The sequence below is a fragment of the Phoenix dactylifera genome, chromosome 16 (assembly GCF_051530095.1).
Source record: "Phoenix dactylifera cultivar Ajwa chromosome 16, Ajwa_hap1_PhDact_Kaust_v1.1, whole genome shotgun sequence".
In the NCBI taxonomy this organism is placed as follows: domain Eukaryota; kingdom Viridiplantae; phylum Streptophyta; class Magnoliopsida; order Arecales; family Arecaceae; genus Phoenix; species Phoenix dactylifera.
In genome coordinates, this window is record NC_143205.1 from 18933996 (window position 1) to 19077749 (window position 143754).

At 39.8% G+C, this 143754-nt stretch overlaps 10 protein-coding genes and 3 pseudogenes across 23 annotated transcripts in view; 4 read left to right on the forward strand and 9 right to left on the reverse strand.

Annotated features, from left to right (window-relative positions):
- The first annotated feature begins 5432 nt into the window (after positions 1-5432).
- On the forward strand, positions 5433-6791 carry LOC103717561 (uncharacterized; annotated as a pseudogene). Its single transcript, XR_015973896.2, has 2 exons — positions 5433-5905; positions 6336-6791. The product of XR_015973896.2 is annotated as an uncharacterized LOC103717561 (transcript).
- Positions 6792-8386: 1595 nt separating this feature from the next.
- On the reverse strand, positions 8387-13715 carry DJ1D (Class I glutamine amidotransferase-like superfamily protein). The gene is made up of 5 exons (XM_008805985.6): positions 13251-13715; positions 12977-13093; positions 12380-12820; positions 10635-10997; positions 8387-8876 (listed from the first exon to the last, which is right to left on the reverse strand). Exons 1-5 carry the CDS (start codon positions 13305-13307, stop codon positions 8688-8690), a joined length of 1167 nt encoding a protein of 388 aa, XP_008804207.4. The 5' UTR covers positions 13308-13715; the 3' UTR covers positions 8387-8687.
- On the forward strand, positions 13436-21756 carry LOC120104302 (uncharacterized; annotated as a pseudogene). The gene is made up of 3 exons (XR_016398608.1): positions 13436-13486; positions 15282-16116; positions 21146-21756. The product of XR_016398608.1 is annotated as an uncharacterized LOC120104302 (transcript).
- A 4990-nt stretch (positions 21757-26746) lies between these two features.
- Positions 26747-30426, reverse strand: LOC103718742 (disease resistance protein RGA2-like). The gene is made up of 2 exons (XM_008807694.6): positions 27150-30426; positions 26747-27029 (listed from the first exon to the last, which is right to left on the reverse strand). The coding sequence occupies exon 1, from the start codon at positions 30341-30343 to the stop codon at positions 27185-27187; it is 3159 nt and encodes a 1052-aa protein (XP_008805916.5). The 5' UTR covers positions 30344-30426; the 3' UTR covers positions 26747-27029; positions 27150-27184.
- A 4431-nt stretch (positions 30427-34857) lies between these two features.
- Positions 34858-36950, forward strand: LOC103717532 (large ribosomal RNA subunit accumulation protein YCED homolog 1, chloroplastic-like). Its single transcript, XM_008805971.6, has 2 exons — positions 34858-35576; positions 36408-36950. The coding sequence occupies exons 1-2, from the start codon at positions 35017-35019 to the stop codon at positions 36823-36825; spliced, it is 978 nt and encodes a 325-aa protein (XP_008804193.2). The 5' UTR covers positions 34858-35016; the 3' UTR covers positions 36826-36950.
- Positions 36951-40220: 3270 nt separating this feature from the next.
- Positions 40221-49581, reverse strand: LOC103717522 (zinc finger CCCH domain-containing protein 32-like). The gene is made up of 3 exons (XM_008805952.6): positions 49091-49581; positions 42844-42954; positions 40221-42628 (listed from the first exon to the last, which is right to left on the reverse strand). The coding sequence occupies exons 1-3, from the start codon at positions 49202-49204 to the stop codon at positions 40571-40573; spliced, it is 2283 nt and encodes a 760-aa protein (XP_008804174.4). The 5' UTR covers positions 49205-49581; the 3' UTR covers positions 40221-40570.
- A 1621-nt stretch (positions 49582-51202) lies between these two features.
- LOC103717500 (auxin response factor 12-like) lies at positions 51203-65828 on the reverse strand. Of its 7 annotated transcripts, none has more exons than XR_016398753.1 (15): positions 65227-65828; positions 65040-65155; positions 64842-64940; positions 64710-64766; positions 64480-64635; positions 64297-64381; positions 61676-61766; positions 61430-61594; positions 61226-61348; positions 60912-60987; positions 59721-59868; positions 57894-58870; positions 57624-57814; positions 55152-55291; positions 51203-51722 (listed from the first exon to the last, which is right to left on the reverse strand). XR_016398753.1 is itself a non-coding variant. In XM_089927890.1 (13 exons), exons 1-13 carry the CDS (start codon positions 65267-65269, stop codon positions 57620-57622), a joined length of 2331 nt encoding a protein of 776 aa, XP_089784016.1. In that variant the 5' UTR covers positions 65270-65828. The 7 variants fall into 7 exon arrangements, 1 of the variants encoding a protein (XP_089784016.1); XR_016398751.1 differs by having other exon boundaries at positions 51203-51727; XR_016398752.1 differs by lacking the exon at positions 51203-51722 and adding an exon at positions 52562-52851.
- Positions 65829-74419: 8591 nt separating this feature from the next.
- Positions 74420-79578, reverse strand: LOC103718725 (uncharacterized). Of its 2 annotated transcripts, XM_088712757.2 has the most exons (7): positions 79152-79323; positions 78719-78848; positions 78078-78620; positions 76859-77357; positions 76615-76696; positions 74676-74907; positions 74420-74595 (listed from the first exon to the last, which is right to left on the reverse strand). In XM_088712757.2, exons 1-6 carry the CDS (start codon positions 79185-79187, stop codon positions 74704-74706), a joined length of 1494 nt encoding a protein of 497 aa, XP_088568883.2. In that variant the 5' UTR covers positions 79188-79323; the 3' UTR covers positions 74420-74595; positions 74676-74703. The 2 variants fall into 2 exon arrangements, with proteins under 2 accessions (XP_088568883.2, XP_038971008.3); XM_039115080.3 differs by having other exon boundaries at positions 74420-74907; positions 79152-79578.
- A 3801-nt stretch (positions 79579-83379) lies between these two features.
- LOC103717491 (tobamovirus multiplication protein 3-like) lies at positions 83380-94211 on the reverse strand. The gene is made up of 11 exons (XM_008805917.6): positions 93549-94211; positions 93043-93133; positions 92907-92959; positions 92741-92833; positions 92575-92646; positions 87222-87294; positions 87062-87107; positions 85898-85961; positions 85740-85793; positions 85569-85646; positions 83380-84001 (listed from the first exon to the last, which is right to left on the reverse strand). Exons 1-11 carry the CDS (start codon positions 93696-93698, stop codon positions 83909-83911), a joined length of 867 nt encoding a protein of 288 aa, XP_008804139.2. The 5' UTR covers positions 93699-94211; the 3' UTR covers positions 83380-83908.
- Positions 94212-98431: 4220 nt separating this feature from the next.
- LOC103717485 (flotillin-like protein 3) lies at positions 98432-100863 on the forward strand. 2 transcript variants are annotated; one of them, XM_088712758.2, is made up of 3 exons: positions 98432-99456; positions 100020-100547; positions 100735-100863. In XM_088712758.2, exons 1-2 carry the CDS (start codon positions 98521-98523, stop codon positions 100518-100520), a joined length of 1437 nt encoding a protein of 478 aa, XP_088568884.1. In that variant the 5' UTR covers positions 98432-98520; the 3' UTR covers positions 100521-100547; positions 100735-100863. The 2 variants fall into 2 exon arrangements, with proteins under 2 accessions (XP_088568884.1, XP_008804126.1); XM_008805904.6 differs by lacking the exon at positions 100735-100863 and having other exon boundaries at positions 98433-99456; positions 100020-100593.
- Positions 100864-101627: 764 nt separating this feature from the next.
- LOC103717473 (phytosulfokine receptor 1-like) lies at positions 101628-108436 on the reverse strand. Of its 2 annotated transcripts, XR_003387701.4 has the most exons (3): positions 104992-108430; positions 104756-104821; positions 101628-101861 (listed from the first exon to the last, which is right to left on the reverse strand). XR_003387701.4 is itself a non-coding variant. In XM_026808859.4 (2 exons), the coding sequence occupies exon 1, from the start codon at positions 108131-108133 to the stop codon at positions 104993-104995; it is 3141 nt and encodes a 1046-aa protein (XP_026664660.1). In that variant the 5' UTR covers positions 108134-108436; the 3' UTR covers positions 104661-104821; position 104992. The 2 variants fall into 2 exon arrangements, 1 of the variants encoding a protein (XP_026664660.1); XM_026808859.4 differs by lacking the exon at positions 101628-101861 and having other exon boundaries at positions 104661-104821; positions 104992-108436.
- Positions 108437-133978: 25542 nt separating this feature from the next.
- On the reverse strand, positions 133979-136498 carry LOC149751153 (phytosulfokine receptor 1 pseudogene; annotated as a pseudogene). The gene has a single exon (XR_016398757.1). The product of XR_016398757.1 is annotated as a phytosulfokine receptor 1 pseudogene (transcript).
- A 1903-nt stretch (positions 136499-138401) lies between these two features.
- The window catches only part of LOC103717461 (putative 4-hydroxy-4-methyl-2-oxoglutarate aldolase 2), a 5685-nt gene continuing 332 nt past the window's right edge, over positions 138402-143754 (reverse strand). Inside the window, exon 2 of one of the 2 annotated variants that reach the window (XM_008805864.6) lies at positions 138402-139091. In XM_008805864.6, coding sequence (XP_008804086.1) covers positions 138549-139055 — 507 coding nt within the window. In that variant the 5' untranslated portion in view covers positions 139056-139091 and the 3' untranslated portion in view covers positions 138402-138548. The remainder of the gene's footprint in view (positions 139092-143754) is intronic. The other variant, XM_008805873.6, reaches the window with a different exon arrangement.

Sequence of the window (143754 nt, forward strand, 5' to 3'; positions counted from 1 at the left end):
CTCAAGTTGGGAATTCATCATTGAGAAGCTATTTGCTAGTATGGTAGCAGGTGGTGATGATGGGTTTCCACTCAGGCATCTAATTAATTCTCAAAATTTCAAGTTTCAAAGTGATATTGTCTCAAAAAGGCCAGTAATTAGTAATAATCCTGATAATTATATATATATGATGAAACAGGCCAATGCTTGCACACCCAAAATCATACTTTTCCTGTATCCACTATTGAAAACTCCTGTCTTCTTACAGACTCCTTTTCCACTGGTAGAAAGAGAGTGAAAAATAAGTGTACATTAACTAAATACATAGCAAAAGATTTCCTTGGTGAAAAATATGAATAGAAACAAAACTAATCATCACTTGCCCAGCAGTAGGTGGCTTTTTTTAATGGGTTTCTAGTCAAGTAAGTAATTAATTCTTAAAATTTTAAGTTTGAAATATGTTATCGACCATCCATATATCTAACTTAAAATTTGAAGTGTGGAAGGATGCTGCTTGCACATGAAACTATCAAAAACATGCCTTCTGGATACCCATTTTGAAAGATGACTACATTCTTGTGACTCCTTTTCAACTAGTAGAGATAGCGAACAGTAAGTATATACTACATTCTTAAATTTATCACCTGTGTACCAAGTTGTTTACATGGAGGCATTTATATAATGATGGACCAATTTTTTCATATAAAAAAAATTTGGACATCTTCTAAGGATAAACATTTGGAGAAAAAAATAAGTGCAAACCAACTGAGCCAACAATTATTAATAAAAAAAGTTACAAAAATGTACTATAAATTGATTTGAGCGAATTAAAAAATATACAAGATGGCAACACCAAGCAATCGGCATTTATGCAAGGTTCCATCAACTTTTATCTTTTTTAAAAACTTTTCCCTTCAATTTAAGGCAATTTGGTGGTGTGGGAGGCTGCCAAAGGGCTTATGGGCAAGTTGACAGGTTGTTGGTTCGTCCGGCCTTCACGCCTTGCGCCCGGCGACACTGACGTGCGGAGCACCATCTTCACATGAGTTATGCTACGGTTGTTGAGATGCTGATGCCTTTTATGCACTGATGGCTCTCGACGAGGAGCCTTTCCATTTATCCAACCTTCTTTCATCAATGAGGTGTAATGAGCTTCATATGGTCCGGATTCGATGCCTGCTATGATCACGAATGTCGGTCGACTAATGATCGAGCAGCATATCGCACACGCAACTAACATCGGAGCACACCTTTAGGAAGGTAGCATGGACGGTTATAGCTCGGCGCAAAAATGGTAGATAAGGAAAGACATAAGGGCCTAGGACAGCTAATAAAGAATGATGTAATAGCTTGCCTGAAGATTATGTAGTTGAATTGTAACAGGCTCTTGCCCATCTCTCTATATAAACCAGACCAGAGAACCTCAGGTACGAAAACTTTCACCTCGCTCTTAGATCATAATTCATACTTTTAGATCTTCTTTGTTTTACCAAAAACTTTACCTGACTTAGGTATTGAAGAATCTTTCTTCGTCGGATACGTTCCGACAATTTTTGATTGTCTTTTTTATTTGTAGGTTGAATTCCACACCATGTGGACCAACTCAGCCCGAGCCGACCTATCTTGACACCTTCGTCGGATCGGATTTTAGACGGCAACAGAACCTTTATATGATAAATATGTTGCCCACTTATAGGTTAAAAGATAAACACAATGGTGGTATAGACATGGCACGCAAAAGCAACAACATGTGGGCCAGGGGTTGGTGTAAGTTGTAACCATGTACGCAAATATCACTCAAGATTGCCTGCTTGACTTGAACGAAAACGTTGCCTTGCAAAACGTGCTTGGATTTGGCTGAGCTGCAGTTGGCCAGAGTCCTTTAAGGACAACAAGTAAATTCAATTTGATTCTACCTCTATGTATGTTTGCTATGATTTTACTGAGACTCCTGCGTGTGTCCCATAAATATTTGCAAGAATTGCTATTGAGGTGCTTCATGATCGTCAATTTCATTGCAACCCCTCCTTTCCCTTTAAAAAGAGGAGCATAGCATGGAATATCAGCAAGTTGTTTAGGTTGGGCGGGGGAACTGGTTTTTATAAGGAGGCCCATAAGAATGGCCCATCATATGGAAGCTATATTGTGATTTTTTTTTGATTTTTTGTATATTTTATTTTTCGATTTCCATAGATATATTTATGCTATATTTGTATAATAAATCTAATTTACTAAAAAAAATTCCTTACAAACTGCCAAAATATAGGGATGTATGGTATCCGGGTTAGCTTATAATCTGTTCTCCCCATTACGAATGGTAGATGGGCTGGGCATAGTAATTTACTTATTTTTAAAATATTATAAATAAGTAATATTTTATATAAAATATTATATATCCGTTCTTCCCATATATTTATAGTTATAGTTATAGAAATTTTAAAATTCAATAAAAATATTATTTATGGATAAAAAAGTTAGATGTAGATAGCAGAGCAAAGAGTAATTCAGCATTGGCTTTTTGATATATTCTCTCACATAGTGACATCTAAAGGAGAGTATAGGAGTTATGGTGCTATCCCTCAAAAATTTCAGCCTGTCCCTCCTGGGGATTTTTCTGGAATAATGCTGCCGGTGCCTGCCCAACCTGGTGGCACACGTGTGCCTCCACTAATCCTATGGAACCTGATTCCGTTCCAAGTCCTTTTCCATTTATAACTTGAAATCCATCACCTTTCTATCTCCATCTTTAGAAAGCATGAGGATGTGGCGGTGGACAATTGTATGGTGAGGATTAAAAGTTCCTGGCATGATGAATGAGCTGCATGTTCTTATCGGGTCGGATTCTTGCAGGATCCGAATCAGAATGGAACAAATGTACTTGGATTCTTACTCCTACTTGAATCATGTTGCACAACTTACCTTGCTCGCATAGCTTACAAGAATTTGAATTTTCTTTTCCTTTTTATCCCTCCATGTGAGATAATTCGGCTATTCCAGAATAAGATGCTAGAGAATAATTTGTCTACTTGCTAAAATCCCATCATGTTCCAATTGGCTCATAATGTTCATGAAATGTTTATATGAGAAAACCTACATCATCATCTATTCCATTATATAACTAAAATTATGTATTTCACAAATCTTGACGGATATTTATGTGACTACCATAACATTTCATTGGTTAAAAATCTTGTATGCCATGCTCTAGTAACCACTACGTTTAAGAGTTATAAGTAAATAATCCAATGACTACGCTATAATGGCTAAGAAATGCTAGAGAGTGCCATGCTAGTCACATGAAATGTTGTCTATCAAGCGGTAGGAGACGATTGATATATATGACAAAAATTGATTCAATACATAGTGTTGGTAAGCCATCATGTTTTTTATTTCATTGCTTGATGTTTTTTGTTTTATTGATTGATTAATGTCTTGCTGTATTTTTCATAATTTCTATCTATATATATCAAACATGGTGGGCAGCCTCGATGACGGTATGATAGAAAAGAGTTGGTAATCATAGCCTCTCTAAGACTAGCCAAAGAGATTTCTAGGTAAGATCCTTCTATTTTAGTCCTTTTCTAGAGTAGGAAAGGAAGAGATGAGCCAATTGAAGCTTATCCTAATCCCACTACACAATGCGGCCACGTTAGGTACAAGGCGAAAGATAAGCCTTAGAATATTGCCTATGAGTTCCTTGTGGCTATGATCCGTCCACATGGGCTTAGGATGACATTAGAGCTAGTTAAAAATGTATTAATCAAATAACAATACATAAAGGCATTAAAATACAAGTTCTCACTGTCTATATGCAAAAAGATGGAAAAATGGATGGAAATTTCAAGCTGAAGTGAATAATAAGCCAAAATCTTCTTACAACAAAACCTGCTTAAATCATTACTTCCTGATATAACTTTTTAACAAAAATAAGCCAGTTTTTGACAGATTTATCACATAACAAATTGCCGAGTGTTTTAATGAGCATTATTTGTCACTATAATGAAAAATAATGAAAATATAGTGATTCAACATCATGACATTTGTTGCTGGAAATTGGACCCGGGGGCTGCCACGAACCGAGAGGGGAGGAGCTCCGCTGCCGGGACGGTGGATGGCGGTGCGTCGACTGGTGGCGTCCTCCTGGAGAGTCCTGCAAGAAAGCCGGTGGCCGAGCTTTCCGGCGCCGGCCCTCCGAAGCTTAAGTCAGAGGGGGCTAATATGTGGGGGGAGTAAAGGAGGAGAATGTTTGTTCTCTCTTTCTTTGTGTATATCTGTGTCTTTTTCCTCTCTTTCCCCCCAGGTTCCCTTTTATAGAAAGATATCACGTTACCTGAGAGGTGATAAGGGGATTTGTCTTCTTTCGTGATAATTGGGCACGATCATGCTCATTAATGGCGTTGTGGAGAATAAGGCCGGATCAGGCCGGAGTCAGGGAGCTGTCACGGTCGATCGGACCCGTTGGGGTGGTTGAACCGCCGGCCGTGGTGGGCCTGGGGTTCGTAGATGGCAAGTGCATTGATTGCTGAGTGAACCGGTGGTCAGGGAGAGCCATACGCTTTGATGGTTTAGTGATCCGGAGATCATCTTGAGCCGTGTTCATTTAATGACTGAGTGCATCGGAGACCTTAGGGGGTCTCATGCATTAATGATAGGGCGTGCCGAATGCCTGCGGAGATCTTGTGCCTTGATGACTTAGGAATGGTGGCAGATTGTAGTGGAGTCATGTATTTAGTTGTCAGATCCTTTAGAGGGTTAGGCGGAGATTGGGTATTTGGCTAAGGCACGGGCCGGCACGGGTGCCGAGCCGAGCTGGTTGCCTAGCGGAGTGTCCTGTGGCGGGGTTGCTTCTGGTCGGCACTTTCTAGTCAAACGTCCCTCTGGTCGGCGCTTTCTAGTCGAGCGCCTCTGGTCGGCGCTCTTTGGTCGAGCGTCGTTCTGGTCGGCGCTCTTTGGTCGAGCGCTTCTCTGGTCGACGCTCTTTAGTCGAGCGCCTCTGAGGAGGAATGACTTGGGTTTTCTCCCCAACAACATTTTTCCAAATTCCATTAAAATTTTAATTTTAAATATACAATTATATTAGGAAGCATCAAACAAATAGTGAAATCAATTGGCAGCTATTAATCCTGTCATACAATGATTGTTATATCAGGATTATAGTTAAGGCATTAGAAATTGTTATAGCAATAAACATAATATTGTAACAACTGCCATTGTAGAGAAAAATGCTATAGGTGTAATACATCACCGAAACTTTTCTCTGCAATGCCGATAAGCCAAATGGCACAATGGAATTAGTGCCGGTTCCGGTTCCAAGAAATTAGTCTATTTTAACCTTGAATAAAAAGAAATTGGAGTCCTTATCCACTGCCCGCATTCCCCTGGCACCAAAATGGGGAACCGGATAAAGCGCGTGATGTGGATAACGCCTTCTTCAAGCAAACGCACCAATGCTTATCCTCACCATTCCTCTCTTCTTATAGCCTTCCCTTTGTGCATGCCTCCAAAACAATCTCCTCTCCTCTCCATGCATGTTATATATGGGAATCATATGAAGCTATAGCGTTGTTGTTCGTTTGCTTTTCACCTTAGTTGGAACCTCTTTCGATCCAAAAGGTTGGGATGGTTTCTGAGGCTTAGGCGTATGGTTGGTTGGAGGCTGGGCTGTAGACATAAATCAAGAGAATTTGGAGGACGTCTCGATGAGAATGGATACTTCTTTGATCCCACAAAACAACCATGGGACCATGGTTGAGGAGGAGGAACTTGGGTCCACGTCTTCTTCCTCGGATAACTTTTTGGGGCCATCGGACTCTTTGGATGATGCAACCTCTTCTACTTCTTCCTCATCACTGTCGAATAAGGACGACCAATTTGAAGATGGACCTCTGCATGAGATGTCTTCCCTCATAGCCCAACTTCCCTTCAAGTAAGTTCCGTCCTTCTCCCCCTCCGATACCATAAATACGCATCAATCCATTAACTTATATAAATGATCATATTCTGTTGATTGAGGATCAAAATCTGCATGAGTGCCATAAGCTAATAGTTTTTGCTTTATTGTATCCTATGACATGATACAGACTTTTTTCATATGATTCTTTTGTGGGCTATAGCACAAATTGCATCAAATAGATGATCTTAATTATAGAAATTGAGACCTAGTCTATTACAAATCAACTATTAAAGCTTCATGACATAAAACATGTTAATTCCATGGAGGATGCACTGCATAATCAATTCTTTACACTAGCATGTCATTTAATGTATTCAAGGTTTCCTTATTTATTTTCCTTGAAAAAAATGTTATTTGATTTACCTAATCAGTCTTACAGATTTTTTTTTTTTTTCAATTACAGGAGAGGGCTGTCAAAGTTTTATAATGGGAAATCTCAGTCATTCACATCTTTATCCAATGTGAGGAGCTTGGAGGATCTTGCCAAGCCAGAGAGGCTGTACAGGAAAAAAGCCAAGCTATCCAAGAGCTATGGAGGGGGCTTGGACGGTCGGAAATCACTGTCCCCCTATGGGCGTTCCAAAACCATCACAAAGAAGGTTTCAAGGGGTCCCTTGTTTTCACCGAGTGCAGGGAGTAGGCCCCCCATTCCCCCACAGAAATCTAGCAACTTTTTCTAGCCATACCCTTCTGTTTGCCTGAAGGTGTTTCAAGTGATGGATGCAGATTAGAAACTAATCATGTTTTTGGTTAAAGTGTCTAGGAGATCTAGCGGTCTAATTTTGTTATTATAGAACTTGTTCATATATGTTTATAAATGTTGCGAGAGCAGTGTTTTCTTATTAGCTAATACACACAATTGTGCAGTTTTTATTAGGTTTGCAGCAGCAAAAAAGGGCAGAAGTTTAAGGTGTCCTTTGATATCAATTTTATTTTTATTATTTTCAAAAATAAAAATTAAAATTAAAACTATAAATATATAATTATATTTTAAAGTATAAATATGATAGTGATTGAGTCGGTGGTAGTGGTGGCAGACACAATGGAGGCCGTAGTAATGGTAGTAGTATTGAGTGATTCAATAGCAACTATAGTGGTGGTGAGTATCAACAATAATGATAGCAGCGGTGTGATAGAGATTATGGCAGCAATGGGGTGTGGTAAAAATTATAGTGGCAATGGCTGTGCAGCCGAAATAGTGGGAGTTGTGATAATAGTAGTAATGGTGTTAGTGGTGGAAGAGATATCCACAAAGGTGGTGAAGAAGTGGTAATAAAAATGATGGTAGTGACAACCATGGTAATGGTAGAGATGGTAAAGGCGATATTAGTGGTGGAGATCATTGCAGTAGTGGTAACCGTGATATCTATGGTGATGATAAAAGATTTGAGTTTTTTTGTCTCAAAAACAGCAAAGTAAGAATTTTTTTACTTTATTTTAAAATAAAAATAAAAATAAAAATAATAATATCAAATATATCTTTTGTGTCAACTTTTGTAAAAATTTTTAATAATAAAAATAAGAAATAAATGCAAGACTCAATATATTCTTGATTTTAATAGCTAGTTATTACTTTGTTATAGTTTGTTATTATTTTGTTAAATTCTGGCTGAGGGTTGCACATTATCTCCTATTGGGGCGAGGCCTGTTCAAAGTTCAAGTGCAATTTCAACCTGTTATATAAGATGAAGGTCTGTTTCAACTTTAAGTGGAATTTCACTGAGTGTGTTATATGGGATGGTTTTATATCATCTCTCCATTCATAAAGCAAATTCTAAACAGCCTGACATACAAAAGAAGATAATATGTATGCCTGGATTCTTGATCCAATTCAAGGTTGAGCCGGAGAGATTTACTTGTCCGTCATATGCTTCAATTACGTATGCCATCCTGCAACACAGATGGCGTGTGATTTATATATGGACATCTCCAATCGAACAACAGGATCCGAACTCATAAACTGGGAGTTGGTTGGTGGCCGGTCCTAGATCAACTTAACCTCCCAGCCTACATCCCACGGAATTTTAAAAACAAATGCAGCCTCGGTACTTCTAGTTTAAAATTAGATCTTCAACTGACCCATTACTAATGGAATCCTTGTTTCAGTACCAAGAAGTAGAAGGTTAATAGTCTGAATTAAATAAGGACGCCAACAATCACTTCTCAGTTGATAGGTTGGTTTTTCAAGTCTGCTGATGTAAGGGATGGATGATTGATGAAACAACAGCTTCTTATAATAAAAACAATAATAAAGAAAAAAAATCCAATGCTTAAGAATAAACAATTTTTACCTTACTAGAGACAATTATAACTAAAAAAAGGTAACAAATTGTTTAACCGAAGAATGATTCTTGATTCCGCAGTCATCTGCTTGAATATGTCCAACTGTTTAATAGGTGCTACTAATTTTACAAGAGACTGATATAGTGAATTAAATGATATGAGAAGCACAAATAAGAACAACAGTCAAAACAGGCATAACATTGGCATAGATGGGCATTGACTTGACAGAGGCAACCGATACTAATCACAGAATACTACATTCTGAACTCCCTGGAAACGAAAACAAGATCACTCACTACATGCAACTGATAATAATCACACAGTACAACTACATTCTGAAGTCTCTGGAAACGAAAGCAAGATCACTCACTGCATGCAGAGTTATGTAGATACATGGACAGTACTTTTAGAAGTCGCTCAAACAGGATATGAGTGTCCTTTGTACAGACAGATATTGTAACAGACTCGCGCATTAGAATGTGACCTTGATACCAAGCAAAGCCATAAGCTGAGATATGAACTCCGGGTGCCCAGGCCAAGCTGCACCGGTCACTAGATTGCCATCGGTAAAGCAACGATCTATGGGCTCGGGCTCCAACCATGTTGCTCCTGCCAGCACCACATTAAGCTTCACAGCAGGGTATGCTGTGCATTTTTTTCCCTGCAACATGGCAGGCACACCGACAATTACAATCTCTTGTCAACAAACAGAAGAAAGAGCATACATTTTCTCATTTGTCGAAAGCATGGGTATGATGTTTGGGATGGATTAACATGACACAACAGAAGGGGGGAAAAAACCTTTGCATAGATCTACATGTAGATAGTATATTTATCTCATGAAAGGGGAGTGCAACAGTCCGCTTCTCAAGACAGTGAACACATCTCATTGGAGAGGATTGTTTGCAGAGATGGAGACATCAGAAAAGTGACAAATGAAATTATGTAATGGATATCATATTTATTATACTAGAAATGCACAGCTAAACGAGTTCCAGTTCAAAGCATAATGGATCAACAACATCTAGAATATATAATAGATCAAGTGACACACCACAACATGCAGTGATTGTCAGAGTCCAACCGAGCTAGAAATCGTTTCCCAGTTATCTTGGGCTTACTTACAAATGACTTGTACAAGAATGACCAAGATAGGATCTCAAATATCATGATTGGACTTATCCATGACTAAGGACATATCATGATGATTACCTAAATGGTAAACTAACAACCATTCATGAATTGCCAATTATGTAAGTTAAGATATGAGTTGAAGAAGTTGATGCTTGTTAGTGCAAACCTTAATTCTAATATGGATGATATAAGATTATCTGGAAATTTAATTCTAAGATCTTTGACTTAAAAGGTCATTTATGCAGAACTTGAAAAAGTAGTAAAAACATCCACCCCATATTCTCTTATTTCAGCTAAAGAAAAATAAGTTCTGAAGACAACATTTATTAAGAACACAGAATTCACCATCATTTGCAAAAAATACTAGGTAGATGAATGATCACAATTGGGGATCTCCGACAACTCGCTCAGCAATGAGGTGTACCAATGAATCTGGAAGAAAGAATCTTTAGACAAGGCAGCTGAGAAAATATTACCTGCCGATCACCGACTTAAGAAGACCATTTAATAAGAAGAAAGGTAAAAGTGAAGGCTCCCCTTCTAGGAAATACATATTGACATGTTCAGCAAGTCCATGCAACTCTATAATCTTATCCATAAAGTGAAAAGAAACCAATATAGCACAAATTTACTTCTAATTGATTTGCTTTTGTTCCTCGATTCTCAAGTTTAATTAGGAGCCTATTTAAGTGTCAATATGGTACCTAAACTAGACAAGTTCTGAAGAGGGTTGTAGTAGGGGATTTGGTTGTTTAGTCTTTAAATGGACATGATGTTGAACTGTTACAAGACCATGTGAAGACAATTTCTTATATAGAGATGCATATGAATTATAATGAAGTATAAAACGACGAAACAAATCAAGGCGGCTGGTGGTGGGCATCTGAAGTCAGGCTGATCGGGTGTGCTCATTCAAGCGATGGTACAGAAGAAGATGAAATGAAGTGAGAGGCTGGGCGGCAGGGAAAAGAATCAAGTCGATTAGGCTCGACAATCTGCAGAAACAAAATGAAATCAGGATCTGGCCAAAAAAGATGCAATGCTATAGATACCATCACCAATCACCATCGAGAAAGAAGAATTTTTCTAGAGCACTTTGGGTTGGCAAGGCCTTAAGCGTACTTCTACCTAGGCTCTTGGGTAGCTTATTACTATCTTCTCTTTTTCATTCTCACAACTAGAGTACTTTGCTCTTGGCCATGATTTTAATCATCAAGATAACTGAAAATATCTAGAGAAGCACTACACAATAAAAGTATCATTTATGGAATTACTTGACATTCACCTTAAGAACTCCAGCAGCTGATAAGATCTGCTGTCCATGGCAAATAGATGCAACTGGCTTTCCATTAGCCATAAACTCCTTCACCAAAGCGATGACTTTATCATTTAATGCAAGGTACTCTGGGGCACGCCCTCCAGGTATCACTAATGCATCATAGCTCGAAGCATCCAAACTTTCAAAAGATGCTGTAAGGGTGAAGTCATGGCCTGGCTTTTCACTGTAAGTCTGGTCACCCTCAAAGTCATGGATGGCCGTTGGACACTTTTCACCTGCACCTTTGTTGGGGCAGACTGCATCAACCACGCAACCAAGAGATTGGAGTGATTGAAACGGAACCATTACCTCATAATCCTCCATGTAATCCTGCCACATTTCATATAAGAACAGTCTCTCAACAAAAGTTGCTTAAAAACATGAAAAACTCAAATGAACAAAGGGATGACAAGGCAAAGTGTTTATAGAAGTTTTTTGGTCTTTTAAAAATTCATACAAATCAGGATTCATCTTATTTACTGGTTCCATCATGTTCTACAAGTATGGAACTACATGAAGTTTTCCATCTCCACAAGAATGCTGATACACTGTGTCAAATGATAAATAAATTATATCTTGCATCAGAAGAATAGGTTGAAAATATTCAAGCCTTTGTATCTAAAAGACGTATGATAAAGAAAAAAGTTTCAAGCAATGAAAAGATGATCACCATAGAACCAGTAAACTATCAACATATTCTTTTGTTTGATTGTGGATATGATGACAAACATAGTCTGGAGAGAATGCTGAATGTTCACATTAATTAAAATGCTTCAGAATTCTGATGCTATTTTCCTGTAATTCAATATAATTTAAAAAGGTTGTGGATGTCAATGAAAAGTTATACACTAGTGGTGTTCGGAGTCATCAAAATGCTATTTTGGGTTGAAAGGTTCTAGAAAGGCCTAGGCTTGTACTAAAGTTGCAGAACTTAAGTTAACCCATTATGTTTGTAAAATGATGTCCTAATAGATTGACCTATCTACATTGACAAAAAGAATGTCTTCTTGGTAATTATCTACGCTGACAAAAAGAGCATCTTCTTGGTAATTATTTCAGCAAGGACCCCCAACCTCGAGAGGCTGCATGGCTCTATAAAGCTAGATATTTGTATAAATGATAGAAATATTTGAACAGATGGCATTCAACTGACTTGGCAGCACAATGTAAATATGTAACTCTGAAACTGCAGGACGGCGAGAGGATCAAGATAAACGCCAGGTCAACAATATTCAGAGGAAATCAAGTATTTATAATGCTGATTACAGACTCAAACGCCATGTCAACATTTTTGACCCAGATCCCATCATCTCTGGATTTAATTAACAGTATTCCATGTCACGATCTTTAATTTGCAACAACAGTGCATATAAATAATTGTCCCACTACAACTTCAGATAACAAGGAAAAAAAGAATGTGGTGGAACAAAATATGCACTGTCAGTGTCAGGTAGATCAGTCATGCTAGTATAGTTAATCAGCACTAAATAAGCAGATCTAATTATGTCATTTCTATTTAGTTATAAGCTGCTTCTTGGAATAAAAAACTGATTACCATTAAAACCACATTGACAGATCATTTAAAGGTTCGATAAATGTTCATAACATAGCCTGATGAACAGCCATCTAAAAACAGAATTCTACGGAACAAAAGAAATATTTTTTTGATTAGACATGATGCAAGTTTCCAAGAAATTATGTTGTGCGCGTACCCCACAGAGGAACAAAATCTTTTTATCGGAGCCCGTTATGGTGCCTCCCAGTGCTTTGACAAAAAGGTTGATAAATTCAGGATGACCTTCATATGTTGCTCCTGTTATAAGCTTACCATCAGCGACGCATTTCGCCATCGTCTCCGGTTCCACCCAGTCACCACCGGCAGCAACGAGAACTGGCTTTACAGGGGGATAAGCTGTGCACTTCCGACCCTTCACCAATCCCACAGCTGCCAAGATCAGCTGTCCGTGGCAAATCGAAGCAATTGCTTTTCCAGAATCGGAAAACTTCGATACGACATCCAAAACCGATCCATTCATCGCAAGATACTCCGGCGCCCGGCCTCCAGGTATTACCAACCCATCGTATTTGCTCACATCAATCTCATCAAATGCTGCATTAAGCGTGAAGTTATGACCTCTTGATTCCGAATATGTCTGCAAACCAGGAATAATTAATGCAACTCAAGAAAGGAAGTCAAATCTTCCCCCTAAATACTAGAAATGTAAATATCCTTCTGTAGCTGCTTCTTATTAGGGTCTTTCCCCTTACTTCCAAGCATAATAAGAAGACAAAAACATGTCCCCAATTACCTGATGGCCAGTACCCTGATGAACAGCGGTGCGGCAAATCTCGCCGGCTTTCTTTCCGGGGCAAACGGCATCCACGGCGATTCCATACGCTTGCAGCGCTTGGAACGGCACCATGACCTGCGAATCCTCACATAAATCAATTCCTGGAATAAATATCCATAGATCGATCCGCCGAGAAGGGAATCCGATCAAAGAAACCACGGGAATAACACTGGAGTAACCGATGAATAACTCTTGTACAAACGGAATGAAAGCAACCAGCGATCGGGAATACCTCGTAGTCTTCTACATAGTCTCCGCAGAATAAAAGAACCCTCTTCTGAGCTGCCATCAGTCTGCCCCTTCTTCCCCAACCCCAAGAACAAGAGGTGCGAGTCGGAGGAGAGTCCAGTTCATTTATACCGGGGGAGGAGAGAGCAGCGGTAAGCGGCAGGAGGGCCGCATCTCTTCCGAGAAAAGATGGCGATGCGAATGATGTATTTTCTGTGGGTCCCAGTGGAGACTGGGCAGGTTTCGGGTTTCTAGTGGCTCAGCATTGTTTTGGGTAGGAGGACGTGAGAAGCTGATCCTTTCGATCCGTTGCTTCGAGAGTATTGCGTGGTGACGCCTAGTCGGACGTCTGGAGAGTGCGCGTAAGAGTACCACGTGGCATGCGGCTGATGTATTGGATAAGCGAGTCGGGATATCCTTGCGGTGCGTGTTTTGCACCGCAGAGGACTGTACAGCTCCGGATTAAAATAAGCATCGCGTTCTTGAAAAGGATGGACTAAAATAATTCGAAATGTTATTTGATGGATGTGGTGCTCCGTTGATTCTTTAGTAAGATCAGACGGCTATAATCATCTCATTAGAAGCTGGTAGCTCGCCACGTCTCTTCCACTACGATGTAAAAATTAATTGAAATACTGGACATCTCATACGGTCTACCTGCCGTATCCAGCTAGGCGAATCTCGTAAATCCCAAGTACAAGCTTGATTTGCCGGCCGTTGCCCTTCAACGTATATTATAGAACAAAATATGGAGAGAACTTTCTTTTTACCACGTTTCTACCCCGTATCGGGACGAAGCTTCTCCTTTTCCTTGTAACTTAAAAAAAACAAAAAAATAAAAAAATAAAAAAAAATGCGGTTGAAGAGCTGAGGCCATTCGTGTATCCTTATCAAATCATTCTCCATCCATTCATCAGATTTTTCTCCTCTTTTTATCCATAATTTTTTTTATTTAGATGGAAATACTATGATTATTTTGATCATTGCAACAATTTTGCATTCGTCTTCGAATACAGAACCAAAAGTTACGTGATACGGAGTTTGAGCTAAATACATACTTAACGATTTATTGATACATACTATAAACTTTTTTAATACATTTCTAGCGGCTATCCGATATGTATCTTCATATAAATCGATATATATTTTTCAAAACTTGTTAGTCATCAATATACACTATATGGCTAGGTGATACACACTTCATATATTAGTCATCTAGCAACCTAATATATACCTATAGATAAATTAACACAGCTTCTAAAAAATAATGTTCACAAATATATAGTATATAGCCAAATAATATACATTCGTCAGCTTTTTGATGCATACTGTATGTTTTTTGATATATATCTAGCAACGATTGAATACACAGCTCCAAACAAATCGATAAATAGTGCTTCAGATAACAAACAGAGAAAACATCAACTAACAAAATGTCACGAAATCTTGCTGGAGCTAAGAAATAGTCTTAGTACAAAACCTCCCATGAATTGATTGCTTGAGCTGCTACCTAATCGACTGCTTGATTCGCTTGCAGAACACATAGGAGGCTTGGAAAATTGTAACAACAAACTCCCATCGCCAAATATCCTGCAAGAGTGGGTTAACCTGCACGTTGGAATAAGATGAATTGATCCAGAGGATAACAGTGGATGAATCTCCAACCCACGCCTAACAAGCTTTATAAGTGTATATGGCTGTGTGAATACTGAATACCACTGCGAGAAGCTCTGCGTAAGATACTAAAATTTTTGGAACTAATTTGCCGGCTGCTGATATCGAACCACCATAGTGTTCGCGAATAACATCTCTTTCTGCATCCTTATTATCCAACAAACAATAATGATAGGATTAGAAGAAGAAAATGAAGAGGCAGTACCTAGTACCCAAAATATGGTGAAAAAGCAACTTGAGAAGGCCCAAAATGAGTCGATAGATAGCTGCAGAGCTATCTTACCAACGCTTGAAACACACGACAACACTACAAGCTTCTTATTTGGTACTTCATCCGGATGGTTCACTGGTTGTAACCTAGGGTTCGGGTTTTGGTTCCCCCTCCCTCCGCGAGCTGTGGACAACCACTACAAGCGGAAGCGCGACGAAACTCCGGCGATCCGAGGTCGAGATCCACGCCTAGATCGAGCGCCTCAAGATCCTCGCCGGTGGCCCGGAGCTCTACCGGGACCTCGTCGCCCTCAACACCGTCCCCTTCATTGTGGGCCTCCACGACCACGACAACACCGACGTCTCCGTCGACGTCGTCGGCCTCCTCATGGACCTCACTGGCGAGAGGACGTCTTCGAGGACAACGACGAGCCCGCACGCTTCCTCGTCGACGCCCTCGTGGGGAATACTGCCCTCGAGCTCCTAGTACAGAACCTCGGCCGTCTCGCTGAGGCGGACCCGACGTGGTCGCCACCATCTACAACACCTTCGCCACCATCGAAAACTTGATTGAGGTCAGGAGCTCGTTTGCGAGCGGATCAAGATCCTGTGGTGTCTCCTGGGGAGGATCAAGGTCGAGAATTTGATGCCAACAAGCAGTATGCGTGGGAGATTCTCGCGATCTTGCTGCAGAGCAGCATGGCGAAGCAGAAGAGGCTAGGGCAGATGAACGGCGTTGATGCGGTGCTGCAGGCTGTGGCAATGTACAAGTCGAGGGACCTGAAGAGCTCCAACGAGGAGATGCTCGAGAACCTGTTTCATTGTCTGTGCTGCTTGCTTATGCCGATGGAGAACAAGGAGTTGAAGTCGGAGGGAGTGGATCTGATGATCATCATAACGAAGCAGAAGAAGTCTGCATATGGGTCGGGGAGCGGTCTGTGGATGTGTTGGGGTTGAAGACAGCATTCGCTCCTTTCATGGATGGGGCAAGTCCTTTCCCGCTACCTTCTTCTGTAATGCTTTTCTATTTCTAGATTTCTTCAGGATGATTATATGCATTTTTTATTTATTGGCCCTTTCTAGAGTGAGCTCAACTGTCCATCCTTTTGCATCCGAGATGCCATGCCATGACCATAAATCCTCAGCAAGTGAATTTCATCTGGCAAATTTGGTGCTTTCAGTGGTCTTGCCTCTAATTTTACCAGTTCCATCCAAAAAATTAAAAAAAAAGAATCAGAAGTTAGTAAAAAGTAGAAAACGTGGAGAAACTATAAAGGGAAAAGGTCAGTAAGTTAAATAGGCATCGTCCAAATTCTATTTGGAACGGTTTTGATGTGTTGTTCCAGAAATTTTTTCATGCTAAAATTCTTTGAAACGTATAATCTTTTCAAATGAAAAGCTAAGGTGAAACCTGATTTATGATTTAAAAATGTAACGTATCGGTTTACTGTTTGATGGCAGCCTAATGTATGCCTGTCCATGAGATTGAGCATCATGATTATCAAGCTTACATCAAACATTTGCTTTTGCTATAATGTATTTTTGGGAAATCTAATGCCACAGATTTTAATCTTTGCAAGATACAAATTTGAGTTTAGTCTTGCTAAATGCTCCTTTCTATCCACTAGAAAGAAGAAATAGCAAGTGTTTGCATAGATTGTGCGTATGTATGACAATTGTTTCCCCTATAGTAGTCTTGGCTGAAAATTTAAGACATAATTTAGATTTTAGATTGTTTGTGGCTGAAACCGAAACGTTTCAATTTCAGTTTTGGTGTTTAGGTTGAATCTCAAAACCACATTTTTCATTTTATTTGCCTTTTGATAGTTGAGTCATCATTGAATTACTGCTTATGAAACCAGGGAAAACATAGTTGCAAATAACCCTTTGGAGAAAAGTGGTGATGAAGTGAAACTAGACAAGTAACTGTTCAGAATAGGATGTCTTATAGACTTGTCGCTTTCAGCTCCAAAGAAATTAGAAAAATTTAACTTAATTATCACAAGGTGGATTTTCAATTTTCTTGTTTAGTTTTCGTCAAATGGAAAAGTCTCATAGCTGGATAACTAGTACTTCATGGCTTTTGGATTTATCTTTACGTGACGGTCCATACATCTGATCCCACTGTCTTTTCCTCTTAAAATTGATAATTAGTTGTGTATAGATGTTAAAGTGGTTTGAGATAACCCATTGTAAAGTGCTTATGTTATATCGATGACCCGTGTATGGTGTTTTTAAAAGGGACATGTTATGATACAAAATTTTCAGATCCAAAACCAAGATGCCTTTGAATATTCCACATTATTATGTTGTCATTTGTAAAGATCCATAGTGACTCTGGCTACGTAAGCATCATTACAGGTATATTTTTTAAGTAAATTAGCTATACAAAAGAGGTTGACCAATAACACTTGGGCTGGTTTTCTGTTGCTCTTCAGGTGGTGAGTTGTAAGATTAATTATTCTTTCTTATTGTGATTCCAATCCTCCTCAAGGTCCTCCAAAGGGGTTATTTATTTTTCTTGTCTCACCATTTCAATTACATATCTTCACCTTCCAGCTTCTTGACGGTCGTGCAAGTGCGTACATGTGATATTTAATGCCACTTCATAGTTGCATGTGAAAATTTGACAAACACATGATTGATATATTGAATTACTTTAGTATCAGTTTGATGTAATCATGGCACAATGCTTGGGCGTTAAGGATTCAGGGCTTTGCTGGGAAATTTGTATATAGAACTAATTCAACAGTAGGACTAATATTCCAGTGCAAAAGCGAGGACATTATTGTATTAGTATCTCTCTTGTTTATGAAATTTAGTGTCTTTGAAAGTAAGGTATTGTTGAAGGATTATGACGTTATCAAAATGTATACTTAAAATGTGTCTAGTTTCGGAACAGATCTATTTAAACTGTCATGGGAAAGCTGTAAAGATCTGAAATTGGGCCCGTCCTTGGGCCCAATGAACTGAAGTCGGCAATGGATGCCGACTTCAGTTTGTTCATCGTGGTCATCCCCACGATGAACACGCCGGCCGAACGGCCAGCGGATTCCCCTCCCCATCCCCGCAAATCTCTCTCCCTCTCTCTCTCTCTCTCCCTCTCTCTCTTCTCTGAGAGCTCCATCCCAGCCCCATCCCTTCCCCACCCCTCTAAAAATTTGAGTTTTCCCCTCATCTTCTTCCCTCTTCTTGAGAGGATTGCCGGAGCCGCCGCCGCCGCTGGAGCCGCCAACGCCGCCTGGGATCCATCCGTTGACGACCGGAGGTGAGAAAGATATTTTTTTTTATCACTTTTTATGGATTTAAGGGGAGAAATGAGGGATGCCAACCGGTTTTCATTCCCCTGTTTCGGAGGATTTTTTTTATGGGATTCGACCGGCCGACGGTGGCCGGCCGGGGTCAATCCGGCCGAAATGAGTTCGGCCGGAGGTGGGCGAACAGGGGGGGCGAGCTTTCCAGCCCCGGCCTCCCTCTTTCCTCTTTTTCTTCTTCTCCTCTTCTTCTTCTTCTCTTCCGCCGCTCGTGACGGTGGGGTAGCCGACGGCGGCTAGCCGAGCGCCGCCGCCGAGGGCCACGGTCGACCGCCGAGGGCCGACCGGAACCACCAGCCACCCCCCTTCTTCCTTTTCTCTTCTTCTTCTTCTTCTTCTCTTCCTTCTTTCTTCTTCTCTTCTTCTTCTTCTTCTTCTTCTTTCTTCTTCCTGGGTTTGTTCTTGCTTTGATTTCCGTGCCTTAATTGTGAACCAGACTTTGAACCGGGTCTAAACTATGAACCGGTTCCACCTATTCCATGAATGGGGTTTGATCCAAGTTTGAGTGAATGGATTTTGATTAGGGTCTGAATCTGAGTCAAGAATTTGGGTTGGGGATCTGTGTTGGGCTGAGTTGAACCTAATTGGATCTGTGGGCTGGGTTGGTTTGGGCCCGAGATCGGATCTGGACCTGTAATCTGGTTTGGTTCAATTGGGCCTAATCTGTGTTGAGCCACAATTGGTTTTGGGTTTAAAGGATTCTGATTTTTGGGATTTAGTTTACTTGTTCTTAGGGTCTATGTTTGATTTTGGGGACCCATTCTTGGATCTATGAACTTAGGAGTTTAAGAGGTTGGAATTAGTTTAAATTATGTTTCTTAATTAATTAAATAATTAATATTTATGTTTAATCAGGGGTTCGTGATATCTGTGGCAGGGATTTTTAAGCGAGCCCAGGTAGGTGACCTATTGCTTTAAAGTAGAATTTTAACATGTATCTTGCATATGTCGATGTTATGATTTATTATTGGCATTATGTGTTAGATTTAGAATTAAATATTTAATTTCATAAATTGTTATGTGCTTTACTGTTGGGAGTATGATTATGACTTTGATATAGAAAGTTGATTTATTGATTTTTAAAATCCGCGTGACTATAGTCTAGGCCCCGCCAATGGGATGATACGTTGGCCCTGTCGACTTGTACTGAGGAAGTAGTTCCGACACCGCGACCACCGGTGATCGAATAGTGGCGGCACAGGGGTGCGTTTTGCTCTTCGGAGCGGCTCGGTGGAGCGTGAGTTTGGCACCAGGGGGTGCGGCACAGTGGTGCGTTGGCTCAGTGGAGCGGCTCTTCGAAGAGTTGTATTGGCACTTCGGTGTAACCATGCCACTGGGTGATGTGGCCGTAGTCATGCGGTTGAGTTATTTTGAGTCTTGGATTGAGTTTACGGGTTATCGTGTGGATTTTTGGATTTATGAGTGTTAGTTGCTTTTCATATGTATCATGACATGTTATATGATGACTTTACTGCATGATGTTGCCTACTGAGCTGTTAGCTCACTCCTACTATTTACATTTTTTTTTACAGGTGATGATATATGACTATGAGGATTACGGGATGGAGTGATCATGATGTATTTAGCTAGTGGATATTGACTTCTCCTTTGATATTTGCATATGTAGACATTTGAATTGAAAGTTGGAATTTATCTTTATTTAGCTATTGATGTTGGATCTGATCTGTCTGCCTTGCGTGCCTGCGGGGTCCGCCCTGCAGGTGCGTGGCGTCTGCTCGCGCCCCCGGCCCCGGGTTCGGGGCGTGACAAAAGCGATTGCATTAACGAGAATAAAAATGAAGATGGAGAAGAAAATAATGACTCTAAGATATCGTGTCTTGTATTGCAGCTACAATGCCTAAAGGAACATATAATTAACCGCAGACCAGAGTAGGATATGTGGAAAGGCTTCAGATTGTAAACAAGCATCAAAATAAAGATCAGCTAGGACATGGTTTTGAAAAGTTAGCTTCTAAGATTGATGTTTCTCATGATGAGAATAATTGTTTAAATTCAGGATGTTGAACCCAAATGCATTGGTAGACTTGGAGGTTATTTTTTTGCTGAGGGGTAATGCATACAAATTGTCAGTTTTCATCATGATTTTGACTTGCATGTAGAGTGGTGCAAATATACTCTGAGATGTATTAATTGAATTAATTTGTTCAGCATTGGATGGACAGATTATAGCATTGTTTGCATTTACAGGTCTGTGGTTTTGTCTTGTTGAAAAAATGATATGACTTCTATCTCTTTCTTACAAATGCCTTATATATAGCGCATGATATGCCGTACCGGCTCGAACAGGACCGTGTGAGGTGTATCGTACCGTACCAGTTCAGTATCGGTACCGGTACGGGTGGCGTACCGAGTGTCGGTACGCCAAAAAAATTTCGTCCATACCGTACCGATACTGTGCTAGCGTGGTACTGGTACGGGGTCCGATACCGAGACGACGAACCTTGGACTATGACGATACTTAAAATTTACGTTCCATGCGAGTATTTTATGTTGAGGGTTGTTTTCATATTGCCTTTTTTTGACTGTGCCCCTTGTTCTTATGTCTGTGTTCAACTTAATCAGGGATGCATTCATAGTGCTTTTTAAATTTATCAAGCCTTTGTTCTTTCTACATGTTATATTTTGTATCCATTGTTTGCGTACATTGTTCGGTCATGCATCTTTTTTATATAATTTTTAGATTCTTCTGAGCAAGTAAAATAAGAAAAAGAGCTACCAAAATGAGTTGGAAGAGCATCTGATTTCACTGGTTGCACCATTATTTGGCAAGAAGGCAAGTGGATCCTGGAACTTCAAAATTACTGTTCTCTTGTGTCTTGCTTGCCATGTGTTTGTTAAATTGTAAGTTAATTTGTTTATGACTGTGTAATTAACCATTGGAAGCAAGTGTGTGCTACACCATATTATTGATAATGATCTAGGTGAAGTTGGATGGAGTAATTGTATGCAAGTAGTTGGCCCTGATTAATAAGAATATATGATGTGGACTTCTCTGTTATTGTACCGGCAGATCCTTGATGAGATTGAAGCAAATGACTATAATAACTTCACAAAGAGGGCTTATGTCAGCAAAGAAAAGAAGATAATGGCTCTGCCTATTGCCTATGGAAGATCCCTCATCAGTCCTTCTCCAAAGCGGACTTTATAACAGAAGTGCGGAGATTAACATATGTGGCATCCTCAAATTAGAAAATGCAGCAGCTTACTCCACCTTTTTATTTGCTGCTACATAGCCATGTATAATAATGGAAACGAGTATATTCCACTAAAACAGAAGTTGATTTTTTTGTTCTCTCTTCTTCTCTTGGTTTTTTTTAATTCATCAATGGCAGTACGGTGATGGTTCCCGCTGTTTTGCTGAAAAAGAACAAAAAAGCAAACTTAATAACCGGCCCCTAAAAAAAACAAAAAAAAAGACGCTGCTTTCACATGTTAAATTATTGAAAAAAATTGGATGACATCGGAGCTTTTTATATCCATTCAAATCTAATCATAAACACCACGATCGGTCTGTGGTAATCCTCAATAGATTCGTGCTGCAATATCTTCTAGTCCACATAGGTTATGTGTCGGATTTGCTCTGATACTATTTGTAACAATGCAAAACCTCATCCAAAATGGTTAGCCGGAAGATATTATTTGGGTTCCTTGATCCTATATAAATATTCAAGATCTATCTGGCGAATAACTGATGTGGGACTAAACGCACGTATGTATGGGTTCTCACAATATTTGACCTATATATTGTTGTATTTTCAAAAAAATTGATCGCTGGCCCTCATAAATAAGTTTAAGATTGGCTTGCTTCAACAAAACGGTCGTAACTTCATCCCTGGTTGCTCCCACGTCTTGATGCCTAATGTTTTTATTTCCATCACAAAGTTGTAACATCATTCTAAGGATAATAGTTTCATAAGGAAATCCCTGTGTCAGATTTTATCACAAGTTTAATAACGTCTATATATACATCTCAAAAAGGCTCATCAGTAAATACCCAGAGAATAGGAGTTCTGGTGACATAAGTTATAAACAAATGCATTCATCTTATAAACTGGGAGATGAACCGATCATTTCATCGAAGTAATGAAGCGGAAACAACAGAAACCCAAGGAGAAACAGTCCGACGAGAACTCCACATGCAACTGCAACTATCTAAAACATCATAACCATCTTAGTTTGTTCGATGCCAGACCTCTCTCACGTGCCCCAGTCTCACGTGCATCCCATACATGACCAAAGACTAGCTTTTAAGACACTCACTTACTTCATTATAACACCCCAATCCCACCTTGATCCTCAGGGCGAGTGCCTTAAAGCCTTGCGACTCCTTGCGACTTCAGCATGCCATCATCTTCTTCCATGCAGACTGGCTGGTGATGTCGGACCACTACAATTCTCGACCACATAGTGTGAGGCCGGAATGGGGGTCCGGTTGGCCAGCATGAACTCGTCGCCGGTGGAGAGCTGTCGCTCATGGACTTCGAGCAGCTTGTCAAGCTTGTCCATGGCGGCCTGGGCCTCAAGGTCTCACCACATCCACGCGGGCCTTCTCCACCAGCGTCCCGCCTAGAGTTATGGCCCACGGCCTGCATACTTGGCCATGTGGTACCTCACAAGGGCACCTGATTCTGAGAATAGAGTAGGTAAACACAATTACATTCATAATAAAACTATTTTGTTAGAAGCGATTATTCTAGAATGATTTCCTATAGATCCTTGATTAGGATCTTGATTTATTTATGATTGATTGTGCCAAACTTAGTCGGCCTCCATAAAGGCTGATTGTGTCAAATTTAGTCGGCCTCCTAAAGGCTAATTGTGCCAAACTTTGTCGGCCTTGTAAAGGCTAATTGTGCTAAACTTTGTCGGCCTCCTAGTACTATATAAAGGCTGATTGTACCAAACTTATTTGGCCTCCTAGTACCATATAAAGGTTGATTGTATTATCAACTTAGTCAGCCTTTTAGTACTATATCAAGGCTACTACTGTACATTGTAATTCATAGACAAAAATATACTTCTCTTCTCTCATTCTTCTATTCTCAATATATTTTGTAAACGCCAGACCAGATGGACCGGCACGGACCAAAGTCGGCGGTCCATCTGGACACTTTGGAAGGAAGGCGATGGAGATCGGCAGCTGTTGAGTCGGTTATAATAGCCTAACAGCCGCGGTCCCCACCCCTCTGAACTTGGAGCGAGAGCTATAAAATGCCATGGAGTCCTCAGTGAAGGACTCCATCGACCACCCTCTTACCCTCCTCACCCTTTTTCCTTCTGTGCAAGGAGCCGGATCGGGAGCAGCAGCGTGGGAGGAGGAGGGACCTACTGCTCGTCACCACCTTGAGCCGCTGGAGTAGACATAGTAGTTCGCCGGGAACACTTCACGACTCCTCGAAGCTAGGTAAACCCTTAACCTTTCCTTGCATTTATGATTTATATGCTGTTAGGCTAGATCTAATCTAGCTAGGAGATGGTTAGCAGAGAAAGAAGGGTAGGAAGATGAGGTAGTGGAGGGGAAGATCTCACCATGGGTGGCATCCATCCGACATTGGATCGGTTGACCGAAGGCCATCGACGGCCCATGCTGAAGAACCTTCCCCTTCCACTCGATGGTGGCTTCCCCTTTCATTAAAACCCTAGATCTAAAAATCCTAAAATGTATACCTACCTTCTGATTCATGGAAGGGTCTTTGGCTCGGGCAAATTTGATTCCCATGGGTGGAACCGGTTTGATCTCAGCCGGAAGTGGTCGGAGAAGAAGAGCCAAAGGGGATCTCCCTGTTTTGGCCGTGGACGTCGCCGGCTCAGGCCACCGTGGATGCCATCGGGTCGATCGCAGGTGTCAGCCGCGTGTTACGCGGGCACCACCAGCTTCGGCCGGTTCTGCCGCTCCTCGATGGGTGGCCGTGCCCCATCTCCTCCACCGAAGGTGGAAGAGGAGAGCGGCCAGCCGCACCGCAGCTGCTGCAGGCTGGACCGCGGCCGCCGCAGGTGCCACCGGTTGGCCGCAGCACCGCCGACTTCGGGCCGGTCTCCTCCCGAGTGCCCCTTCTGAGCTCGCCTCCTAGTTTCATGGGAGAAGAGGAGAAGAGGAGGAGGAGATCGGGAAGGGAAGAAGAAAGAAAGAGAAGAAGGTTCGGGAAGGGAGGAGAAGAAAGAAAAGAAGAAAAGAAAAAAAAAAAGAAAAAGAAGAAAAGAAAAGAAAAAGAAGAAAGAAAATAAAATAAAAATTGCTGTGGGCCGAATTGGGTCTGATTCCAGAGTGGGCTTCAAATAAATTGACCTAGACCCGTATGTAATTGGGTCAGATCTGAACCAGTATGTAATTGACCTAGACCCGAACAAGAAATTGGGTCAGATCTGAACCAGTAAGCAATTGACTCAGATCTAAACCAAAAATTGGATCAGATCTGAACCAATATGCAATTGACCCAGACCTGAACCAGAAATTGGGTCAGATCTGAACCAGTATGCAATTGGCTCAGACCTGAACCAGAATAGTGTTTAGACCCAAAATTAGACATTTGGGCCAGACCCAAACTGAGGATTTGAGTAGATCTAAATCAGAAATTGAACCAGGTTAGGGACCTAAGAGTGAAATTGAGTCCTATAGATGGGTTGTAAATTGGTTAATTAAGAAAGAATCTAAATAAATGAAGTTGAACGTGCAATTAACAAGTAATTTGATGATGTTGTTAGGTAATTGAAGAATTGGCACTCAAACCTAAGGTTGGTGGGCAAACTAAGGTAAGTAACCCTGATATAATCTTATGGTTTATCAAATACTTGTGATTACTTGATTATGAAATTGTATATGATTATTTATGTTTTTACAAAATTTGGATCAAGCATGTGTTAGCAATAGTTGTATGATTTTAATTAGATGACATTCATCATGAATATCATAATATGTCTATAAATTTCTGATGATCTAGAAGTTGCACAAAAGTCAAAGTTTTCAGCATGATCAGAAATTTTATTTATCATGATGTCATTATTCATTTTTCAAGGTTTCTATGAGAAAAGATTTATGAAAAGCATGATATATTTTAAGAACTCTCATATCGCTATATATGACCCCTGCCAGTGGGTAACAGTAACTAGGCATTCGACCTTTGCCAGTGAGTAAAAGTAACTTGGTTTTACGACCCCCGCCAGTGGGTAATAGTAATTGGAAGATGACCCTGCAGTGGTAAAGGCCTCGCCGTGGGAATAAGAGCGGCCATAGCTACACTACCATTTAAGAGTACAAATTTCAAAGCATGGAATAACGGCAAAAGTTTTATGATGCATAATCATATTTATGAAGTTGCATGAACGGACATGCATAGTTTTATGACCGGTTTGATTATAGAAAATGCTTTCTTTGTTACAACTATTTGTTGTTCAAATAGTGCATTGGCATACAAAACATTATGCTTGATCTGATAAGATTATGCTTAGTTACTTACTGAACTTTATAGCTCACACCAATTTATTTATGTTTTTACAGATGAATAGGAGATGCTAGAAATAAGGAGCGTGACATGCTTTAGGGTTATGGAAAAAAAATGAAATATTAAATGTTGCTATTTTTAGATGCTCTGTAATCAATCTTAACTGATGAAACATTTGATGACATTCCAGAATATAATTGTTCATAATTGATTTGAAGTTTTAAAGTGGCTGTGTGTTATTGTATGCTTAATTTTTCAATAGCACGGCCGTATCATGATCCGAATTCGGGGCGTGACATATTTAATGCACAAGCACAATTCTCTTCTCTCATTCTTCTATTCTCAACATATTTAATGCACAAGCTTCATAGCATCAGTCGCTATGCTTTTAAAAAGGATCTGCATTGTGGTGGATACCAGGATATGCAAATGCAATAAGTGAACGTAGATTAAATGCCACCTCATGTATTGTTTTGGCTGTTTTTCCATTCACGCACAATCAAAGAACAAGCATGAACAGAAAAGTTTGCTTCCAGCGCATTCCCATATATCCGCCATCTATAGCATCGTACCACGGCATCACTTCTCTATGGTTTCCTGACCTACCAGGTGTAAGAAACCACCACCGTTGATGGCCTAGCAAAAGATCTGATAGATGAAGTAATTTGATCGCTTGAATCTCCCCATCTGCTGTAACATTGACAGGCTCTTTCAAATGCGACCAATCTTCAATCGCAAAACAATCATAGGCTAAGCAGTTTCTGCTGGAATACTCGTATCAAAATTTACGAATTCAAGCTGGTCTCCAAGATTAAGGAGAAACAAACATCAGAGACAGAATGTTTGGGAGAAATGATGATTGATTTCATATAAATTCTAAAAGTTACACTCCAGCAAATGATCATGTCATCAAAACAAGAGGAAACAGAAATTACATATGTATCAAAAACACCAGGAAACAGAAATTACAGAAGGCATGCAAAATAAAACCAAACAGAAAGGTTTAAATCAAGCGACAGAACCACGAAACGGGGGGGAGGAAAACATGAAGCGAAAGATAGGGAAAATGCTGAGCAGCCAGTGATCCGCTGTCCTCGATCAAGAAGGAAGCACGAGCAGTGGTATCTGGGGAAGGATAAGATTACAATAAGATTAGCGACATAACAGCCAGCCAGTTTAAAGGTGCTAGAGTGAATAAAAATAGAAACAGAAACAAAAAAAGTAATAGAAGGAGAAATTGATCACCTCGATAAAAGAGAGGATGCTTCCGGACGCTTGCTTTATCCATCCACTGATTCTTCTGATTCCACCACGTTGGTTTTGAAGGCGAAAGGGTCCTTGGTATACTCAATATATGAGCTTTCGTCATATGCTTCGATACTGACGTGGGGGATCCACTGAATGATGGGCCAGTTGGGGCCGTCCTTGAGGAAGGTCTTAAGGACCGGTAGCCCGCATCCTAGTGTAAACTTTTTTAAATTTTGTAGAGCAGCTGGCGCATTTTGAAGTAGCTCCAGTAACCACTGTGGGAGGTGCTCTGTCTCACCATCAGCATCGGTGGCGGATGTCTCCATGCCTCGGACCTCTAGGTATTGCAACTTATCAAGATTCTTCACGTGCTCCAACCTCGGACAACATTGTATATTTAGAGACTTTAATGCGGGAAGGTTGTTGATTTCTATTAGGTTGTCGGCATTATAGATATGCAATTCCTGTAAACCGGTGGCATGCCGTAGTCCTTCTGGAAGAGCTCTCAGCTTGGAACAGAACCAAAGAAACAGCTTCTTGAGACGAGGCAGCAACTTGGAGGCTCCTCTTCTTTCTTCACCAACCTCCTCCACCATACCAAACGACCATTCTTCCCAGTTGTCCATCGAGCAAAATTCCAGCACTTCAAGCTTGAGAAATGCAGTCCCTGCTCCTGCTGATGCACGAGGGCCAAGAAATTCAGGTCCGATGGTTTTGATTGCAAGTGCTCCATCAATGCGAAGGTATTTCAGCCGGGGCAGCAGGCCCAGTGGAGGAAGCTGCGGACATGATTTACAATCATTGAGTCTTATGGATGTCAGGTCAGGAAAGGAGACATCCAAGGAAGGTGACATCATCCAGCTAGGAAATCCAGAACCAAAGAAGGATTTGATCCAAAGTGTTTCTAGGTCGGTGGAACGAGGAGAGAGCTTATTGTAAATCTCCTCAATTCTCCGAGTTGCAATTGCTCCTTCCGCATCTTCAAGTTGGTTGGAAGTCAGAATCAGTGTCCTCAGAGAGCGGGTGTTTGCGAGTACCGGAGCTCCCACTGGTTGTGCCCTCTCCAAGTTCATTATCGACAGGAATCTCAGCTGGGACAGAGATTGTAGCTCCTCCAGATCGCACCCCTCGTCATCTTGCATGCCGATCACAAATCCTTCAAGATGGTTAAGATGTATTAATTTGCCTATTCCCTTTGGTACATGACTCAATTGAGTTTTTCCTCCGAGACAAAGGCATCTTAGATTGGTCAATTTTGTGATGGCCTTAGGGAGAGCATGCAAGAACCTACAATCTGAGAGCTTCAATATCTGTAGGTTTACGAGGCATCCGATGGACTCTGGCAAATTACTGATACCCGTCCCATCAAGATCTAAATGTCTCAGGTGCAAAAGATCTCCTATAGAGTCTGGAAGCCTCTCAAGCTGTGCGTCGTTAATTGTTATGATTCGTAGAAACCGCAGTCTCTCAAGAAGTTCATTTGTCTGGGGACTCTTTTGGAGCATTAGAGTCCTCAAGCACTTTTGCTGTTTTATTGCATCAGGGACTTCTACTCTCTCTCCCATTGACAAGCGACGAATTTTAGTCAAGGAGTTTATGTTAGGTGATTGCTGCTTGCTGCCAAGAAAAATGCCCTCATCACCTACCAAAAAGAGAGCAAGGGAGCGTAGCAAATCATGCATCTTGCATCGATTCCTAGGTAGGTCACCCCATTCACTAGGTAGGATACTCCAGTAATCATCATCATATGGCTGTAAAAGGTTCCTCCCAATTAACTCTCTATAACAGTCCTCTGCTAGATCTTCCATAATGATATCTTCTTGTGCTGGTTGTACTATAAAACCTTCGGCCACCCAGTAACGAATAAGCTCATCGCAACCCATGATATAATCCTCAGGAAACAATGAGCAATAAAGAAAACACTGTTTAAGATTAGATGGTAAATTTTCATAACCCAAAAATAAAGCTCCCGGGAGTGGAAGTTTCTTTTGAAGTTGGCTCATGGACCAGGCATCACTTTTGAGAACCCTATTCCATTCTCTGGTGCTTCTATCCTTCAACCTTAAAACCCCTGCAATGACCGTGATTGTAAGAGGAAGACCGTCACATTTTTCAACAATTTGAACCCCGATTTCTTTTAGTCTAGAGATCTCCTCCTCCCCCTCATCATCTCGAAAGACTTTCTTGCGGAGCAATTTCCAGCCACTGTCATTATCCATTTTATTAACATGGTGGATCTCTGCATTCATATTTCTCACCACATTTGTATCTCGAGTGGTGATCACTATCCTACCACTAGCTATTGCATTTTCAAAAGGAGATCTAAGCAAATCCTCCCAAACATCTTTTATCCGTTCATCTTTCATCCATACATCATCTAACACAACCAAGAATCTTTTTGAAAGTACAGAGCAAAGAACGGATTCAAGCGTCGCGTTGGTTTCAGCCTCATCCGTAATTATCTGTTTCAGCAATTTTATGTCTGAAAATTTCTGAGAAACATACATCCATAGTCGCATAGGAAAGTACTCTTTTATCCTTTCATTATTATATATGTGACGAGCAAGAGTGGTCTTGCCTATTCCACCCATCCCAACAATCCCCAAAATTCGGTATTTTTCATTATCTTCTTTAATTAACGACTCCACGAGACTCTGGGTAGCCTCTTCAATTTCTGTCCCTACAATATCAGACTTATTCTCAATAGGAGAAGTCTGGCGGCGATGAGTTACTCCTCTCACTTGAACATAATTCTCAGTGTGATCTAGTTTAGACAATATTGATCTATCCTCATTCATCTCTTTTAGCCTGTCATTAAGTTTTCTAATTTTGCTACCAATTTCATGCCGGAACTTGATATTGCCAAAGCAAGAAAATAAACATGAGGAATGGCATACCGCTGATTTAGACGTATGATCTTCCCTCAATATTCTGCCCTTGGCCATACGGCGGTCGATGATATCCTCCGCATCATACATGATATCTTTCAACTCCGTCACCCATGTATTGATATTCGGATCTGCATACCTCTTCCGCTCCGCGGATTCGAGAAAGCCTCTTATCCTCTCCATCCTTCTCTGAAGCTTCTCGAGCTCATCCTTCACGCCCAGCACCATGGACATCTTTTCGGCCATGAATTCTAAAAGCTTGCCCATCAAACTTTCCACAAAGGCATCAAGGACCATTGCCATTTTCTTCTTTCTTATTTTTTGGAGGCTAGCGCAGGATGGAGGATCTCACAGTGCTCGAGAGAACAGGTTAACTCTCAAATTCCAGGCCCCCCACCATTTATAGGACTGGCACAGGTTGGATTTGAAGGCTGGAATAAATTCAAAGTGCGGCACTGGCATTGGGTGGATTTGAAGGCTGGAATAAATTCAAAGTGCGGCACTGGCATTGGGTGGATTTGAAGGCTGGAATAAATTCAAAGTGCGGCACTGGCATTGGGTGGATTTGAAGGCTGGAATAAAGATTCAATTTAACTGTTGTTCCGAAGGGCACGTCAAAGTGCGGCACTGGCATTGAGTGGATTTGAAGGCTGGAATGAATTCAAAGTGCGGCACTGGCATTGGGTGGATTTGAATGCTGGAATAAATTCAAAGTGCGGCACTGGCATTGGGTGGATTTGAAGGCTGGAATAAATTCAAGGTGCAGCACTGGCATTGGGTGGGTTTGAAGGCTGGAATAAAGATTCAATTTAACTGTTGTTCCGAAGGGCACGTCATTCTAAAGAATTTTGGAATGGGGAAATGAAGCTGCTTCTCGTTGATAGTTGAAAATTCTGAAATATTCATGCAATCAGATGCAGCTTTCTTGCCCTAAGTATCGAAAGAAATCTTCTCCAGCCACTGATCGATTGCGCAACACCACCAAACGGACTCGTTATCAAGGCCCCAAATGTGCTGGCCCGGGATTGGGCATGTTTGATTAAGGCCTGATCAAGTTGCATCTTGCGTCCTAAAAGCAAAGGCTAAGAAGGGTCCTATAGGGTTCAAGTTTATTTTTAAATTTGGTCGATTTGAGTTCGAGCCAAATCAATATATTGGATCGACCCGCATTTATAGAACTTAATCGATTCTGCTAGACAGAAATTACAGAAGCCATTCGCAATTTTGTTTTGGCATTCATTATCAACCTAAACTACAGGTTTTCAAAAGTAGGTCCGATCAAGTCAGGACCTGATTGGGCTGTGGGTTGAAGAAACCCATCTTCAGCCCATGTTGCTATGCCCCTTGGAGTTGCGTTGCCATTAGAAATAAGAAAAGGCTTGCTCCATTTGTTATTTGATTTCTAGCATGTTCTTGGAGGAACTAAGTTGGTATTTCCAGCAACTAAGATTAATTCCTTTATAATAAACTTGATTTAGAAAGCTATCACATTAAACAACTGCTCATCAATGTTTGTCTGGCTCCTTAAGAAGCAACACTTTATATAGAGTATTTTTTTTATATAAGATCAAACAAAACCAATATTGTTAAGATCGGGATAGAGTCATAAATCGCGGAGGGGACTAATTAATCAGATTGGATTGTGGATCGAATCGTAAACCGTAGGACTTTTCTAATTCCTTCTAGAGTTCTTTGAATATAAAAGAAATGCAAAAATTGAAATATAAGTCAATTATAAAGTAAAAGAATGAAGAATAAGAAGTCATACATACAACTAGTTTAATTTTCACCATATGGACCCATTTATTGCATGTCTGATGAAATAAATATTTTGTTTGGTTATTCAAAAAATTAATATACCATCTAACAATTCAATTATCCTTTTCAAGTAGAATATTTTAGAGGAAAACAAGGGCAAGATTTGAACATGGCCGCAAAAGTACAAACTTTATATATAGTTTCTAACTCTATGAGCTCTAATGACAGACTTATTTTATTATTCAAAAGTAGTTGGTAGGAAATAATTTAAAAACCACATAATCACATAAATTATGTAAATTGGACCCACTTATTAATTTATTATCTAATTAGCATAATCAACTTGGATATCATGATCATGATGAAAGGACTATCCATCATATGAATCCGAATCTTGTGATCCTACATTAATCCGGGTCCACGGATAGGATCCAGATCATTGAGAGCCATTTTGATTTGAATTGTAAGATCTAGACATAAGATTTGAATCATGGAATAAAAGCATGAGTGAGGCTCAGATCATCTTCTTTCCATAAATGACAGACATTGAGATGCGGAAATGCTCCAGCTATTTTTTCTATTCTACTATTTAATATGCAACGTGGCTTCCGAATCTAAAAGTTCACATGTATTGCTTCGTAGAGGAGCTAACCGCATCCTTCAAGCCATACAAATTTTTTTCTCTAAATTCAAGAAATTCTCTTTCTAAGCTACTGTCCTTTCCTAAGCTGCATCTTGCAAGACTGAGCTATTGCTATGGTCCCATCAATTAAGGTAATAGTAATATGAACCACTCTGCAAGTAGCTCTATTTTATTATTTGTTGTTCTTTTATTTCAACCTAGTTATGACATGTTACATTCCCTTTTCTCAATATCTCTGAATGATATCTTATTCCTATTATTGTTTTCTCACTAGTTAAATCCTTTATAAAATGATCTTTACTTCCATCATTTGAAGTTTTACAAACAGAACCTCCATTACGTTGCAAGTTTCTCCAGCCTGGATAAATGCTAAGTTTTTTTCTGGAGGGGCTTTCCTTTACTGCTTAGTGGCACTGTAGTGAGGTTTCAGGTGAAGATCAATTCTTAAATTTACTCACTTTTGACATCATTTAGACCACCAACTTGCTAACAAGTGGAACCTACATGAAGTAGGGGTGGGGGCTTAGATATTAGTCCAAGGGGATAGCCAAGAGAGTTGGTAGAAAGGGGTATTCTGCTTTCGGTCAGCATGATGCACTAATGTTTGTACTTCGACTCTTAATCCAGCAGGCTTGCATAAACCCTACTAGACAAGTTTAAAATCTTCCCCTGTTAGAGAGAAACATTTGTTTCTTTGCTTGTTCTTTTTGTGGGACTATTGGTATGTATCGATGCATTAGCTAATGGTGGGAGTCTTAATATCTCTACCTTCATCGACTCAATTTACTAGAAACTTTGCTTTTGTCGCCTATTTAAACATAGCCCCATGCCCTTATTTGTTTCTCTCTCGGATGTACTTCAGGTAATATATCCGTGCCGGCTTTTCATATGCTCTTCCCTCTAGATAAAATCCAGAGAAAATTGTTTGCGAACATCGACTCTTTTTTAAACTTAGAGTCCATTGTTTTCTCTTGCTTTATTTCGCAGAGCGAAGGACAGATACATGAAGATGATGCAATCGAGAAAATGCTAAATGATCTCTCTCTGATAAAGAAATTTGAATAGAGCAGTCATGTCATGGACATCTTTAACTCTTATGCAACATCTCATATTGCTGAATACTTTCAAGGATTATATAGTGATTAATCTGCATGTATTGAATGGTACATTTGAAAGATTTTGGATAGGGATGTTGAATGAATATAGATATCTATTAGATATGAGTCATGGTCTATTATCAAACTTGTATCAACCAAATTTTGCTTTCAGTCAATTGCTTCAAGAGGCGTATAAGCATAAAGTTGGTGGCTATGAATATTTGGATGCATATTTGAATTCCATTTTGTACTTGGTTTCCTGCTTGAGCTGGCATATACATGAAATATGAAGGAATGCTTTAGTTATATGCAAACCTCAATTAAAAAAGCTACATAGCTGAAGTGACTCTCCTATTTGTCCCCAATCCTAGCTGTATGCTTCATGCCAATATGAAGGAAAATGCTTTAATTTTCAGATGAGTGTTAATTTAGCACTGCTCAAATTTGTGTATGTAACTATATCTAAATTTAATTTTGGATATTCATTCCATATTGACGTTTAATATATGTCGGTAAGACGAGCTTTGACTCTAGGCCCATGTGAAATTAAATTTGCTTCAGCAAATACTTAAATTAATTTCCAAAAGAAAAACAAGAAGTTAGATTTGGCATTGACCATTATCAAACTCGAGCTCGCTGAAGGTGCTAGCTTAGCCTGATATTCAAGTCTCTTGGTCCGTTGTATTTGAAGATTTATATTTAAATCTTTCCTTCATCGGAATTTATGTTGGCCAGGTGTTTTAGGGGTGTTTAGGCAGTGAGATACTACATAAGATGGGATAGCTCGCTTTCAAATATCTTTAGCTCTCAAATCTCCAATGAAGGCAGGATTCAGCCCTAGATTATTTGGTTCAACAATCAAGGAATTTACCAACCTGATAGTAGGCACCTTCGTGTGGATATGTTTTTATCATTAGTACAAAATAGAGATATAGATTACCGTACAAAATAAAGCTGAGCTTAATTAAAATATTGGAGCCTAGTTTGGGTATGTTCTGCAATTTTCATGAGTTAAACTTGCTCATGAACTGAACCATGTTTGTTGAATAGCTTTATCTTAGCGTCATATTATGCTGGATTATAGGACTCTTATTCGATCGGCAATATTAGTGTCTGCAAGAACAGCCCAAACTCCATAAATTGAAATTTTTCTCAAGATTTAATGGTTTTATTTATTTATAGTGATTTATTTTGGTAAATTTCAAAGAGATTATGTTACTAAATTTTGAAGGTGTTCAAAAGTATAAAGAAGCTAGGCTTTTTGTTGATTAATCCTGACTTCAGTAATCAAAAAGACCTCCAAAGCCGAGTTTGGGTTTGGCAGTAAAATGGCTATTTGCTGTGTGGCCAGAACATGATACCCAATCCACCATCACCCCCATCCTTACACACCCCCAACTCCTCCAGTCCCCGGACCACAAACCCTAACTAAACCCTAATAAACTTCTCTCACCCAAATAACAAAGAAACAGACCCCCATGGCCCTCCTCTTCCCTTCTTCTTCTCTTCTTCCTCCCCCTCTCCTACAAACCATCAGAACCACTCCCCACGTTCCCAATTCCACGCTCTCCCCTTCCATTCCAAACCCTAAACGCCCCTTCCCTTCTCTCACCTCAAAATCCCCACTAATTCCCTCCCGAGTTCTCCTCAAAAACCCCTTGTTTCTCCAAAAAGCGTCGTCTTTCACCTTCTCCGAGACCACCGACTTCACCGCCACCGCTGATGGCGTTGGCGACGAGGACGAGGACCTCGCCAGTTCGCCGTGGGAGGGGGCGGTGGTTTACCGGCGAGACGCCTCGGCTACACATCTGGAGTACTCCACCACCCTCGAACGGCTCGGCCTCCGCAAGCTCTCCTCCGGGCTCTCCCGGTCCCGGGCGTCGGCTATGGGGATCCGGCTGCCGGCCAGGAGGGGAAAGGAGGCGCCTTTTGGCGATGCAGAGACGCCCGTGCTCCTCTCCGTTGACGTCACGAGGAGGAAGCGGAGGCTGAAGCTGGATGGGATCGTGAGGACTGTCATCACCCTTTGTTGCAATAGGTGAGTGCTTCTGCTAGTAGAAATGGTAATTTTTTTAACGATGTTTTCTGATATAATCATTTTTTCTTCTGATAATCCACTAGGTTAGAATTAGTTGAGGATTGAAACAAAGGTACCATTTTTAGGATTCCTCGATTCTTTCTTGTAGAAACAAATTTCTAATTTAAAAGAATTACGAATTGGTTCTACAATTGTTGATTAACTTTGACAACATTTCGACAGAGTATGTGAAGATCATCTCAACCGAATTCCGCAATTTAAGAGCATCTCATCAGGGTATATGCAAAATTAAAAATCATACCTTGATTTCGGAATCATTTTTTTAGAGTCAATCTGGGGTCATATTAAGGTGGAGGGTGGAATAGAATAACCTGTTTTACATGATTACTTGGGGAGCATCCCCTGAAATTTGAATGGGGTGATATGCCAAATATTTTCCACTTCTTTGGACCTGCAGGCTACAATTCATACGAGTAAATGAGTCTAGCCGTCTGTCAAACATTTGAGGAATTCGCTTCAAATTCATCCAGTATTTTGGTCGATTTTTGGCGAAGATGACCGACTGCTTGACATTTCATTGCCGAGGTTTCCATCAAAAAAGTAAAAGCGCATCATTGCTGGTGTTGGTTTTTGAAATAGCAGGATTAAGTAACGGACACAATTTCTATACTAGAATTTCAGACATATCTGTCTTCTTTGAATCTTGTTCTGTTTGCTGCTTCTCTCATAACAAATTATTCAAATAGTCTTTCTGATTTCAGACCCTAAATGCCTGCTATTGGTCTTCTTGCAATATATGATGCATGCTTGATTTTTATACTTCTATTCCAGGTGCGCTGAACCAGCAGCTGAGTGTGTATTCTCAAATTTCACACTTTTGCTGACCGAGGATCCTATAGAGGAACCTGATGTAATCAATCTGGGAGTAATCTATGGAGAAGACAAAGCCAAAACCTCTGCCGAAAGCAGCCGCAATGAAGAAGAAGATGATGAGAAACAGATAGACTTGGATGACCGGCTCTACTTCCCTGCTGAAAAAGAAGAAATTGATTTATCCAAACACATAAGGGACATTGTGCATGTAGAGATAACAATAAATGCAATATGTGATGCAAATTGCAAAGGTCTCTGTCTCAAATGTGGCACAAATCTTAATAAGAGAAAATGCAATTGCAAAGAAGTTGTGCAGGACAAGGGCAGAGAATATGGACCTCTCAAGGGCTTGAAAAGGCAAATGGAGCAAGGATAACTGTTATGTTGCTGATGTTACTCTCTGGGAGCAGTTTTGTCATATATCTACCATCTGAGGTGAGGAGACTATATGTACCTGAAGCAATTCATAGTGATGGCAATCTCCTAAAATATTCTCCTGTACCCACATTCCTTTCTCATTGCTTTTGGCTAATCAACTCAAGCTCAAAATATTATAGAAAGGAAATAACAGGGCTCTATGATATGCATAGTTCTATATCAGTATAAACTTACTGAAATCTTTTGTACACCCTTGGATATTTGCAATTCTATATTAATGACGTGAATTTGAAAACTAAGGTTCGAGTCCCTCGTTAAGAATTTTGTTGTTCATAGGTTCTGCTATATGCTATTATGCTATGCTTGAGTATAATCTTTAGAAATTCGTATTGAGTCCTGTAGTTGGAAAAATCCATCTTGAATATGAAAAGAAAATTAAGTATGAATGTGCGGATGTTTTAGAGGTTGAAAGAAAATCGAGTTAGAAGTTACTATATAATTTAAATGGAACACCCAACTGCATATTTTATGATGAAGAGGGCCATATTTGAGCGTAGTATTTCATGAAGGCCCCAAACAAAATATTACCTTTTTTTGTGTAAAGTTTTTTTTTCCGAAAGCAACAGGCACAAAGTACTTGAAGAAAGGAGAAGTACAAGGAAAGAAATTAAAAAAAAAAAGATAACAGAGATTAAATTTGTTCTTTAACTTGTCAATTACAAGCAATATTGCATAGACACGGATATGACAATCGGATTTAGATAGAAGTCTCATTATGTAACCCAGCAAGAATAAAACAAAAAGAAATAGATATATTGTAGAAATAATAATAATAATAATTAAATTTTATGTTTAATTTTAATTTACATAAAAGAAAATACTACAATATGGTATTTTTGTTAAGGTTTTTTGCTGTGCTTTTCAAACTCCAAAATATTTTACAAAGTTATTTGAATATCTATATCCTTGACCAAGAAAGCCAATGTTATGGTGGGTTGAACGTAAAATTATCCATCCATCCATAAAAGCAGGAAAGAAAGAAAGAAAGAAAGAAAAGAAGAAGCTGAGCATCCAAGTGTGACTTGGATATGTATTCAAAATGTATTCTTGAGCCGGCTATAAATGTTCATGTAACACAAATTACAAGTGAATAAAATATGATAATTATATTTAACGTTGCCTAGATTCTAAGATCTTAATTGTATATGGTAAAACGATGCAAATAATGCTTTAATTTTAGCGGTTATGGTAGGAATGGTCGTGGTCAAGTTGTCAGGGACGAAGACCGTTGCTCCAATACTACGAGAAACCTGGTCAAAAGCTGATCACATGAAAATGCCGGAGAGAGAAAGGGGAAGTAAACGAGTGGAAGCGAATGCAAAGACATGAAGGGAACCCCAACTAATACCACATGATCGAAGGAAAAGAGAAATCCTATTGCGTAGGTGTCTTCCCTCCTTTAAATTCTCATCCACGTACATGCATGAATTAATCCGTGCCATCAATATTCGTTTATTTATGTCACTAATTGAGAACCTTGCATAGCTTGTTACTTAATTCAACAATAAATCCCATCTTCCCAAGCTTCTACGTCACCTTTGAGTTCTACTTATCGCCAATGGCAGCGGAGTCCTCGTGAAGATAGAGAACCATACCCTCTTTTGGACTCCTTGTATTGTCAACCGTTCAACTCTGCTCCCATTTTTTCTTCTCCTCTAGTTCCTCCATCACCTTTCTCCTGACTAGCTATTTAGCAGCTGATTCTTTGGTATTCATTTCCCATATCTTTGTTCCATTCCTTAGTTTTCCCTCGTTTTACAACTGTTATAGATCGGTAAAAGGATATCAGATGGGCATGGAAGAGCTAGAAGAAGAAAAGAAAAATGCGGTCTTGCCGCAGCGTCCCGGCGATAGGGGTGCATGCGATCGGATTGAGAAGGTGGCTTCGGTGGTCGCATGGACTCCTGCGGCGGAGCTTTTCCTGAGGCAAATAATGCTTGGGAACAAAGATTTTGAGTTCATGAATCCTGAGAGTGTGTATTATGCTTACTACCGGTTTCGTGTTGAGGTGCTGCGACGGCGACCATGCCGACTCTACCGCCTCAGAGGATGATTATACTTCAGATTCTACTGTGCTGAATTAGGTCATGTTCTCATTTGATAGGGTCCTGTGGCTTTTATCACTCGAATACATGAGTATGTCTTCTAGTTTGTTCCATCATTATTTTTTTCTTTGGCGAAAAGTTTATTGAGATAATTTAAATTTATCAATGGTTCAATCTTAATGCTGTAAGGAGTTGGTTCAATTGTTTTGTGCAGCGCATGCATGTGCTTCTTCCCCTCTCGTTTTACTTCCTTGGATTGCTGAGGTTTCTGTTCGCACTTGCATGGATCAAGCATGAAACTAGAGGTTAAAGAGGACCTATGATTTCATCAAATCTTTATGTTAAAATAGAACCCTACATTGGCGAAATGTTATTTAGAAAATGTTCTTATAGCAATACAAAGGTTCATCTGATATGATTGGAGCAGAAGATGAAGTTTAGAGAATATTTTCCTGAAAAATGGTCTGAAATTATTTAGTGTAGTTGTATAATTGGAAGCTACAATGCACTGCCAAGCTTTCGTTTTTTGAGGCAAGGGTCCTGGTTGAGATTAAAAGGTTAGAAATGACCATTGCTCTAATATTTATCTTGTGTGCTGCTAGAAATGAAAATTGTGAGTTAGCTGTTAGGAAGTATCACTGGATTATTTGAAGTTAGAAGTCTCTTAAGATTATCAGTCTGAACATTCATGATTGATGAAGTTGCCACGGGTGCCGGCAGATCGAGTTTGGGCATGTTCAGCAAATCGTTACCCAAATCCAAAATGTGTTAGGCCCAAACTAACACCCTAGCTTAAGTTGCCACATATGGCCCATCTTTTAAAATTGTTTTAATACACCCAAATTGCTGCATCATGAACACTGAAATAACAGGTGGTAGCACAGTAAAAACAGGGCTTTGATTCCACCAGAGCGGCGCAGGTTCGAAATGCACGGGCGTCGATTCAATGCGAGGACTGGATGCCCTCCGCCTGGTTTGCCCGGTGGAGTCGCTATCTGGTCTACCGTTACGTAGATAGTGCTGGTGTGACGTACTCACACTGAGATAGGACTGCCATGCTGGTGGAATTCTGCCACGGATGAAGAGGGTATGAGTAAAAAATGTTCTACCCGCATCAAACACTCTCCAGCGGGGAGGAAGCCCAATAGGGGTTGCTACGCGGGTGAGGTTCCCCCGCCCTCCCCCCCCCCCCCCCTTCTTTCCTTCCCCTAAGCAAAAAAAAAAAAAGAAAAAAAAAGAAAAATAAAAAAAAGAAAAGAAGCTCCTGCATAAGCAACAGAAATGAGACTTTTGAGAGGCTGGAAAACACCCAGATTGTGTGTTTCGTTACATTATCCATTTGATTCATTGAGAAACAAAATAAATATCTGTAAATTGTTAGGCAACTAATACAGCATAAGGTTCTAATAAGGCCAGATCAAAAGACTGCAAAGCCAACAAGTCTTGCATTTTTTTTTGGGTCAACTTATAGACTATCACAACCTACCATCTTCCATCTCCTACCGCCGCCGTACCAGAAAGATTTTTCTTCTGAAAAACATCTAGCGCCAACATCAATCTCCAAAAGATTCAAACATTAAAGGACTGAGGCCTCCTCAAGCACAGCAAAACAAGCAAAACCAGTCTCAACTTACACTCTCAAGAAAACATGACCCCAACCTTCTTGGCAAAGTCATCCTCATCATCCAACTCATCTTCATCCTCCTGGTATACATTCTCATCATCATCAGTTTTCAGGTTCCCACCCTCATCCGCCTCATAATCAGACTCTCCATATCTTTGGTCATAGTTTTCCAGCTCTTGATCTTCCATAGCATCCACTTCCATGCGATCTTTTTCAAGCATATCTTTTTTAGCTGAAGAACGACCGTCAAGGATTGACCCCTCCTCTTCTCCACGGCTTGGACCCTCTTCTTCTTCTCCTTCCTCAGCTCTTCCATCATGGTGTTCAAGTCTGGTGAAGGTGTCACTGACATCCTTCTTAGCTTCTACTGGAGGAATGGACTGCACATCTGACGAAGCAGCTGAAACAGAACCATCTTTTGCAACTTCTCCATCTCCTCGATTATTTTCATCTCCACTGCTGGAAATTGCGCCATTCCCCGATGCTGCCCCTCTTTTTCTCTTAAGAATGATGCTCAGTGGCTTTGGACCTTCAAATGAGAGAGAATCTTCAGAATCACGAATCCGGGCTGCTTTGGTAGCCTTCACCTTATTCAGGTCCGGAGAGGCGGTAGCACTTGTACTCTTGGTTGATGGCTCTTGAGAATTCTCCATAACTTTTGCACCTTTCAGCTCTGCAAGGCTCTTTGGACCAGCAAAATCTAGGAAGTTTCCATCATCTCTTCTAGTTGGCTTTACTCCAGTACTCCTTGAATCTGCAGCGAACTCCTCATATGATCTTCCTCTTACTCTTTCCTGACGCCTCCCCTGATAATTTATTGGCCTGGGTGGTGACAATCTGCCATGAGGTCTTCCTCTGTGTCTGTCATTCTCAGATCGCAAATCAGTTGCAATGTCAGGTGAAGACCTCCCAGGGAGCGTTATTCTTCCTCGCAGGCGAGTACTTATGGAGCTTTCCCGAGGAATTCGTCTTTGATTTCTACGGGAATGGTGACCACGATCTCTCCCCTCAAAATAATGATCATCACTCCGATAGGGCTCACTACAGCCATCAGGGCTCACAGCTGATCTTGAACTATTTAGTCTTCTTTGCTTCAATAGTCGGTGGCGCAAATCTGATCCATCCCTCTCATCATAATCGGTCTCCCTCCGTGAAACACTCCTTTCAAACAATGATCTTTCCAAAATCCTCTCAGAAGAAGCCCTGCATGGTTCCCAGCCATAGGAATCGTGAACCTCTCCATACCGATCATACTCACTCACCCCATTGTACCGATCTCTTTCAAATGTGTTTCCAGATTCATAATCATCATGGCGGTAGTCATATTCATCTATGGGATTCTGGTTCCTTCCACCTTGAACAGATGCTCTTCCAAAGTTGCCTTCATTGTGAAAGTAATCAGACTCTTCAATTTCGTCATCCACAAGAACGTCAAAACCAGGAGAAGATTCCACCAAGAACTCATCAGTCTCCCTACCATTCTGAGGTCGATCACCCGAAGGCTGAACCTGATGATCTCGAGGCCTGCTTACAGCATAGGCACTGCTGACAGGAAATTGGTTCTGCTGCATTCCATAGAGCTCATCATCCGTTGAATGAGGTGGCACACTTTTCTTTATTGTTGGAACATTGCTAGGCCCACTCTCAGCTTTAGTAACAGGTTTTACTGAGGCAGGTGGTACTTGAACTGGCTTATTAACACTGACTTTTGGCTTATCAACACTTACTTTGGGGACATACGGTTGAGAAGGGACATTCAGTTGACTAGGGATGTTCTGCTGTGTAGTGCAGTCCTTGATAACCCACGAATCCTCTGGTGGTTCAGTAGGAGTTGTAGAAACCTTGGACACCTGCTGTGAAACAGGATTACCAGATGTCTGCGGTCCATGCATGAAAGGGCACTTTTCACCTTTTAAACAGTGTCCCTTTTGAAAATAATAGCACGACACATTTTGCTTATTCATAGCATAAGGAGCATGCCATTTGGGGCTTTGTGCTGCTGCAACAGTTTGTGACGGAGGTTGGGCTGGTCCTGCAGAAGGCCCTGGAGTCCCAAACAGGCCATCAAGTGGCTGAAGAAAGAACAGAAAAAATAAGTTCTTCATTCAAACACAAGAGCACATTCACACAGACAACCACTTCCACATGAAACAACAAAAATAGCTTTCATTGTTCCCACACCGATGTCATGCAAGATTTGCATCGAAATGTCTGTAAATGTGTGTAATCATGTGTGTGCATAGGTGTGAACAAAGTATTTATGCAAATGGACAGAGCAGAGACTTACCGGATGCCTGAACAAACATTTTGGATTCAAGCAATTACCATTCAACCAGTACCAGCAATCCCTGGGGTTGATTCTGGCACCCTCACTATGCCGATACTCGCATTCATTTCCCTGTAAAAAGAAAAGAAAAATGTTATGTTAATTATTATTGAAACTTAAACAAAAAATATCTGACAACATGCTATGAACATAAAATATGTGCCAAGGGAAGTCTACCATAGACAAGACAAGAACTTGCATTTCCATGGACAAGGAAAATCAAAAGTGAAATACAACTACTATTAATAATGAATCAGAAAACTATGAGCATTTGCTACAAAAATATAAAGATCGGTCTGGCAATAAACCAGTCCAATTTAGCGTAGTTGAGAACTGGTCACCATGCTGCTCTCAGCCTAGCTGGAAAATTCCCGCACATAAGTCTAGCTCTACCAAAAATCATTAACCTCAAGGCTTACTCAGCTTCTTGTGGAGCTGATTTGATAGCAGTCAGTTTCACCTCAGCTCGCTGAAAAATGAAGTTTCAAGTCAATCCTCACAAGGAATCAGCATCACTATGATCCTCCAAGATGTCATTGATTTACACAAGCTCATTATTCACCTTTCAGTACTCTGCCCCTTCTCCACACCCCCACCCCTTCCTAACAAAAAATAGAACAAGGACATCACTTAAACATCACATAGAAAATCAAATTAGAAGACTCTTCTTCCAAATGTCATTAGCTGGGATCTCATGTGATTAAAGCACAATGATCTGGATCTAGCATCTTTCAAGAAATCAGGCCATTGCAACTAAAAGCTACAGAAATTTGAACGATAGGCCTTAGTGCCAAATTCAACCAAGTTATCTGGTCTAACCAAACCATTGTACAAGAAATTTTGGGGCTCCCTCATCATGGAGCAGGGCTAAGATCACATCAACAAACTGGTCTGAATTGATCCAACTACAAGGTTTGCTTTGACCACCAAACCGGAGTCCACAGTATCTGAAATTGAGCTATGGAGACCAGGCCAGCACATGGTCCTAGTTACCTGAGCCACGCCCAGCACATACAGATGTTAAATCGTCGACCAACAAACTGACATAGTTTGGCCATACCGGTACTCTAAGAGGTCACATAGTCCATTTGGATTTGACATTGAAACTAATGCAAACTAGTGGGCTTGATTCCGTAACCCTAAATATAGACCTAGTGTAGTAACTTGCTCAGGATAATCCATATTAGTAGTATCTTGAATTTACAATCAAGTAACAATGGCCTCTGTTGACCATTTGAACCTCCCCTGGAGCCAATTCTGATATTCTCACTCTGAGACCCTTGCTCCCTGAATGATCCTCTGTTAGGCTCTTTCTTTTGTACCACAATCCAAAGACACATGATGAAAATTAACTATAATCTCCAAGAAATAACAACCCCCTTTAATAGTTGTTTTCTAGGATTTCTAGTTGGATTCCACACTCCCAAGATGGACATGACCTGGATTTTTTGAACCCATGACAACTAAAGAATGAAATGGAATAAATTGCCCCACACAACTAAAACTTGATGATTCCTCACAACTGAATTTTTCAATTTGATCTTGCATTCCCAGACTTTAACCCAAAATAGTTGGGAAAGGCTGGATGTTTATGGTCATCTTGCATTCCAAGCTAGTACCCCGTCATTCATTGCACCTCCTTGATAGTTGATAAATGAATACAAATAGCTGCTACACGAGTTAAGCATAGAGATCCATATATAGATGATAAAAGGGCAACAATATAATAGTAGGAAAGCCCATAACTTTCTAAAATGGCTAGATAAAACCAAATTGAAGTACCTTATAGTTACATATTGGAAACTTCCTAATGATTATCAACAAAGAGTTCATAAAAGGCAATGTTAAATTGCAGGGAGGGGGAGGGTACATTGCAGCATTTTCATGAAAAACATATCAAGTAACATGTCTTTTCATCATCTCTCACATATCAAAATAAATTTATTACATCATGCACTTACAAGAACTCGACTATGGTAACATGGTACATGCGACTAATAACTTACACTAAGCGACTTAGGAGACCATACAGATGATTAATACAAACTTTGCAGTCCTATAACGCTCCAGTATTTATGGCACTTAATTCATGCATATATATATATATATATATATATATATATATATATATATATATATATATATATATATATATATAAAGATTAAGAATTGCGGAAGGCATCAATGAAAGATTTTAACAATCATAGCAGATGATATTATATGACACTATGAAACATTGAGTAATAACAATCCTAAGTTCATTGAATGTGCAAATGCAATGCAAGAGATGCTATTCCTTCACTTTCTTAAATTTTCCTATCATATAGGGCTGAAAAAGAATCAATACAGATTGGGTATTAGTATATCCATATTTTTATCCATATTTTTCAACAAATATGAATACTGATGCAAATATTAAAAGGATATATGATTAGCATCCATATTTACTCTAAATTGATACATATATGAATTAGAAATTAAGTATATCCCTATTTGTTCTGAATGGATATGGATATAAGTCAAATATTTAATTATATCCATATTTTTCTATCCAAATACGGATATAAGTCAGATATTGTTTTATTATAAATCGGGCTTTTAATAGGATACATTAATGAAAATTAACATAAATTATCTGATCATAATAGATGGGAATAGAATTCACTATGTAGAATACACGCAACAAACATGTAACTAAGGATCTAAGGTATAATTATTAAATCAGCACAGAAAGTGACCTGGTCAAGTGTCCAAGTCACTAGTCCAACCAGATTTATATTAAAAATATTAAAATCAAAATTATTTAACATAAAAATATAATAAAATATTTTTTTCAACAAATACTATCATTACTCTTTAATTACAGTATAAATAAAAAATAATCATGAATTACACTTCTATAGAGAGCTTGTAAGAAAAATAATCATGAATACATTAAAGCTATTAATATTTTTAAATATTTTAACAATAAAGATTTGAAAATATCATAAAAATAAAATAAAGCCCATTCATTTTTCATTTTATCAAAGAGAAAAGGATTTATTTTATAAAAATAATGATTAAAATACAAAATATCACAATATACATCTATTATTTAATGACCTAAATGCATATGAATAAGTAAAATAACTACCTGTATAGAATAGAAACATGTTGTAGCTTGGTAGTTGAGTACTTGTCATCCAAGTGAAAAGTCAATAGTTCGAATTCTGGATGTAACTGTTTATCTAGAGAACTTTTTAACCAGATATCTAGATTTAAATCCAAACAATATTTAAAATCAACATTTTGAGCCACATCTGGCAAGATTTATAAGTAGATATCCAAATCCATATCCCAATTTTCCACCCAAATCCGATCTGTATCGGAAACAAAAATGGATAGAGTCGGATTTTATCCAACCCATTTCAACCCTACTATCATGAATAAGCATCAGGATAATGTAGCTACACATAAAACCTCAAGCGCCACCATCAAACATCACATTAAACTGATGTCCCATTTTTTTGAAGCATTCATTTCTTACTAAAAACGTCCGCAGTCTGCACTTTATTTAGAAACAAAAAATGAGTTACAAGGCAGCAATAAGCACCTAATGGATTAGAATGACAAAGAAAGTTGGATGTAGTTTTTCAAGTAAGGACAATGAGCGTAATGTCTTTTGCCATAGACAAACATACTTTTTATAATTTTACAATAAATGACGATCTGCATGATTATACCAAATGTAGGAAGTTTCCAATTATAGTAAAAAAAATGTCAAAAATGAAAAGCAAGCTATATGTAGGGGCTAAGAAAAGTCGGGATAGTTTTTGTTAAAGATCTCATGTCTACATTAGATTAAGGTACCGAGCTTGCAGAGAATTAATTACAAAAAAGATTAACAGAAAAACAACTTGAGGAAGATAAGCTAAATTAGTTGTGTCAAGACATTCATTTATAAGAATTAGTTTGAAGAATAGATCAAAAAAAAATTGATTTGTCAGGAAAAGCCAGAACATGTTCTAATGCACAAATCAGATCACATTAATTTGACTTTGCATGATCTATTCACAATAAAACTTGTGAGAATTCATATACTGCCAACAAAGTTCAACACCATACAAGTTTAAAGAAGGGTCATCATCCTGTACGAGTCCTAAGTTATAACAATCAAGAATGTTCTCAGGAATATTATGCTGTGTTGCCGTAGTCTTGTTCCAATAGATTGGTGAAAGACCAACTATTACTAAAGTTGTACCGGAAAAATAGACCCTTAATAAATTGAACCAGAAGTTTAAAAAAAATGTTGAATACTTAGAAGCAACCGATCCAAAACCAATAGAGAAACAAATACCACAAATTTTCTTTTCTATTAAAAGAAGACACGAGAGAGAGAGAGAGAGAGAGAGAGAGAGAGAGAGAAAACTAACTTGAGAAGAGATCACGTCTATCGAAACACGTGTGTGTGTGAGAGAGAGAGAGAGCAAGAGTGTGTGGGGGGGGGATGGGGGAGAGAGAGAGTGAGAGAACGAAAGGGAGGGAAGGAGAGATTCACCAAAACTTTATGCCTCAGACAAGTCTTCTAAATGTTCATGCATACACACTGCCAGCCAAAATTGATGGAAGATGTTGAAGGCAATTGATGAGATGGACACTTTTAACATGAGCAACTTCAAAGGACGAAATCAATAGAAGGTCTATTTGCTCGCAAAATAAGAAAAATTAGAATACATATGAAATAGCACATGGATAGCCACAAAACATAGCAAGAAATGATGATGCAATAGTTGAAATTGACAACGACATTAAGAATGGGTTTGACTTGTCTTGTTTGCCAAGCTTGGTGTCACCCTTAGTTTCCAGAATCAAGTGGGTGTGAGAACAAATATAGATGCAAGTGTAGGGAAGCAGATACGTTAGATACAATTGACTGAAGTGCTTAGGAACAAGTGCATATGAGTTTCGGGATAGACTGTGAAGCGCAGAAGCAGGTATGTTACCCTAGTTAGAAGCTTCCTGCTAACAAGGTTACACCTAGACTCTTGTGTCTAGCTTCTAATCGCCTACAAAGAAGCAAGTCACGTGCTTGAAATCAAGTGATATCATGAATCACCAATAGGTTAGCACTCAACCAAGAAACACTTTCAAAATTTTTACATACAAGATGGAAAACCTTGGAAACTTTAACAAAATAACATCTCTTCATATTTATATTTTTTTGAGATTTTAAATTAACGAAAACAATAACTGTGTTTAACTATATCTCCTGCATGCTCCTATTTCTCCTCACTCTCCTCATTCAAAACTAGAGACTTGGACACATATTTAGATCCTACCCTCAAATTCATGTCCGTGCAGCCTCAAATCCATGTCCCAACAGAACTGGCCCACGAGGAGCCGATCAGAACAATAAAATAGTGCACAAATAAGGCTTAGGGAGTTTAAGCAAATAAACGGCTCCATGTCATGCTGTGCAGGCATAAAGTTTTCCATGATATGCCCATAAAAAGACATACTTTGTCATCACATGTACAATATTCGCGCTTCACACAATAATTCAAAAATATGAGAACATAAATTTCCAAGAATCATGATATTGCATGAATACATGGGGTACATGTTCTTGCAAGCATTCAACGGGGATACAAACAATGTCCGATTTCTGATTAATAATGGATCAGAAACCAATACTTTAAGATCAGACATGTTAATAGGATAACAACCCAAACAAGACTATGTGCAATAGATGATGATAAGTTTTTCCAAATTGTGAACTTTAAGCACCTTGCCAAAACAGTAACTATGAAATTTATCATCAAGTAACGTTTGCAAAACATGACTCTATACTCTACACAGAAGCAAGCTCAGAAGGAGAATCAATCAAGCAGATTACAGGAAAAACAATATGGTATTAAAATCAGTTCGAACAATTTTTGAAAACCAAAGATAAGAATAACCAAAGACATGTCGCAAAGGCTGATCTGACTTTTCTCAAGCGATCACTTAAGCCAATCATACACTCTAAAATCCAATCTAGGGCATCACTTCCCAAGATTCAAGCACAAGAATCCGAACAACTAAAAAACAAAAAACATCAAATTCAACCCAAATCAATCCATCTAAACTCAAGCCAGCAGAATCAAGATAGCACTAAAAGAACACTATACAAAAAAGATCAATCGAACTCTAACATAACAAAAACCAAGAGATTAAATAATAAAGGCACCTTTTTGCAGGTCAATGGCGACGCCAGGAAGTACACACAATCGGTGTTCCTCTTCACCGCCTCCTCCTCGGCCGTCAATGGGTGGATCCCCTCCCGCCCGCCACCGCTCTCCATCCCCCTTCCCCTCTAATCACCTTCCACAAAAGAAACAAACTATAGGACCAAAGATCAAGCTGCCCCAAGGCGATCGAAGACAGAGATCAAGGCGTAAAAATCCACAGATTAGGGCAGAGAACGGGAGACGAAAAGAGGAACTGATCTAACGACTAGATCGACACATGGTACGAGAGGGTGGGAGAAGAGATTGGGGATAAGAAATCGCAGGGAGAAGGGTTTTAATTTATAGAACTTGTCATGAATCAATGAGGGTTTTCGAGCTTTTCTAGCTGGGCTCGCGTGAGCCCTTCTTCCTCCAAAAGAATGCTCGCGTTTGGTCCCCTTTTACCTCCTCATCGCCAGGGCTTGCTTGGGGCTTTAGATTCTCCGGAAACAGCCTTCCAGTATCTAATTTTAACCCTTATGCCACTCTGAGTAAATAATTTTGAAATGGATAAGGTAAAGAGCAGTGTAGTTTTGTTATTAAGAAAGCATTTAGCATGGAACATCTTTGGTAAGTGATCTTAAGTATCTAAAAATTTTTAATCACTCAAATATATAGCATAACAACTATAGTAATCTTGAACGATAAAAAAAAATAAAAATAATAAAAAAATAAAACAAAAAATAGTAAATAGAAAAAAAATAAATAGAAGATAGAAGAGCCTCTATTCCAAATGAACAAATTCAAACTCGAAAGAAATCTTTCTAATTCTCGAAGAACGAGGAACAAAGAAATTGATTGAGAAAGATTTTTTATTCTTATTATAAAATCATGATTTGATTTACATATGTTTGGTAAAAAAAATAATATTCCTGATCATAAATGGAAAGTGTCCAATTGGAACATGAAAACGTGATTGAATTGATCTTAGTTACTCTTCGGAACTAAGTGGAAGAAGGAAGAAGATTCTCAAACAAAAAAAATGATCCAATTACTTCGAAAGAACTGAACGAGTAGCCATATGAGGTGAAAATCTCATATAAAATTATATAAAGTGACAGTAAAAGTGACTTATGTGTCAACTTTTTCACTATCATCCCAAAAAACCAAACTCTGCCTTATGTAAAGTTGCCAGAGTACGAGTAATTTCTGAATTTGAAATTACTGCTTATATGCCTTGTATTGCCTATAATTTACAAGAATGGAGATATATTACCTCGGGATAAAGTTCATCAGTAATCTCATTTGAGTCACCAAACACCACCTAAGTGGTAAGTTGGGAGGCCTAGTGATATAAGCTTGGAGATGAGATGTTCCCGCCCTACCATTGGATCTAAGCAAATCTGTCGTCACCAAGATGAGGTTGGAGTCAGCCTGGTGTGCGAAGGGGGAGTCATGCGACCGGGTGATTCGGATCTGGGTTTGGATTGGTTGAGTTCTAAGAGGTCATGTTGTAAACTGGAAATAGATTTTACCGCTGGAGAGTGCTTTGCTGGTTCCCAAAGGATTCAGGCGTTTGAACAAGAAGGCTCTTACGTGGCAACTCAAACTCCGACAGCCCACAAGAAGGTTGCGGTTTTACATAGTGCCAACAAAGCTGAGCATTCTAATAACCATTGTCAGACTGCAAAGAATGTTGCATAAGTCTTCCATTTTGTTTATTAACTAGGGGCTCCTCAATACCTAGCTACCCGTTATCATCATCCATGCAGCATCATCTCATACAACGAGGGAACAACTAGATATATGATGCGATGGAAGCAGGTAGTGGGATGAATGGGAAAGCTTTTTCTGATCATGCAATCCTGAATTTTTTTATATACTACCAAAAAAATCGTCATAAAATGATGCCGCATTTTTTTCTGAAAATGATTTTTTCAATGGCATGAAAATATGTGGATTGCATGGATAGATAAGCTGCCTCGCTTGCAATGTATATTTCTTGCAGCCAAGCATCCTCTCTCTCTCTCTCTCTCTCCACATGAATACATGGTACATACATGAATCAAAAATATACTGAATGGAAATTATTTTTTGTTTCTGAAAAGGAAATAACAAATTGCCAAAGACAATTTAACCAAGGAAAAGCAAATATATAATTAAAGTTCCTCGTTTAAGCACGACAGGAAAAGGAAAGTTACACTACATTCGATCAAAAGCATAAGGAGTTCCCAAATGAGACACAGGCTTCCAGAAAATCCTCAGTATGAGTGGTTGAGTGCCCATACACGATCCAACTATGCTAACAATCCAAGAAAGCAGACCTAATGGAGTGGCATTATAGATCGCCATAGTATCTCAACTACAACAGATTTACCCAATTCTTCGAGTTGAACATTCTCCCACTTGCATTGATTTGGGTCGTGATAGACAATGAAATAGTGACTTTAATTCTGGAGATCCAATTGTCCCTCTCGAGCTGAAAATGACTAGTTACCAGTTCTCTTATTACATATATATCGAAGTCATGGATCAAAGTTCTTAATGAATGATCATAGATGCAGAATTCATAGACCACTAGAAGTACACCAGCACTTTGCATATCCACGATTCAGATGCACCTCCTGAAGGGCACACCAACTCGGTCCATGCCTGCACTGACCCAACCTCGACAAGAACCGACATCATTAGCTGACATCTAACAATAAAATTGGATTTTAAACTGAATACAGCTACTATATATTTTCATAAATACATCGAATTCCTTGGGAATCGCAAAATTGAGTTGGAACCAAAAGATCACAAAATAGTTTCCTGAGTATTTAAGTAATTGCACATGATGCATAAAAGAATCATAAAAAAAAGTTAAAAGGATTTCATGATAAGCATTCAAGAAACAGAAATATATTAAGATAGGAAAAAGCATTGAGCGCAACGCCACTTGGACAACACCCTGCAATAATATACTTCACGGATAGCAGTTTAGGTGACACACAATCTTGATCCCAACTGTCTGGGTAACAGAGCAAGTTGGTGATGAATTGATAGGTAGAAAACAGTAAATATAATTTGATGGCCTCTCATAGTTAATAAAAGTCAATCAAGAAACAGCAAAATACTTCCGTCGGTTTCAATTAATGCTAACTGGCTGACTATTGGCCAAGCAATGGCATGGATCTCATCTCCAATTTAGCTGTGCAAGAGATGGGGCAGGGGGGTGCAGGGCACAAGCAATTTACGAGCCAAAAATTTGAAACTCGTCAACAATCTTGATTTCAAATTATAGTTGACCATACCCTGAATCTCTGTTCATGCTGACTTCAGCACATATAATAACCTCATGATCATCAAGTATATGAAGGAATGAATTTTATTAAGACTGACAAGAAATTTGCCAACAAAAAACAAACAAAACAATAATGATATTGGATGCACAAGAAACTTGCTATCAAATGCCTAAGACATCAGAAACACACAAAAAAAAAACTGAATATCCAAAAACTAGGACCTACAAGGTCATTGCCGATTATAAGCAGTTAATACAAATGAGTCACTAATATTAACGGTCACTGAGCAAAATTAAGGACCAAAAGTACTTAAAGAGACTAAAACTGCAGCAACTGATTACAAAAATAGAACGTTCTAACAGTGTGTACCACATTGCATCCATATATTACAAAACTATTCTAAGATTCTACCAAACATCCTCTACTCGCTGGCATGCAAGACTTGCATTGTTGAGAGCATGCTTGGAGAACGCATTTCGCATATTAAGGTCAACCTGCAAACGTTAAAACCAACCTAGCAAGACGTTACTGAAATTATCAGGCATAAATATAGCATAATATATTATTCATTTTTTTCTGGTTTTCGCATGTTGATCACAATCACTCATCTAAACATTTCAGGCTAAGGCTGAGCACAAATGTCCTCCAAAATTGATAGATTAAGATCAATATTGATGCAAATCAACAATAGCAAGAGATTGTAGAAGGATTTTTAGAATTAAAATTAGTTAAGTTAGCTGGACCAAGCCGGTTGGTACCCCTCTCCTTATCAGGGAGGTCCTGGATTCAACTTTGGATGGTGGCATACCCACCATTATGTGCAGGAAAAAGAAGTTGCACCAAGTCAATATATTTTCAACGGAAGTAAGGAAAAAAGTCAATATATTGAATGAGGGAACTAATAACCCAACTGTATAATTCCATAGAATGGTCTTTCGTACTCAAGATTCTTATGGAGTCATTGGAGCATAATGTTGATTGCTAGCTTCAATCATGTGTGATATACCTGTAGTTCAGTCCAAACATGACGGACCTTGCATGGCCAATGCCATACACTGTACAAACCAATATTTAAACAGAATATAAGCTTTCTCATTGTAGATAAATAAATGTTCCACCATCAAGAACTGTCATCTTTTGAATGTTTAACTCCCCCAAAGAAATGGTCCCATATTCTACTATATCATGTCAGTTACAGAACATAGGAAGTTCTACAATTTACTCCAAATACTTGCACCTGTAAACTAGAAAAACTATTATATATCATGCAAAATGGTTCAGCATATACAATACCACAATATTGATTAGTCCCTGGAACTCACCTTGATAGCCATATAAAATCCAGATTGTTCCATCAAAAATACAGCAGATTGTCTAAAACGCTCAGGAAACATGAACACTGTTAGGAATCGACAAATTTTATGTTGCGCTGCTATCATGAACATTAGTATTGCAAGTAATTTTGTGAAAGAAATAGCTGCTAGGCTAATCTAGGATGTGGTGGATAGATCAGATACGGGAATGCTTGACAAATCTTAGCAGCAGCAACCATAAAGGAGACAGTAAGGAATTCACCTAAGAGAATTTTCTGATGTTTCAACATGTAAGCTGGAGATGTTCTTGGTGAGGGGTTCATATACATGGTCCAAAGGACAAAGGCAATCGGAAGAAGTGAGTTGAAGACTAGTTATTTTAGAGGATTTGGGCTTGGATACAATTTCATTCCCAACTATTATTCACAAGGCCAATCAGAATAAATGCAAAAAAGCATTTGTTAATGTGATCTGGATTGTGTTTACGTATTAACATTCTTATACCTAATCATCAGATAATAGTAATAAGCATCATGTACTCAGTTAAATAACGAAGATAAGTTTAAATGATTTAAGATGTTAGCCTCTCAGTTAAATTCTATAAATAGTCATATTTAAACATGTTTGAAATATGTCATTCCTCACAACAACCAGCATAACAAAATATGATGATGAAACTTTTCCAGATTAGGTATTGTACCACCAATTTGCAAAAAAAAAAAAAAATCCCATAACAGGTGGTAAGCTACAGGAATCATTAATTTAGTTGATTCATGAAGATTTCCAGTGATCTGTTCACAATGTTAATAGTAGTTTCGATCTATTTTAATGCCAAACCAACCCAATATCAACTGCTCCGCCTACTAAGGGATTTAGCACCACTAAAGGGCTGAAGAATTCCAAAGCATGTGTGTCCCAATTTGGGAGCTCACATCCAGCTATTCTATGATACCCAATTCCTCAATAAATGATATTTCTTACTTATCAGAATATTCACAATGATTCAGAGAGCATTCAAGGTGGTTTTTATTTTTTTGTTACAGAAAGTGACACCAAAATAAAGATTCTGATATGGAAAAGTTTTGCAGTTTATTCGAAAAACCATTTTTGATTTTTATATCTGTATCGGGCCACTGGAAAACCACAAATGGAATCTTGTGCTCCTCAACACTCCTTGTGAATGGGTTTGCCTCAACAGTTTTTCTGTTTGACTTCACTCCCTCTGAAAATGTAGATCAGCATTGATATGCAACATATATTGACAGGTTAAATCAAAATATATATTTAAGTGCGAAAGAAACACATCCAAATGATAACTGATTCAATCCAGTTGTCCTGATATAAGGCTTTGAATAGAAGTTGTATGGTTGTAGAAGGTATTATAATGAATCTCATGCCTAGTAGAATGGAGCATTATACATTACAAACAGCAAGTCCAAAAGAATCTTTGATGCAAGATAACAAAGAATGATTATACTCACATAAACGTGCGCATATAAGATGCCATTTTTGTTTTCTTTCAGACTGAGATGATTAACAGGGCTCAATTGCCCGCTTTCCCATTTTCTGCACATCCTCAGGTGAAAGTATCTTGATATACCAGACATTATTAACAAATGACCTGTGTTAAGGGCCAAATAAATTTGTTGTATCAGAGAATATATAAGCAAGCACCCCAGCTGCACAAATACAAAAGTCGCTATAAGCTACATTACATATATAAACATTAAAGTATTAAATATTGAAACTATTGACAATACAAAATTCTATAGCATCACGAGAGCTGGAGCCCAGTGTTTTGAAGGTAGTTCTTAGCATAAAAAATGCTTGGGCAGATCCAAGATCACCATAACCTAGTTCTCATAGAAAAGAGATTAATAGGTAGAAAACCTAACAGCCTAACAATTTAATCATCATATTCAAACTTTTCTCCCCTCTTTATCCTTTTGTTTTAATACAAGAATTATATTAGAAAACGCAGACCATTACTCTTCTTGATATTTATGTTCACTTAAAACTTCCTTGACTTATCATGCATATGTCCATTAAGAAAGGATCCTTTATAACCATGCTAATCTAGTTAAAACCAAACCTCGCTAAAATTTCCAAAGGATGATCTTGTTAAAAAGACTACCAAAATTTGGAAAAGAAAAAAAAGAAGACCATAGTTGTTCCTTATGGCATGCTGCACAAAGGAAGGATCCCACTAGGGTGCTTGGTCATATTGCGAGTTCAGATTCTTTGCCAAGGAGACTCTGTATCACTCAAACACCCTTGTTTCTCTTTCCTCAGAACTAATAACAATATTAGATCCCTTTTCAATAGTCCTTAAATGTTGGGACTCCAACAGAGTAGCCAATCTCTCCTTATGCTAATCCTTCTGGATGTATATTCAAAGAATTCTTTTTTAGATTTCCTTTTCTGAGTTGGGGTGCACAATGGTAGCCCACTTTCTCTTCTCTTTTATTCTCTCTCCCCTTCTGTTCACATGCTTGAGAGGAAGCATCTAAGGAGCCATATTAAAAAATGCAGTCCTCATAAGTGACTAAACACCTCTTCCCTTCTTCTCCTTTGCATTTTCAGACTCCTTTAAGGAGTTAAAGATATTAGGATGGGAAATTTCACAACTTAAAAATTTGTAAGCTTCTTCAATTCAACATTTGTTGTCAGCCTACTAATGATGGAGCCTCCAAACCAAGATATACTGTACCAGCTTGAACCAAACAATACAGGGCATACCATACCGTACCAGTTCGGTACCGGTACCCAGTACGGTTGGCGTACCGACAGTCGGTATGCCAAAAAATTTCTGTACCATACTATACTGACACTGTGCGAGTGTAGCACTGGTACGGGGTCCAGTGCCGAGACGGCAAACCTTGCTCCAAACCATAATAGTGATTGAAGTCCCGAAGCGAAGATCTTCCCAACTGAAGATTCTTAAAACAATGTAACTTCCAATAAGCAGTTGCATCATGATGGGATCTTTGATAGAATGTGCTTTTGCTTTTCCATCATGTCCATCCATTTGATGTACTTCCTTTAATGTGAGTTTGGATTCCATTTTGCTAAGGCCCGAATGAAATCATTTTGGTCTATGAGCAGCATAACCTCAAAGAGGCTTTCTTTGAAGCTAGCCTCCAAAACCACTTTCTATGAGCATCAACCCTTATCTCATGGCAATTCATTGGGTTTCAGCCCATAGACAACATTGAGGTTTAAAGTAGACATTGTTACTTTCTTGCAACATTGACCTGATTTCAGTTGAGAGGATGCTCAAAGACTACCTGGCTCCTAGATGATTATGTGACAGTACCCAACGAACACAGAGTACCTCCAGTTAAAATCTTATTATTAGTTCTTCTTTACCATCTTACCACATTTCTCTGAATTATCAAGATATTCTAAACTTCAGAAGTTCTTCCACAGATTTTATTGCAAAATAAGAAAAAGAAATATTTGTTGCCAGCTTCTATTACTTAATTGAAAATCAAGGCCTACAAAGCTCTTCCTTTATCTACATGTTCATCTTTTAATCCCCCACCTTTTCTTGAATTTCTCCCAGCTTTAGTCCATCTTCCTTGACAAAAAGTTAATCCAGAAGCCAAACATTTTAACCACTGATAGTGTCTTAAGTCGAAAAACTATCTACACTGCTAGTTTACTCCAATATGTTCGCATTTCTAGACATTCAGTTGCTGGACACTCAAGGATAGCAAGCAAGTTCACTAGGTAAGCACTATACTATGGTTACACTGAATTGCATAACCTACAAAACAAATTTTCTTCGAAGAAAGAACAATGAATAAAAGGAAAGAATAAGTCAACTGTCATAAAACTCAAATAGTAGACAGATTAGGAGCAACTGAAAGCATATTATAAAAGTTCAATCAAATATCTAAAAAAGTAACTTTCTAACTTAATATAGCTGTAACAGTTTTAAGTATTCTTACTCCCATGGGTCGTCTCCAAGGAGAAGCACATCGTTCTCCCTGTCGACAAATACAAGCTGCCAGCCTGATCTCAGAGGGTCTTCCAATTGACCCTTAATACCAAACATCAGACCCAGCTCTTCGCGTAGTTCACCATAGTTGTTGAACCGGGTGATGTCCAGTGATCTCCCTACTGATCCTGACTTGTATACCTGCATATATGTGGCCAACAATTTTAGCCTGAAAGATTTAGACTATAGTGCCATTGAGGATCTTTCTTGCTCCTCTTACCTTCACAAATGTTTTGGTCGTTGGATCAGACTCTCCTGCATTTTGCAGCACACCAGGTGACTCTTCCAGGCTACCATAAATAGAATTTTGAAGACTTGAGGAAGCATATGGCATTGTAGATATACTATCATCAATAGAGTTTGCACGTATACTAGGCACTGCATGAGAAAGGAGGGAGGAAGAATCTATATTAACACCAAACAGGGTGTGATTCTGCATATCTGTAGAACCATTTTCAGTTCCCACAGAACCATCCTTCCCAGGGAATGATGGAAGCAAAACTGCGTTGCCAAAAGTAGTGGACTGCGACATCGTAAATTTTGGTTCCCATGTTTGCTGATTCTGCTCACTCATCATTGATTGACCAAGTCTTGCAAAGTCCAAAACATTTGAACTTCCTTCTGGGTAAGCAGTGCCTAGCATACCCTGGACAGAGCTAGATGTCATGACTGTTGAGAAGTTCACACTTGAATCAGAAAATTCTAATTTTTCGCACAACTGAGATGGCAGAGGTGCCTGCTGTTGTTGCACATGAGTTCCAGGTATCTGATATGACTCTGGGTATGTTTGTGCATGTTGAACCTGCTTCTGGTTATTGATCGATTGCTGCAGTTGCTGATGTAGAACATTATGTGTCAGGTTACCTGAAATATTTTGTGACTGAGGACTGATTATCTGTTGTTCACATGCTTGCTGGATAATTTGCTGCTGCAATAATGGGCTGGTACTGCAGAACTGCTGAGGTAATTGATAAGGTTGCTGGAGGTGTAGAAATTGTTGCTTTAGATAATCGCTACCTCTTGTATCTGGCAAAGCTGGAGCAGCCATTGCTGGATACCGATCATGATCATGTCCCAGCAGTGTAGATTCCATTCTCTGTTGAACCCATGGGCCCACACCAGGTGACTGAAAGTTTAAAGATGGAAGGCCTCGATCACTGGCACCTCCTCTCAACCACATCAAAGCATTGCCCTCATCTTATTTGTAATAAGAAAGAGAGAGAGAGAGAGAGAGACAATATGAGAAAACCATGCTGAGTGGATTATTTATTTAAAAAATTAAAAGTTCTTTGTGCTAAATTAGTTGAATCATTTTCTAATGTGAACAGAGAAGATGTCAATATTGAACATGGAAGAACGGTAACAGTCCTGACAGCTTTAGCTGCCACTAACAGTCATGGAAGGACATGTACAGAAAATTGCCATCAACTAGAGGCATAACAAGTGTGTGACTTAGCTTGCTAGCTTTCTAATGTTCCATAAGGATACCAATAATGCCAACTGGCATTCATTTGTCTTTATTATCTTGGTGGAATTTTTGCCTAAAGTAACATTCCACTGATTTTACATCTTGCCAACAACTTCGCAAAGCCCTTACCACATGAAAGTCTCTGAACCCCTGAACAATTTCTTTATGCATGATTCAACAGGACTTTGAAGGAAAGTTTGTGTTTGCACATTTATGCCATCGTATCGTTACTGTTGTATATTGAGGGTAGAAACCATTTTCTTTTTTTCTGGTACTTCTAAATCCTACCACATGGTAACTGCATCCAGTATTGTATCATCTTAATATACTAGCCTATTTTTCCACTGGTGGAGATGCACAACATGCAATTTTTCCATCTCTCTATTTAAAATTGTTTGAAAATCTTTCTCGATATATATAGCTTACAAAATAAATAATGCTACTAATTAAACTACTAGGTTCTAGTTACTCAAGTAAATTAGGTAACACGTGGCAAAAGAAACTATCTAATGAATGCAAATTGAAGGTTAAATCAATTGAACGAACAGAACAAAGCATCAAAAAATGAGATCATATTACCATGAAAAGAGGGAACTCCAGGATACCAAGGGCGTTTAAGCCTGAGCGGAAACAGAGATGGATACATGGGAAAGGTTGTTAAAGGTTCAATTTCCCATAATGAAACTCTAGGTGATCTCTCACCTGCCGTCGATTCATCCCAACCAACCTGTGGTTATTACAATGACAAATAAATACAATAATTAAGAATTAGTTAAATTTCCAGATTTGGATTAAGAAAAGCAAAAAAACACATAAAATAAAGTGCTGAAACAAATATACACATGTTGAAGATTTTGAATGTAAATGAGCAGTAAAGGAACTAGCTGAATTTGCATAATACTGAGTAATAACAACATCAAAAGGAAGTTATAGTAGAATCATTCTTTTCATGGACTTTACAACATAAAATATTAGAAATGCATTGAGTAAAATAACATCAATGGAAGTGACAGAACTGTTAATTTAACTTCTAAACATGTACCAAAGTAACTATGAATAAGATCTTGAAACTGATTAGATGCGTAACAGGAAATACTTCCTCGTTCATGATATTTGATGTAGATAACTAGTGAAGCTTAGATAATATTAGAGGAAGCTATAAATGGGAAAGCTGGGCGAACAAGGATCTATAAATCTGACCACAAATAGCTGGGACAATGCTTAATAGCTATGATTATGGTTTTACCTACTCAGCTCTAATAGTTATGTGAAAGAAGGATACAATGCCATAACATATGACTTTTTGCATATTTCTTTTCTGTAAATGTGTCTTTGAACAGTTGCTCAATGAAACATGTACAAGTGCATTATATTTGTTTTATCACACCAATCATGATGAACATTAAATTCAACATAATGAACAAAAGAGAAAAAGGAATTGAACCGAACAAAAAGATGTTGATGATAGCTACTATCAGGAGCAATATAAAAAATTGCAATATTACTATAATAGGCATGATAACTAACAGTACAACAGAGAATATAAAGTTATATACTATCTCATGGTCATAGACACATGTACAATAACTGGAAACAAGAATTCTTATTATTTATTACAGTTAATACAAAGCCTTCGCCATCAGATATATCACTTTGTTCAAATCGATGCCTAGATTCTTCAACATAACTAGCATATCATAATAATCTCAAGGGCATACTTTAATCAATGTGACATATACAAATCAATGAAACTCCAATAGAATTCTTTACCTTGACTGATCTCCAGTGAGAATTTGGCCAACGTACAGGATCCAAATCACTTATTTCTGTTATTGTTCCCATGTTCCTAGATTCATTGCATTCACATCAGAACTTCTTTGAAATCAATCAGCAAATTTAAGGGAAAAAAGAACAAGCTAAACCCACAAAAACTAGAGGTTTAATCAGAAATTAAATGAGTACAAAAAAGGTGACTGCATAGCAATTAGTATGTGCGGTACATTGCAGATATGCATACTCTAAAAGTAATTGTACAAAGGAAAGAACTTGTCAAAAACAATTATGGCAAAACACTGCTACCTTACCTACGGACGCTCGACTCCTCAGTCTCAAACAGCATACGAAAACGCATCCCAACCGATATACGAGTGTGAAACACAGCCTTAACATATTTTGAAAGTGGTATCACAAACTCAGATGGACTTGCCCTACAAAAATTGCACAAGTATAACACTGTTCACTAGAACAGAAGTATGACCATGGAAAGAATATTCAGAGTATTTGGCTACCTTGGGTTATAAAAGATGGTGAACCGACTATTCGTAGCAGCAGCATGAGCTGCTGCGGCGAGCAGTCCTATATGCATGCTATCACTTGAGAGAACAGATGAAGGCATTACAGTTTGTGGTCGACTAGCTCGTCTGATACCCAACAAAAGCTGATTCTTTTCATTCCTGATGTGGAAAATACGGTGAAATTAACTCTCCAGTACCACACAGTAAGTAGAACAAGAAGATCTAAAGATTAAAGCCAACCATATAAAAAGAACTGAGTCTCCAGCAACAAGTCTCTTGGCACTGACAAACACACTCCAGCCCGTAGTAAGAAGATGCCTTTTGGGTTGGCCTGCAATAAGAGAAATGTAGCAATGCACTAATGCACAGAATGATAATTTTGGATGTACTGAATGGACATATTCTGATGATGCAAATCAATGTTTCTTGATTCATGACCCAAAACAGAAAATATAGTTTCTACTTCATCTTCATTATACTACAAAATCAACACAGGGGAATAATAGACAAATAAGTACCACACTCCACAATCATACTAGCAACAAGGCAGTACAAGATACTGGTCGTGGGTTAAGTGAGTTAATATAAGTTTCTAGTATGTTATACATTAAAATTATGGCAATGCACACCCAGCAGAACAGCAGAATTCTTTAGGATATGACACACATCTAACATGCATAAAAGCTGATAATTCACTGGCAAGATATCCATAAAAAGTTTATATGATATTCAGCAGTAAATACAAGTGCTGATATTTCACCACTCACGAGCTGAACCAAAGAATTGACTGATTGTTTGTTTAAATGCTCCGCCTTAATTATTCTCTTTGAAGACAGAAATCTCAACATAAGTAAAACAGAATAAAATAAACAGCAATCAAATGGCCCAAGGACTCAAACTTTGGCAAAAATTTATCCAGATCAACAAATTATTACTTGGAAGAATGTGATAGAATCAAGTGAAAAGAAAAGGAGCAATGCCTGTGGGACATCCTATTTCATGTAATCCACCACTCCACATGTTTAATGCATTCATTTGAATTCTCCTAATTAAAGGCAACAAAAATATCCATATACATATACTCCTGGAGCACTCTTTGAAAACCACTGAAAACACCGTTTATGAACACAAACCATGTCTGTAAAAAAGGTTTCAAAAATGCCATTGTAACTTGAACCTGCATGTATCTCAATTACTATTTGCTCGGTTTGACTTAGGATTTTTCATAGGAAAAAAATCAAAATATAATATGGTCATGATGACAGTCACAGAAATTGTAGGGTAATACGCACTAAAACTTGACAAAAAGTCGAATCTAACTGAAATTTAATGATCATGCTCTTCTGCCATCTTTTGGCAAATTTTCATTATGTGCCTATGTTTTTCCATATGAGATAGTGAATAGCTTTCCCTTATGCTGTCAGCTTGCTGGGCTTCAATGATCTCTGTTATTCCTGTGTTGGAGAATCTAGGGCTTGATGATGCCTAAACACAAGCACCACTAGATCATTTGCATCTTCTATTACAGAGTATAGGTGCATGATCTGCCCAATCTTCAAATCCTGTTTCCCCTTTTCTCTTCTACTGATCAAGTAGAGTTGCACCGTCGTAGTCAATGTATGCTTTACATCCTCAGCGCCCTCTTTCTAAGGATCTTTATAATCTTGAAACAAAATAATCGACTTTCCAAAGGAAGGTGGCTGTCAACAAGCTCGAGTAGTCCACAGGAGAACATCTTTGATTTCATCTTCGGAAAATAATAAGGGCAAAAGGCTTCACCTTTTGAACCGTGGAGTGAACATCTAGAGCCCTTTGGTTTGCAGATAGTGAAGCTTGAGATATCTACTCTATTCTCGAGAAGAATTTGTTATTCATATTTGGATTCCCTGAGACAGAATAGGTCTAAATCGAACAAGTGGGTGAGAAACAGATCTCCCCCACTCTCCAGAATACACAATTCCATCCCTCTTGTAGAACACTTTAATTTGAGAATTCAGAAATGATGTTTGCTGGGTTAGGGGCTATCTGACCATCATTCCCAACTCAACACAGCCTTACCTATAGATTTCTCACAATTTGTATAGTGAGCTCAGTTGATCTTTAGTTGTTGATACTGATAGATGACAAGAACTACATTGATCCATTTACCCTTTTTAGCTTCAACTCTGTTATAATGGACTTAAATCCATGGAGACATGTATTTGGAGATACTATGTATTGGGGCATTCTTTTATGATCCATGGACTATGTCTTAGCTTCGCATCCGCTGCAATTTAAAATTCCATTTCACTATGAAAGTACTAATGCTTGCAAATATGTGAAAATCACACAGCAAAGATAATGAAGGCAAGATGAAGAAAAGGGGGTAGAAAGATATATAGAAAGAAAACAATCAATGGATCAAAATCTCTAACATCCAGTAGGACCCCTTTTATTGGCACCCATTGTATATATAGATTGTCGATAAAATAAAATCTTTAAGGAATTTCTACCAAAACCATGTAGCTACTTAATTGGAACCCTGTTACAGCAGAAACCCTACAATCTAATATACCTAACAAGAATGCAAGTGATAGTCAGGAAAATTCAATCCCTTAATTATCCTGAAATATTCACCACTTATATACCACATATCAACGGAATTGGACGAAGGCCTTTATGTAGCAGTCCAAGTCTCCATGAGTTTTTTCAACAAGTATAAATTGTTATAAACCCAATGCTTAAGTATCAACACATGCTTCATTAGAGTCATCTCTTCATTCTACATTTTATGTGATTCTGACCACATCAAGATCTAATTGTACATGCCCTACAAAAAGATTTTCTATTGCGGACTGCTAATTAGATAACCTTTAGCTTACCTCGGAAAATATGCCTGAACTTCCATTCAACATCATGCAGATCCCTAGCGATAAGCTCCTGAGCCGGTGGCTGCTGTGAAAAATCCTACAGACAAACAAACAGCATTATCCCATTAGTTCTATTTTATGCCGTTGCAAATAGAACACCATCAGAAAATCATAGCATCATCATAGTTATCACACCAGAGGAGGAAAAACTTTCTCAGCTGATCGACGAGGAACAGAAAACCCTCCATGAGTACTGGTATCGCTTGCAGTCAAAATCTTGCAGAAATAGTTTGTTGGCTGCTTGCTTATAATACCCATCTCAGCAGGAAGGTAAGCATCATTCAGTTCTTGCTGCAAAAGTAACAATCTTCATCAAGAAATGAACCCTAGGAATGAAAACTATCGAACTTGGAAATCAGGTTTACCGGGTTTAAAGGCTGCAAGGTCATCTGAGCATAGACCTCATCTGTTTCGACATCTGCCTGAAATTTCACCACCAATCAGCACTCTCTAACCTACACTTCCCAGACAGAATAAAGATAACCCCAAGAACTCACATGCATTGTAACATCATGAAGTTGGCAAATCAGTTGTGGAGGCAAGTTTGGATAATTAGGGATTTGGCCCTCGACCTCCTTGTTTGTCGACGCAGCGACCTTAATTCCAGAACCAAGATTCCAATAAAAACATCAAAAAAACAAGAAACTCCTTCTAAGTTTAGAAAAATCTTTTCTTTAAGCTCAAATAAATTTCACCTGCTCGCTGTGACCCTGTGGGAAGTAGACAACTCGAGTGCCGACCGTCGGTAGGCAAACAAGCGGGCCGGCGCAGGCATGCCAGAGCTCCGAGTTCAAGCATCTCTTCTCTCCTCCTACCAGAAAGTACAAACCAACTAATTAGTTTCCTCAGAATAAGAAGCAAAAAGCAACATAAAAAAGATACCTTCTTGCGCCTGCTGCCCCAGGCCGGCGGTGGAGAGCTTCATCTCTAAACCCTAACCCTCACAACCGCTCCCAGGAAGAACTCAAGCTCACTTCTTGGAATCCAACCCGCTTCTGTAACTCCATCTCCTTCCCCAATTCAAAGATAGCTCCAACCTTTACACTAGTTTCTCAAGAAATCAGCGGTTTTGAAGCACTCCCCCTTCTCAAAACACCGGCATTCTAGAGAAAATCCAAGAAACAGAGCTCATCAGCTGCAAGACTTAAGCTGCAACCAAACTAGGGTTTTTGAAGGGCAATCGAAACCCCAAACGCTAAACCCGAACTCAGGCTAGAAAACTGGGAGGGAATTCTCAAGAGAAATAGACGCTATCCAAGCTCCGAGAAGCTCTCGGTGATGGAGATCGCCATGGGAGGTTGCTTCCGAGCTCTCTCTTTCTCTCTGTACGATATGTGAATGATTGCGGGTGGGGGTGAGAGAGAGGTGGGGGAGAGAGATCTCCGCCAAATTAGGTTTTAACTTTTTCTCTCTCAAGATCTTTATTTTTATTAAAGAATTTTGAGTTTTAGGACGTTAGTCACAGAGGATTTCAAGCAAACTATGAGGCTAATCTGGCTTCTTTGATGGCTTAAGTACACTACGGTCGGCAACTGACAACATCAACTACGGTCTCTTTGGGTAAGACCCGGCGTTGACAAGTTGTGAACTTCAATAAATGAGACACAAGCATATGGTCCGAAGTCTAGCTGCATTAAGATTTCAAGAACTAGGGAGGTAGGTATATGGGTGTGCCTTTCCCACCTTGGTTTCCATTGGATTAATATGGATCCAACCATGCAGAGACTACATGATTGATCATGTAAATTTTGGGTAAAGCCTCATTGCATAGAGGAAGGGTTAGGAGTGAGGTAAATGGGGGCCATTCCCTGCTATAGCCAGCCACCTTCCAAACAAAGGAAATCTATTAAGATAATCTTAGAGGCTTTCCATGATCCATGAGTCACATCAAGGAGGGCTACGAGCTTTTAACTCGACTAGTGCTATGCTCTATTTCACATGGCAAAGGAATCTCGAAACTCAGAATGTTAGCTCAAAATAATGCATCCTATCTAACATAAGATACTTAAGCTGGTCTCTCATCGTCGTCTGAAACCCTAAACTTCATATGGTACTTTATGTCATATGTGGAAGTCATTAGCATGATAGATCTATGTTTGTTGCCAACTAAATTTGCGCAAATCAAATTCCAAACCACAAGCAAAAAAGGTTACCTAACGCAACTTATGGCATCGACGCCACCTAATTTTGTTTAAACACTACAACGTAAGAGAAGGGTAGCAAACCATGTGAAACAAGCAAAACAAATCAACTACTTCCTCTTGCACGAGCCCGATATTTTTAGTGTTCAAGGCTTTCATGAGTTCACGAGTCACATCAAACATGCTATGAGGCTAACATTTCCGTAATGACATGGTCTATTCGCATGGCAAGGGAACTCGCTAGCTTCATAGGTTAGCCGAGAATTAACATGTTGACTTAAAATGATGCTTTTATCTAACAAAAAGTAGCTATGCCACTCCCCCTCTTTAGGGCAATGATGTGATGGCCAACAACTAGCTAGGCGCTAACCACATGGTGTTTCATTCATTCCACCAATGGAATGCAGTAAGAGCGATTAGTTTTGGTACCAGTCCTAATTGCATGGATGCCTTTAAGCGCGCCCCAATGCTTCTACAGCAAGCCCATATTTCAATATAAAAGTCTCCCTTAGATATCACCATTCCTGCTGATCATGGGTGTTCAATTCTCTCATTCTACTATAAGTGATTTAATCACACACTGCATCGGGATTGCTTGCGTATGGTATGCACATAATTACGTGATTTTGCTTACGCAGGGTGCTTGTGGCTGTCCTGCACCAAAGTTTTTGATGCAGAATTATTCCCTTTGGCTACTCGAAGTTTGGCCTTCGTGGTTTCTTACGCAGCATAGAGAGAAAGGGCTTCATAGTTGGATGCATTTGGAAAGACAAGTTCATATAAGTAATAATAAGATAGCCCTCTACAACTCGAAGCAAGATCCCTGCTTGTTCCACTATTTTGCTTTTTTTTTTTTTTTTTTAAGGCAATTCATATAGCTCTAACGTGAGTACATCCTGCCAAGTCAGAAGAAAGTAAAAAGTACACTAGAGACGGTAAATCTACCGTGGACGTCCAAAGGATCTTCTCGGAATGTCGCGCAACAAAGGAGGCGACCCAGTCTGCTGCCCGGTTCGCCTCCCGAAATACATGTGCCGCCTGGAACTCATCCAACTCCATAGCCAGCCTACGAGTCTCACGGATAAGAGGGTGACCATCTCCATGTCTGTCCGCACCCAGGATCCAATCGATCACCACCGATAAGTCCCCCTCAAGGTACACCCACTCGGCATGAAGAGCCCGCCTCACGTAGGATATACCCTCCCAAGCGGCTCGCAGCTCTGCCCCAACTGCAGTAAGTCCTGTCGTACGGTGTCTTCCGGCTGCAACCAGCCTGCCAAAGTGGTCTCTGATCACAAATCCTACACCTCCGGATACCCCATCCATCAACATGCTACCGTCAAAGTTTATCTTGAGATGGCCAAGGGGTGGGGGCACCCAAGAAACAAGGGCGAACCTGGGTGCTGTAGTAGTGGAGAGAGTACCCCAGATATCCCTGACCATTCTAGGAGAAAACATAGCAGCACATGAAATAACCTCCCTGGCCAGAAGCACAGCTCTATCCACCAGCCCTGAAACAAGCCCGCGTACCTGTCTAACCAAATATGGTAAGCCAGGTATGCTTTAAGTATCCCTGCCCTAGCAAATCTAGAACTCCGCAAAGAAACTCTCAGCAGATGTAACAGGTCCTGTGGCGACTCCACCGAATGGGGAAGAGGGGCCGGTGATGTCCTCTATATCTTCCTGGCCCTGGGGCACTGCAAAAGAACATAGCCAATAGTCTCCTCGCAGTCCATGCATACCTCACAACACTGAGAGATCCGCACACCTCGTCGGCTTAGCACACTCCTAGAAGGTAGGCAGCCTCAGGCTACCTTCCAAATGAAGAGCGCCACCTGCGGGTGAATCCGCATCCTCCAAATCCAACATCCCTCGATCTGCCGGGTCGGCGCCCTACTAAACAGAGTCTGAAGATCCCTCGCACGCACTTGAGACCGTCCCGACGGCACCCATACTAAGTTGTCGGACTCCTCCCGGGCAGGAACTAGAAGAGCCATGACCATCTCAACCAGCTGCTTCCTAAACACCTCCTGAATCAACTCCTCCCTCTTGCATCCCTCATCAGAGTCCATCAGATCGCTAACCCAGCAGCTAGCTAATCGCACCGAGTTCACCATGGTCGGCAGGCGGCTAAACGACTATGAGGGCACTCAGCAATCCTCCAGCACATCAATGGACCGGCCATCACCAATAACCCATCTGATCTCCGGAAGGACCAACATGGCTCTAGCACACATCTCCCTTCACACCATTGAATGATGACGGGCCGCTCTCGCTCCAAGCAGCAGAATACCATACTTGGCCCTCATCAACGAAGACCTCATACTGTCGGGCTCCATCACAAACCTAGCAACATGGTCTTTGCTCCATGGCGAACCCCACCCGTCCAGCTCATATTTGCTCCATGAACTGATCTCAGACCCACCATAAGGTACTTCAAAAACCATCATCTGCTACGATTTTCCAAAAGCAAGCACACTGCACTGCTCCATAAACTGCTGCCACATCTACTTTCCAATTTTCCTTGTTCCAAAAAAGATCCACCTAGAAAAGTTCACAGGCCAAGCACAAGTTCAGCTCAGGTTTTATTGCTTGTCAACTACTTGAGCTCACAACCTCTAATCCAAGCATGAAGTGCTAACTCTGATAGTCGAGGATTACTGGTTTGGATTGAGCCTAGTTTGACACTGCTCTGGTATTCGAAATCACCTCCGCCCTCATCCACAAGTTGGCCCACTTGATGCACTAAAAGTTTGATATCGATTGTGCCGGTGCCCATCGCGACGACAGCCGTGCGACCATGGCAGTCCTCTTTGGCCCACCTGGAAGAGACCACTGAGGCAATGGAGATGATTTAGTCGGGGCCGGGCATGGGTGACGTTGTTACAGTGCTAACAGTGAGTACAGAGGGCATCATGTGAATGAGAGAGAAAGACATGCCATCATGCCCTCGGGTCAAAGAAAGCAACCAGGACTCAATCATATGGTCCTTAGAATATTGGCTCACATGATCTCACTTACCACTCCCATATCTTGTTTAAAGCCGTGCTCATGGTCCCCCAATCCAAGTTCGATACCTCCCTCTCTCTGTCTCTCTATCACCCCCTCACTAAATCATTTCACCATGATTCCCACCTGCTTCTCATGGCTTTAACTTAAAGCTTGGGCCCCTTTTCAAGTTTGATGTTATGTGGATGGGCCCCCACCAAAAGTGTGTGGTAAGGGGAGATGGGTGTGGGGAGAGACTCAAGCTCGGAGGACTTGTGGGGTGTTCATGTGAAGCACTGAGACAAGCTGGGCTTCGCTGCATGGGGAGGGTCACCCTGGCTTCTTATGGGAAGATTGGAGTACCATGAGCTCCTCTTACTCCAGAAGATACAAATAAATTTTAGCAACCAGTACAAGAAGATAACGAGGATCCGACCTCCTCATTGAAGTCCCATGGCTTCAACTACAGAGGAGAATAACGAAGTTACATAACTATGCATTGGATTCCAATTTGCTAAACTTAATTTCAGGGTCAGGCGTGCACTCGTGGCTAGTTAAATTTAATCACATCAGTATTTGGAGGCCCATGATACCTTTATCAATTCTATCATCTGCAAGTAGATTTAGACGTCAGGCTTGCTAGCCTGGTTCCTTCTTTAGAGAAAAGAGAACCAAATAAGTAGTATGCTTTTATTAGCTCTTTCTTTTTTGTTGGATGAGATGCATGAGAAAATCTTTGACAAAGGAGTCACTACTTCAACTTTTGTTATCATTGCATACTATGAATTGGAATTGCTGTTTTCACATGAGGAGCAAGATAAAAGATATTCCTTTAGCTTAATGCGTCAGGTAGACTCGCAATACCAAAATGGGATCCTTCCTGATAATTCCACTATGAGAGCATGGGATAGCTAGCTGGAATATTTACGGGGTTGTATCTTGGAGGTTTCTGGCTAATGGCAGTGGCTTCGTAAGATGGGAGCCGATACACACACATGAATGCCAGATCGATCTGCAAGGGCATGCAACCGAAAGTCACCTCGCCCTGCAACCAAATATATCCCACTTTTTTATGCAGTGCATGGAGCGAGAAAGAGATGCTACTTTTCAAGTACAGGTGTGGCTCGGCGTCCTCCGTGACAGATAATTTTTTTTTTAAACCAACGGGACATATCAGCATCGATAGATACGGTGAGATTTCTGGGCCATGTCAGGCGGACTCATGCATGTACTCCGAACTTTTTTTTTTTATTTGTTGAAGCTTGTAACATGTCAGGTGGAGCCATGCACGTACTCTGCAAGGTTTCGAAACGTTAACTTGGTAATGTTGCATCCTGTTTGATGCCGGGCAATGGAGTCGCACGGTACGGGAAGGAGACCCCTGTTGCATTTAGCCGTCATGTCATCCCCCAAGTAAATGAGAGAGGGAGAGATAGAGTCATGTACGCGCTGGCCCATATATCAAAGGATGAAGGAAGTGCCACCTTTATGTAGCTAGGTATCAGCATTATAATCGCATGCAATGGACTTCTCTCTTTCTAGCTGACGTGCTGGTCCCACTTTGCATACGATGAGAGGCATTTAATCCGCTGACTACACTTGAATGCAAGTGACTACAAGGAAGAAAGCAGTGATATGTCACGATCTGTCGCCACTAAACCATAGCTTTATTTGAACTGTTTCAAAATTTGTCGAGATCATGCAGTGCTCAAACAATGATACTACCGATCTCATCCAAAAAAAATTAATTAAAAAAAATATTTGTGCTCATTATTTATATATAACTATTCAAAATCAGTTCGATGTATAGTCGATGTAAAACTAAACGTACGTCCGTAAAAATTCTCATATAATCCTCTTTTAATTTAAGTACTGACATTCTCGCCAACTTAAAATCCAAATTTATTCAAATCTAACCACAAACAGTATGATCAATCTCTAATCAATCTAAATATGCTCTTATTGTAGTGTTCTTTAATTCAATGAATCATAGGCTAAATCTGCTTTGATACATGCTCTAAATCTATCACTCGAGTCGGCTATGTGATGTGGCCGTATGATCTCAAGAGCATAGCCTTAAAGAATTTGTAAGATCTATGCCACGAAAAATACTTTTTGGGTAAGATCTAGGATTACAACAAATGCTATCAATTTACCTTCAGACAGTCTCCAAGTTAGCTTTTACAGATGGCGTATCAGGGTGGCTAGAGCTTTGTCCATTTTATTAGTGGGCCAAAGAAACGAATGCTTACATCCTAGCGGATAAAAGTTTATAGGCTGACCTAATTAATTCCCTACATAGATGTTCCTTCATGGCCTCGTCGAGTCATATCGTTGGACCACAACAACATCTTTTGAAGGCACCAATCTAAAACTAGTTAAGCTTGTTTTTCTCGGACTCTCCAACAACTCAAGTGGCAACATATGACTCGTGTGCACTGCCTTCCTTTGGCCTCATCCGTGACGCCCATGAATTACTTTTAAAATGGCGACACTATTTTCACGTTTCCAGGTTGCATATTAAAATATTTCAGGCCTAGTGCGGATTTGCGTGAGGCAAGGTGCTTGGTGGATGCGTTGTGCACTAATATTCCTAACGTGCATGCATGTGGAAGAGCATGAATGGCCGTAGAATTCCCAGATATCCAGCGCATATGGCTTCACGTAAAGGGAGTCAAAAACATGGCGAGACCATACAAGATTGGAGAGATATATATAAACCTCTGAGTGGAACTTCAACAGCAGACAGATAGGAGGAAAAGGTGATGAAAAAATATTTTCCGAACGACAGAGTTGGAGTCCAAACACCTTGGATGGAGTTGCACCTTGGGAATTTGTATTATAATAGTAGAGACACATAGGAGTGGAGGGGTAGAGATGCTACATAGTTGAGGTCCCATTAAGGTATGGGCCATGGATGAAACACACTTTTTCCCATGGTCCTCAAATATCTGAATTGTCTCCTTGTAGAGATTCTTCAGCTAAACTATTTTTGATGGACCTTGTTCATCTTCTTCTCAACATGAGCAAATCACTCTGTCTCCTTGTATGCTTAACTTGCTGTCACTCTTTTTTAACATGAGCAATTCATTTGATTGGGTTGCTCTAAAACCAATTTGTTATCTGCCCAAAATTTTTAATGTTTCTTAAAGGAACAAAAAGAGAAATCAAAAGGTAGTAGGGATGCAGAATCGATAAAAAAAAAGGGGGGGATCATGAGCCTTCTAAAAAGTAATATGATCTTCATCTGTCCAAAAGTACGAGTTATATTTGGATATGATCAAACTGTTCGGGCACAGCAACTCAAAATAAGCGAGCCCTGGTTTTTCTTTGACACTGTAGAAAGAGCAGCACCATTGAAAAGTTCTTTCTGGACTAAGCTTTCCTTGACGACCTCAAAACTCTTTCCCAGGTTATTGTTTGTTTATAGTCCCTGAGAAATTTCTTTTCCTGGATTCTTTTAATAAACGTCTTTTCCTGAACTTTTCTTTTTTATTAAGCATCTTTTCCTGAATTCTTTTAATAAAATAATATAAAAGGTTCTGGGGGGTGATAATCATTTAGGCCAAACAATTTGAGGAAATACGAGAAGGAGCATAACGCATGAGTTATAGCCCAGTTTGGCATCCTCTGATGAGATATTTCTACACTAAGAACTTCAAAGAGCTTGAGAAAAATTTCAATCCTAAAGTCCGCATGGTAATCCGGCCGCCTTTAATCAATCAATTCAATTACAAGTTACTAGTACACTTTGTTGAGAGTTGCATATAAGATTTAGTCCCTAGTGAATTATAGACTGATTGACACAAATGACTAGGTACAAAATTTGCTGAGTTGTGCTTTTAAATTGAATTGGATTTCGGCTTTCGATGCGAAAACCTTCTATTAGTTGGACTTAAACTTTTTGTTTAGCATATGCCATTAATGAAAGGAAAAGTAAATATCTCAACTCTATACATCAGTACCTTCACAAACCCAAAGAATGGAAGAGTTTCTCCTCCTTTCATCATCACCTTCACAAGCCCAAAGACCTTGGGTTCGAAAGGAGAACCTCCAGGTTCAAAAATTAGAAGGTGCCATCAAATGTGTCTTCTATGCGTGTTAGTTGGTGGTTGAATAGCTGATAGCTATCTAGGCAAGGGGAGACTTCATGACACAGGTATTTGAGAGAATTTAAATCACAAGCGTAAATTATATTTATAAAAGGAAAAAAAGAAGAAAAATGCTAATAGCTATCTAGGCAAGAGGAGAACAGTTTCATGCCACAGCATTTGAAAGAACCTAAATCATAAGCATATCTATAAAAGGAAGGAAAGAAAAAAAATGCTGACCCAAGTGAAAGAGTGGCAGCCTCTTAGCTAAGAAAAGCAGTAAAAAGCTCTCTTTAATCCTCTTCCAATGAACACAAGCATCCTTACTCAAGGCCTAAAAGGAATGCAACAGGCTGATAGAGATAAATTTATATAAACACTTGCAAATTGGTCATGATTTGAACATCTGTTTAACTGGTGAGGATCCCCAGCCGGAATCCATATTGGGCATCTAAAACAAAGTCCTAGACTCACTCTAATTCACATAAACAGGCTCAGAAACTAGTATCGAACAGCTAAATCAAAAAAATAAAAAAAAAAGGAGAGATTACCATGCTTGAAAAACAATATCCATCTGTTGACTAAAACCCGAAACTTCTTTCCCTTTGTTACCTTCTTTTCAAAAAGGAGAACCTTTATGACCATGACAGTCCCACATGTATATATACACATACATCTATAGACGCAAGCTCCATTCACCGCCAAGTTACAAGTTAAATGTGGATGTCTATGAAGAGGATTCGATTCTGATTTTCTAAGCCATGTTTGATACAATTTTCTTTTTCCCTGTTGATGCACACATAGGCTTTTCACAACTATTAAATCTCAATGTGCTTCACAAGCTCAATACATGTATTTAGAAACAGATCTATACTGGGATAACAGCATGTACATATAATTTCGCAGTTGGCAAAATAAAAACTAACAATTCACTAACACAAAATGAACATATTTTTATCTCCTTTCAGGTGAACCAAATGGCACCAGAACAAATTTGTGCTCCTGATCACAGGTGAACCAAATGGTTCGCACTACAAATATCTCACAGTTAAAAGGATGCAATCTTACAAACCAACTAAATCAACAAGAATGCTGGAATATCTAGACATACCAGTAGCAGCTGCTTCAGTAAAACAGAATTAAGAGCACCAATTCCAGCAAGAAAATGAGGAAGGAATATGGCCAGTTCTTCTTATGTACTCTGCTTGTTGAGATGTCCTTGTAGCTTGTTGGCCTCTTCTGGCCTCTGCTGCTGCCCTCTTTTCCTCAGCTTTATGCTTTGCAGCTGCTAGCTTGTTCATAAGCTTATCATGTGCACGCTCTCTCATCCTCTCCACCTCAACCTGTGAAAAATGAGCACCGACACCCGACACATTAAAGCCTAAATTACGTTCCTACAAAAGGGAATACATGTAAAACATCTATAGGTTAAGCTCAAATCATCTGCTATTAGGTCATCAATATTCACATCAGACATTACAAGTCGTGCAAAAGAATCATCTCATATTAACATGTTGCTCTCATGATTTTGCAAACTGAAAATGATATTCATTTGGCCCTGGATCCTTAACCTTCTTTATCCTTTTTCTGAATTGTCTCAACTACTGTATTAAAAAAACTACGAGTATACATCCTGCCTAATTGATATAGATTTAGAATGATGATTACTCACTTATACTGCAATTACTTTTAGCATCGAACCTGTCTTGAGCCTATCAATTTATTTATCTGAGTGCTATATCTTATACTTCCTGAGAAACGAAGAAGAAGATGATGAAGAGGAAAAGAAAAAGGTGCCCATTCCTAGCATAAGATCAAAATGGTGAATAAATATCACATTTATTGTCTTATTTTCTTGCTATTGTTGGTTCAAACGTTCTAATTTAGAGATAGACAGAGGCTTTGTTTGTCACATTTATTCTCATAAACAAGTACCTTTGTTAGCAACTGAATGTTCTAGGCAGCGTGTGGTGCGACTGCTCCAAAATTATCTAGAGTCTAACTCCTACACCCACGTCTTGAGCTCTCTAAACAAGTACCTGCTCCAAAACTATCTAGAGTCTTTAACTCCTACACCCACATTTCGAGCTCACTCTTGCTCCAAACATGTGCTCTGCTCCTCTAACCTGCATCTGACTAAGGTGACCAACATACCACATTACATCTCCAATCATTTATAACCCTCCTTGTTTGCAAAATCTTATTAAACAAGCTAGTTCATCAAAATTAACATAGCCTCTCTAATGGTTCTCCATCTCGAATCACCCAGTCCTTGTGGACCGCATCAAAATATTCCATGCACCATCCCCTGTGTATGCAATCTGATGGGAGATTTAGATATGGATGTAACAAAGAACTTCCAGAATAGTAGTCGTGTAGTGGATGGCATTCAAACATTAAAAGTAAATTGTTCCAAAAGTGGCAGCTTTAGATTCTATAAAATAGAATCATTTAATCTCTTCTTATTTCTGTAATTTTCCTTAAAGACGCCTTTTTTAATTTCTTTGCATGCTATTCTATAGTTGAAAATGCCTTTCATCTTATCACCATAATAATGGGTCAGGCTTGCTTTTGGCTTATATTTGGTCAATAGATCTCCTACCATCTCTCTAAGTGAAAAAACATAAAAATAAAAAAGAAATTTGCTAAAATTCTTTTATGAATATATAGCAATAAACAAGAAGGGTCATTAGATATGTCAACCAATTGAAATGACAAATAAAGTGAAAACAGATCAAAGTCACAACATTGAAATATATGTCGGTCATGATAAGATAAATTCTAATACATCAAGGTTTTGACTCCATGTACTCTTTGTAAACCACTAAAATTAAGAGCTTAATTTTCTATTCTAATAATCAATAATATTTCATGGCACACTAAGAGTAATGAAATAACTGAAGTTCTCTTTATGAGCAAATAACCAATCTATCCTCCACTTGAGCTATATGCATTGTCCTTTCAGTATGTCTGTGTAGATCCGTGCAACAGAATACAACTACATATGGAAAAACAATCCTTATTCACTGTTATATAATAATAAGTTGTACCTCAATTTTCCTAATTTCAGCTTCAGTTTTTGCTTTCTGATGATTTTCCCATGCTTGGATTTTGATTTCTTCCTGTTTAAACCTGAAAATCCAGTATCATCATGAATTAGAATCTAACCTATGATCGGTACTCAAGAATCAAATATTCAGATATGATTCGAAATGAGTAAGCTAAAAGACACAACTTGCAAAATGATTAGAAAACAGACAGAAAAGGCAGAAAAAAGTCCAATGGTGTAAGTACCTGGCCTGATACTTAGCCTTTTCTGCCTCCTCCCAGGCTGTTGCACGCATCTCAGCAACAATTTTTGATTGGTCAACTGGCACAGGCTTGAGAGACATGGATCTATCCTTTACTTCTTCTTTGCTTGCCCATGCAGCAATGTTCGTCTTACCTAGTTGTGTGCCGAGAATCATTATCTCTCTTCTAGTTTTCATTTGCAATTCTTTTTCACTCAACTCCTTGTTATTATCCCCGTGGCTGTCAGATGAACCAATAATGTTCGCAACAATGTTTGAATTTGGTGCATCTCTCTGTGGAGTTGTTGATCGAGAAGAAGTAGGGCTCCGTGTTGGTGTTGAGGCTCTCACAGGAGTTTCTGTCCGAGAGGGCTCTTGGCTAGCAATGGGAGTCATTTCTGTGCCCATATCTCTCATAGACACAGACCTGACTGTTGATGGGGGAGTAATAAAGGTGGTAGCATTCTGAGGTAATGTAGATGAATCATGACGACTAAGAGAAACTGCAAAAGATTGCACATTAAAAGATCTCTTCAAATGCTCTGACCTTCACAAAAATTCCAATAAAATCCATCTCAACCTCTCACTCCCCCCCCCCCCCCCCCCCCCCTCTTTTTTTTTCTTTTTCTTTTTCTCTCCCTCCCTCCCACCCCCAGAGAAAGAAGAACAGAAAAGGAAGAGGAGACAATTTTTTTAAAAAAAATTATACTGAATTTTCGAAAGAATGTGATATCTGTTTATATCTGCTTAGTTTTACATCAAGATAATCCAATCAGAAGTTTATATAAAATTTGATGAATAAAAAATGCAACATGATTTTTAACTCTATGGAACATGCAATTGGAATAGTTTAAAAGACTTTAAAAAAGTTTCTTCATAGTCAACTCATTTTTTTTTCTGATAAAACATAATCAGCTCAAATTACTTCCTTGTGCATAATTAAAGTAAATTTGGAAGTATGTTTTTCAGGAGCTCCTTAAATTGCTCTGAAATTATAATCCATAAGACATCTGAAATGAATAAAACGTAGTCTGGATTTGAAATTTTGAACAAATATTAGCAGGTGCACTCTATGAAGCATAACGGTATACCATATAACGAATCTCTTCGCTGCTTATTCCATTTGACAGCATCATTGATCCATTGATTAATGAGGAGAAATAATAGGCATAACTCACTGCACTAGGCAAATATTATAACTTAAAAAATGACATCTTGCTTACTTGCTGGATCTGCAACTGAGTTCTCAACAGCAATTGCAGGCTTAATACAGGGATCCACCACCGGATATGGGTCGGACACCCAATTCGCAGCCTTCTGTCTACCAAATTCCCTCTTTTCCTGGCTCGGATCGATCCTCTTAGTGTCTACGTCCTCCGTAATCTCCAGAACAACCTTCATCGAAGACTGTCTGCTGCCATAACCAAACTTCTCCATCTTCTTCGGCTGCACTCCACTAGCTTTATGAGGCCGGTTCAAGTTGGGGCTCGCAATCCATTTCTGTGCATCATCCCATTTCGAAGGCGCCGGCTTCGAGAAGGGCGGCACGAGAGACGACCGGTGCAAGGCACGCTCAGCCTTGTGGAATTCGAAGGTGGACGACACGGTCTCCAAATCAAAAGAATCTTCCTCTTGAGATCTAATTCTCGAACTCGATAGGCTTTGATCTGTATATCCGTGACCACCCATTGTATCCAAAGACGTTGAGAATTCAGGGAGGGAGCTCACCATGTCTACATCCTTGAACTCATCGGAAACACGACCACCTACCCACATTCACGGCAGCTCTATCAGCTCTGAATCCAAAGCTCAGATTTTTCAAATAAATTTTATTCAAAGATGAGATTTTTACAGAGAATCCTACATGTGTCATCAAGCTCAGCGCCAGTTCCTGCAGATTTCAGCGAGAACTTGGACTCCATCTCATCTTCTTTCTTCTTCTTCTCCACTCCCAACAGAATAGCTCGAAGCTTACCAGGAGAAAACCCACCGCCCTAAAACACACAAAAAATCGACAAAAAACTCATTAAAGTCGAACAATCATACCAAAACCTATCACAAAAAACACAAATCTCTCCGCATTCTTCGTCAGATCCTACACTCCCCCCAAACTCACCCCTCTCCATCTCTCTCTCTCTCTCTCTTCCACCACCTCAATCTTCACAAAACCACAGAATCTAGCCACGACAATCAAAATCCGACAAATAATGCAGAGAATCGAATCCAAATACACAAAAGGGAGAACCCAAGTCCAGATTCGGAGTGACAAAAATCTGAGAGAGATAGAGAGAGAATACTGGAGGAGAAGGCTTCTCGATTCGTTCGTAATCCATGGCGAAGGTGGCTTTGGGTTCGTTTTCGAGCTACGGGAAGTGGCGGAGGAGGCGGTGGCGGCTAGCGGATGGAGTAGTGGGCCCGACGGTGCCGCCGTTCGAGTCCGTTGCTCCCACTACCTGCCTTAAAACATTTTGAAGAGGACGGAGGTTCCCTTTTAACTGAATTCAAAACCAAAACAAACGGACCTGGAGTTACAAAAACTTGCACCATTGCCACTATGTTTCGTTTTTTTATGCCGGCCTCGATAATGTCGCGACACGGCGATGTTTGGCTTCAACGACCGGGAAACGGGAGATACGAGCAAGGAGTAGCGTTACGGGTACCCTGATGGGAGGTAGGGAAGCGTGCAAGGGTGCGTTTCGGTGATGAAGGCTGTCAGGGTGCTTTGAATGAGGTTTCTTTATATATATATATATATATATATATATATATATATATATATATATATATATATATATATATATATATATATATATATATATATATATATAAAAGAGGTTGCAGGTATAATTTTGGACAGCATAATTCTAACTTGGTTCAGAGCTACGTGTAAGTCAACACATATATAAGCATGTTTTTCGAGTTACCATTCCTTATATGTGTTATATTATAATTAGACTGGTAAAATTTTTTTAATTTTAATAAAATTAAAATTTTATTAATAAAAAATATAGCTATAGTGATTAATATTTTTTAACCAAATTGGAAAAAATATAGCTATAGTGATTAAAATTTTTTAATAAAAAATAGCTGATTTGTAAATACTTTACTTTTTTTCTGATAATCTCTACTTAACATTCTAAGATTTGTAAATTAAGAAATCAGAAAAAAATTATATGCTGTAAGAGTGTTATGTTATTGGGAAATGTTTCATCAAAATACCCAAAATCTAATTTATACAGATCCCTTGCAAAACCAAAAAAAAAAAACATTATAATTCTACTACAACTCTTCAACAAATATTGTTATTCAAATGCAAAACATCATTATTTAATAAGAAAATTATGGTTCTATCATTTATCTCATTGGATTTTTATATTTTTTTTCTCCACCAACCATTGTTTCAAATAACATGTTATGTTGTTATACAGAACCCCATTGAAACCAATATTGATCATTAAAATGGCTACTAGTAACATCATAAGAAAATTAATAGCTAAATAATAATAACAAATAATGATTTTGAAGGCATTTTTTATAAAAATATTGAAATTTAAAAGATAATATTTTTTAAAGAAAAGTATAATTGAAAATGATGATGTAATAATCCTAAATAACATATTATAACGATCGTTATTTTTTTATGTATTTATATATATGTATATATATAATAGCCATTGCCATAGGGACAGGGGTTCTTTTTTTTTTTTTGTGTCAAAGCGGCATTTCATTTCTAATAAACCAAGATTGGGTACATCCTGCCAAGTTAAGAGAAAGTAAGCAGTGCAACAAATGGGGAACGGCTGCTAGACTAGTCCAGATGACGTTTTTGGAGTGACGAGCCATATATGAGGCGATCCAATCTGCAGCTCTGTTCACCTCATAATATACATGATCAATTTGGACAGCTAACATCTTCTGAAGTAATCTGCGAGTATCCCGAATTAAAAGGTGGCCATCACCATATCTATCCACTTTCCGTATCCAGTTAATTACCGTGGCAGAGTCTCCCTCAATGCACAATCTGTCGACTCCCAACACACATCTCGCATATCGGATGCTCTTCCAGGCAGCTCGTAGCTCTATCCCAACAACCGTCAATCCTGATGTGCTCCAACCTTCAGCTGCAATCAATTTATCGTGCTGGTTCCTAATAACGAAACCCACTCCTTCAGAAGCTCTAGTCGCTGCAACAATGTACAGAATCTCCTTTGGTTGTACAGATTTATTATTGGATTGCGTAATAACTGCTTCGAGATATGCAGACGGAGGCACTCGGACTACTTCCATATCTGCGCAAGTTTTGATCCGACGGCCAACGTCGCGAAAGACGATTAATCACAACCAGAACCCGTTGTTATAACGACGGCCGTCTTTTCAGAACCTCGCTCGGGACACCGGGCAGGGGCAGTTACGAAATTTTCCACGGCTGGAGGGGCATTAACATAAGTGACGCAAAGACGACCTCAGAAATGGCTGGTCAAATCAGGCCCCCCGCCGTCAGCCGGCTCTCCCACCCCGGAGACGGTTGTCCTCTATATGGACACGCGTCACCATCCCAACGGATAACGACCACCTTGTCCCCTTAATAATTCATGCAATCCGTACGTACACGTCATCAACTCTGCAAGGTAATCCTATCCCAGCACCAAATGTGCACCCAATGTCCCACACAGGAGCCAAGCTGGAAGAGCTAGAGATGGAACATTTGTATCGGGTCTCTTTGGGAGTCACTTTGCTAGGTCGAGAAAGCTTGATGGGAGCCGGCTTGGATTCACCGAGAGCGGTTGGTGGACGGAGGACACTAGGAATGAGAGTGATGAGGGCGGCCGCGGACAGAGATGTCAAATTGGTTGGTTTTTGTCGTCAGGGAGAAGTATTCCAGATAGGAATAGGTTTAGTGGGTAATGAAGACAATAAAATGCCAGCGGTGTGATTGGCCGGGAGCGATAAATAGATCTGAATCGCCGTAATGAAGATCATTAAGAATTTAATTTTGGACCGGAAGGCGACAATGCGCGGTCGCAGTTGGAATGAGTGTTTAAGGACTGAGGCCTACATGGACCTATCTGAAACAGGAAGGTTAGGCCGTCCGCAAGTATAACTATCATGAAGCCAAAATATCTTTGGCATTTCTTCTTTTTGATGTTTTCCGCTTCTTGATCCCTGGGTCGAGATATATCCTAGAATTTCTTGAATGAAATGGTAGTGACATTGTAATCACAAAGTTACCTTGCATATTAATTAGGGTGGATGTGAATTACCAAGATCACCTATTGGGCAATGACATATTACCTTGAGGACAACTAGACTTTGTATGTGCAATCATTTGAGAGGAAGCAAGGTTTGGAGAAAATGCTAGAATCTCATCATGTATAGGCCTACGGAAAGTGGAAGAGAGATGCCAGTCTCTTAAATGGAAAGAATTGAGTCGTAACATGCGAAGACAAGGATAAAAAAGAGAGAAGAGAGAGAGAGAGAGAGCGAGCGGAACCAAAAGGGGCTGGAAAGCAATGTCCCATTTTGAATTGAACTGCATTCCCAAACAATAATAAGATCATTTGAGTTTTATCACGCTTCCTCAATATTAACCATATGATTTTGTTAGTAAGTCTAGCATTTCCTTTCCCATTTATCTAGCCAAACGGAGTGTGGTTTGGTCTCCTTTATCTGTGCCTTACCATCATTTCATCTTATTACTCAATAATAAATTGTCAGTTATAATTATAATTTTTACTTAAAACACCATTAATATGCAACAAGGCATTGCCGTAGTGATCAAAGCCCTTGGGTTTTGGATTCAGGTCTCAGATGGTACATCCTCAAATATTTAAACCTGGATAATTACACTGGACGGTCTCCCTTTTTTTTATTACCGATAAACCAAGCTTACAATAAATTTTCCTTCACCTGCCAACCTAACGTTCAAAGCCTTGGACATAAGAATGCCAATTTAAGACTGGTAGTTCATATGATCCATTCAGTTCCCTTAGAAATCAGATATCAACAGACAAGCTTCTAATGCTCTCGACACCACATCCGATCAACTGCGAACTCAGGATCCTTGTGATGAAGTTCCTCTGCTAAATAGTATGTGAATCTCTACCCTTTTAACATCTCATTGTCAATCATGCTACTCTCTACTATATTTTTGAAGCGATAATTTGGCTATAATCGGCCGAAATATGTTCAATCCAGAAACTAACACATAGCAAATGATGCATAAAATGATTGCAAATATTCGAAATCTTGATAGGATGTGCATCCATGAACAATTGAACATGCATCTGATTTTGCATACCATGAGAGAATATCTTTGATCCATGCATATAAAATCCCTAGGAAGAGGAAGAGTGATGCTCCACAGCGCCACTCTGTTCCTCGCAAACAGCACCGGGTCGAGAAATAGTGCGGTACATGGGTCATGTGGGTGATATAGGCGGGTTCAGTGTACCATCCCATCCCATCAATCACCGCATGGCTGGTCTCGAGTAAGGAATAGAGTAGTGCGGCGAAAACAGAACCTTATTTACTGAAAACAAAACTCGTCATGTTCACCTTCAAATATTCTTCAACAGTATTCGGACAAGTACACCACCTGAATACCGAATTATTCACAGCGTGATTTGAGACTTAAATGACAAGCTGTGAACAGAGTAAGCCCATAAATATTCCTTGTAAGATTAACGACTTAAACAATAGAGACAATAATTTGCAGAAAAGCTAAGTCATCTATAAATCAGATGATCCAAGAAAGGTCACACTAGATCCACTTCAGCCATAGGGCACCAAAAAATGCAGAATACTTGTAAGATGGACTACTTGAAGTCAAACCAACAAAATGCATTGTTATGACAAAAAGGAATACCATAGAGACCTTGCACAACGTTGTTCCCACTTTTCACATGCTCCCTATCAACATTACAGCCATGGTAGGATGCCATTTTTGCTGTTCTCTTTCCTGCAAACTTCTGTATGGAGGAGCATCAGTTTTCAAAAGCTCAAGAAGTTCTTGCAATGAAGTTTAACCAGGGAAAATTAGCATGTAGTCCCAGAATCAGTGAATGGGGTGATACTGTGTGATTCCGCGCTTTGGTGGCAACTTCCTTAGGATGAATAGGACTAGAGATGAAGGAAGAATTTCAACAAGCTGCAAAAGTTTGCAAAAAGAACCATCAATAGTTCATACATAAAATTCTTCACCCTCTCAGATAATGTCAGCTAAAAACAAAGAGCATAACAAAATACTAGATTTAGCTGGGGTAAGAACCATATGTCATGACTGTGAGGATGAATCATTGATGATTACTTCAGAATTAATTATAACCGATCAAACGTTACAAAACCAGAAAAAAATTACTCGTCTGTCATCTAGACCTAAATCCTAACTAAGCTCACAAGCAGGGTAAACAGGTAAAAGTTTCACCCCACAATTTAACAGGGTCAATTTTAGGACAAGCCAGACTTAGATCAAGCCCAGACTGAGATCAAGCCCAGACTGATTTCTTTAGAACCTTGGCTTAGTGAAATGAGAGTTCAGCTCATAAAGAACAACAAGACAAGTCAGCCATCATCTCGACCACATTTGAGAAATGAAACTAATGATGCTAACATTACCCATTGCTACAGAAGGATATGTGTCAATTTTTAAGGTTAAACATTGTTAGTGTAAAGTTATCCTCGATTATAGTAATGCCCCCATAAGCCATCGTCTCAACTGCAAAACTTGAAACCATTTCTTTTCCAACAAAAGCCAATTAGCCAGAAAAAAAACAGTTATTTGAAAATTTTCCTTGCAGACTTCCATTAACTGCAAAATCATACATTTTCTGCCAAAAGTCCTTATTTCAACTATTCCCAAAGTCTCTTAAATGACAGCTTTGTAAATTTGAAAAGTTGCAATTCTCAAGGACAAGTAATAATATGATCTTATAAATCAAAAGAAACTACAAAATTCAAGAATGACAATCTCGTCTGGCTGGAACTATGAGTGTGCATATGCTACACCTGAATCTAATTCAACATGTACGTCATGCTTTTCTTTTTATTCTCCACATAATTATGACCAAGAGAAAAACAAATCAGCATTACATTGTAAATATCTAACCTGATGAATAATTCAAGTATGGGTTATTACATTATATTTATTTAGTTTTAAAGATCATTTGCTAATTTTTCTCAAAAATTTAATGTTAGAAAATGTGTGAAATGTTCGCAAATATCTGACAGATCTCTAGCAATAGGCTGCCAATAAGCATGCACAGAATTTTTGCTCCATCAGAATATTCAGAGATTAAGAACTGACAACCAACAAATCAAAATTCACCAGCCAAATAGAACATCTCTACCCTCTCACATAGATATTACTCTACCAAAACACCTACATACATGAAACATGGTCATGCAAAATCATTGTTAACCTCTATGTTCCAGTCAAGGTTTTAATCCCAAGGATGGTGCCATCCCGATTTTTCCTCGGAAAGGGATGCTTGCCATCCCGCCTCATCCCAACACTTGGGACAGAGGATGTGATAGGATGCATTGATCATGGTGCTAGGATGATCGCAGTAATGATCTTGTCCTAACACTTGGGATTATACCCCATCCCGGTGTCCCGCAGGATGGTCTGCCGGAATTTGAACCATGGTTCCAGTTACTTGCCTAATAAGGTGCCATAATGTTTCATATTGATGTATAAACATAGATCAAGCACATACCAGGTAGTATAAAAAGTTCAAAATCGGATGGTTTAGAACATCAAGATCTGCAGCCTTATCAAAGGCATTGAAGCTCATCTGCAGAATAAATTAAATTAGAAAAGGTAACTGACAGCAGATAAGATTTAGATTGTTATAGATTAGTCAATGAGGTATAGCATTCACACCTACCATGATACATCTCACCATAAAACAGGAGAAACATATAGTTGTAACATAGCCAACCTGTACACATAAAAATTGAGACAAATAATTAATAATAAGCCAAAGGTCCTTGAGACAAAAGCACAGTTACCAAAAACAAAAGAAAAAAAAAAGTCTGAATGTACCTCCTGCAACTTTTTGCGTCGCCCTTTGGACTCGACAGGGAAGCGTTGCAACATTAGGAAGAGCCTGTCAATAAGAAAAATATGATTACAGAAATCAAAACCGAAGGAGTTTCATATGGACTGCATAACTTTTATCATCTCCAGGTTGTCTCATACATCCTAGAAAGCATGCCAATTATCTCAACAATTAGCCTTCTCCATGTGAAACTATGTATAGCACCTGCTTTCCTAATTGATAGCTTTCTTTAGCATTTTGTATGATTTAGACAGATCAGCAAACACCTGATCTGCTGCAAAGCAGGATGATCCATATTACCGACCTGGTGGATTATCCTCTTTCGATGTTTTTGGCACATGCGCATATAATCTTTTAACATGTTATAACCAAAGGATAATATAATTCCGGTTTATGTTTATTATTGAATTTCCAAATGCAAACGAATGTCCCTATTCCTGGGAGTTTAGCTCAATATGAAGAATTGCAGAATTAGTGCATAGTGATGCAGTCAGCAGAAAGAACACAAAAACAATAGTATCATCAAGTGAGGTCCATAGCTGATGCCAATATGAAATGGCAATAACTGTGGCATATCTATACTACTTGAATTCATAGAATGGCCTTGACAGCGTTGCATCAAGATGTCTACACCAGGCATTTATCTTAAGAAATGCCTTGCATGGACTTTTAAGAACCAATTTTACACCATATTTCACAACAACTACCATCTCATGAATATTGAATGCTATAGAGATGAGAAACTGGTTTTTGTAGGAAAAGTAGAAAATTGCAAATATCACATGAAAATAGTATGCAAGCACAAGCAAGGAAACATAAGATGGATGTTTAAAACAAACTTCTGAGATTTAACAAGCGTGAATTCTACCAGGCGCAAGAAGATTAGTTCCAGGAGGAAAACAAGCACACTCACAGAAGCACATTGTAAGCATCCTAACATTATGTTCTTTTTTAGCTAGCCAGCCCAAATCTAAGTCGAAGATGCTTAGATGGGATTAAACTCTTTGCTTATATTAGTTGTTAAGTGCATGCAAACATGCTGTATGTATAAGTCCTATCGCATGATGCATGACTACCAATATATGAGCATGTGGATGACAAGATCCATTAGATTATGAAAGCAAGGAGACATAAAATAAATGTCTCACCTCCCTCCATACAAAAGAAAGCCAAGGGCAGCAAAAAATGATACGCCTGCAATTATAGATACTCTCACATTGTTAGAGGTTTACAAGAATGAACCTTTCTTTTAATGAGTAAACAAACCATATTCCAGAAATATACAATAATTTATAGAAAACCAAGCACCTGCAAAGAATATCTTGGATAGGATAATCAAAGGTTGGATAGGGTCCCACCATATTAGCAACCACAGTGCAATCTGTGAACAATTAAAATGGGAAATTATCCAAGCATCCTATGATAGAGCTATGCTAGAAAAAATTTACTAGTATTTTGAACTTTAAAGAGCACATTCCCAGAATTATATCCAAAAAAAGAAACTATTAGGCACTAAAAAAGAAGCTGGTCCTCAATAACTTTCACGAAATGGTTTCACTCCTCAATCAATAAAAGATTTGACAAAAAGAATAGCTTGCATTATGGTAAGCATGCCAAAATGGGGACACACCAGACCTTGCAAAAGAAGATATAACTAATGCTATTCTACATTGACACCATAGTAATCTTAGTATATGCAAAAGAATGCTAGCCAAAATAGAGATGAAATATACTGACCATTAGAGGAGGTATTTCTTAACGATTCAATCACCTCATCAAAATAAGGACATTGGTAGATGCTGAGATTTTAATGACAAATAAGCATGGCATGTATCAGCCAGCTGCCTTAACCTTCATCCAGGCATGATATTAGCAATGTCAAAGCAAGGAGGTTTAATTGAAGAAGCCTGTGTACATAATAATCATGTTAATCTGGGTTCAGAAAATAACTTTTGTAACCGGCCAACACGCTAAAGCACCCTCATCTATAAAATCACCCAGAGGGGATTTTTTCCCCCCTTTTTTTAATTTAAAAAAAAAAGAAAAACAGTATTGATCACCAACTGAGCATTTGTTTTTAAAAATCTTAAAATGAGATGGAAGCAAGAGCTTTTACTTTTATTTTTGAAAAAACAAGAAAAATGAAAAATGATGCCAATTGTTACTTTGAAATTAATGATTATAGCAAAGTTTTCATATTGATTAAAAATCCATCACTGGTTAATTGACTTGGTTTGCTAATAAGCATGCTTTCAATGTGTGAGGTCAGTCAGGCCATTCCCAATATACGTCAAACTAAGCCCAAAGCATAATAGACGCACCATGCTTGAATTCCCCATAAACTTCTTCAAGCCCAAACTGAACTCATGCACACAATTATTTCCTCCTAACCTCTCCTCTGGACACCTATTTAAGCCTTAATCAAATTGCAGCAAGAAGTGGCCTTTCAACTGGCAATAGAGGCAAATCACTCGGGGATCAAATTAATTCGATCAGTTAACTAGAGCAGGGCAGTTTGTTGGAGGAGGAAAACAAATGGCAGTTGTGAAGCACAGTTCAAGTGATTACATCAATCAAAAAGTAAGGCAGACTAGAGCAAACAGAAAAGGAAGAGAAGCCCAACAACCAATACAAAAGGTTGCTGCATCTCCCAGTTGGAGAATGCCCATTTATGATGGTTAGAGCGTGTGAACTCAGAATTGCCAATATATTGACCTCCTATGAATCACTGGTATCCACTATTCATCATCCTCACTATCATCTGCCTCAAATTCTACCCAATGTTCCCAAAGTACTTTATGAAAGCCAAAGTGATGAACATTACAGCATTCCCTGATCATCTCACTGTTGCAATTTTCATGCCCATCAACTTCAACATTGCTTGCAACATAGTAATGCACCAAGGATTGAGAGAAATGATCCATGAGGTGCTCTCTTTAGAATAGAGTTTTAACTTGTTGCTCTGAGGATGTCAGTAAAGGAAAGAAGTAAAACAAAGTGGTGTATTAAGGTGTCATGAAAACATATGCTTATTTTGGTAAATCAATAGGCCCTGTTAAGATCTTGGACAAAAAGGTAGTTTGTGTGATTGGATAAGCAATACTCTATAATGGTCAAAGGTGGCTATTCCCAAGATTACAACTTTCTAGGTCCACCGTAACTAAGACATAACATTCTATTGCACACTTTTAACTTTTAAAATGACCAAATACTGCCCTCCTTGACTAGTTGATGAGGGAAAGAGCAAGGACAGTTTTATATTTGAACAAAAATTGAAATCATAGTACTTGAATATTGTGCAATTGTATAATATAAAAGCAGCATGGAATAACAAGTTTTATCCAATGACAATTCGCTGAATCCAATTTTCCACTTACAAAAGGTCCTAGGAGATGACTAATGGTCATTTACATGCTTTATGGAGAAAACTCAATGATGATATATCTAGTATTAAATCATACATTCTATTACGTATAATCTCAATTATTAGGAAAAATAAGTTATAAGAATCTATAGGTCAAAAAGGAAAGGTTCAAGGTTACTGAAATAGGATTCTTAAGGTCTTAATTACCCTTCCGATCAAAACCAAAAATAGATCAGCCTGAGTTTATTGTTCATAGCCTGTAGAAAAGGACAAACAAATTGATAGAACCAAAGAAAAACTAGATACCTCATATTGAGCTGACCCTTAGTTTACTTGGTCAGAAGAGGGGAGACCAAGAACATTTATGAAACAAAAGCATCTAGGAATTTTTTGGAATAAAATAATACAAGAAATACATGATATCTAAGTAGTCATAGAACCAATGGACAACATCCAACGACCCATATTGAACCATTGTGGTGGCCAGGTGACAGGTTCTAGATTCAACTGCAAGTCCATCGTGCTTCCATTAGCCAACTTTTCCACTTCAAAATACCTAAATAGTTAAACAATGTTCAATGCCCAATATATTCCTTATAATCAGTTGAGAGCAAGGTTGGCGGATCCGGTACCGGGCACCATACTGGTTTTCCGGCAACACGAGTCGGTACGGGTCCGCGCCGTGCCATGCTGAGCTTGTGCCGATAGAGGAGAGGGAATGCAAACCGTGGGAGAGAGAAAAGAGAGAGAGAGAGAAGGGAGAGAGAGGGAGGCTGGCGGAGGGGGGGGCAGACTCCGGTGGAGGCCGCAGGAGGTGAGGTTACAGCCGGTTTTTTATTTTGAACGGCCTCCGCCAACCTCTGCGACTCTCCCTCTCCCTCTCTCTCCCTCTCCCTCTCTCGCTCGCTCTCTTTTTCCTTCTTCTTCGGCTCCGGCAACAGTTTTCGTTTCCATTGCAGGAACCGTACCGGTGAGCCGCCGGTACAGCTCGGAATGGTCGAAACCGTCCGGTTCGGGACAGTTCCACCAACCCTAGTTAAGAGGCATTTTGTGTCTGGCATGATCCTTAGATACCCCATCTTCCTCCCGGTCACTAAAGGTTTGGCCTCTCCCTCCCTCTCTCTCTCGCGCGCTCTCTCTCTCTCTACCCCCTTCTTTTTAAAGTTTCTCAAATCAGGTTGCATCAGCCACATCCAACAGCAGAAAAACAAGAGGTCACCTCCTTCCAAGATAATGGCCATGTAGCCTCTAATCTATCTATCTATCTATCTATCTACCCCGCTCTTTTTAAAATTCGTAAAATTAGATTGCACTAGCCACATCCAGCAGCAGAAGAACAAGAGATCACCTCCTTCCAAAATAATGGCCATGTAGCCTCTATTCTTACTGGATTTGGTTGTGGTACCTCCAATCCCACCTTATCCGGCTATGCCACCTAGATTCCCACAAAATCTAGCTACAATGCCTCAAACATCAATATCACCTCTCTATTGCCTTAAATCCTCCTCCCCCCCTCCTCCCCTCCATGACTGTGACAAGCCACTGACGCATGCAACTACCATTATTAAGAGATTGCCCTTATTCTCTCTTATCTCTTCACCTTAGAGGAAGAGAGGGGAAACAAAAACTGTAGAATATGATTTTTGCCCAAGTAGCAAGTGACTCGGATGAATCAAACCCAAATTGACTAGTTGAATCATACAAATGATCAGTTGAATAGGTTTGGGGATGTTCGGGTTCTAATCCAACCTGGCTCACCAAGGCAAGCAGGTCACAAGTCGAATTGCTCCCACATGCCAAACTTTTAAACAACATATGGAGTGATCGGGCAGTATATAATACAGTTGCAGACCAACTAAACTACTTAAAACTCTCCAAGGGTCCTGTATGCGGACCAACCGGACTACTTAAAAACTACATAGTAGCCTCTGGTCATGTGTAAAACCTAAAGTCTCCATGGACACTAGTCCATCAATCCATCTTTGAACATATTATGATCATTAATAAGAGAGTCTTGAACATCTTTCTTATTATACATATTTAGATCGTCAATATTTGACGAAGGAAAAAAAGAAGATCATACCACTCCTAAGTGCATAATTGAAATATCTTGATCCAACATTCTGTTTCAAAATACGGTGCATAAGGCCACATATACGGCTGTATATGCATATGCCTTACATGCAATTAGTATATGAAACCAGGCCACGTATGGGACAAAAAGGTAGTTACTTAGAACTTTGTGGACACTATGTAGTTTTGCTGCATATGCAACCGAATTACAATTCGCATATCTGGACCTTTAAATGTTATGTGACCACATATATCGTTAGTCTTACCAAGGCAGATAAGGCAATGTTCAAACTAATGGTTGGGTTGGCTGGGTTTAAATTTAACCAGCTACATGTATATTAGCAATGTTAATATTGCTAACTATTGCTACTAAGAATCAAGTAATTAGTAGTAAGTATAATTGCTAGATATTATTGTTATTACAGTGGCTATTATTTATAAAACACTATTGCCACGATTATTACAATATATAATGTATTCTATCTTTTTAAATATTTATTAACAACTTGTGCACCTGCATACATGACCTGCATAACATGTATGTACTATGTGGTCGCTTGACCTCTAGCATACTGCAGCTTCCTTTTAAAACATTCACTCTTCATGATGTGGCTCCCTGAGAAGTCTTGCATGCGAAAGAGAGATGACAAAAGGGGAAAGATTCATAGTACGAGGGAAAATTCCTTCATTTAAAGATCATGATCTCTTGATTTGCCCATTTAATCATAATAATAGCAAACGGACACATGTCATTTTATTTATGCTGTCAAAGCTAATCATAAGTTTTCGAGCATGCTTCTTGCAATTCCAACACTGGCTTCAAATATTAGTTGAGTGAAGATTTGTCTACTCTCCATAAAGTACTTACTATCAATGCCTATTCACCCACAAAGTATTAAGATGTTAACTCTTGGATACAGTTCAATCACCAATTGACAATATCAAGAAGCTCTTTCATATGCACATTAATTGAATGAATACGGAATTCTGAAAATGGAAAATAGTCTGCAAGAGTATTTTCTGTTTTTAGATTTTAATTCAACTACCGTGATAAAAATAATTATAAATTTCCAATAATCAACCCTTAAAAAGAGGAGTCAACAGCCAACAATGCAATGCACAGAATCATGACTCCAATTTTACTTATAGCATCGCAATAAAGAAACCATCCACCTCTCTTGGGGTTTCATTGTTCATCATGCAGAGCATCAACTATGTTCTTACTTGAACAACATAAACCACTGCATTAATTGTATAGAACGCCGGTCTGAGCCCATCAGTAGATACTGCTCGTGCCTGCCATAAATTGCATTTCGAAAATTTCAGTATAAAGGGAACTAGGCAAATATCCAGAACAATAACTAAAAAAGAGCAAAAGTTGAAAGCCAACCTGATAATATATTTCGGCCCAAAACAATACCAAAAGCACATAGGTAGTGAAGAATGCAAGACCCGGCAGATCGAGAAGAATGTGTTGGATGATCTAGAAAGGAAAACCAATAAAAGTTATACCTTAAATACGCTCGGATGAGGTCAGGAGAAAGAACAAAGCAAACCTCAGGATTTAATTGCTGCACACTCCGACGAAATATGAAGACAACTGATCGAACTGCAAATGGAAAGAACCACACTTGCACCATAAGAAGGGGACTTTAGCATGTTTGTATTGAATTAGTAAAGATGGATACTAACCCCCATTGACAAGGAAGTTCAAGAAATGAAAGGCTTTTTGTGTCGTCCAACCATACTCCGGAACTCTACATTCAATTCTTACCAATTGGATCTGCGAGAAAGAAATTCAGTACCAAATGATGATTATGACGTACCAGATACAACCCTGAGTACCTTATTTTTTTCCCTTTTTATAATACAATCCATCAAATAAAGCACGCCATTCGCAAAAAGTGAGTGCTCATGACCAAATAAAGCTCCTAAGATCAATAATAAATAATTACAATCGCATTATTTATCTTATGATTGAAATCTTTCAAAGTGTCCGTTCTGACCGCGAGATTACGTGTGTTGAGAGAACTAATAAACCCCAACCCTACGGATTGTAACAGCCCTGCATCACAGGATCGAACCCTAGCAAACAGCAACCGCGAATCCAAACTTTTTCAAAGAAAAGAAAAAAATAGATTTAAACTGATCTATGCAATTGATTTTGGAGAGAGAGGAGGCAGGGAGAGAGAGATTACGAGAGAGACGGCTGAAACGAATCCGAACAGCCCGGCGAGGGTTTGGAAGATCCGATCCTGCCACAAGGTCGAGTTATTCACCTCGCCCCACCAATCCCAGGCGTTCTTCAGCGCGTACGCGGGCACCGACGAGTCCATCGGGCTCCCCATGGAATCCCTCCACGAAATTTCAAACTTTCCGTTGACTGGAGAATGATCTCGGCTATCGGACGCGCCGGAGATTCGAGAACTCGAGGGGTTGAAAAAAAAAACGAGTGGGAGCAAGAACGGAGGAAGGGCTTTCGATAGCAAGAAGGGAAAACGCTAACGCAGCCCAAACCATGTACGATCCGGGATGGATGTGGCCGGAAAAGATATGTGAACCGACCGGATCACCCACCGCTCCACATGAGCTGTAGGGGCGTTTGGTACGGGGTGGTCGGCCCAGAATCAAGAATGATGGAGATCGAGGTAATGAAAATACTGCATTTGATTGTACCATCATGATCGTGGCAGTGATCCTAAATCACCTCTACTTCTCAAATCACCGCCCAACCCAGTAATGAAATTCCCATTCTTGAGGTGATGGGGATTCGGCGGTATTGGTTGGATCCAGCAAAACACGAAAAGTAGATGACTACCCTCCATTGTTTAGGGGCATCAAAACTATGGCCTGTGATGGATTGATTATGCAGGCGAAGCATGTGTTTAAATAGGCTAACAAGGCTATGGATTGGGTAGCATCTGATATGACCAACTACTCTAGAGATACTTTTTGGATGAGAGAAATGGAATTATCTGATGCACTTCGAGACTTATTATTTTTTATTTTTTATTGAATATATCCATATTCGTACGGTATAATACATCCGCTTTAACAAAAACAAAAATAAAAAATAAAAAAAAGGCCAACTTGATATCAGCACGTGCATTGCATGTGACGAACCATTTCTATACCTAGAAATAATTCCTGTGAAGGGTGAAGACGCCTGAAAAATTCCAACTCCTTTGAAATAATGATTGTCTCAAGTACTTAACCTAAAATTCCATCATCTTCGCTACTCAACTATAAAATCCATCATCTTCAAGCCTTCTTTATCAAAGAAATAGAATTTCTTGACAATTAGCATGTCACATAATACTAAAAAACATATGCTGCATGGTACAGCTTTCAATCCCATTTGCACACTAATCGCCTTGTGCTATGTGATGCAAGAGAATAATCAAACTATTAGGATATATTACATTTATCAGAAAATTAAATGATTCATTCATACTGTGTAAAATCACATCAAAGTTCGATATTATGTGCAGAGCTAATAGTTCATGCGAAATCTAAACTCCGATTTCATTTCTTGCAGTGATTATGTAAGGAATATACAGTTGAAGGACCAGCCAATCTTTAAATATTTGCTTTATATGGTACAATATGGCACATATAATGCCCATGGTTGTTAGAAAAAAAGATTGGAACCTTAACAAATTTAGGTTTTATTGAAGATTAACAAGTACTAAAGAAAAATAATGAAACTGTATGAGATGTTAAAGCCGAGATTGAATGCCTTGTGGAGAAGGAGACGAAGGAAAAATAGGAGGTGAACGCGCAGATGCATAGATCCCATCCATTGAAGTTTATGTAGGCTATAAATATAAGAAGTATAAGATCCAAGATATTCTCAACTATTGTTTCCCTTCAATCATCTTTCCTTACCATTATGACATAGAAAAGGATAAATTTTTTCATATATCCGTTTTTACCGGCGACAGCAGTATCTGTGAATAAAATGTTAATTCCTATAACTATTATTTGTTGTTGTGACTAGAACTTAACAGATAATGATGCAAAAATAATTTGTCAGATTGTAACTTTACAAGCAAATACCCACATAGCACGAGATCTGAATTTGAAAAGGTATTGATTTAGATAAATAAATAATAAAAAGTTTTGTATATAACCATTATGTTAAGTAACCATCGCATGATAACTTTATTCTTTTTCTTCTTCAAAATAGCCATTATCTTTTTTGCTCATACCTTCTTTTAAATAAAATATGTTCAAAATTGTGATGGCCCGGTAAGGGCCCGGTCCGCTTGACTGGTTAGACCAGGCTTTGGCCCAGCCCAAGTTTCCATCGAACATAAAAAAAACAGGGGGAAGGGGGTTGCGACAGGAGTCTTCTTCTCCGTCCGTCCAACTTCCGGCAAAAGTTGACTTTTTGCGAGCCGTGGAGGCTAGTTGGCACTAGCAAGTTTGGCAATTTGTGGCAAAATTTTAATTCTTTAGTTGGTTATAAATTCGTAGCTTGGTAATTTTCTAAATATTGTGAGTTATGGATTTGATACTTTGATTTTAAATGCACTGACTCAATGTTTACTTTATTATTTAGTGGATAACAAAATTAAACTTTTATTTATTATATTTTATTTGATCTATTTAGAAGTTAAATATATTGGTTGACTTCACGTTATCAAGTTGTCGTGGGCTATATCACTTGGTCTCTCTCAGCTTGAACGCAAGATCCACAAAAAAGTTATTTTTATCTAATAAAAAGGGAAGGAAAAAACCAACATCATTATTTTTTCCACATTTATTATTATGATATTATTATTATAATAGTCATTACAATAGTGATTATTTTAATATTAAAATTTAAAAATTGCTTTTTTAAGATAAATAATGGCTATTATAACTGTTATCATGGCTTCGGTAGGGGGTCTATAATTATATACATTATTTAAAACCTTGATTTGGCCACAATAGTCATTCATTTTTTTAATCATTAAATTTGTTTATCATGGAAAAAGCCTATTCAGGTGGTAAGTCGATAGTAACAGCATCAACTAGGACAAGAGCGTGAGCTCGTCATGAGACCAAACAAATGGATAATCCAAATTTTTCTGCCCCTTGATTAGCCCAACAAGACAGCTTTGAAGAAGACCCAGCAAAAACTAGCTCATAGAACATGACTATTTAAAAACATTTTATTTGTTTTCGATAGAAAAATATTTATTTTTCAATTAAATTTTTAGTGAAAACAATCAATTTTGCCAAACAAATATGCTTAGAATAATAGAGTTGGCTTGAGACGATGTGGACAAGAGCAAAAAAAACGATTTAGACTTTTATGATCTTGGTGCCTGCATGGGCATGGTAGGTCAACAGCAACAGCACGAGCTTGGACAAGAGTTTGAGCCTATCCAAGACACCAAAATAAATGGAAAAATCCAAATTGTCCTTCCCCTTGATTAGTCGAACAAGACGGCTTTGAAGAAGATCCAGCATAAACTATCTCGCTAAGTACATTGATCCGACTATTTAAAAATGTATCATTTCTTCCCAATGAAAAATATTTATTTTTAAAATTAAAATTTCAGTGAAAAATATTTAATTTTGTTAAATAAAAATGGATATTTCTAAATAATTAAGCTGAAAATTCTATAGAAATCAGACATGCTGGTCCATCCATCTTGTATTTTGTAAGAGCATGTCCAAACCTAGCTTAGATTTTATCCTTCAAGCTATAGAAAAGGAAAAAAAAATTATAAAGCTCTTTTCTTTTTTTTTGCAGGATTTGGGCTAGGTGGTATTTGGATGCTAGGTTATGCTTAAATGGATAGTCCAATTCACAAATTATATAGAATTTTCAACCCAATTTTATGAAAAAAATCTAAATAGGTCTAAATCATTTGTGATCCTGATGTTTGTGGAGGCAAAATAATTGCTCCAAGATTTTTATTATCTTACATTATCTTGGGTTGTGTATGGCCAGCTAGGCAAATTGCACAATGTCCAAGAAATGGACCGTGCTTATCCGAATCCTCCAAATGGATCGCTCAGAACGCAGCAATCATTTTCTTATCATTCCAATCTTTTCTAGATGTTCCAATGCACGTCACATTTAGTTATATGGACTATGCTTCCTACTTTGTCAAGGATGGTATTCAAATTTCGGATGGGAATTTTGATGAATATTAGTTGAAAAGGACCACGCGAGAATTCCTAGCAAGCGAGGAGAAAGAACCGGATAAATGGAGCCAACTGAAACGTCCAATGCAGTGGCTTAGCGCGTAACGTATATAGAATGCTTCTCGGGTTGTTTTCAATGGAATGGAAGTCCGCCCGTTGACTAGAATTTATTGACTTATAACATCTATCTATCTATCTATCTATCTATCTATATATTATATATTAATTTATAAATATACAATATACGGCATTAGTACCAAAAATAAGTGTATAATACAAGGCATGACTGCCTAAGAAGCAAGCACAGCTTTGAATAAGCATAAAAAAGGTCAGGCCTACGGTGTGAATCAATTTGTCCTTCTATCTCTCTCCAAAAAAACAACAAAAAGGAAAGAGATAGAAGCTTCAAAACAAACGCGCTATTTTAGATATTTCTTAAAGCTGTTTTCCTGTCTATTAGGTTTCTTAAATGAAATCTACTTCTTGAAAACATGTTTTATGACAAAAAAGAAGGATTGTTTTTCATAAAACTCATTTTTGATTTACTTTATATATATATATATATTAAAAAGTAACCACACGAGTATTCCCATAAAATTTAATTCTTTTTAAATTTTACATGAACTCGTTTTTGTAGAATCTGACATCCAAACAGCTAGCCGGCACAGTTTCTCAGTCTTACAGGATGGCTTTGGAGATTCCAACGTCAAACATATTGTTCATCGAAGACTGACTACATTTTTTTTATTATTATTTTGAGATAAAAATAAAAATCTAACGACGACTTTCATTTCTATGGGCAAGACCATGCATGAAGTTGCTCGGTTATATTCCAATGCTGATCCAATCAAACTGCTCGCAAGTTCTGCTGAGTTGTCTCCAAGACTTTGACCTCTGAAGAGTCACCATTTCCCTCCATATAAATAGACAACCAAGTCGAGCTCGTTTCCTCTCCACCTCACCCCAGATCCTAATTAAGCTCCATACTTCTAATTCTTTCTCGTAGCATCATACCAGCTCCAGGAAATGGTGTTCTCCTACAAGGTGGCCAATGCTTCCGAGTACTTAGCCATCACTGGCTATGGCATCAGTGACGTGAAGCTTGCCAAGAAGGGATGGATCCTCCCAGGCCAATCATGCACTGTCTTCGACGTCTCCCCTGTCAACTACACCTTCGAGGTACAGGCGATGAGCGCCGAGAAGCTCCCCTTCCTCCTCCCTGCCGTCTTCACCATTGGCCCTCGTGCCGATGACCCCGAGAGCCTTATGAAGTATGCCAAGCTCATCTCCCCCCATGACAAGCTCTCCAACCACGTCAAGGAGCTCGTTGAGGGCGTCATCGAGGGCGAGACACGAGTCCTCGCTGCCTCCATGACCATGGAGGAGATCTTCAAAGGCACCAAGTCGTTTAAACAAGAAGTGTTCGAGAAAGTCCAGCTGGAGCTCAACCAGTTTGGCCTCTTGATCTACAATGCTAACGTTAAGCAATTGGTGGATGTGAGAGGCCATGAGTATTTTAGCTACCTTGGGCAGAAGACGCAGCAGGAGGCGGCAAACCAGGCGAAGGTGGACGTCGCAGAGGCGAGGATGAAGGGGGAGATCGGGGCGAAGCAGAGGGAGGGAAAGACGCTGCAGAATGCATCCAAGATCGATGCGGAGACGATGGTGTACTCGAAGCAGAGGGAGGGGGAGGGAAGGAAGGAGGAGGTGAGGGTGCGGACGGAGGTGAAGATTTTCGAGAATAACAGGGAGGCCGAGGTGGCGGAGGCGGATGCGGAGTTGGCGAAGAGGAAGGCAGAGTGGGCGAAGGGAGCGCGGGTGGCGGAGGTGGAGTCGGAGAAGGCGGTGGCGATACGAGAGGCGGAGCTGCAGATGGAGGTGGAACGGAGGAACGCGATGCGGCAGACCGAAAAGCTCAAGGCAGAGAAACTCAGCCAGGCCATAGTTGATTATGAGATGAAGGTATGATGACAAAGATGTAAAGCATTAAGAATTTATGGTTCTCATCATCATCATCAAAATTTTCATGAAACAAACCTTAGCAAAACAAAACCAATAAGAGCTAGACATAATTTTCATAGAGGTCATGTTTGCAATCGGTGCCGCATGTATTCGAAATTTAGCCAGGGGAAGCAGAGCATGAAACTGCTACAATGGTCGCAATCAAATTGCTCTGCATACTTCAAAGGCAAATTGATGGGTAAGGAAACTTGTTGGTTATGATCTTCTAGCTTGTAACACTAATGAGCAGTGTTGCTAATATTTTGTCTAGGCTTAGGACAGGTCACTATAGCTTTGTTGCATTAGCACCTAGAACAAATTTGGCATAGTATTGGCTCCGCTCAACTTACTTGCGTGTCTAACCTGATAGACAAGAAACGCAACCTTTTTTGCAAGTTTCTTTTCATGAATTGATGCATGATATCATCTTTCTCCGTCTTTGCAATGACACAATTTGCATTCAAGGATGTCTTTACTACAAATGAAAATGATAACATTAACTAGTTGTTCGACATATATTATAGGTCCAAGAGGCGAACTGGAAGCTGTATAAGAAACAGAAGGAAGCTGAAGCCCAGTTGTATGAACAAGAGAGGGCAGCTGAAGCTCGTAAGGCCACAGCAGAAGCAGCATTCTTTGCTCGACGGCAGGAGGCTGAGGGGGAGCTCTATGCAAAGAAAAAGGAGGCTGAAGGCTTGGTCACACTCGCAGAAGCCCAGGGCATCTACCTGCGCACATTGCTAGATGCCTTGGGAGGGAATTATGCTGCTTTAAGGGACTATCTGATGATTAATGGTGGAATGTACCAGGAAATTGCAAAAACAAATGCTGATGCAGTGCGTGGGCTACAGCCAAAGATCAGTATATGGACAAATGATAGAGAGGCATCCGATGGAGGGGCGATGAAGGAGGTGGCAGGGGTGTATCGTATGCTACCGCCATTGTTCAAGACGGTGCAGGAACAGACAGGTATGCAGCCACCTGCATGGATGGGCAACCTTAATGACGACGCATCTACTAATTGATTGTGCAAAACACAAATGTATGTGTAGGTATGTTTAATAAGATTGTTCGTGTGTTTGTTGTCGATGATTTTAAGGTTCGCATTTTATTCCAGTTGATTCTGTAAACCACAAATGCATGTGTAAGTATGTTTCATAAGAATGTTCGTATACATTTGTTGCTGTTTATTTCAATTAGTTGACTGTAAAGGCCGAAGAGGCAACTGTTTCATCTCAGACAACATTAAGCTCTAGAGCTGGTGTCATGCTCTGACTGGAAGACAAGGTCAGCTTTTGAAGCCATATTAGATGGACCATATTAAGACAGGAGTTGGAGCGCATTGCTACAATCTACATGGAATATTACTAGTTCCACTGCATCTACCGTCCGACAGACAAGCTGGAAAGGCAGGATACTGCTTGAGATGACAGATGCACTCTAATAGTTTGCCAAGCAATGAAAAGTGATGTCAGTAGCTTGTATATAAGTGATGGTATGGAGAGAGAATGACAAAGGTCAGCCATCAAATCTCCTGGTTTATAGGAGCAGTTTATTTCCATGATCACTCAAAGTCATTGTGCTCGGTGGTGTCTGCTCTTTTTCTTTGATTAAAATGTTTGATTTCACTTTGTTTACTGTTTTATTTCCAAATGGTTTGATGACATTATTGTTATTATAAAGCATCATCTCCTTTTCCTATCTTTGTCTGTGTGTTCTATTTACACTCTGTTTCCAAACCATGAAAACCGGCTTTCAGAATTCCTGATGCAAAAGGCGTGAGGATTCGATCAGGATCAGTTTGTTCCTGTATTGCTTTCGTGACAGAATTTTAGTGCTACAGCAGATCAGCAGCTTCAAATAATTATATCAATAATTTGATGGTATCACAGATATAATTTCAAGTGATACTAGGGCCTCAGCAATATGCCATGTATGCATACTACTGTCAGGAATAGATAGAGAAATTGTGCCTCAGTATAGTGCTGTTCTCTGGTTGTCGATGCAAAGGACGTGGGTCTGAATCCTGCCTTCACCATAGAACACAGTCTCAATGACATCTGAAGGGCTTTGCCTATCTTTCTTCTCAAAAATGTTTGTAGTTTTTAATGGGGATCATGGCTTGGAAGATACAACTAGAGGCAGGGCGCTCAAATGATGCAATATTAGCTTGGTTCTAATGATAAACATGAAAAACTATTGAAGGAGATTACAGTATTTGCTGGTATAAAACTCGGTCTACAAAAAAATGTACCATTTCCATTAAAATTTGATTACTATCATGGATGCTCTAACAAGAGACCAAGCTTCACGAGGATTCCATCTTGTCCCGATGATGAGAAGAAAATCTTCTTGAGAAAAGAAAGCTGCAAGCAAAATATTATATCTTTTAAGCTTCAGCAATAAAAGTATGAGTGGAAATTTGAGAATGAGGTTGCTTCTAAGTAAGATAACTAATTGCTAATATTGGTGCTTATCGGTGAAGATCTATTCTTATTATGCATACCAAACACCAGATGTCACCAATAACCCATGTTGATCTTAATGCTATTCTTCTCTCTTTTCTCTTTTTAAAGAGGAAATGGACCAAACCCAAAATAGATTCATAATCATGATGCTAAAATTTAGTTTGAGATTAAATATGCTTCTCACGCTGCCCTAAGCAATGACAAGAAAGTTTTCTCCTTGCAGTTCTAACTTTTAACCACAGATATTTTTAAGGTGAGTGCCTCATGTTGCCTTGCATGGACGTTGACTCAACTGTTTCACCTATGCTAGCTTTCAATTCTGTCTGAAGGTGTATCAGGCCACAGGATGTTAAAAGCCAAACTTTCACATTTTCGTTGAAGACGCAACTCTTTGAGAGGAAATGATATGGGAAATCAGCTTGTGTTGAGAAGCCCAAATATATACTTCATATACGGAATTTCAAGTATGACATAAGGAATATCATTGAGTACTCATTTCATGTAGGAACATTTTAGTTTTCAGAATTTACCACAAGAATCAGAGAAATGTTGGTTTTAATTTCTTTTCAAGTGATAGCAGCTGATTATGTTAGTTGATATCATTGACTTTCCAAACCATCTCATCCATTATACTGCCATGGCCATTCAGGCAGTTCTTTGTGGTTATCATCTCTCAAGTTTTACATATGGTGTTTCTTGCCAAAAAAGAAAAGAAAGAAAAGTACTATTTGACAACAGGAAGATGTCGAGTTTGAAAATAGCACCCATATGGGGACACAAACACAATCAACTGGGTAGGACATTTCATCAAATAAAAAGGACAAATTGAAACCATCTCTCTAGGGGCTTTGAGCCGTTACAATCTCTTTTCCATCATTATCAAGCATTGGATGTAAAAAAAAAAAAAAGAATTATGCACCGATTGGAAAGTTTAACTAATATTTGTGCAGTATCTACTCGAGTTACGGGAAATGAAGATTGAAAGAGATAAATTCATGAATAGGAGGAGGAATAAAAAGAGAAGCAAACCATCTCTGAAGAGATCGCCTTCACATAGAACTCAAAAGTAAAAAGATTCGTTTCTCAGGAAAACAACAGCATGTTTGTTTTACAGGAACTCATTTTTGTTTCAGCATGACTAAACTAAGTATGAATTCTAGTAGTAAAAAAACCAAAAGATAATGCCAAGGTGGTATCACACAATACAATACATAATATCCTCCAGACTTCCAAATAAAATCATGAAAAACAAAGTTGCATAAAAATATGACTTACAATATAGAAGATAAGGCTGAATACCATTCAGTAAATAAAAAAGGTACAAATCATTCTTCTCAGAGGCTGACACACAGCTGCCTTCATAACTTATATGGTGCATATGAATTGCTAACTTCAGACCATCATTAACCTTCCTTGTCTTTGCTGCCTTGACAGGCAAGGTAAAAGTTTGATTAAATGGATAAGCATAAGGTAAACTGCAATAGCATCTTCTTCCTTGCAATGAGTGATCAAGCACAGGGGAAGTGATCACAGAAATGAAATTTCTAAGACCACTTCCTAAGATACAATGTCTCTGTATTTCTTCAAGGACTGAAGTCAGCTTTCAAGGCATCCTTTTAAGTATCATCTTCAACTGAAAAGCTGAGCGGTTCTCTTTGATTCTTTAGTCTCTGAGAGGTAGTCCTCAGTATTTCACACTTGATCAATAATGGCATGATCTTTGGCATTAACCTATATTTTCTGAACCTACAAGGTCATTCTAATAGAATGGGAAGAAGTTTACCTTTCTATGGTGGATTGCCAATCAAGTTTTCCAATTTTTCCTTTCCTCCACATTAGCAAACTATATATCCTAGGGCTGGAATCAAAGAGGTTAGCTAATGCAACGAAGTATCAATGCTTATATAAAGCTATACCTCATCCTGTGCGGTATGCAATTCATGTTAACTGAAATTGCATATCACGCCAAAATGGATGAAGCTAATTCTAGACAGATACTGTCATTGTGGGGGGGAGTGTGCGTGTGTGTGTGTGTGTGTGAGAGAGAGAGAGAGAGAGAGAGAGAGTTTCATGGCACTCATCAAATTTATATATGACTGCACTCATCACTAACTAATAATTTTGTGAGAACACATATATATGGAAGTGTGGACTAGAAAAATTCATCTTCTAAATGAAACTTTTATTATTTTAATTAAAGTGTTAGGGTCTCCCCAACCTTTTCCAAAAAAAATAAAAGACAGAGAAAGTAGAAATTGAACGGTTTGTGAGGTCAACTGATTTGGTCTTGCTCCACCTTCCCTTCAAAGTTGACAAGTATATATTGATTTTGCATATAACTCTCATCAATATGTAAGTAGGATAAACAAACTTCCTTCTGCTTACCAAATGCATAGTTTCCTTCTTGACTAATTATATGCAAATTTAACACTCAAAGCATTTATAGAAATCATTGAAAATCCTAACATCCTTCTATATTTTGAAAAAGATGAATTAAAATGGAAGGACATGAAGTAAATCATGTGAAAAATGATGATTGATAAGCTATGGGTTATGTTGTGACTTGTGAGAATGGACCTCAGTGCTGCAAGCACCTTAAAAAAAGGGATATCCTCTATTGAATAAATAAATGAAGATAAAATTTCAGGAACTATGTGTAATGACATAGTAACTGCATTTAACAGTGCGAAAAAAATATATGTATCCAAAATGCTATTATAATGGAGAGAAAATACACATATCTTTCCATGTTTGAAGTAAAACTAAGTTCTGTTTATGGAAAGTCAACTTACAGCTTTACATGTGTATATTGTTGCCTGTGGTGATCTTAGCTCCACTATAGAAATATAAGAAATTGCCTGAAGAAAGAAAAAATTAAAAAAGAGAACCCCAGAGTCAAGGATGTGCAAATATTATATACATCCATCTTTCATGATGCCAGATCAAGCATATAACTTCATCTCTGTTGGACTGCTAAAGATGAATGGAGAAAGGACATGTAAAACTACTCAACGCTGCAAGTTTGCACCTCATTTTGTCGGTTGGCCATCAGTGCCAATGTTATCAAGCCATGCAACTAACTGTTGTGTTGGAGGCCTCAGTCTAGGAGACTCGCTTACACACAGACTTGCAATCTCAAGCACCTTAATTAACTGGCTGTCATGCTCCTTATCATATATGCATGGGTCAAACACCTCAGCTTCCCTCTTCTCCTTCTTCATCTGAAGCGCCCATGGTACAACATTCCTGCTGCCTTTTGGTTTGCACATATCCACAGGTCTCCTACCAGTAAGCAGCTCCAGGAGAACAACTCCAAAACTGTACACATCACCTTTAAAAGTGGCAACAGAAGACTGTCCATATTCAGGAGGAATGTAGCCCAAGGTCCCAACGAGATCCGTCGTCACATGGGTGTCGTAAGGCAGAATAAGCCTCGCGAGACCAAAATCTGCCAAATGAGCTTCAAAATTTTCATCAAGGAGGATGTTGCTTGACTTGATATCACGGTGCAGGATATGGGGATCGCAAGATTGGTGCAAGTATGCCAATCCCCTTGCTGCTCCTTGAGCTATACGGAGCCTTGTTCTCCAATCCAGCATAGCACCCCCATCAATCTTCTCATGAAGCCAATAGTCCAAGCTCCCGTTCTCCATGTAAGAGTAGATCAAGAGTCTATCATAGCCAATCTTGCAGTATCCTTGAAGCAACACAAGATTCCCATGTTGAGCTTTAGACAGGGCTTGCACCTCAGCTTGAAATTCCCTCTCCATCTGAAAGTAGTCACCAGAAAGCCGTTTGATAGCAACCTTCCTCCCATCTGGTAGAGTTGCTTTATAGACTAGACCAAATCCTCCACAGCCTATAATATAAGTTTGATCAAAGTTGTTGGTAGCTTTTATGATATCATTGATGCTAAGCCCCTTGTTGTCCTTGTTTTGAAACAGAAGCACCAAACTAGACCCAGCAGATTCTAAGCTTTCATCGGCATCTGCCACCACCTTGGCATTGTCTTCTTGTCTTCTAGAATTAGTCCTTGACACAGCAAAGTAGATAACAGTGAGAATAAAAACAGTCCCTAATCCAATTCCAAGTGCCATGCTTGCAACAACGCCTTTATTCTTCCCTCGTCTGCTCACTGATTCTGAAGGAGTGTTGGGCGAGCAAGGGGACAAGTGAATGCCACAGAGACCTGGGTTCCCTATGAAATCATCACTCGAGAATGTCAAGAACTGGCCTCCCATCGGGATCTTTCCGACTAGATTGTTGTAAGCTACGTTGAAACTTGACAGAAAACTCAGCTTGGTCAGAGAGGATGGTATGCTTCCACTGAGATTATTATGCGACAAACCTAAGTACTCTAAGCTCAACATGCCTGCCAACTCCTCAGGTATAATTCCTGAGAGATTGTTCCAGCTTAGGTCCAACACATGCAGCTTCACAAGGTTCCCAAAGCCTGGTAAGATTGGTCCGACAAGCTTGTTATGACACAGAATCAATGATGGTGGGAAGCTGCTGACCTGATTATACTGCAATCCCTTTCCTGTCGAATTCCGTTTGATGTAGAACGGAAAATCCGGCATCGAGAACCCCTGCTGCGTTACGTTGCTAGATATGAGACTCTTCATTTCTGACAGGCTATCAGGAATCTGCCCGGTGAGTGAATTATTTGAAATATCCAAGTAAAAGAGATACTCCAGATTTCCTAACCATGAAGGGATGTTCCCACCCAAGTGGTTCCATGATATGTCCAAGACCTTCAATCTGGTCGAGTTTGCCAACCAGGGTGGAATCGAACCGGAGAGAAGACAATTTGCGATCACAAGAACCTCCATCTTCTGAAATCCTTCAATCCCAGCAGAAGGCATTATTTCACCACCTTGGAAGTTCTTAGTAAGCACCAAGCTAGTAAGGTTGGGGCAACTCTGTAGGATTTGCAGTGCTGATGATATATTAGAGAAGTTATTTCCGGTGAGTGAGAGGTAAGATAGTGCAACAAAGTTCTGGAAGCTGTGGGGGATTTCACCAGCAAGATTGTTTCTTGCAAGGTTTATGGTTTTCAATTCAACACACTGAGGGACATCATAAGGGATAAGGCCAGAAAACAAATTGGAGCCAAGATCAAGGGTGCTGAGCCTAGCCAGTGCGGTGAAATTGAGATGGATCCCTCCTCTGAGAAAGTTGTTCCTCAAATTAAGAACACTAAGCATCGAAGAATTAGACAAAGAAGCTGGTAAACTACCGGTAAAATTGTTGCTACAACCAGAAAAACATTCTAGTTTTGTGAGGCGATCAAAGACATCAGGAATCGGCCCCCAAAAGCTATTCGATGAAACATCCAACTGAACAAGTTTGGTAAGATTACCAAGTTTGAAGCCCACCGGGCCGGATAACGAGTTCTCTTGAAGGTTTAATTGAGTCAAAGATGACAGTGTGAACAAATCATCAGGCAAAGTTCCACTGATCCTATTCATAGCGAGCGAAAGCTCGACGAGAGAGCGGCAATTGCCGAAGCCCACCGGGAAGCCGCCGGAGAACTTATTCATCGAAAAGCTAAGGACTTGAACTCGAGATGAGGAGTTACAGATACCTGGATTGATGGCACCGGAGAAATCATTCGCACTGACGTCAAACTTGGTGAGATTTCTCGAGCCGGCGAGGATCGGGTGGCTGTCGGTGAAGGAATTGTCGGAAATGTTGAAAACCCGAATCGATGGGAGACTCAGATCAGAAGGAATCGATCCGGAGAGGTTGTTCAAGCTGAGATCAAGAAGCTCCAGGCGAGGAAGATGGAACAACTTCTGAGGAACCGATGCTTGGAGCAGATTGCTCGAAAGATTCAAACTTTTCAGCTGATCCAAGCCGGCCAAAGAATCGGAGATGGAACCTTTCAAGCTCATGTTATAAAGATCCAACCCGATCACTCTCCGGCTACGAATCGAATCACAGCGGACGCCAGACCAATTGCAGCAACTGGAGGAAGACTCATTGAGGCTCCACCCCGGGATACCAAAATCCAAGCCCTTTAAGAAGCCCCGCAAGGCACTCAAATCATTAGAATCGCAACTCTGGTTCTGAGAATAACCGAGTACAGCTTGGAACAACAAGAGCAAGCAGCAGGACCACCATGTCGACATCGACAGCGGCGCCGAGAAGCCTCCCCAGTTTCCCATTTCAGCCAGTGCCCGGAGCCAGTGGAGGGGATGAAAGGGGTAAAGGAGGGTCTTTTCCGGCTCAAAATCTATGGCTGGGAAAATCCATTCGGAGATTCTCACTGTTCTGGGAGTTTTGGGATTCCACCATCAAAGCAGAGCGCGTGAAGAGCAGATATAAAGGAAAAGAGGAATCCGTGGCGTAAGAGAAGAAGAAGAAGAAGAGAAATAAAGCACAAAACAATAAAAGGTGAAAAAGACCAGAGAGAAGGGCAGAGGGAGAGGGAGGAGATTAGTTTCGACGCCTCTTTGCTTTCTTTTCGCGATCCTTCTCGTTGGGTTGCTGGTCTTTAATTAATGACAGGATTTGTTATTTGATTAATTAATAGCTTAATGATGTTTTATATTGGAGTTTTATGATTTGAGGGTAATGGGGTTAAGTTTTTAGGGGCTCGAAGGTCAGAGGAGGGGGGCCAGATGGCCGTTGGGTTGACCGGCGATCAGCGGTGGGAGGGGTACGGTAGCCGGCGATGGCGACCGGGAGAAGGTCAAAGTTTTGAAGAAGGAAAGAGAGAGAGAGAGTGCGGTGTGGACATACGCTGGGGCGTGGGGGAGAAGAAATGGAAACATTTCTTTTTTTTGCTAAAATGGAAACATTTCTTCGGTAACAGAGAGACAGCGCGCCGCCGTGGGCAGCGACTTGTTGGATTTTTCTCGGCGTTTGGTGAAGGTGACCGCCCGCACCGGGTGAATAAATTCATGCAGACGAGAGCAACGTATTACGTATCGTCTCGTCGTGGTCAGATACAAACTGCCATTCTTACTGTGATTTTTGTTGTTTTTTAGGTCCATGTACCGTTCGGCTGGCTTGCATCAAAGTCTTGGTCAAAAAAGCAAACTTTGAAATAATGACTGTTATAATAATTTTACAATAATTTCGATGGTCCAGCAGACGACTTCGTTTAGTTTGTAAAAAAAAAGGAAAATAATAAAAATATATTTTTATTTTATTGAAGTTAAAAAATAAAAATAAAAAATAATATTTTTATAAAAATAAGATTCATATATTTCATAGACGAAGAATTGGGATTTTTTTTTTCAAAAGTATCCCTAAGTTATCGAAATATGTGGATAAGATCTTTTTTTATTATGGGTATAATAAATATTTTATACAATTTTCTCAAAAAATAGGTGCTCAACCAGGCATAAGCTACTCTAAAATGTGCCACTGTCAACTAAATATGCCAAAACTATTTTTTCAAATATTATATTTTTTGAAATTATTTTTTCAAAAAAAAATATTCTAATGAAAAAAATTCTTCTCGTGAACCAAAAGAGCCAATAATATTGCATATAGAGAGACATGTATGATGCATTCTTGGTGTGCAAGTACATTAATGTATTGACGCCCATAAAGATAATTGCTCGGCACTTTTATTAGCTCAATCAAATTATAATAACAAAAATGATGATATCTTTTCTAACATATATTTCACATGAGTACAAGAAATTAGTTATAATTACTTGGCACTTTAATATTCATCCAAATATAATTTTATTTTTAAAAATTCAAACTCTCTATTAGTTGGAGAAAATTTTATTTATGAACATTGAATTAAGCAAATACCACCATCACTTTCTTGTTATTATTCATACATTTTGAAATAATTAATATTTTGATTGAGTAGTATATTAGCGAACAATTCATAAATTTTTTCAAGCATGGAACATGTCATTAACTCTTTGCTCAAAGGATATTTGACCAGTAAACAAAAAATCATAGATAATATAGATTGTATATTGAAACCAACGCACAGAATTAAAAAAAAAAACCTTTATCATATAATACATTTTCTGGATACATTTATTTTATGGAAAACCATGCTAGCTTCACACAACTTTTGCCAATGGCTCATTAGCTGAGTTGGTCGACCCTACTTCCCATGGAGGCGGCTCCAAATTCAGGCACCATAATTTCCCTTATGAGCTCTGTGTTCCTGTGAATGATGCTTTTGTAGCATCATTTTCCAACCACTGGTTTCCACCAACACCTTTGGTGCCTAATTTGTCAAGGATATGTAAATAAAAAAGGAATTTTTTTCTTGGAAAAAGAAGGCATATCCTACGTATCGTCGGCAACACGGTGCCTTCATGTCAGATTTTTACACTAGAAAACACGGCGTTGATCAACTGTTATTGGAGAGTCAATCGACCAACACCACCAGGCAAACTAGAGGTTATCAGTCCAAGCTCAAAATTAGACCAAAAGGATGAGATACCTCCCAAATTGAGCAAAAGCCACTCCTTTACTCGTGTGACTACCAAAAACCGGCTGTGTGCTATAGTCAAAAGGCTGTACCTTGGGACTTTAAGTTGTAGCTTTCACAAGAAACTTTGCCTACAAATTGTGATATGGACCGCAGCTTTGGACAGAAACTAGACATGCAAGTGTGTCACTTTGTTTTCTTTTATTCTCTTCTTTTACAGAACATTTTTACGGTAGAGCAGTGCTAGGGTTGCAAAAATCTCACATAAAATTGTAACACAGGTGATGGTTGATTGTCTCATTAAATGCTGAAGGCCATGTTGGGTACCCAACCCGACCTTATCCTGATAGGATGGATTTTACTTGTTGACTTGCAGTGGATACGAAAAATGGTAAAATCTATTCCGAACATGATCCGGATATATAACTCTCCACAAATTTTTTTTGATGTATATGTAAAAAATTTTGATTTCTATAGCTTTATCGGATCTAATTCATTCAACTCGTCCTGTCTAATTTTATCAACCTTGCCCTGCTCTGAAATTTTACCGATCCCATCCTGCCCCAAAGTATGTCGGGAGCATGAGAGCTACAAGTGGTTGCTGTGTGAAATTTGTGTCCTTATGGGATTCCTCTTTTCAAACAATAGTACTTTCTTTAAAAAAGATGGAACTCTTCCTTCCATCACATATATGGAGCGAATATTAGAAGTCACAAGCTTTGAATCTCTTGTGTTGAAGATAAGGAAACGTTGTGACAGTGTTGTTAAGGTAGTTGATATACTTTAAGTTACAACTATTAGCAGAACACTATTTTTATTTTTCTCAGAAAATAAGAAGTATTAATTAGGGCCTGAGTATAAGGTACGTTAAAACTGGAGTACATTAGTTGCTGGTCTTCAGGTATAAACTATAAAGTATGCCAAGTATGTCATCTTATATAAATAATCCCAAGTCGTTTTACAGGGGCAAATTTGATTAGCAAGACGGATTTGAATACATGTTCATTTTCGTAGTCCCCTGCTTTGACTTTATTATATATTCAGCCGACAACTCTATTCACAAATTATATACGCTATGATTGATCCAAAGTCCTGTGAGACCCATGACATGATTCAAACTTCATAATTTAAGTAAACATGGATCTCATCCAAGTACCCACTTGAGATGTGTATTAGTAAAAAAAGCCAGAACATCAGGGGAAGTTTCCTTTACAGAGATTTCATCACTTAATTAGCATTTAGTACCTGTGATCAAACTTAAACTTGAAGTTACGTAACCATAATTATAATCCTTTTTGCCTATTAACGGTTGGCTGTTTAGTCAAAGGTTAACCTTCCCGACGTCCTTTTTTATTTTTTTTTCAATTAGAAGCACAATATATTTTTCATTCTTATGCGTACGTCTAGAGATTATAAACGCATGAAAGAGACCTGGATTTCTTGTTCTTCTTGAAAGAGAGATGTGCATGAAAAACAGGGACGGACTCTCTCTTCTTCTTTTTTAAATTTTGGGAAGCATGAAAACTATGGAGGCTCCAAACTTTGGAGACCTTCAAGCCCTCTCCAATCAGTAGATATTTGCACAATATTGAAAAGTTGGATAGCTTATGCCTGTAGGGAAAATGTTTGATTACATGCGATAGTGCCTCTTTCTTGGGACCAAAGGCACCTCCAACTTTTGTGCAGCATCCCTGCTAGCGGAATTTTTTTCTCCTAGCTAGAAAGGTGGCAAGCATTGCCTCTATGTCGGATGTAGGACCTCATAGACTATACTCAATATCATAATCTCAGGCTGCAGAGGAATTAAGAGTCCACCATCATTAAGTTTTTATGTTTTTCTTTATGGAGACCGTCATTAAGTTGCTGTTCAATGTAAGAAAATATAAAATATATAAATAAATCTACCTCATTCTATCAATTCAAGTTTTTAAGATAAATGGTGATTTCAACATGGTATCAGAGCAGAGGTCCTGAGTTCGAACTCTGTCTCCGCATTCTAACCATAACATCCAATAAGATGTGGCCCTGTACGTCGCCAATATCGCTTATAGGAGGGAGGGAGAGAAAAATTATATTCTACACGACATGCACCGTGTGGCCATGCATGAACTTGCCAAAATAGGTGGCGGCACGTACCATATGGCCGTGCATACGGTTTAGGACGTTACTTCCCTATGTTGGAATGTCTTCTAGGTGATGGGGCCCGACTGGGAGTCTGGGAGGTGGCACTTGAAGGGACCAGATAGGTGCCGAGCCTGGAATAGGGACACCACAGCAAAAGAGTCATCATTTTGATGGGCTTCTCTTTGGGATAACTCCAGTTGGACCCATCTAGGACTCTACAAAACGGACTATGTATTCAACAGCATATTCACCATCTCATCTATTTGATATGCTAGTCTTGTGTTGCTTAATGCTGTCATGATGACGAAAATGGACAATAGAGCTAGGTAATGCATAAATCATGCACAAAAAGTATGCAACTAATCGTGTAAGGACCCATGCTTACCTGTTTAGTCCTATATTGACTACACGCTGCATAGATCTTGAGTACTTATACAATATCAAAAAATTTAAATAGCATCTTACAATTAGTCTTTTTAGAACGAATCCGAACTATGACTTATGTGGTCTTGAGGATACTGCAACACGAGTCTATTTGGATCACCTAGGTCTTAAATGAAGAAACTAAGTGAGGATCCATGTGAATATGTGTTTAATCTCATGTCGATTATGTTCCGGATAGATCTTGGATACTATACAGCATAAGAAAATCTAAATAATATATGTCGACAAGTCTTTTAGATGAGGTTCTAAATTATGACAAATGATATCAAAATATCACATACAAAAATTATGTAGCCAATATGCGAGTTCTTTATAACTTCATGTTTATTAATTTTCTTGTAGCATATAGAGATCGGAGTATTCTGATAATTATACATCAACAACGTGATTAGGTTTTGTTAGAATATCTTCCTCCTCAAACAAACACATAAATATATTTGTGTGTGTGTGTGCGCGTGTGTGTGTCTATATATATATATATATATATATATATATATATATATATATATATATATATATATATATATATATATATATATATATATATATATATATATATATGTGTGTGTGTGTGTGTGTATGTGTGAAAAGGTAAAACATTTTATATTAAAAAATATGTATATATGTATCTATGTGTATATATACATGCGCATGCGTGCAAAAAGGTAAAACATTTTGTACCAAAGAAGGTAAAACATTATATGTGTAACTCTATGGTTCATCTATTACAAAAGCATGCATTAAAACTGACAGTGCGCAGATTCTGTACTTCTTCCCATCTTTTAATAAAATTGCTCTGATGGGAGGCCTTTGCCTACTTCCAAATTTTCATTAAAATAAAAAAATTGATCCCACCTTGTAGAGCTTACTCTCCGTATTATGATAGAACCACGAGTGGATTGGGTTGGCGTGGATTAAGAAAGGGTGGAGATGAAAAGGACATTGTCTTGACAAGGATCATGTCATCGCTGAACATTGCTTAGCTTCGCCGGATAGGACATTGCTAAACATTGAAGGCATTCAATTTCAATCCGCCCATGACAAGGATGAAAGTGAGACCACAGGAAAGATAGTTGAATGTAATAATTATTCCTACCAATTTAATATAACATAAGAGGTTATCTCCACTTACGAAATTGTGGTCTTACTTTAATTTTATAAACAATTCCCTAGTTGCAGCAATTGCGTATTCGAAAAATTTTAACCATAGTCTCAAAATATCAATTAGAGGACAATATTAAGTGCAACCACTACATGGACCACATTTTTGGGAAGAGGTCCAATTGAGTAGCAGCAGCTTTTTATTTCTTTTCGTTTTCCCTTTGACCTAGGATCCTATAGTAAAGGTACCTCCATTTGTAATAAAGTGCGTTGGTAACGAAACGTCTCCCATCACTATGTATGAGATCAAATACATACGACAAGCAACGGTAAGTTTGTGGGGGCCATCATGCTAGGTGTCATCCATACCTAAACTTTGAGTCACGGCTTGCTTTTGGTTTCACATAGGATTCGTCCACATTTAGACCAGTTCTATACCCATTCATACATACATACATACTATATATATATATATACACATAGGTATATGTATGTATATATATGTATATGTATATGTGTGTGTGTATATATACATATGTATATATATGTGTGTATATACATATGTATACATATATACATACATACATACATACATATATATACATATAGACAGATACACACATAGTATAAGCTTCCTTTTCTTTTGTTGATAAGGCAGCAACTCTAACTTCAATTCAAGTGTAAGAAATCCTGAGGTCATCTCATTTCTGATCCTTAGGTCAGTTAAGTATTACCATCTAATTTGATCGGGCCGCATTTGGAGCTTTATCCTGAGTGGGTCATCAAACCTAGTCATAGAATACTACTCTTATTGTTACACAACATCATGATGTCATTAATTATTCAATTGTTAACATTATTTCTATAGTTTTTTCTAAAAAATATAGCTTATTTTTTTAAGAAAAAGGTTATTCTTCACTCTTAGTTAAGTAATTGGCCATGGTTGGCCATCCAATTGATCATCTACGTGGCTTCGCACAAACACGAAAAGCTATACATTATTTGAGTCGATCAATGATCATCAACGCTAGCCTGCATCAAATGCTCTACAAAGCCTAATTGAGGTTCGAAGTTTCTTTTTCACTGCTAGGTTATCAATAGATGCTTCAATTCATGGACGTAGATCCATAGTGATGGCTGCCGAAAGGTGGGATGTGAATCGCCACAAAAAAAAAAAAAAAGTTGATATGATTAAGAAGTCTTATTGGGGTCGGCCAACTTACTGCGTCCTACAGGAGCTGAGATAAATGGCCATGCATGAGCGGATTGGAGGTGGTGGTGGGATTATGCACTCTTTGTTTATTCCAGTGGGAGGAATTTAGTGGGTGTAAGTGGATAAAAAGGATGTCAACGAAGCAATTAGCGAACCTAAAAGTTGTTCGAGAAAGAGAGGGAGGTGGTGGTGGTGGCATCCACTTGGTAGGGGCACAAATAAAAGGTTAAGCTTATCTTCCTAATTTTTATGTGAGTGGGAAGCTAAGGCCATCCTAGAAATAGAGATGGTAAGTGCTTGATTTAAGAAAGTCATGCATGCATTAGCAGTGTCTCACAAAGGCAACGTTTAGTGATAAGGAATCCTCTAAGACCTTTCTAAATGGCGTATCAAAGTGTAATTAAGTGGAGCTATAAACCATTAAGCGGACTCGTGCATTATGGAGTCTCACTCACAGGTATGTCTGCCATTTCATCAACTTAATCATCACCCTGGATCCCTGAGTCCCCTTGGACAACTCCTAGTGCTTTTGTGGACGTACACTTCTAAAACCTATGGTGGTTGACAAGAATATTTCCGGTCTTTGAGGTCGTGGCATCAAGTAATCCTTGCGTTCATCTCCAATCTTGGCAGGGGAGAATGTGAGACGTGGCAGTTCATGTTTTGCCGGCACCCATGATTTCCGGATCTAAAGTGCTTGCAGTGTAAGATCCTCGTACTTAATTTTTCCTGGGTTATGACATTACAACTGTGAAAGACGTACGCCAATCGCAATATATGACGTATTGTGTGTATATATATATATATATATATATATATATATATATATATATATATATATATATATATATATATATATATATATATATATATATATATGATAATTCCAAGATTATCCCGGATATAACCCACACCTTCACTCGTCCCCTAGCTAAATGAGAAGAAGCGTGGCGTGGCTGATGGTCCATCTACCAAACATGAGTTCCAATCTCCTCTGATGGTCCCATCTACCAAATATGATCACGGGCAAATGGATCAAGTTGATCTAGGATAAACAAGCCAGCCTGAGTGCGGTGTAAGTTAATTATTAAAAGAATTATTGGAGAATGATGGATGTCTCATATAATTATAGAGAGGCTAATGGTATTGCTGGCTGAATGATAATATATGTGGCGAGCCATATAGCTAGGTTCAACATTATGGATTTCTTCTATTGATCTTTTGTTTAATTTTTAAATATTTTATTTTCTAACTCAGATCGATACATTTATTCATGTTTAATTTAATTTTATGCATCTGATTTACTATAAGAAAATGGGTTTTCTATGCTTTTTAGTAAATTACTATAAGCATTCATTTGTTATCAGAATAAATGAGGCCAACTAGTCTTATCTCATTTCTGACAAGATGGCATCTTATACTAGTTGTCTCAATATTCAAACATAGAAAGCGGCTAGCTCATGTGGAGTTTCATGGAGCCACACCATTGCTATAATTTCATTAAAAACTAAAGAAAATAATAACAGCAAATTTATAGTGACAATTCTATATATTGTATTTTTCAAAAAAAAAAATCAAAGTTTAGATTAGCATATTTGAGGGTCGAGGCTCCGACGTCAAGATGGAGTGCTTGCCGGAAAGAAGCATTAGGGCTTAAAATAAAAAAGGCGAAAACCAAAATCAGCTGGTTATCTAGGGATATAAGTTGATCAACACGGTGCGAGCACATGTATCAGGCAGTGGGATGGTCAAATGCTGCATTGGATCCACCACCTGAGCTACTTGACCTTTACTTTGCAGGAGGCATGTTCTAGGCCTTCATACCTTCCAATTCAGCAGAGTTAATCCAATGGAGAAAGTCTTGCTGCAGGCCTCCTTATTATATATAAAGAAGAAGAGCAATTCAAACTTTTCTTTGTATTTAATAATGTATTTATTTACAAGACCCACTAAGATTAAGGAGAGAGCACATTGTAAGCCTCATTTGGCCAAGGATCACTGTCATGAGAAGCTTCCTTCTTGACCTTGGAAGTTGATGAGGGCTATATTCCAATATTTCGGTTTTGACTTGAAAATAGAATAGCTGAGCACGCCATGTAGCCCACCATTTTCATCAAATAATTCTTCTTCTCCTTCTTCTTCCTTCCCTTTTTTTTTTTTTTTGTCAGGCTAACTCAACCTGCCTACAACTCGACCAGTCAACTAACCATGCAATGCGCCATTCCAAATCTTTTTCGTTTCCCTGGCTGACTTGGTTAGTTTAACTGGCCCTTGAATTAGTCCTTTGCACTGCACAGGCTACAGAACGGGCTGAAAACTAAAGGAAACAAACTTGGAAAGGCCTTGTGCTTGTGAAGGTGCCTTACCATCTCTTATCTTGCTTTCGTTTTTTAATATCTCCAAGCAGCTAAACAATATGCATGGCCGGTCTTGATATGTATATATGCACACAACACACTTCAGTTTTCATATAAAAAGCCAGAGGTAAACTAGGTGAGCTGCATCATGCATGAGGTCTAGTCAACCATGCAATCTGCATCAAATCATGAAGCCTAGCATTATAAATCTACGGTTTTCTTGAGCTTCATTGGAACAGAAAAAAGATGCCACCATTACAGAAGCAAAGGCGAAATGTCAAGTTCAAGCAAAACTGCCTAAATAAGTTTCACTAATTGAAAAATATTTGCAGTTTGTGAGGCCAAGGTTGTAGCAGAAACTCACCACAACTCATTGCACAACCTAGCAATCTCTAAATCAGCATTACTTCTAACCAGAGCTTCCTAAGCTACGACACGTTAATACCAGCTGGAAACTAGCAACACTAATTCTTATGTCTAACAAGAAAGAGTTTGTTTTGCAGCCTTTGAAGAATCTATATCAGCCATAATTGCAAGCGAATCTGCACTTAAAGCAAAACCAAGACCAGAAAAGAAGCAGTTGCTCTCCTCCCACAACAACACCCCTTGCCACGAGCACCATGGCTGCCGCCCTTCTGTTCCACTCTCCTCTTTCTTAATCGTGATTCATGCCCTAGGTGATTGGGTCAGATTGGCCCCATCACCTCTCGACGGCTAGGCTGGGCTCAGGCTGAATATCTTAGGCCCGAATTTGGACCAGACAGGGCTTAGGACAGGACTTAGATCCTTGGTCCTTGCTTAATCCTGCACCAGATGATGCATACAAGTAATACATGACATCCACAATATGTATAGACCTTGTCCTGCAACCTTGGTTCCATCAGGCCTTTGTTCACAACTCTGACACAATTTCTATGGATGCATCAAAGTTTCAATTTATACTTGAAAGGACTAGCCTGGAAAACTTGCAACTACTATGGTTAGATAACCTCCAAAAGTGGATCGCAACCCTTACACCAAATAGATAAAATAAAGAATTTACCCCTAGAAACCAATGTAGTGGACAAGGTAAGATTGTTAAGTTACAGATGCATCTATGCGACTTCAAATTGGACCCTGGTGATCCCCTGTATGAGTGTAATTGTTATAGTCTTCTTGACTTCACATGATGCATTAACTATCAATTGATAACAGCTTGCAGGTTTTTTAGGATAAAGGATTTGTTTAGAAGAGCAAGCATGGGGATATAATGTCACGCCCCGAACCCGGGGCCCGGGGCGCGAGCAGACGCCGCGCACCTGCAGGGCGGACCCCGCAGGCACGCAAGGCAGATAAATCAGATTCAACATCAATAACTAAACAAAGATAAATTCCAACTTTCAATTCAAATGTCTACATATGCAAATATCAAAGGAAAAGTCAATATCCACTAGCTAACTACATCATGATCACTCCATCCCGTAATCCCCATAATCATATGTCATCACCTGCAAAAATGTAAATAGTAGGAGTGAGCTAACAGCTCAGTATGCAACATCATGCAGTAAAGTCATCATATAACATGTCGTCATGCATATAAAAAGCAATTAAAACTCATCAATCCAAAAATCCACACGATAACCCGTAAATCCAATCCAAGACTCAAAATAACTCAACCGCATGACTACGGCCACATCACCCAGTGGCATGGTTACACCGAAGTGCCAATACAACTCTCCGAAGAGCCGCTCCACTGAGCCAACGCACCACTGTGCCGCACCCCCTGGTGCCAAACTTACGCTCCACCGAGCCGCTCCGAAGAGCAAAACGCACCCCTGTGCCGCCACTATTCTATCACCGGTGGTCGCGGTGTCGGAACTAGTTCCTCAGTACAAGTCGACAGAGCCAACGTATCATCCCATTGGCGGGGCCTAGACTATAGTCACGCGGATTTTAAAAATCAATAAATCAACTTTCCAAATTAAAGTCATAATCATACTCCCATCAGTAAAGCATATAACAATTTATGAAATTTAAATATTTAATTTTAAATCTAATACATAATGCCAATAATAAATCATAACATCAACATATGCAAGATACATGTTAAAATTCTACTTTAAAGCAATAGGTCACCTACCTGGGTTCGCTTAAAAATTCCTGCCACAAATATCACGAACCCCTGATTAAAACACAAACTTTAATTATTTAATTAACTAAGAAATATAATTTAAACTATTTCTAATCCCTTAAACCCTTAAGTTCATAGATCCCTAAAATGGGCCCCTAATATCAGACTTAGACCCTAAGAACAAGTAAACTAAAACCCCAAAATCAGAACCCTTTAAACCCACAGCCAATTGTGGCCCAAAACAGATTAGGCCCAATTGAACCAAACCAGATTACAGGTCCAGATCAAACCAGCCCACACCAAACCAGCCCACAGATCCAATTAGGTTCAACTCAGCCCAACATAGATCCCCAACCCAACCCAAACCAGATCTGATCAAACCAGATTAGATCAAATCTTGGCGAACCAGATTATACTCACATCAGGCTAACCCAAATTCCTGACTCAGGTTCAGACCCTAACCAAAACCTATTCACTCAAACTCGGATCAAACCCTATTCACGGCATAGATGAAACCGGTTCACAGTTTGAACCCGGTCCAAGTCCGGTTCACAATTTAGGCACAGAATTCGATGCAAGGGGAAACACCCAGGCGGAAGAAGAAGAAGAAGAAGAAGAAGAAGAGGAAGAAGGAGAAGAAGAAGAAGAAGAAGAAGAAGGAGGTGGCTGGTGGTTCCGGTCGGCCCTCGGCGGCCGACCGTGGCCCTCGGCGGCGGTGCTCGGCCAGCCGCCGTCGGCCACGCCACTGTCACGAGCGTCGGAAGGAGATGAAGAGAAGAAGGAGAGGAAGAAAGGGAGGAAAAAGAGGGAGACCGGGGCTGGAAGCCCGACCCCCTGTTCGCCCACCTCCGGCCGAACCCATTTCGGCCGGATTGACCCCGGCCGGCCACTGTCGGCCGGCCGAAATTCACCAAGAACTTCCCCCGAAACAGGGGAAGTAAAACCGACTGATTCCCATCATTTTTCTCCCTTAAATCTATATTAAAAAAAAATCTATTTAGTCTTGCTCACCTCCGGTCGTCGACGTGTGGCTTCCCGACGGCGATGGCGGCTCCGGCGGTGATGGGGCTCCGGCGATCCTCTCACAAAGAGGGAAAACGAAGAGGAAGGGATGGGCTCTCAGAGAAAAGAGAAAGGGAGAGAGAGAGAGAGAGGGAGAGAGGGAGAGGGAGAGAGGGGAAGAGGGAAGAGGGGGGGTGGGGCGGAGATCCCGCTGGCCGTTCGGCCGGCGTGGTCATCGTGGTCACCCCCACGATGACTCAACTGAAGTCGGCACCCTTTGCCGACTTCAGTATGTTGGGCCCTAGGACGGGCCCAACTCAGGTCTTCACACTCTAACCAACTAAAAAGAAATTTCGTCCTCGAAATTAAAACATACCTCAATCCGAGAACAAGGCAGGAAACTTCTCTCTCATCTCCTCCTCCAGCTCCCAAGTAGCTTCTCTCTCACTGTGATTGCTCCACTGCACCTTTACATAAGGAATCGTGCGCCTCCTCAAAACTTGGTCTTTCCTATCCACTATACGGATAGGCTGCTCAACATAAGAAAGATCTGCGCGGAGCTGCAAAGGTGCCACTTCAATCACATGACTGAGATCAGCAATATACCTCCTCAACATAGAGACATGAAAAACAGAATGAACCCCCGATAAGGCAGGTGGAAGTGCCAGCTTGTAAGCAACAGCTCCAACTCTCTCGAGAATCTCGAATGGTCCCACATATCTCGGGCTGAGCTTACCCCGAACTCCAAATCATAATACCCCTTTAGAAGGGGACACTCTGAGAAAAACATGATCTCCTATTTGGAATTCCAGGTCCCGCCTCCTGATATCAGCATAACTCTTCTGTCTACTTTGAGCTGCCCGAAGTCGTTCTCTGATCAGCTGAACCTTCTCCACTGTCTGCTGAATAATCTCTGGACCCAGAATCTTTCTCTCTCCCACATCATCCCAACAGATAGGTGATCTACATTTCCTACCATACAAAGCCTCATAAGGGGCCATCTGAATACTTGCCTGGTAGCTATTGTTATAGGCAAACTCTACCAACGACAGATGATGATCTCAAGAACCCCTCATGTCAATAGAACAGGCTCTCAGCATATCCTCTAGAATCTGAATGGTCCTCTCAGACTGCCCATCTATTTGTGGATGAAAAGCTGTACTGAAGCTAAGAGTGGTCCCTAAAGCTTTGTGCAAACTGCCCCAGAAGTGAGCCACAAATCGAGAGTCTCTGTCAGACACTATAGATACTGGAACTCCATGCAGTCGCACGATCTGTTCAATGTACAACTCTGCAAATTTCTCTAGTGTCATCCCAGTCTTAAATGCTAGAAAATGTGCTGATTTGGTCAATCTGTCAACAATCACTCAGACTGAATCATTACCTCTGAGGGTACGAGGTAGTCCTGGCACAAAATCCATAGTAATATGCTCCCACTTCCACTCTGGAATCGGAAGGGGCTGAAGCATACCAGCCGGTCTCTGATGCTCAATCTTAACTTGCTAACAAGTTAAGCATTGAGATACAAACTGGGCAATCTCTCTCTTCATATTATTCCACCAGAACACAACTTTCAGATCCCTATACATTTTTGTACTACCAGGATGCACTGTATATCCAGTACTGTGAGCCTCCTCCATAATTTCCTTCTTCAGACTAGGATCATCTGGAACACAAACTCTGCCAATGAACCTCAAGGAGCCATCCTCATGTATATGAAAATCAGACTTAGATCCAGACTCAACGTCTTTCTTGATTTTCTGGAGCCGAGAGTCATCAACTTGCGCTGCCTTAATTCTGTCAATGAGTGTAGGCTGGACTCGCAAGTTTGCCAACTTCAGGGTAGCATCCCGCAGATATACCTCTATTTCTGCCCTCCTCAGATCTTCCAGAATATTTCTCTGAGTAGTAATCAAGGCTGCAACATTTCCTGAAGATTTTCTACTTAGAGCATCTGCTACTACATTTGCCTTCCCAGGGTGATAATGTATAGATAAATCATAATCTTTCAGCAATTCCAGCCACCTTCTCTGTCTCATGTTCAGCTCCTTCTGAGTGAAAAGATATTTCAAACTTTTATGATCAGTGAATACCTGGCAGGTCTCTCCATAAAGATAATGTCTCCAGATATTTAAGGCAAAAACCACAGCTGCAAGCTCAAGATCATGAGTGGGATAATTCCCTTCATAGGGCTTAAGCTGTCGGGAGGCATAAGCAATAACCTTCCCATTTTGCATTAACACACAACCCAAACCCTTCTTTGAAGCATCACTATAAATGGTAAAATCAGTACCGGTAACTGGTAGGGTCAGAATAGGTGCTGTACTAGACGGTGTTTCAATTCCTTGAAGCTCTTCTCACACTGATCCGACCATTCAAACTTCACTCCTTTGCGAGTGAGTCGAGTCAGGGGTCCGGCAATACTAGAGAAGCCCTCCACAAACCTTCTGTAATAACCGGCTAGTCCAAGGAAGCTGCGAATCTCAGACACATTACTCGGTCTGCTCCAATCAACCACAGCTTCAATCTTCTTTGGGTCAACCATAATTTCTTCCTTAGAGATAACATGCCCCAAAAACATCACCCTGTCCAACCAAAATTCACATTTCTTTAATTTACCATACAACTGATTCTGCCTCAGAGTCTCCAAAACAATCTTCAAGTGATGCTCATGCTCTGCCTGACTCCTTGAATATATCAGAATATCATCAATAAATACTATCACAAATTTATCCAGAAAAGGCTTAAACACTCTGTTCATCAGGTCCATAAATGCTGCTGGTGCATTAGTCAAACCAAAAGGCATCACAAGAAACTCATAGTGTCCATATCTGGTACGGAAGGCAGTCTTGGCTATGTCAGACTCCTTTATCCTCAGCTGATGATATCCAGATCGAAGATCAATCTTGGAAAATACTTGAGCACCCTGCAGCTGGTCAAATAAATCATCAATCCGGGGTAGAGGGTACCTATTCTTAATAGTCACTTTATTGATTTCCCGGTAATCAATACACAGTCTCATGCTACCATCTTTCTTCCTTACAAATAATACTGGGGCACCCCAAGGAGAGACACTAGGTCGAATGAAACCCAGATCGAATAGCTCCTGTAATTGGTCCTTCAGCTCCTTTAGTTCAGCAGGGGCCATTCTATAAGGAGTTTTAGACAAAGGTGCAGTACCAGGGATTATATCAATAGCAAACTCGACATCTCTATCAGGAGATAAGCCAGGCAGATCATCAGGAAAGACATCAGGATACTCACTGACTACTGGTATGTCCTCAATTCTCGTTCAGATTGTTCAGAATCTGCAATTGCGGCCATAAAGATGGGAAACTCCTTTCTAAGAGATCTTATGCCCTGCATAGCCGACACTACCTGAGAAGAGACACCCCAGTCATCACCCATAAAACTGAACTCATCAATACCCGGGATCCGGAAGGTCACCCTCTTCAGAAAACAGTCTATGGTAGCGTGGTATGCAGCCAACCAATCTATACCCAAGATTACATCAAAATCATGCAGATTCATAATAATCAAATTAGCTCTCAAATCTCTACCCTCAACTAGTACTGGACAGAAAATGCAGATCTGACTAACTGTCATCGTACCCCCAGCTGGAGTACTAATTCATAATTTCCTCTCTAAGGAAGAGTAGTGTAAATCGCACTTATGCACATATGAAGATGAGATAAAAGAATGCGTAGCACCAGAATCAAATAGCACATAAGCATAAGTGGAAGATACCAACAGTGTACCTGTCACTACAGTGTTGGATGCCTGAGCATCCTGCTGAGTCAGCGCATAAACTCGTCCCTGGGTACGAGATCCTCCTCCCCTTTGCTGCCTGGGGACAGCTGACTGGGTAGCCTGTACTGGAGTGAAGGAAGTCTGTCGTTGAGGAGCTACAGAACTCGGTGGCCTCTGCGCAGATCTAGTACGAGGACAACTGGAAATCCTATGACCCGGCTGACCACACCCGAAACAAACTCCAGAAACAGTCTGAGTCTGAGGGCACTCAACTATTTGGTGGCCCTGCTGACCACACCTGAAACATGCCCCAATACCAGGCCGTGTCTGAAGACACTCAACAGCTCTATGTCCAGTCTGGCCACACCTGAAGCACACTCCTGATATCCCCCTGCAATCCGGTGCAGTCCTCCCATATGAAACTCGCTGCCCTGCTCCTGGACGGAACTGCATAGGTCGGCGCAGATGCCGCTCACCGTCAGAATCAAAGTCCCTGGTCCTCTTCGACTTCCCTTTCTGAGCATCCTGTGTCTCCTTCCAGATGATCTCCATATTTTTAGCTCTGTCAACTAGGTCATCATAATCAGTCGAGTGAACAGCAGCTAAACCCTGACACAGGCGAGGCCTCAGTCCTTCCTCAAATCTACTCATCCTAGATTTAGGGTCTTGGACAAGAGATGGTGCAAAACGGGACAACCGATCAAACTCAGCCTCATAGTCCTCCACAGTCATACTCCCCTGAGAGAGGCTCAGAAACTCCCTCTCCAGCTCCCTGATACGACTGGAAGGGAAATACTTGGAGTAGAAGGCCATGCGGAATCCCGGCCAGGTCACTGATCCTGCGTCCTGCATCATGGTCCTTTCCACAGACTCCCACCAATGATGAGCCCGGTTCTGAAGCATATAGGTGGCAAATCTGATCTTCTCCTCCTCAGTATAACCCATGGCCCTGAAGGCCTTTTCCATCTCATCTATCCAACATTCGACCTCTTGGGGATCGGTAGTTCCCTTGAAGGCCGGAGGAGCCAACTTCCTGAACTCTGCTATACTCCTCCCCTGATCTGAAGAACTAGCAGAGGGAAGTAACTGTTGTGGTCCCCTCTGCTGCCGAACTAACCCAACAACCTCTCTGATCAGCTCCATCACCTGGGTCGGTCCTCCCATCCTGCTCTCCTGGCCATGATCTGGTCCACCCAGTACTGTCTGATCAGTCTCGTCCTCCTGGACTCTCTCAATCGGATAAGAAGTGGCTGGATCACTCCCGATAGTCTCGATCAGACGGCGAGGTGCCACACGTGCACGGCGGGGCGGCATGTTGATACATACACAAATAATACAACATCAGGGTTAGATCCATCCACTGTAAGATTTTCTACCCCACTATCATTTTTTCACATGTGTCCCTATATTCCTAAGTTTTTTTTTTTTTTCCGAATAACACATCATTAGTGTTAGATCCACCCACCCATAAGATTTTCTACCCCACTCTCATTTCTTCACATGTGTCTCTATATTCCTAAGTTTTTTTTTTATTTTTTTATTTATTTTTTTATTTATTATTATTTATTATTATATTTATTATGATTCTGTTTTAATGTCCCTAGTGATCTTTAACCTATGCTCTGATACCAATAAATCTGTCACGCCCCGAACCCGGGGCCCGGGGCGCGAGCAGACGCCGCGCACCTGCAGGGCGGACCCCGCAAGCACGCAAGGCAGATAAATCAGATTCAACATCAATAACTAAACAAAGATAAATTCCAACTTTCAATTCAAATGTCTACATATGCAAATATCAAAGGAAAAGTCAATATCCACTAGCTAACTACATCATGATCACTCCATCCCGTAATCCCCATAATCATATGTCATCACCTGCAAAAATGTAAATAGTAGGAGTGAGCTAACAGCTCAGTAGGCAACATCATGCAGTAAAGTCATCATATAACATGTCGTCATGCATATAAAAAGCAATTAAAACTCATCAATCCAAAAATCCACACGATAACCCGTAAATCCAATCCAAGACTCAAAATAACTCAACCGCATGACTACGGCCACATCACCCAGTGGCATGGTTACACCGAAGTGCCAATACAACTCTCCGAAGAGCCGCTCCACTGAGCCAACGCACCACTGTGCCGCACCCCCTGGTGCCAAACTCACGCTCCACCGAGCCGCTCCGAAGAGCAAAACGCACCCCTGTGCCGCCACTATTCTATCACCGGTGGTCGCGGTGTCGGAACTAGTTCCTCAGTACAAGTCGACAGGGCCAACGTATCATCCCATTGGCGGGGCCTAGACTATAGTCACGCGGATTTTAAAAATCAATAAATCAACTTTCCAAATTAAAGTCATAATCATACTCCCATCAGTAAAGCATATAACAATTTGTGAAATTTAAATATTTAATTTTAAATCTAACACATAATGCCAATAATAAATCATAACATCAACATATGCAAGATACATGTTAAAATTCTACTTTAAAGCAATAGGTCACCTACCTGGGTTCGCTTAAAAATTCCTGCCACAAATATCACGAACCCCTGATTAAAACACAAACTTTAATTATTTAATTAACTAAGAAATATAATTTAAACTATTTCTAATCCCTTAAACCCTTAAGTTCATAGATCCCTAAAATGGGCCCCTAATATCAGACTTAGACCCTAAGAACAAGTAAACTAAAACCCCAAAATCAGAACCCTTTAAACCCACAGCCGATTGTGGCCCAAAATAGATTAGGCCCAATTGAACCAAACCAGATTACAGGTCCAGATCAAACCAGCCCACACCAAACCAGCCCACAGATCCAATTAGGTTCAACTCAGCCCAACATAGATCCCCAACCCAACCCAAACCAGATCTGATCAAACCAGATTAGATCAAATCTTGGCGAACCAGATTATACTCACATCAGGCTAACCCAAATTCCTGACTCAGGTTCAGACCCTAACCAAAACCTATTCACTCAAACTCGGATCAAACCCTATTCATGGCATAGATGAAACCGGTTCACAGTTTGAACCCGGTCCAAGTCCGGTTCACAATTTAGGCACGGAATTCGATGCAAGGGGAAACACCCAGGCGGAAGAAGAAGAAGAAGAAGAAGAAGAAGAGGAAGAAGGAGAAGAAGAAGAAGAAGAAGAAGAAGGAGGTGGCTGGTGGTTCCGGTCGGCCCTCGGCGGCCGACCGTGGCCCTCGGCGGCGGTGCTCGGCCAGCCGCCGTCGGCCACGCCACTGTCACGAGCGTCGGAAGGAGATGAAGAGAAGAAGGAGAGGAAGAAAGGGAGGAAAAAGAGGGAGACCGGGGCTGGAAGCCCGACCCCCTGTTCGCCCACCTCCGGCCGAACCCATTTCGGCCGGATTGACCCCGGCCGGCCACTGTCGGCCGGCCGAAATTCACCAAGAACTTCCCCCGAAACAGGGGAAGTGAAACCGACTGATTCCCATCATTTTTCTCCCTTAAATCTATATTAAAAAAAAAAAATCTATTTAGTCTTGCTCACCTCCGGTCGTCGACGTGTGGCTTCCCGACGGCGATGGCGGCTCCGACGGTGATGGGGCTCCGGCGATCCTCTCACAAAGAGGGAAAACGAAGAGGAAGGGATGGGCTCTCAGAGAAAAGAGAAAGGGAGAGAGAGAGAGAGAGAGAGGGAGAGAGGGAGAGGGAGAGAGGGGAAGAGGGAAGAGGGGGGGTGGGGCGGAGATCCCGCTGGCCGTTCGGCCGGCGTGGTCATCGTGGTCACCCCCACGATGACTCAACTGAAGTCGGCACCCCTTGCCGACTTCAGTATGTTGGGCCCTAGGACGGGCCCAACTCAGGTCTTCACATATAATGTACACCTTTTTAATTGAAAAGGACCTACAAATTTGTAAAATATAGATTTTCCAAGCAATATCTATGTCGATAAGGCTGCATTCCCTGTGCATGGCATTATGTAGCAATGCTTGTCACTATACAATAAGTTCATTTGAGATCGACCGGAAGTATCGGAATATATGAATGGTTTTAAGTTTAGAGTTGTAAAACTAACAGCCTACAAATTTGAAATGATTATATCAGCACGGTGATTGTTAATACATTCCCAGTCTCATTAGTTTTAACTTCCTTGGTGGCATAACTTCAAAGTACAATCTAAAACTAATACATCTAATGCATGGAACAAAATAAGAAGCTCCTTCACTCACAATCAAAATGCAAAAACGAAACATCCATCATATTTATATTAATCACCACGAGCATATGACAATCATCTTACCATCGCTACATCAGAATGCCTGATGAATGATACTGAAATTAGAAAACAGTGTACAGGTTACTTTGTATTGGTCTTCACTATATCTTCAATAGAGAAGCTAAACTGTAATAGAGAAGCTAAATTAGAGAAGCTAAGCATGGAGGCCCATAATGCCCAACTTGTGAAAGAAATGATGAAACATGTCAGGTCCAAGAGCCTTCATGAAAATATCTGCTAATTGTTCAGAGGCAGGCACATAACAAGTGGTAATGAGACGGGCTCGAAGTTTTTCACGAACTAAGTGACAATCAATCTCGATGTGTTTGGTGCGTTCGTGAAATACGAGATTACAAGCAATGTGAAGCGCAGCTTGATTGTCACAATGGAGGAGCATAGGCTGGGGATGAGGTACCGCTAAGTCATGAAGATGCAGCTTGAGCCAAGTAAGTTCACATGTCATCGCTGCCATGGCGCGATACTCAGCTTCAGCCGAAGAGCGAGAGATAGTATGTTGTTTCTTAGTATGCCATGAAATGGGACTATCACCCAACTTGATAAAGAAACCTATGGTCAAACAGCGAGTAGAAGGACAACGTGCCCAATCCCAATCTAAATAAGCAAAGATTTGAAAGTGCAAGCAGAAGGAAAAAACAAACCATGGCCAAGTGTAGCCTTGTGATAACGTAAAATGCGGGTGTAATGAGGCTGTCGAGGATTCTACATAAACTGACTGAGCACATTAACTGAATAGACAATGTCAGGCCAGGTAATAGTAAGGTAAATGAGTGACCAACAAGTCAAAGATAGATATGGGGATCAGGAAGTAAGTCACCATCGGTATCAAGAAGTTTCAAATGTTGCTCCATGGGAAAATGAGCAGGGCATGAGCCCAAATGACCACCATCAGTGAGAATGTCAAGCAAATACTTTCGTTGGTTGATAAAAATACCTTCAGGAGAGCGGGCGATCTCTAGACCAAGAAAGTATTTTAGAACACCAAGATCTTTGAGCTTAAAACGATCAGCCAAAAAATGCTTGATGTGAGAGATAGCTTCAAGATCATTACCTGCCACCAATATATCATCAACATAGACAAGTATAGCAATAAATGACTTGCCGCACGTCATAGTGAATAGGGAATGATCCGCCTGAGACTGAAAAAAACCCACAGTAAGAAGAACAAAAGAAAGTTTAGAATACCAATTATGGGATGCTTGTTTGAGACCATAAAGGGATTTCCGTAAGCGACAAACCTTGGTCTCCCCCTTACTACAATACCCTGGTGGTTGCGTCATATATACCTCTTTATCAAGGTCATCATGCAAAAATGCATTATTTACATCCAACTGGTGGAGATGCCAGCGGCAAGCAACAACAATAACCAAAACACAACGAACAGTCACAAGCTTGGCAACCGGAGCAAACGTGTCATGGTAGTCAAGTCCCTCAATCTATGTATAACCCTTAGCAATCAAGCGAGCCTTATAACGTTCAATGGACCCATCAGCACGAAATTTAGTTTTAAATACCCACTTACAATCAATGGCTTTCTTACCGGGGGGAAGAGGTTCAAGGGTCCAAGTGTGATTGGGTTCAAGAGCAAGAAGCTCCGAAGTCATAACATCATTCCAATGAGGGAATTGAACAGCTTGAGAGTGATGTATGGGATCAACTGCTTTAGACATAGAGGAAAGGAATGCAAAATGGTTTGCAGAGAACTTATTGTAAAAAAGAAAATTAGCAAGAGGATGAACCTTACCTGAGTTAGACTGAGGAGAAGATGAGGCCGTGCTGGGCTCTGGAGGTAAAGTGGGACAAATAAAGTCACGAAGACGATCTGGGCGAGTGATGGTGTGTCGCAGTCAAGGAGGTGGTGTATTGATGATATGCCGTGATTGGGAAGATGGTGTTGGGCTTGTAGAGGGAGAGTCTACCACTCCAGGATGAGAAGATGCAGGAGGGTCATTAGAAGGTTGCTCGGGGATAGGTAATATGGATTCTGTGGAGGAGTTTGAAGGCAAGGAAAAATCCAAGGCAGGTAGGCGAAGAATAGGGTCAGAGGTGGCAGAATGCTTACTCTTTTGAAGTGGAAAAACATGTTCAACAAAGGTAACATCACGAGATATAAGCATTTTCTTGGTTTCTAAATTATATAACCTATATGCTTTATGCCCAAAAGGATAACCAAGAAAAATACAAGGTGAGGCGCATGGCAAAAACTTATCTCAATGTGCATCCAGTATCCGAGCAAAACACAGACAACCAAAAACGCGTAGATGATCATACGAGGGGGTCGTCTTAAAAAGGCGTTCATAAGGCATTATAAAGTTGAGACTTGGGGAAGAGGTTTGATTAATTAAATAAGCAGCAGTAAGGATGCATTCACCCCAAAAAAAGAGTCGAAGATTAGCTTGGAAGCATAGACATCGAGCAACATTAAGAAAATGTCGATGTTTACATTCAGCGACGCCATTCTGCTGAGGCGTCTCAACGCAAGTCTTCTCATGTGTGATCCCATTATCGCGAAAAAAAAATCTGAGTATGATGGGATAAAAACTTTTGCCCGTTGTCCATACGAATATGCTTAATTTTGCATTGAAAATGAGTTTGTACCATAGCATGAAAATTTTTAAGACATTCGAAAGTCTTAGATTTAAAACGCATTAAATAAATCCAAGTAACCCTCAAATAGTCATCCACAATAATTAAAAAATAATGAGCGCCGGCAAGGTGTATGATAACCACCCCAAATATCACAATAGATGCGTTCAAAAATATCAGAACTCTTATTGCAAGTCAGAGGAAAAGGCAGTCTAGTGTGTTTGCCACGAGCACAAATATCACAATGATCAATCTTATTTGGATAAACTAAAGACTTAGGTGAACAAGAATTTGAGGGATGACTGAGACACTGATGCCAAAGAAATGAAGGGGAGACACGAGTAGCATGAAAAGCTGAAGTAGGAACTGGCTTATAGTAGTAGAGCCCATCGCGTTCCTCACCTACTCCAATCAGCTTCCTCATGGCTAGGTCCTGAAAAACACAAAAGGTGGAGAAAAATATGGCAACACAGTTAAGGGATTTGGTGATTTTGCTAATGGACAAAAGATTAAATTGAAAATTGGGCACAAAGAGCACATTATGAAGCATCAAAGTAGGAGACAAATGGAATGTGCCGACATGGGAGACAGGAACAACATCACTTGTGGGTAACTTTACTGGAGTAGGATGGCTCACTATTTTTGGCTTAGTAAAGACAGATTTTTGGTTAGACATATGGTCAGAAGCACCACTATCTATAACCCAATCAATAGAGCAATTAGAAGCTGAAGAACAAATAGGAACAGTAGAATTACCAACAAAATTGGCTGCTGGTGGAGTAAGGAGATCCATCAATTGTTTGTATTGCTTACTGGTAAGACCAGGAATACCACTTTCAAATTGAGAGACAATCGGACCAAGGGACACATGATTGGCAACTGGTTGTTTGCTTGATTCTGTGCGCTGGTTTGGTTTGTTCTGATTCCAATGTGCCGGATAACCAATAATGTGATAGCAAGATTCCTTCAAATGCTCGGGCTTACCACAATGATCACACTTAGGTCGCCCACGGCCTCTTTGTTTAGAATCTGCAAAAGAGGGCAGCAAGCGATTGACAGCCATAGCTTGAATGTCTGGTGTTGGTAAAGGAAGATGGAGGTTCCGTTGGGTTTCTTCTTGATGTAGGATTGAATATACCTCGCCAACTGGAGGGAGTGGGTCCATGGCCAAAATTTGGCTACGAATAGACGCATAGGACTCATTCAAGCCCATTAAAAATTTAAATACTCTCTCTATGGCTTGAAGTGCAACAAGTTCCTTGAGTCCACCACAAGTGCAAGATGGAGAGGTCTGCAAAGCGCTCAATTCCTCCCAATAAGTTTTGATTGTATTGTAATATTGAGCGAGAAACGTGGTATCTTGGCGGAGAGTTGCGATATCACGTTTAAGGCGGAAGACTCGTGAATTGTTGCTTTAATAAAATCTGCCTTCAAGATCAACCCACACATATATTAAACTAACGGTGAGAGATTTATCGATGCTATTTAAAAGCCAAGAGAGTACCATATCATTGCACCGATCCCACAACTGAATTACAGCAATATCATCACTTGGTTTTTTTAGTGTTCCATCAACAAAACCAAGCCTGTTTTTGGCGTTGACAGCCATTTTCATGGAGCGACGCCAAGTAGAATAGTTGTCTCCTGTGAGTAAGGAGGAGACAAGAATAGCATTCGGATGATCAGCCGAATGAATGAAATAAGGAGATGCGACATCCCTAATGGCCTGCAAGAGATGAGGCTGCTTAGAGTCTGATGAAGAGGCCTGCGGTGGTGTCGCCATAGATGCAGAAAAAAAAAAAAGGTATTCAGATCGCTTGTTCTGATATCATGATAGAAAAGGGAATATCACACGTTGAATAGAGATGGATACAGGCTAGGTGACTCGAGTGAGCTGCACTGCCTACCAGATCTGGTTGGCCAGGAACGCTCGTATATTCAGTGAACGATGTATGTCGCCGAGATTTGTGGTCGAGAGTGCCCGCAGTCAGGCGGCAGAGATGTGTCATGCCTCCACCACCGGAGGGACCTTGACAGCTCGGGACATCTGGGGCCCCCACCATGCTTCGGCAGTATCTCACACGGTGTTTTTCACCTGGGAGCCCCCACCCCCGAGTTTCCTCAAGGTCAACTTTGACGGGTCAGTCCTGGATGGTGGCACGAGGGGAGGTGCGGGTTTCGTCATTCGGGACCCTTTCGCTAGGGTTGTAGCCGCTGGTGGCAGTCACTTATTTGATACCTCGGTTCCGAGCGCGGAGCTGAGCGCTGCCTGGGCTGGCCTTCGACATGCCCGGTGCATGTTACAGGCTAGGTCTATCACCCTAGAGGGTGATTCTGCCACCGTTATCAGTTGGATCCGAGAGGGTCCTAAGGGTGACGGTAGTGACCACCCTTTGCTTCGTGATATATGGACTATGGCGAGGGATGGAGGGGCCTTTCAGGCCAAGCATATCTACCGTGAAGCCAATGGGGCTGCGGATTGGGTGGCTGCATTTGTAGCTCGCCACTCCGGAGACACATTGTGGACTGGAGATGGGGAGTTGCCTTTGGCACTCCGAGGTATCCTATTTTCTGACTTTATTGGGTGTATCCGTACCCGATAGGTATGATCCACCCGTATTAGCAAAAAAAATAAAAAAAAAATAAAAAAAAAAATAGAGATGGATACTATCTCATATTGAATGGAAAAAGGCTGTACAAGCAATATATAGAGCTAGGACTGTATGATTATAGGCTAAAACTATGCGCTATATAAGGAATGTCACACGTTGTACAGATAAACAAGGAAACAACAGCTGGAGGTGTGCTGGTGCATATATCACGTAATAGAAACAGACAAAACCCACTCGGCATCCGCCACCACCTTGGCATTGTCTTCTTGTCTTCTAGAATTAATGCTTGACACAGCTAAGTAGATAACAGGGAGAATAAAAACAGTCCCTAATCCAATTCCAAGTGCCATGCTTGCAGCAACACCTTTATTCTTCCCTCGTCTGCTCACTGATTCTGGAGGAGTGTTGGGTAAGCAAGGGGACAAGTGAATGCCACAGAGACCTGGGTTCCCTGTGAAATCATCACTCGAGAATGTCAAGAACTGGCCTCCCATCGGGATCTTTCCGACTAAATTGTTGTAAGCTACGTTGAAACTTGACAGAAAACTCAGCTTGGTCAGAGCGGATGGTATGCTTCCACTGAGATTATTATGCGACAAACCTAAGGACTCTAAGTTCAACATGCCTGCCAACTCCTCAGGTATGGTTCCTGAGAGATTGTTCCAGCTTAGGTCCAACACATGCAGCTTCACAAGGTTCCCAAAGCCTGGCAAGATCGGTCCGACAAGCTTGTTATGACTCAGAATAAATGATGGTGGGAAGCTGCTGACCTGATTATACTGCAATCCCTTTCCTGTCGAATTCCGTTTGATGTAGAACGGAAAATCCGGCATCGAGAACCTCTGCTGCGTTACGTTGCTAGATATGAGGCTCTTCATTTCTGTCAGGCTATCGGGAATCTGCCCGGTGAGTGAATTATTTGAAATATCCAAGTAAAAGAGATACTCCAGATTTCCTAACCATGAGGGGATGTTCCCACCCAAGTGGTTCCATGATACGTCCAAGACCTTCAATCTGGTCGAGTTTGCCAACCAGGGTGGAATTGAACCGGAGAGAAGACAATTTGCGATCACAAGAACCTCCATCTTCTCAAATCCTTCAATCTCAGCAGAAGGCATTATTTCACCACCTTGGAAGTTCTTAGTAAGCACCAAGCTAGTAAGGTTGGGGCAACTCTGTAGGATTTGCAGTGCTGATGATATATTAGAGAAGTTATTTCCGGTGAGTGAGAGGTAAGATAGTGCAACAAAGTTCTGGAAGCTGTGGGGGATTTCACCAGCAAGATTGTTTCTTGCAAGGTTTATGGTTTTCAATTCAACACACTGAGGGACATCATAAGGGATAAGGCCAGAAAACAAATTGGAGCCAAGATCAAGGGTGCTGAGCCTAGCCAGTGCGGTGAGATTGAGATGGATCCCTCCTCTGAGAAAGTTGTTCCTCAAATTAAGCACACTAAGCATCGAAGAATTAGACAAAGAAGCTGGTAAACTACCGGTAAAATTGTTGCTACAACCAGAAAAACATTCTAGTTTTGTGAGGCGATCAAAGACATCAGGAATCGGCCCCCAAAAGCTATTCGATGAAACATCCAACTGAACAAGGTTGGTAAGATTACCAAGTTTGAAGCCCACCGGGCCGGATAACGAGTTCTCTTGAAGGTTCAATTGAGTCAAAGATGACAGTGTGAACAAATCATCAGGCAAAGTTCCAGTGATCCTATTCATAGCGAGCGAAAGCTCGACGAGAGAGCGGCAATTGCCGAAGCCCACCGGGAAGTCGCCGGAGAACTTATTTATCGAAAAGCTAAGGACTTGAACTCGAGATGAGGAGTTACAGATACCTGGTTTGATGGCACCGGAGAAATCATTCGCACTGACGTCAAACTTGGTGAGATTTCTCGACCCGGCGAGGATCGGGTGGCTGTCGGTGAAGGAATTGTCGGAAATGTTGAAAACCCGAATCGATGGGAGACTCAGATCAGAAGGAATCGATCCGGAGAGGTTGTTCAAGCTGAGATCAAGAAGCTCCAGGCGAGGAAGATGGAACAACTTCTGAGGAACCGATCCTTGGAGCAGATTGCTCGAAAGATTCAAACTTTTCAGCTGATCCAAGCCGGCCAAAGAATCGGAGATGGAACCTTTCAAGCTCATATTATAAAGATCCAACCCGATCACTCTCCGGCTACGAATCGAATCACAGCGGACGCCAGACCAATTGCAGCAACTGGAGGAAGACTCATTGAGGCTCCACCCCGGGATACCAAAATCCAAGCCCTTTAAGAAGCCCCGCAAGGCACTCAAATCATTAGAATCGCAACTCTGGTTCTGAGAATAACCGAGTACAGCTTGGAACAACAAGAGCAAGCAGCAGGACCACCATGTCGATATCGACAGCGGCGCCGAGAAGCCTCCCCTGTTTCCCATTTCAGCCAGTGCCCGGAGCCAGTGGAGGGGATGAAAGGGATAAAGGAGGCTCTTTTCCGGGTCAAAATCTATGGCTGGGAAAATCCATTCGAGATTTTGGGAGATTCTTACTGTTCCGGGGGTTTTGGGATTCCACCGTCAAAGCAGAGCGCGTGAAGAACAGATATACGGGAAAGGTGGGAGACTAACGACCGGTCTATTTTTTTTTTTGGCGGGCCATAGCGTTTAATTTTTGTTGTCCGATTGTTTAATAACCGGTCTAATTATATTTTAATATTTTATTGTGAGACAAAAATACATTTACTTCTACTGATCCCTCATCCTAAAGAAGAGAAAGAAAAAGAGATCAGGCCAGCCGCGGCCACGGCTGCCAGCGGCCCGGCCTCCTTCCGACGCCGGCGCCTCGCAGGGGGAAAAAAACAAAAAGGCAGAAGTAAACTAGATAAGTTGCATCATGCGTGAGCTCTAGTCAACCATGCAGTCTGCATCAAATCATGAAGGCATGACTGAATTTTTTTTATTTTCTGAGTGGGAGAGGGAGGGAGAGAGACTGAGGGTGAAAGGGAAGAAGACCTAGAGAGATGCGAACATTGGTATAAGCCCATTCACGTTTAAACTGGATCCACACTATTTCATGCCCATCAGAAGCAGGCATCCGTGCTCTATACACACGGGAGAGAGAGAGAGAGAGTAGAAATGGCGACGGATAGAGAACCCATAAAATTTGCCCGACATATATGCAAACTTGTTTAAAATTTTACCATCCAAATCCGTTCCAAGCCCGATTAAAAATTTGCCAAAAAAAAATCCAAACACATCCCATAAAAAAATTGTAAGTCCACCGGCTACCTGAATGCATTAATTTTTATTCGAATCAGATTATTCGGGACAGGTCGGGAATCTTACCTGGAATTACAAAAAAAAAGAAAAAAATGTGAGTGAACAGAGGGAAAGACCTTTACATATCTTACCTAGCTGCACATAAATAATTGAGCAAATAGTTTAAATACAAATGGATTCTATAGCTTAGTGATAAAAAGAGAGTTTTGATATCCTGGAGGTTCAAATATGTATGTACATACACACACACACACACACACACACATATATATATAATTTTATAAAAAATATTATATATAATCTGGTCAAATTCCAAACTCAACCCAAATCCTACAGGATTGTAATAAATAGATCTTATTAGAGTTTGGAACAGATCGGATATCCAAGAAAATCCATCGGCTGCCATCCCAAAGCGAGAGAGAGAGAGAGAGAGAGAGCGAGAGAGAAGCGCCAGATGCTTTCCATGTGGAACACTAGGCTTTACCTCTATCAGCAGTATGTAACTTATCATGCCAACACTAAGTTATATCTCAATCGGTAACCTACAAAATAGTCGTATTATAGGTGATTTATTATCCACATCTTAAATGAACAAATTATGTTTTCTCCACATGCTAAGGCCAATTGCTTGCCTCTACTCGCCACTGGTAATTTATTTTATAAATGCCCAATCCCCAAAAACGATGAACTCCAAATCTGAGTGCGTTACCTACGGTCTACAATAGTCTTATACAACTATCAACTATTTTTGGTGACCCAAATCAAACTAAAACTCAGAACACATTCCGCAACAACGTACCAAACCATCATTCAACATGCTTTCCAGGGCCCACTACGACTATATTTTTGGGGCTTGGGCCGTTAGAAAGTGATGCCGGCTTTGTTCCCTTGTTCAAAGGCAAAACATCAGTACCTGCGAACCCAAGGTGCTGATGCTATCTTGTTCCCCCAAATTATTGTCTACTATTTCTCAAGAAAAAAGATACAATAAGTAAATGAAGGACTGCAGAAACTTACAACTCAACCCTTATCTGTAGATTTTAGATGCAAAATACTTTATCATATAGGATCTCAAGCTAGATGCATATCATCACCAAACCCCCACCAAGAAAAACCTCTCTCAGTACCCAGTGTTTTCTGTGACAGGTTTTTCACATTACATCTGAGAAAAATCATGCTCCCAGTGATATATACTCATCAATTATCATCAATATAAGGTCTTTGCACTTCAATATAAATATGCAATAAAGTTCAGACATGCAGCTAGCCGTAGGTATATGGGGCAGAATTGGTAGAAGGCAACAATCGCTGAGACAGAGACATGACACATTGTTATACTTGGGGAGTCTTAGACAGTCAACTCCGTCCTAGAAACAAGAATTCCATCGCTATCTGCATAAAGCCACTCACCATCACATATCCTCGTTCCAGCAATATTCACTGGCACGTGCTTTTCTCCAAATCCCTTCTTGTTGGCTTTCATTGGATGCGAAGCTAAAGCTCTTACCCCGATGTCGCAGCCATTGATCTCGTCAACATCCCTTATGCAGCCATTGACCACTATACCAGCCCATCCATTGTTCTGAGCTTGTTGAACAGGGTTGCCACCCAATATAGCACAGCGCATGCTACTGCCACCGTCGACAACCAAAACTCTACCATTACCTTTCTCCTCGAGGAATTCCCGCACAAGAACATTGTCCTCGAAAACCTTGAGAGTGACAATGGGGCCAGAGAAAACCTGCCTCCGCCCATAGATCTGGAAGATCGGTTGAAGTGCACGAAGCTCGCCATTTTGGATTAGGTGTGCGTTTGCATCACAGACCTCAGCAGTAGCCAATGGTAAAGCAGCCATGGTCGTGTTAAACTATACTACCTTCAAGAAAGAAACCTGCAGTACCATTATCAAATGCTCGCAATGGTTCTTTTCAATAACAATCATCGGGAGAAACATGCAAAATCAGCGTTGCAGTGCCTTTGAAGATATCAAAATGTGCAAGTTGATAACCACGATATGTTAAGATCAGATCACATCAATGCCCTCTCTGACAGAAAGAAACAAATCACAACTATTTGAAGCAACAGAATGAAACGTTCGTTCAATTAGCACAAACATTCCACATGGCAAGCCTAGCATTATAAATCTATGGTTTTCTTGAGCTTCATTGGAACAGAAAAAAGATGACACCATTACAGAAGCAAAGGCGAAATGTTAAAGTTCAAGCAAAACTGCCTAAATAAGTTTCACTAATTGAAAAATATTTGCAGTTTGTGAGGCCAAGGTGGTAGCAGAAACTTACCACAACTCATTGCACAACCTAGCAATCTCTAAATCAGCATTACGTCTAACCAGAGCTTCCTAAGCTATGACATTTTGATACCAGCTGGAAACTAGCAACACTAATTCTTATGTCTAAACAGAAAGAAGTTTGTTTTGCAGCCTGTGAAGAATCTATATCGGCCATAATTACGAGCGAATCTGCACTTAAAACAAAACCAAGACCAGAAAGAAGCAGGTGCTCTCCTCCCACAACACCACCCCCACCCAACACCCCTTGCCATGGGCACCATGGCTGCCACCCTTCTGTTCCACTCTCCTCTTTCTTAATCGTGATTCATGCCCTAGGTGATTGGGTCAGGTTGGCCCCATCACCTCTCGATGGCTGGGCTGGGCTCAGGCTGAATATCTTACGCCCGAATTTGGGCCAAACAGGGCTTAGGACAGGACTTGGATCCTTGGTCCTTGCTTAATCCTGCACCAGATGATGCACAAGTCTAAATGCAAGCAAAAGAACCCTTAAAAGCTGACAACCTAGATTGGTTATACTCGGCAGTCAAGTAAGAAAGTTTAGATTATACCAGATGGGCATTACATAATATATCATGGAAGATGAACATGGCAAAGAAGAGGTGACCGAGATGGGCCAATTGTAAGAATAGGACAGACTTGAAAATGAGTTATAGTTCAAAATGTGATTGTTTCATCGAAAGAGAGCTTATGACAAACTGATTGAGGTACATGAGCCACAAGGTTATTTGATTATATCCTGCACCATTTAAGTCATACTTTCAGATACAAGTAATACATGACATCCACTATATGTATAGACCTTGTCAGACTTCCAAATCACTAAACCAAATACAATTATGAACAGTAAAAAAGCACTGTCGGGTTAATTAATTGCTAAGGGCAAGAGATTGCTTTCAAGTGAAGGCATATGGGAGTTTCAGATGGCTACTAAATAATAATTCTTTTGGTTTTTGTTATTATTAGCATTTAGATATATATTTTATTACTTATGAGCACGTGGATATAGAAATATAGGTCATAGGTTATGAGTACAATATTGAATTATTGGATTCCACATGATTTTCTATGAAACTACAGAAACTAAATATATTCGGTTGCCCTTTTTAGGCAAGTTTAATAATTTATCTGATTTCACACTTTAGTTTGCTTCAATCTTCTAACTTGCCAGAACAAAAAATGCAGAATGCTTTGATATTAACATTTTCTTTCTTGTTAAACCACTGCAAACAAATGTCCTACAACCTTGGTTCCATCAGGCCTTTGTTCACAACTCTTACACAATTTCTATGGATGCATCAAAGTTTCAATTTATACTTAAAAAGACTCGCCTGGAAAACTTGCAACTACTATGGTTAGATAACCTCCAAAAGTGGATTGCAACCCTTACACCAAATAGATAAAATAAAGAATTTACCCCAAGAAACCAATGTAGTGGACAAGGTAAGATTGTTAAGTTACAAGCATGCATCTATGTGACTTCAAATTGGACCCTGGTGATCCGCTGTATGAGTGTAATTGTTATAGTCTTCTTGACTTCACATGATGCATTAACTATCAATTTATAACAGCTTGCCGGTTTTTTAGGATATAGGATTTGTTTAGAAGAGCAAGCATGGGGACTTTTTAATTGAAAAGGACCTACAAATTTGTAAAATATAGATTTTCCAAGCAATATCTATGTTGATAAGGCTGCATTCCCTGTGCATAGCATTATGTAGCAATGCTTCTCACTGTACAATAAGTTCATTTGAGATTGACTGGAAGTATCGGAAGATATGAATGGTTTAACTTTAGAGTTGTAAAACTAACAGCCCATAAATTTGAAATGATTATATCAGCACTGTGATTGTTAATACATCACCAGTCTCATTAGTTTTAACTTCCTTGGTGGCATAACTTCAAAGTACAATCTAAAACTAATACATCTAATGCATGGAACAAAATAAGAAGCTCCTTCACTCCCAATCAAAATGCAAAAACGCAACATCCATCATATTTATATTAATCACCATGAGCATATGACAATCATCTTACCATCGCTACATCAAAATGCTTGATGAATGATACTCAAATTAGAAAACAGTGTACAAGTTACTTTGTATTGCTCTTCACTATATCTTCAATAGAAAAGCTAAACTGTAATGACCCAACACCTCACCACCCCACCCCACCCCCTCTCCTCAAAAAAAAAAAGACTAGCCAAAAGTTGTAATTTGGAGTCCTTGGCACTGCAGAAGTACCCACTATCTCTCCAATGCATAATCAATGCAAGACCTAGTATACACCTACATGGGTCATCACATACTCTCTTTACTTAAGCCTTGGCATTCTCACAAGGCTAAGAATCCAATCTCAAAAACAATCACAAACACCACAATTGGCTTGTGGTTAACCCCTAGTTCACATAGGCCATGGGATCTGCTCTGATACTATTTATAACAACCCACGAGCTTAGCTAAAAAAGACTAGCCAAAGTTGTGATTTGCGATTCCACTCGTCTTTGAACTAAACAAAGAAAGACATTCCGGACCTTTTATTTGAGGAGAGAACAACTGAAAGAGATAGATGCAATTCATCAACAAGAAATGCATTAGTAACCAATATCTCCCGAGCGTATAATTGATATGGAACTAAATACACAGTACACACCCACACAGATCCTTATATAAACCATAGTATAACTTCCATGGTCCTTATTCAGATTGTCAATAACAGTAGATTAATAGCAAGATCATATTCGCATCCCATTTCTTCAACTTCTAAAGTACTCTTAACTTCAATAAAATGGACTTCATGAATGCCCAAAGTAGAAACAAGGTTCACATATTGGCATATGTAACTTGAAATGTGACCAGATACAGGAAAGGATTTACAATGAGAAGGAACTACTGCTAATACAGGACTATGACAGAAGACACCTGTCAGAAATAACAAGCATCTACATACTAGATCAAATTTTGGTTTAACTATGCCAAAGCAAGTGGGAAATATGGTACCCAAGAATCAAGCAATTCTTGAGTATATTATTTGAGAAACAAACTCAAGTTGCTCTCCCCAATAACATGAAACATATGTAAAGGTCCATAAAACCATAGGGAAACATTTGTCACATATGCAAAATTCATATTTCCTGGAGCTATATACCTACTGTGTCACACCAGTCCAGATTCTCAGTCCAGCATATTGCTTCTTAACTACATCCACACCCTGATTTGTTTCTGGGAGCTCCAACATCTTCAAGTGAACTCGCAGTGGGATAGTTGATAGCCAAGTATATAGTGATTTCCATATAGCTTTCATACATTTCACACAAATTACCTAATTGCATTCCTAAACATTTCCAGTTTCCCACATGTGGGACATATTTTTCTACTATTTGCTAATTTCGTTTGACAAGACAATTCCAGCTTTCGCCTTTTTTCCAAAGTGGCAAGTGTGAAGTATGGAGCCCAAACCCCTATCCTTGCAAGGGATCAGGGATTTCAATTAACTCACTTACCTCCTTAGTTGCCAAAATCAGGAGCCGGTGCAGCGAACTGGATATTTTAGAAACACTTTTAGCAAGGAAATGTTTAAGAAGCAGGTGCAGGCTCAAGATTGCAGGGAGATTCCTATAAAGATGCCTTACCCTAGGTAGAAGATCCCAACTACGAGAGAACACATATATCAAGTAGAAAATCACCCGGAAATGCATATATAAATGAAAGAATTCAATTCAGGATGTCGAGAAGATAAACAACATAAGCTCCTGAAAAAAAAAAAACTAGGTCAAATCTTTCATCTGGAAATGACATCGAAGTGCAATCACCGCACAAATAATCTTGCTGCAGTTCTTAATCTAATACTTGCATACTCTACAACCATGGTGTTCCCTAGCTCTGACGCCCCACTAGTCTTGTGGCAAGTCCATTTGCACGCTTCCACAATTGAAGTAGCTCAAGAACCGATAATCCCCAAAAAGTTTGGCATATTTTAAGATCAGTCTTTTCTAAGTTAATTACAGGATCATGCATGTGTGTAAGGTCTGGATTCCCCTTCCAACTAAATGGCAGATACCACCACTCTCAGCTGCTGAATCTAAAAATTATTATTAAAAAAACAGCCATCTTGCGGTGAAAAAGAGAGAATAACCACCAAAACATCACCAAATAATCATGAATTAAAACAATATCACCATGATTTTAAAGAGTAACAAAAAACCGTGCAAACACCCAAAATCGACCCGGTGACCACTAATTCTCTA

Bases quoted from the DNA above. Each gene is read 5' to 3' on its own strand.
- DJ1D (XM_008805985.6), bottom strand. From the start codon at position 13,307: ATGGCAGCTCAGAAGAGGGTTCTTTTATTCTGCGGAGACTATGTAGAA. The intron at 12,821-12,976 runs GTAATTGGGGAC...CCTGGTTTGCAG, and splicing joins ATCAGGGTACTGGCCATCAG to ACATATTCGGAATCAAGAGG. The intron at 8,877-10,634 runs GTGAATGTCAAG...GCCATGTTGCAG, and splicing joins CAGCTGCTGGAGTTCTTAAG to GGAAAAAAATGCACAGCATA.
- LOC103717522 (XM_008805952.6), bottom strand. From the start codon at position 49,204: ATGGAGAGCGGTGGCGGGCGGGAGGGGATCCACCCATTGACGGCCGAG. The intron at 42,955-49,090 runs GTGCCTTTATTA...TTCTTTTTACAG, and splicing joins CGCCATTGACCTGCAAAAAG to GGAAATGAATGCGAGTATCG. The intron at 42,629-42,843 runs GTAAGTCTCTGC...TTCTTTCTTCAG, and splicing joins AATGTTTGTTCAGGCATCCG to CCACTTGATGGCCTGTTTGG.
- LOC103717500 (XM_089927890.1), bottom strand. From the start codon at position 65,269: ATGAAGCTCTCCACCGCCGGCCTGGGGCAGCAGGCGCAAGAAG. The intron at 61,595-61,675 runs GTTGGCTTTAAT...TTTCCACATCAG, and splicing joins GACTCAGTTCTTTTTATATG to GAATGAAAAGAATCAGCTTT. The intron at 61,349-61,429 runs GTAGCCAAATAC...CAATTTTTGTAG, and splicing joins ACCATCTTTTATAACCCAAG to GGCAAGTCCATCTGAGTTTG.
- LOC103717485 (XM_088712758.2), top strand. From the start codon at position 98,521: ATGGTGTTCTCCTACAAGGTGGCCAATGCTTCCGAGTACTTAGCCATC. The intron at 99,457-100,019 runs GTATGATGACAA...CATATATTATAG, and splicing joins TAGTTGATTATGAGATGAAG to GTCCAAGAGGCGAACTGGAA.
- LOC103718725 (XM_039115080.3), bottom strand. From the start codon at position 79,187: ATGGATTACGAACGAATCGAGAAGCCTTCTCCTCCA. The intron at 76,697-76,858 runs GTACTTACACCA...CTGGATTTTCAG, and splicing joins AAGGCTAAGTATCAGGCCAG to GTTTAAACAGGAAGAAATCA. The intron at 74,908-76,614 runs GTACAACTTATT...CATTTTTCACAG, and splicing joins CTGAAATTAGGAAAATTGAG to GTTGAGGTGGAGAGGATGAG.
- LOC103717532 (XM_008805971.6), top strand. From the start codon at position 35,017: ATGGCCCTCCTCTTCCCTTCTTCTTCTCTTCTTCCTCCCCCTCTCCTA. The intron at 35,577-36,407 runs GTGAGTGCTTCT...CTTCTATTCCAG, and splicing joins ATCACCCTTTGTTGCAATAG to GTGCGCTGAACCAGCAGCTG.
- LOC103718742 (XM_008807694.6), bottom strand. From the start codon at position 30,343: ATGGCAATGGTCCTTGATGCCTTTGTGGAAAGTTTGATGGGCAAGCTT.
- LOC103717473 (XM_026808859.4), bottom strand. From the start codon at position 108,133: ATGGGAAACTGGGGAGGCTTCTCGGCGCCGCTGTCGATGTCGACATGG.
- LOC103717491 (XM_008805917.6), bottom strand. From the start codon at position 93,698: ATGGGGAGCCCGATGGACTCGTCGGTGCCCGCGTACGCGCTGAAGAAC. The intron at 92,960-93,042 runs GTTAGTATCCAT...TTCCATTTGCAG, and splicing joins GAACTTCCTTGTCAATGGGG to TTCGATCAGTTGTCTTCATA. The intron at 85,647-85,739 runs GTAGGTGTGAAT...TTTATTCTGCAG, and splicing joins TTATGGTGAGATGTATCATG to ATGAGCTTCAATGCCTTTGA.